Source organism: Neolamprologus brichardi, chromosome 23 (assembly GCF_056152115.1).
Source record: "Neolamprologus brichardi isolate AB-2024 chromosome 23, ASM5615211v1, whole genome shotgun sequence".
Classification (NCBI taxonomy): Eukaryota; Metazoa; Chordata; class Actinopteri; order Cichliformes; family Cichlidae; genus Neolamprologus; species Neolamprologus brichardi.
In genome coordinates this window covers 40,004,989-40,119,556 of record NC_142125.1, presented here as the reverse complement: position 1 = coordinate 40,119,556, position 114,568 = coordinate 40,004,989, and the positions used below count along the sequence as shown (strand labels likewise).

Genomic DNA, 114,568 nt, shown 5'->3' with positions numbered 1-114,568 from the left:
ACTATAAGTACGAGAAGTGCGGAAGTGAGAGGCGTGTGAAATGGGACGGTATATGCTTCGTCGCGCTGTTCAGGTTGCCTAGCAACCATGATACTAACCGCGAGACACTTTACATACAGCTTTGTTTGACAGAAATGAAGGAGAAAAATGTTTTGTTGGTCAATCATTTTTGTCATGACATCACTTTGATGAACATAACAACGCCACAGAGGAAGAGCAAAACAAAATGCAGGAACACAGGACCTCTTTCAAAATAAAATGGGAAACATAATGAAACGCAAACATGACAACATAAGAAACACAGACATGAAGCACATGAAGGACAAGGGAGACTTAACAGGGGTTGGATACACAAGGGGAATCTAATAAACAAATGAACTTAGACAACCTAATGAACAAAATAAACTCAAACTTAAAACGCTGGGTCAAAAGACCCAGGATCATGACATCAGGCAAATGTAAGCCTGACATCTTTATTAGTGAGTGTAACAAAAACAACATTTAGAAAACATGATGATAAACATCCAACTACTGGAGTTATGTAAGAGTATAAATGTAATAGTAGCTGTCAGCAGTTATAAAGGATATTTGACAGCATATAGCATTTACATTTTGTGCTCGATAATGCAGATTTTTCTGTCCTGGGTGCAGTTTGCACTTTACCATTTCACTCCTGTCCTTTCTGCCAATAAAGATCAAAAAAAGAAAGATTTGTGCTTTAGAGAGTCTCTGCTATCACCACATGAACTGACATCAGCTGATTGTGAGAGAGGGGAGATCTATGGTAAATGGACTTGTTCTTATATAGCGCTTTTCTACTCTGTCTGAGCACTCAAAGCGCTTTATACAACTAATTCATTCACCCATTCACACAAGCACTTTTTTCTGACCTAAGTGCTAAGTAGTCTACCATTCATACGAGATCTAGAAGTGGTCAGTGACATCCCACTCCAGGAACTCAGTCATATAGTGATGCTGCAGTGCTCATAGAAGCTCAGCCTCATTAGTACTCACATAAACATGTTTCCTGTGTATAAAGAGCTAACAGAGCTCTTTAAGAGCCAAGTCTGCATTACTGTTGTGATTATTGTGAACACAGTGTTGATCCATTAAAACATCTTTTTACTCTATTAGAGAAATCATTGGGTAGCAGCTCGGTGTTCAGTGTGATCAACAGAAAACATATCACGTGACCTGTTGTTGAATTCAGACCTCATATTTTTTCAACTTTCACACAGCAGGACTGAAGGAAGTGAACTAAGAGGTTATTTATTATTAATGACTGAACAGAGACGGCCAGTTTTCTCACTAATATTATAACGCTAATGTATATCAGAGAGCTACAGTCAGCAGTCTGTTAATGGAATTAAAAGCACATTAAGGACAAAAATGTAACTTTGTGGGAGTCATTTCAAATTGAAAGGCATGGTCATTATTAATGTCACAGGGTGCTTGTGCATAGAAACACATCAACAATCAACAGAGAGCCATTTATACTTTTTGTTCTCAAACTTGCTTTGGTGCAATAAACAGACGCTGAGGGGCAGTCACGTCTCGAGGGACTGCGTTTATACAGGAAGGGTTCATTCATTCAGGAGTGTGCATGGGTGGGGCCCACACTGTTTTTGAACCTGATCTCTGCAGCAGTGGCAGTGAGAGCATTGACTGTGTTGCATTAGGCTACATAACTGGAACATCAGATGCCTGCATTTCAAAACATTTATACGTAATAACTGAAGAAACAACAGCATAAACATTTGGAGCTTTACTTCTTTTGGGGACATCCGTGAAGACTCATCAGTCTGAATATAACTTATAAGCAGCATCGTGACTGCTGCGACAGATTAAGAATATGACACATATATAAAAACGCCAAATGTGTGGGACTCAACAAAACAGCCATTTGGACTGATACCTGATTAGGGCACGTGGATGATGAGTCAGCAGTCTGAATTTAATTTACATGCAACACCGAGTGACTTACTGAAAGTAAGGTTCAGTTAAACAGATCATCTGTTCTTAAGAATATGAGGAGCTGTATGTACAGGATTTGCTGCAGATTTGTACTCATATTCATCACACCTGGTTTTTAAACAAAAAATAATAATTTAGTGTCACTTCATTTGTGATTCTTGCTCAAGGATACTCTATTTTTCGAACCATAAGGTGCATAAAGCGAAACAAAACAGTCAGATAAGTCAAACTTTACTTAACTCATTCTTCTTGCTTCTTCCATTTCCGTACCAATGATTCATTAATGTTTAATTCTCTCGCAGCTGCTCTATTCGCATGTTGTTGCAGTATATTAATGACTATCCTCGTATTGTAAGTTTGGTCCGTTTACAGCATCCGGCCATGTGATTACATTTGTCCCTAACCATCGGGAACCCTCAGGTTAACTTTTATCAAGTGGAAAAAAGTTAGCATTTATCCTCCAGCTTCACTGTGCTAATGTTATGCTAACATAGTTGTGTCACTAGCGATCAGGTAGCACATCATTATATACCAGCAGCGCGTTCTCACTCCCGAGGCGTAACATGCTGACGTTTTGTCACGTCCCGCGGCGTTCCTGAGGAACGCAAAAGGAGACCTTCGGCGTTCTTATGGTACGTGGTGGGTTATGGCCGAAATCCAGTGCAATGACGCTCCCGCGGTAATAGACGTTCCAGCCCTGTATTCCAGCCCTAAACCTAACCTTATCCCTAGCCCTAACCATAACCTTTTTCCTGACCTTAACCAGGACTTTAATGATGTTAAATAGCCTGTTTCTAAGCGATTTGAAGAAAAAGAGCGAACATGTGTAGATTGAGTCCATACGGTTCTCATATTTCCTCATTTTTCCGAGGTCGTTATTTAGGAACGTGGTGGGTAGCCGAAAACGTAATATGTTGACGATTTGTCACCTAGCGTAAAATGTTACGCTTTGGGAGTGAGAACGTGCTGATACCAGCTAGCCCAACTTCAGTACCAAGAGTCACTGGTGTTTTGTTTTCTGTCTTTGTTTATGTTGGAAGTGATAGCAGAGCTGTACGTTTGAATTTTTTCAGAAATCTCTCAGTCACATAATGCTTATGTTTAGGTGAAAACCAGCGAGCTAACTTCCTGCTAACTTCTAACTCCATTAAATTTAATAAATTCTGTTTTCATGGATGTCTGGATGTTAAACTTAATTGTTACACCTGGTAAAGCAGCAACGCTGATGATTTTATTAAAGATGAAAGAATTTAGACAGTTTTTAACTCTCAGTGATGCTGCAGTGTTTGTTTGACTTTGGGACCTGCAGCGACCGAGTTTTGAACCCAGACTACTCTGTGAGACTCATGACTACGATAACCTAATGCTCCGACAATCCATCCAATCCAGACGTCGTAGCTTACCAAAGTCGTAGTGCAACATTTTTTGACAGATTTTTGAGCACTGTGTACCACATAAAATCAGTTTGAGGTCAGTAACCACAATCAGAATTCATACATAAGGCGCACTATTGATTTTTGAGAAAATTAAAGGATTTTTAGAGTGTAATGCAGAACATACAGTACTCTGACATACAGAGTGGAGGAGCCAGGAAGTGAAGCAGCAACCTTCTGATTTGTAAACGACCCGCTCTACCTCCTGAGCCTGAGTTTTATTCATCAGCAACAAAATACTAAAACAAATGGTTCAGAAGCAGCAAATAGTTTTTATTGTGTTTGCTTTTTTTGTGTTGTGTTTGTTTATTGTAATTGAGGACAAAATAAGTACATAGTGGATTCTAATTATACAAGAACCATTGAAACTGCAATTTGTCAATACAACAAAAAATCATATAAAATATAAAAACACACAGAGCACTGAGCAAAGACAGGTCAACTTGTGAGTCTTGATGTTTGAAGTTGAACTTTTTTTTTTTACACATTTACTCTGTGATCAGACAATAAATCATTTATTAGAAGCAAGCTGGATCCCAGAGTTACCAAAATCACCTTTCACATTGTTTTAATACATAACTGTACATCTGTATTCTGCAGTCATTGCTATTAATATATCAGTATCGATGATAAAAGAACCAAATAACAAAATTACGTTTTTTTACTCCTTTGTTTTTTTTCTTATCAGTAACATTTAATACAGTTTTTTTCTACCTGCATTTGTAGTAAAAATCGTTTAACTGTTTTTCATACAATATGAGTGGAAATACAAGTTGAACACTTGCAAAACATGTATGCACTTAAAAGATAGGCTCAAGTAAAAACTTATGATATGGAAGATGTTTCCAGTCACTTCTAGTTAGAGCTGATGCTAAATGTTGCTCTTTTGTTATCTCAGAAATTTATATTTGTGAGTACAGAAGTAGAGTCCATGTTTCCTGTAGTTGCGTTATTGGATTCAAAAGTCTGTATGTCCCTTTCATAGTGCACAGGTAACCTTCCTTCACATCGGACTACAACACTCACGTTACTGTGAAGTGTGCCATTATTATACTGACAGTTTGGTTCCCTGGCTCTATTCTTTCGTTTACATATAACAATACTAAACTTTGCTCTACTCTTTGTAAAGATAGTATTCTTATAAGGTGATCCTTGACCATTACAAATGGCTTTGACCTGTTTGTTATTACTAATGATGAACGTGTTTGTGTTCTTACAACCGTGGTTAACATCGTAGATCCCCTTTTTTTTCATTTCTGTATCACATTTTCCCACACTCATATTAGCATCTACATGTTTTCGTATAAACTCTTCATAACGGGTTTCTTGCTGCGGCCATTTGAGTTGGCGATTAGCTAGTTTTGAGCGTCCAGTGGCAAAGAGCAGCACAAGCAGCAAACAGGCAAACAGGATCCTCATTGTTTCCTGGAGAAAGAAATACAGGAACATTTTACAGATTAAGAATTTAAAGCAGCAAAAATATTGACACTGGTCGAAATAATCATTTGATCTCCTGCTTAGTTTGTAATTTTGCTCCCTTACAAAGAAGTGAACAGTCTCTAAAATGTATGGTAGTTTGAGTTTAATGGAGAAAGACAGAACAACCAAAATCCAGGACAAAAAAACATTACATGAAGGTTTTTAATTGATTTGCATGTTATTGATTGAACTAAGTATTTGATCCCCTATAACCAAACCAGAATTCTTGCACACAGATTGGATGGCAGTTAATCAGTTACAGATACTCCTGATCTCAGTTTATTTTGTGTGAAAAACACACCTGTCCACAGCATCAGTTTCTTCCATTCCAACTTCTACACCATCATGGCGAGACCAAAGAGCACTCAAAGGACTTTTTACTGAGGTCTACAGGGACAATACAAGATCATCGACCTTCTTCAGGTCTACAGTCCCCCTGCAACATCTTCCTTTGTTGTGGTGTTCGTGTTGCATATGAACGACATCACAGACATTTGGCCACTTTGCTGTAATGATCACACGCACATTAGGTGGTACTTGATTGCAATGGAAAATGAGTTGAGTCACATCAAGCTGATCTGAGTATGTACTAATGGACTATAAGGTCACAGAGTGGTTTAGTCAGTCTCCAGACCTCACAGTCACACAGTCAAGAAACTTAAAGGATTTAGAGAGTTTCAGTAAAGAGGAGTGGCCTAAAATCTGTAAACCAAGAGATGTGAGTACTTTTTTTTAATGACCATCTCTTGGCCAGACAAAATATGTAAACATGTTCGGTTCACCCTTTAAAGTCACATACTGAGACCAAAAGCACGACTCCGTTTTTCTCTTCTCTTGCTTCCTACATTTTAAGAGCCACTTTTCACTGATTTACGACCATCACGTAATTTTTCGCAGCTCTCGAAACTTCTATTTTGAAACTGAAACACCCTGAAAAGCGAAAGCATGCTTCTGCACACCCGAGGTGCACGCGCAGCGCAGACCCCCCTCTGCATGTCCGCCGGAGGTGGCTGACTTGAGCAGAAGACGCAGAACATGCAAGAAAGGAAACGACAGAAGCAGAGTTAACCTGAGCTGGAAATAAAATAAGAGTCAGCAGAGCAACTTTTGAGAGGAGATCAGGACCTGATTATTTTTCTAACTGACGGCTACACAGCTCTGCTGGACAGGTAATTACTCCTGTTTGGTTTAATATTTGAGTTCAAACAGTGTAACTATGAAGCTAAGACAAATACAGATCATATATTTACAGATCATACTGTGATGTTCCAGTCGGGTTTATGTTTGTGCATCTTCACTGTAAAGACTGCAATTTAGTGTCTGTGTCTGTGAAACACACCTTCAGTGTAATATTGTCACCATTATGCCATGTGTACTCTACCTACTCTTGAAAACGGTGTGCACATCTACTTTGCTATTTATGGTTCAATATGTGTGTGTACGTCAGGAATTCCTGTTGCTCTGAGGTACATCTAGCAAACCCCAATCATTTACCACTAATAACAACCATTTTACTTTATTAATACAAACATATCACATGAATTTTGTATTCAATTTAATTCAGCCTTTTAAATAATTACATTATAAAATCAATCAAAATCAATATAACAGCTTCCAACAATTCAATATCACAACCAGTCTAAGTTTTGCTGCAGGAAATAACTTTTGGAAAAATAATATTGTGGAATTTGATACTTGATAAAAGTTTGGAGTAGAGTTTTTAAATAATTTTAAATAATCTTGGTAGTTTTGTTTGTTTGTGTATGTTGTTTTTGTTGTTGTTTTTAATAGATGAATTTATGATGTGGACCTAAAGGCATTAAGAGTTCTCTACTTACATCCACACATTGAACCGTACATAGGTAAATTGCTGACTGCAGTTAGGTAGTAGTACCTGTGTCTAAGCTGTCACAGCAAAATATTATCTTCATACATGTCAGAGCTGTGTTAGCACTGATATTTATAATAGATGTGATCATAAATAGACATCACTTTTGCTAAATGTAATTATATATTAGAAATTTATCAAGATTGAATTCACACTTTTTCAAATGAGGATATATACTTTATTTTTTACCTCACTGATCAGTGTTTGGTTGGTTAACTGCAGGTGTTCAGGCACGAGTCCGTCGTCTGGAAGAGCAGGTGGTGAAGATGACTTCAGTGAATCAAATGCCCTGAAAGTGGAATTAAAGTTAAACTTGATTTGTACATGAATCAATGAAGACAGGCCTCTGTGTCGACATGCAGTAATTGCAATACTTATGCATTATTTGCATCCTCACAGAACCCAGATCAGATGATGCCAGCATGTTTTGAAGCCCATGTCTGGATAGTGAATGTGAGTATAAGTGTGGCAGGAGAGTAAGTTTCTTTCTTGGAAGTATGCAAAAGCCAACGAGTTCTTACCGAATGAGAAGTGAAGCCTGGAGATGAGCAGAGATCAAGTCAAGCGCAGTTCAGACTCGCTGTTATTAAATTCTACCTGAGCAGGTTATAGTTCACCTCACTCACAGAAGAACAAATAACATTTGGCTCTGGAAGCTTCAGTTTTTATACATTGCTGTAGCGCCGCCTTAAGCAGCCATTTGCATCAATACCTACATCACTAGTCCAGCAGTTCTAAGAAACGTCTCCATTTGTGGTTCAAAACCTAATGTGACACCAATGACCACAACAGCATGCAGCTGCAGGTTGTCATTCACACCTGGCTTAATGGTAAAGAGGCATATTTGCAGGCAGCTACTTGAAATTATTTTTATGTAAATAAAACAAATGTGTCTAAAAATAGGTAAACAATCAGAATATTTTTTTTAAAATACCGAAAATGCATTTGGCTTAGTTTTTGTTAACTTGGGTGTAATATGTCATGTGTTTGCACTCTTTGTCAAAATGAAAGCTATTAAATTCCAAGACTTGGTGAAGCTTAAAACAGCGCAAATAATGTATAAAGTAAGAAATAAATTGCTTCCAAAAGAAATCTGTAAATTGTTCATAGAAAGAGAAGGTGGGTATAACTTAAGAGGGAAATGGAATTTAAAAATACAAAGTGCTAGAACAACTTTAAGAACGATGTCTATCTCAATTGCAGGAGTTAAATTATGGAACAGTCTAACAGAAGAAATAAAAGACAGTAAAAACATAAAACAGTTTAAAGTAAAATATAAAAACCTAATTTTAAATAAGTATAACAATGAAGAAAACGGGTTTAACCCAGGACGGTAATGTTGCTGGTAATGGTGTTGTGGTTCTTTTTTGGGGGTTTTGTTTTGTTTTGGTTGTTTGTTTTTCCATAATTTGTGTATCTGCAAATATCCACCTTCTGTATTTTTCATATGAAAGAAACGATACTGTGGTGGGGCTTGCTAATTTCTTGTTTTTGATTTATGTATGTTTTGTTTTGTTTTGCTTTACTTTTGTTTCATATGTTGTTTGTTTAATTTAAGACTAAAAAAAAAAATTTAAATGAATGAGAGGTAAAACTTGAGGGACAAATAAGTAAATACTTCTACCTACTCCTTTTCAAACAAATAATGGAATAATATATTGTAATGATTGTGAAGGCTCATGTTTGAAATGTTTGAAATAAAAATGAACTGAACTGAACTGAACTGTTGTTGTTCAGCTGAAGTCTTCTTCCACACAACATGATGAGTGCCGCCTGCTCCAATCAGAGACGAGGTAAAATGCAGCACTGTTAAAACAATGAGATTAACGCTGCATTAAAATGAGCATTTAGCACATAGAGATGATTAAACAGTTTAAATTGAGTTAATTATTTATAAGGCAGTTGCTACACATTAGAGCTCTGAAACGTCAGATTGGACACATTCAAATGTTAAAGCTTTCTCTCTCACAGACTAACAGAAGAGACGTGGAATCACTTTGGTTTGTCTCCAGATGCAGTCTGTGCTTCATTCGGTGGAATGGTGCAAAGTTTAAGAGTAAAGACAGAATATAAAAAGAGAATTCAGATATGGCTCCAGTCTGGGACAGATTGGGTCTAAAGCACAAGTTACCATGGCAATATAGCCCAGTAAAAAGCAAATCATCTTTGTAGGACATAAAACCCAGAGCTAACCCTAAAGTTACCTGGTTAAGACAAAACTGTGCTTCATTTTTTGTGACTATTTACATTGTAGACTCTCACTGAAGGGATCAGAACTATGAATGACACATATATGGAATGATGTAGCAAACCAAAATGTTAAAAACAGCCACCCTTTGTTGTGATTATTGCTTTGCACACTCTTGATCTTCATGAGGTCACCTGAAATGGTTTTCCAAGAGTCTTGATGGAGTTCCCAGAGGTGCTGAGCACTTGCTGACTCTATTGCTTTCACTCTGTGGTCCATCTCATCCCAAACCATCTCGATATGGTTTAGGTCAGGTGACTGTGGAGGCCGGGCCATCTGCCTCAGCACTCCATCACTCTCCTTCTTGGTCAGATAGCTCCTACACAGCCTGGCGGTGTCTTTGGGGTCATTGTCCTGTTGAAAAAAAAAAAAAGATGGTGGTCCAACTAAACGCAAACTGGTTGGGATGGCATGTCGCTGCAGGATGCTGTGGTAGCCATGCTGGTTCAGTGTGCCTTCAGTTTTGAATAAATCCACAACAGTGTCACCAGCAAAGCACCCCCACACCATCACACCTCCCCCTCCATGCTTCATGGTGGGAACCATGCATGTAGAGACCATCAGTTCACCTTCTCTGTATCAGTCAAAGACATGGCAGGTGGAATCAAAGATCTCAAATTTGGACCCATCAGACCAAAGCATGGATGTCTACTGGTCTAATGTCCATTCCTTGTGTTTCTTGGTCCAAACAAATCTCTTCTGCTTGTTGATCTTCCATAGTAGTGTTTTCTTAGCTATTTGGCCTTAAAGGCCTGATTCACACAGTCTCCTCTGAACAGTTGATGTAGAGATGTGTCTGCTACTGGTTATTGGTCAGATGAACACACTGCTTCTGAGTCCTCAATCTTAATGTTTATTCCCTGTTCACTTTTCTTAGGTGGAGAATGTTTGTCCTACCAGCTTCTTGGTTTTCCCAGTGCTAATCTGGAGGCGGAGCTGCTGGCACCAGTCATCAAAGTCCTCAGTCAGTCTTCTGTACTTCCTGTCGTCCCCATTTACCAGTAATTACTGAATCATCAGAGAACTTTTGCAGGAATCATTTATCAAAAGTGTAGGAGAAGTCATATTGTGAATAAAAATGGAGTCAGGGTGCTTATACTGCAAAATTCCCATTCAGACACATAATTATGGGCACTTGTGTACTGAGGGTGGTTGGTAAGACTCACCAGGATCCATGTGGTGATGGTCCACACCTGTGTAATCCAGCTGGTCCTTCGGGATTGTGGGTATAATGGTGTTGAAAGCACTGGATAGATCAAAGGACATGATTGTCATAGAGCCCCAAACACTTTCCAGGCGAGGGATTGATGTCAGAGGTGGATGACAGCATCATCTACCCTAATGTTGGTGTAGTAGGTGAACTGAAAGGGGTTCAGCAGTGAGCTCACCTGGGGCCGAAGACCAGCTCTCCAGGGTCTCCATCAGATGTGATGTCAGAGCCTCCAGCCTGTAGCTGTTGCTCATTTACATCTGCCTAATTGATCATTTATCCTCAGCATACTTTTCAGTTCCCTTGGCTGAAACCGGACAACATGTAAAGTCTGAATTCAAACACAGGTTGGGGAAACCTGCACTGAGCTAACTGACAACAATTTCCTGTATGACATTTGATCAGGTCTTTTAAAACTTCCTGTTAATCAGGCAACATTCTCAAGCTGCTAATGCACTGTTAAGAAAATCATAGCTTAATCCTCATAGCACAGTCACAAGAAAACAAACAAACATACAGTCATGTGGAAAAGATTGTTTTCATAGGAATCTATAGCATACTCTGAAAAACTAAGAACACTCCAGGATTCAGTCATTTATAGAGCCACCTTTCAGCAGCAATAGCGTCACCAAATTGTTTCTGTATGACTATCAGTGTTTCACAAGGACGTTTGGCTCACTCTTCTTTACATTGTTTCTTCAGATCATTGAGGTTTGTGGTATTTATTTCAGTACAGCTCTCTCAAGTTCCCTGCACTGAATTTTAGGTTAAGGTGTGGACTGTGACCGGGCCTTGAGTGCAGGAAGAAATAAGGATGCAAGAAAAAAAAACAACAAAACTTTAAAATAAAACATGACTCCCTTTTCCTATTGGGAAAAAATATATATCAGCGTGTGGCATTTGGTACACAAAGATTGCATTATCACGTATCTAGTTAGTGTGATAACATCTAGAGTTATTGCATTCATAGAAGTTTCTTCTGCTCTCAGAACAGATTCAGTTGTTCACAGTTTTGGCACACGGTGCATTACCAGGCTGCAAACACTCACAAGGTGTTGAGTTGTGGTCATGAAAAGAACAAAGTGGTTAGCAAAAATTCTGTGATGCAGTGTCATCTGACGGTTGACAAACCCTCAGTCTAGCCACAGTGTGACAGCACGGCTTTGCTGAAAGTCACGTATTGAATATTTTCTCATGCAGTGTTTTCTGCTCTTTCTTTAATGTTCATTTACTTGACCAAACCTCTGATGTGTAAATCAGATCCAACTGAATGTCATCAGAACATATTATATAATGAAATTTGTTTTCTTTTACTAATAAGTCGAGGATGAGGATTTGGAGAAACATTGAATATAGAAGTTTTCTATCTCGGAAGGTCAGTTTCAATTATGGATTGTAAACTCACTTTAGTAGTCCTCCTCCTTCATTCTTCCATCCATTTTGTGCAATTGATCAGTACCACTGGTAGCAAATTGGCCCCGGAGCATGATCCTTCCACCACCAGTCATAGTCTAGTCTGCCCAGAAAGCTTTCTTTCCAGAAGGAAATTGTTTTTTTGTGGTTGGGATCCTCTCAGTTCACAATAATGACAAATCCCCTTTGATCTAAAGCTGGTCAAAGTGGTTAGCAAAAATTGGGCCAGATTGTGGGATTTTTGGCCCAATTTAAGATGAATTTTCAGTCGTGCAACCGTTTTGGGAATCGGCCCAAGTTTCACCTTAGTCGTGTGTCGTGCATTGTGTAGTACACATGAGGTAACGAGAAGCAATTAACACCTCACGACCAGCTCCCGATCAGCAATCATATGGTTGCAGCCAGAACTTCAAACCTGTTAGAAATTCTGGTCGCCCCTCATGAGGGTATCGCACCGTTGAAGCGGTGCCACGAGCTGATTTAACACAACCTGTCACACTGCACACGCAAACACAGAAATGGAAATGAAAAATACAAAGTAGCATGGCAGTGCAGTGTGTGATCTGGACACAAGCGATGGAAGCCCAACTTGTAGAACGTTGGGAAGCTCATCCGAGCCTTTTCAATGTGGCCTCACAAAATTATCACGACCGCAACAATCGTGAAAAGAGTTGGATGGACACTGCTGCTCAATTGCAGCTGTCTGGTCAATGTTTTTCATTAGCAAGTTTGCAAAGTTGATGGTGGTGTGTGTGTGTGTGTGTTAAAGATAGAGAGGGAGAGACAGATTTAGTGTTATAAGGTTCACGTTGTGGACGCACAGTGTGAGCACTCAGGTCGCATCAGAGCATCGGGCCACATATTGTGAGACCATGCATCGTGACCTACGACCTTCTAACCCAGGGGTGGGCAATCTCAGTCCACGAGGGCCGGTGTCCTGCAGGTTTTAGATCTCACCTTGGGTCAACACACCTGAATCACATGATTAGTTCGTTACCAGGCCTCTGGAGAACTGCAGGACATGTTGAGGAGCTAATTTAGCCATTTAAATCAGCTGTGTTGGTTCAAGGACACATCTAAAACCTGCAGGGACACCGGCCCTCCAGGCCTGGAGTTGCCCACCCCTGTTCTAACCCCTTCGATTCAATCATACAGGGTTGAGCAGGAGCTGAATAACGCGACTGAAAAAAAATCACACAGTATATGCACAGCTTAAGGGGGACACTTCGGGTCTTCTTGCAGACCGTGGCCAAATGGTAACACATCCAAATAACTTGTTTTCTCTAGTCAACTGTATCCCTCTATTTTAGTTGAGATTGCTCATGTCAAACATTTAAGAGTTTAGACTGTTTACTGCGAGTTTTCCTACAATTAACACAAACACAAATATCATCTGGCTTTTAGTATCGCGGTATATCGTATCGTCTCCCCTGTATTGTGATACATATTGTATCGCCAGATTCTTGCCAAACACACCCCAACTGTGCAACTGTGACATTCATCAGTATAACTGACAAACAAAACAACAACTACACTACACACTAACTATAGACTCCAAACACGCTAAATGTCACAAAACTCTTAAATGCAACATGTGGAACACACAAATCTAACTGGTTAACATAAAAAACATTTTAGCTGGAACACTGGAGCTGTGAGCTCGGTACACTCTGTCAGCTCCAAAAACATCAGAGCACTTTTTAACATAATTACAAGGAACATTTTTATTAATCAACTTCATGTAATATTTATTATGTTTGGTGCATTAATTAAAAATTCACGAGCTTTTGCTATTAAGTATTAAACCAAACATGTGTAAAACTGTACACAGACAGAGACTAATATCTTTACATATTTGGCCATGCAGACAAACTGCTTATAAATTGTTTAAGTTGCTTTAAGTTATTTTTTTGCAGTCATGTTTGTGTAGCGCTGCATGTTGATGTATATATGCCATATGTGGGCTCAAAGACACGAAGCTGACAGGAAATGTGGTTGCTAAGCTGCTGCTATGTGCGCTGAATCTATTTATGGCTAAGGCAGTTGTGAAGTATAAAAAGGGCTGACATGAAAATCACTGATCTTTTTTACTTTTGTCCCTTGGCTTTCTTTAATGGTCCTTTTTGAGTGATCCTCAGCTCGACACAGGTCAGTCTTTAGACTTGTTATATTTTAACTTTGATTTTATGTCTCTTTACTTTTGCATAATCTTTTACTTGAGTGTAATAAAACTTCAGGTCACGATTAACTTTTTCATCCGAGTATTTAAAACAATGTTTATATTTAAAAAGATGTTAGTTTGTCCAATTTCTCATGAGTGCAGATGTGGTAAAAAAAAACAAAAAACATATTTTTTATCATTTAAGTACAAGTACATGTGCTTGGGTTAAAATTAGTGTAGTAAACTTTGAGATTAAACTGATTCAACTTCTTTACTCAAAAGTGAGGAAAATAAAATCTCTAAAATGTACTTGAGTGCATTTTAAAGCCTATTTCTACAATCTATTTTGGTGCAAAGCTAAACAAACCTCATTACTAATATAATAAAAAATATAAAGAAATTAAAACTTTATTTAAACTTAAATTATAATTATAATGAATATAATATGTTATCTTTTGTAACACAAGTAGAGAAAAACAAAGTTTTAAAAAAGTTCTATTTGCTGTTGTCAACATTGTAAACAGGCCAACTGACCTCAACACCTAAATGTTTGACGTTTCTATTGTGAGCTCCAATAGATGTGGCAGACATGGCAGAAACACATCAGATAGAATGATGCAGTGGAAGTAAAACCTGGAGCTAAGAAATTAGAGTGCTAGTCAACTGGTTCAGGTGTAGCAGGTGGGCTGATCCTCCTAATTGCTCACAAGTATTTGGCTGCTTCACTTCGTTTGTTCCAAAAAAAAACATGTCAGCTTTTAGATGCATGTTGACTTTTTACTTTCCTAACATGCCTATTTTTCATATTTTACTTGCATGTATCATATACAGTCAACTTTACATGATATCTGTTTAAACAAATATTCATCTTCATTCAAACTGATCTTACATGCAGCTGCTGTTCATTCACCCATTTAGTTTATTAACTTATAGCAATTAATCTGACATTTCAGAGAATTTCCTTCCCTGAAGATCTTCATTGATCCTTGTGTCAGAGAGCCGACTCCCACCAAACACTGCACTGCACAACAAATCACTCTGCTAACTGAAGAAAGAGGTAAAAGTAATACATCTTTACCAGTTGTTGTTTTGGTTCATCCAACTGGGATCATCCAGTTTGTCGTATTAAATGTGTATTTTAAATGTGTTTTAATGTGTGAGCATGTTCAAATGGTAAAACGTTTCAGAAATAAACAAACAAACCGACTACTTTACTTACTCTTGTCAGTGTTCTTTTTTTGTCTTCAAAATAGAAATATGAAGCTCTCCATTTTCTTGCCGGTGGTGCTCTCTGTCACTGTGCTCTGTGTGGATTACGAACATGTTAAGAAGGTCAAAAACCAGCGTATCATCGAACCAGACACAAAAATGTCGTCCGTTTCTTCTAGCAGATCAGCACAAGAAAGTGATGACAAACGTGTTGACAACTTCAAAAACCAGCATATCATCGAAACAGAAGAGTCATGTGATAAACTAATACGCAAGAGGAAGATCAAAGATGTTAATGGTAAAGATAAAGAAAGAAACACCTTCATCTTTAGCACTTTTGACAAAGTTAAAGCTATTTGTACAGGAAAACAACGTGTTTATAAAAATGACAATCTTTATAGAAGCTCTGAAGAGATGGAGCTTTTGTACTGCAAACTGCAACATGACAAAAAAAACTACAAAGGTGAAATGATAAAGAAGCACATTGAAATTGCATGTGTGAAAATCGACGGTGTTCTTCAACCTGTACACTTCGAATGCTGCTGTTGATTTGAGAGCTGCTCTGTACTCACTGTGATCTTTCTATCATTGTTTCATGATGTTGCTTTGGATTTCTTCAGATTTGGAGTTCTTAAGACTTTGTAAAGTTTGCATAAATAATAATGGGAATATTATTATTAAGGAAATATGGAAGAATTGTTTGTAAGTGAATGTGGAAAAATATCACAATCACAAGAGTTATGGAAACAACTTTTGACTTTCTTGTCTCACTTGCATAAGTAAACATTACATTCTGACATTTTTTCTAACTGGCTGTTCATCCTGTTCTCTCAGATCACAGACATCACTTGTCTTTCAGCATTCAATAAATAATCTACAAAAAAACAAGTTGCTGCTCCAGAGAATTTTTTATACTTAAAACAAAGCTCTTGTAAAACCACAAACACTCGCTGGTTTTAAAATCATTGATGAAGAGAGGGGCTACAGATTTTGTCTTAGTGCTGGGGTCTGAGTTAGTGCTGGAGTTCATCTGGACTGCATTGGATTTCTATCTGCTCCATGTGTGGGAATAAGCAGAGACAACTAACAAAGAACTTTCAGCAGTAGGGCTGGGCGATATATATCGAGCTTTTAAATATATCGATATATATGTGACAATATCGTTTACATCAATATTGTCTATGTTACATTATAATTATACTTGTGGAGCCCCAATTTTGCTTCTCTTTCATCCACTTTTGTCTCTACGCAACGTTACTTGGCCTCGCCTCTCTCCTTCACTGAACACAACTCCCCCTCCCCCATCACTTCACCTGCAGGCAGCACAAGATGGACGCGGCAGCTATCAAAGAGGAGCTGGTTGGTAAAAAGAAAACATTTAAAAATCTCCCTGGTTGAATGAGTTCTCACCCCGTGGGGCAAAGCAAGACCTTTGGTGCCGTATGCAGTGAGATAGCTTCTATAATCCAGAGGGACAGCCTCTATTTGGATTAGCGAAGCAGACAAACAGCTGGTCATATAAACGCACATTCTGAGTGCGCTCAATGTAGGTGCGTAGCACACGCACTGGACAAAGAGAATGCATCCTCCTCTGCTATAGTGATGGGATTTCCGTCTCTTTTTAGAGATCCGGCTCTTTCGGTTCGGCTCACTGAAAAGAGCCGGCTCTTTCGGCTCCGAACCAGCTCTTCAGGTTGTTTTGTTGCTTTAATTAATTTATTATTAACAACAATATAAAATTATACACAAAAGGAATTACTAATGTAAAAAAAAGCGTTTTATTTATATTTATTTATATATAAATATATGTGGTGGCCCCTAGAGACAAAACATGTACAAATTCCAAAACACATTGCTAGCATGAACTGAACTTCCAAAACAGAGCTACCTAAATCACTTAAATTACACAATTGAAAGCATATGTGTATTGTTTGTGTATTTATACACAAGCACTCATATATATTCAAATAATTAAAAAAAAAAGTTCATTTACCTGTTATTACCACACACCAAATCTGGTCGTTGGTACTTGCTGGCTTGTGTAGCCACGAGGTAACAAAAGCTCAACACTGCCCCCTAGCATCCTGGAGCACTTCTGTTGTCTTTTGTACGTACTTTGTCTGTAGGGGTCACCGTAAATATACTTTTATTTATTCACTCCACATAAAATGTAATAAATAAATCATATAATACAAAAACCAGCTATTTACATTTCAACTTTTAACTATTTAAATTTTCAGCTTTTTTCTTTTAAACTAATTTAAAGTGAAACAACACAAAACACTGCAAACCACAACACAATTAAATATAAATTAAAATATGAAAACAAAATAACATGCATATTCTCTGTCATATGGGCCTGCATGAATAAACTTTCTGAATCCTTTATCATCCACAACTGAAAATAGTTGTGGATGATTACTATACCTTTCTAATGTGAAGTTGTTGTCTCTGGCTCTCTTTCTCTCTCTCTCCCTCCCGCTCTGTTCCTGTGCTACTGAGAGTGTAACTACCGCCCCTCCCCCCTCTGCCCAGCGCAAAGCACAAGGCTCGCGTGCGGAGTGAAGCGGGAAAAAAGTGGGAGAGAGGGTGAGAGAAAGAAAAAAAAAACACAGCTCGCGATAAGGAGCCGGCTCGCGTCGTTCACGTCAAAGATCCGGCTCTAAGAGCCATTTTGTTCGCGACCAACACATCACTTCTCTGCTCCTCAGATGCAAAAGGAGGGGAGAAAAAGCTCAGCAACTCAAACTCCATTGAGCTATAAGATACCGGCATGATCTTGGGAAAATAGGCAGCATCTGGATGTAATACGACCTTGTGGCCATCAGGAGAGAACTGTGTGCAGGACGGATGCACAGACAGCGCATGAAGGTCACCCACTCGCTTTACCGAAGCCAAAGCAAGAAGTAATGCAGTCTTATATGAAAGAAATTTCATATCCACAGACTCAATGGGTTCAAACGGGGGGCTACAAAGGGCCTCCAGCACCAAAGACAAGTCCCAAGCAAGGACACTGGACTTAAGCACAGGTCTCAGCCGGCGAACCCCTTTCAGAAAACGTATGGCAAGGGAATTTGCACCTGGTGTCACCCCGTCAAAGCTAATATGACAAGCAGATATAGCTGCTAAATAAATCTTAATTGTCGTAGATGAAAGGCCCTTTTCCCACAGCTCCTGTCAAAACATCCACAATAGAGGTCTAAGAAGCTTGGAAAGAAAAGCGTCTGGACTTCTTTAGATTGCTTGAAGATGTTTCACCTCTCATCCGGAGAGGTTCTTCAGAACTGAAGAAGCTTCTTGACTACGATGACCTGGATGACTGAGAACCTTCACAGACATATCCACAATAGAGCACTGAAATGGGAGAGTGTGGCAGTCCTGGCACCATTGCTCGAAGGCTCGCCATTTGTAAGTGTACAAGCCTCTAGTAGATGAGGCCCTAGCGCTCTGAATTGTCGCTATCACACTAGGTGGCAAACCCTTAGCAATCAAGTTTAACCTCTCAGCAGGTAATCATGAAGGTGCCACAGATCCAGGTGAACCACTTCTCCTCCCGCCTGAGAGAGGAAGTCCCTGCGGAGAGGAAGCTGCCAAGGACCCGCTGCTAGCAGGCTGATTATCTCTGCATACCACGGCCTTGTGGGCCACCAAGGGTCCACTAGAATCAGAGAGAGGAACTGCCAACGCACTCTCTCTAGAACTGAAGATATCATTTCCACTGGGGGAAATGCATACAGGAGCACGTCTGGCCATTGGTGCGCTAGTGCGTCCAAGCCCAAGGGTGCATCGTGGTCGATTATGGAGAAGAACAGGGGGCAGTGAGTATTTATCCTGGAAGCAAAAAGATCTATTTGCGCCTTGCCAAATAGATCCCAAATCTGAGCCACTATTAAAGAAGACCCCCCTTGGGCTCCCTCCAAGGAGCTAGCACGCAAAGACGTGGTTACCTTCAGCCTCCTCCAGAGGTGATGCGATGCACACAGGCGGTGAGAGAGAGTCCTACCTTGAAACTCTCTCATTTTTAACAGTCCAAGTGGCACTACGGCGATCATAGATGCCATCAGATGAGTCATCCAGACTGCTGACCCATCATCCACGTGCCCTAATCAGGTAACAGTTCAAATGGCTGTTTTGTTGAGTCCCATATATTGGGCACATTTATATATGTGTCATATTCTTAATCTGTCGCAGCAGTCACGATGCTGCTTATAAATTATATTCAGACTGATGAGTCTTCACGGATGTCCCCAAAAGAAGTAAAGCTCCAAATGTCTATGCTGTTGTTTCTTCAGTTATATATTTTGAAATGCAGGCATCTGATGTTCCGGTTATGTAGCCTAATGTAATGCAGTCATTGCTCTCACTGCTACTGCTGCAGAGATCAGGTTCAAAAACTGTGTGGGCCCCACCCATGCACACACCATAATGAATAAACCCTTCCTGTATAAACGCAGTCCCTCGAGACGTGACTGCCTCTCAGCGTCTGTTTATTGCACCAAAGCAAGTTTGACAACAAAAAGTATAAATGGCTCTCTGTTGATTGTTGATGTGTTTCTATGCACAAGCACCCTGTGATGTTAATGATGACCATGTCTCTTAATTTGAAATGACTCCCACAAAGATACATTTTTGTTTTTAATGTGCTTTAAATTCTATTAACAGCTCTCTGATATACATTAGCATTATAATATTAGGGAGAAAACTGGCCGTCCCTGTTCAGTCATTAATAATAAATAACCTCTTAGTTCACTTGCCTCAGGTCTGCTGTGTTCACGACATCAGCGGAGCGGGAGGTGGCTTACTGGGCTTAAGCCCGGGTTGTTGTTTCAGAAGCCCGGGGTCTTTTGGAGTGTAATTTGTTTCATAGTTAGATGCCTGACTGACAACTGTATAAAACGAAAACGACACACAATATTCGAAGCACATAGCGCACAGTCCTAAATTCCCCCTAATTTCGCTATGATCCGAGCTCAGGCACTAGTGATGTGCGGATCGATCCTGAAATATCGATTCCTCTGATACCAATCATTTATGTTCTAGAATCGATTCTCACATTAAAATATCGATATTTTAGTAATTTAGAGTAAATTTGTAGTTTATCATTAACAGGAACACAGTGGAAAGAAACTATAACATTCGGATTGTCTACATTCAAAGGAACTAGGAAGGAAGGAAGGCTGTATAAATGTCTCGCAGCCACGGGCGTGCGCACTCACAACAATGGCTGAGCGTAATTGGAGTCATGTGCGGACGTATTTTACCTCCACAGCTGAGACGTGGTTTGCGATACATGTGGCAAAAAAGTGCTCCAAGAGTGAGGTGTTGTGGCCACATTGAAAAGGGCTGTGGGGGGTAAATACATTTTACAGGGTTTATTTATCGGATAAAATACATTAAATGTCACCATTATTATTGGCCGGCCCGGAAACAGCGGGAGTGTCCAAATTCAGAGGCTGCTTCCACCTGAGGACCCGGCCTTCGCGGTCTAAAGAAAGCCGGGTATACGTCACGAGCTCCCTCGGTGGAGTGAAACTGCCGTCTGCTCCTTGCTATCTAAAATATAACCGGGCGCTGACGTAAACTCTCGACCGTCTCACACTTTGTTTAATCATTTTCTGTTTATTCAGCTGTGTGAAAACCCCGGAGGAACCCTCCCGAGGGATTAATAAAGTTAAATTTAATTTACTCTCTCACGGAGTCCTTTAGTGCTGCAGGCAGGCAAGGTGTTCAAATAGCGCACAACTTCAGTTTTTTTATTTCTATAAGATGAACTCTGCATTATTAAGTGATAAGAACAAGTAATCTGATGTCCTGTAATCATTATGATGCTATAATTTGAGATACAATAAATAAAATAAGTTTTTGTACAAAGTATCGGTATCGGATCAGTATCGTCGATACCACCCTGAATATTACTTGGTATTACTTGGTAAAGGAAATCAGTGGTATCACACATCACTATCAGGCACTAGCTGAGCAGAGGCGGAGCCAGACATCAGGGCTTTGGAGCCACGCCCCCTCCCACCATGCCAGTAGGCCAAACAAAGCACACGGAAACGTCAGCTATGGTTGTAGGTACTGTGTTGTCGGTTGCAACGTTAGATCACACAATAGGGAAGGCAAGAAGCTGGAAAATGGGCTCTCATTTCATCGTTTCCTCTCCTGGAGGCAACGGGAGGGATCTCATGTATCCGATATTACTAAACGAAGACGTCAGGCTTGGATTGCAACGGTGAGACTCGGACAAGGCGAGTGCAACGAAAGCGAAAAATAGCACCCAAAAACATACAAAATTGCGCTCATTGTACGCTAATCTGCACATAACTTTCAGATGAATCACGCACCTGGAATACTGGTATACATTTACCTTATGTGTATACACTAATTTTATCTTACAGGCTTTCGTTATGCAGCTGCAGAGTCTGAAGGTGTGCCCCGTGCAGAAGTAATCCCGTCGTTAAGTCTGACGTCACTAGCCGTTCTGGGCCTAAACTCCGCTGCAGGTCCATATATCAAACGATCACTATGGCATTACTGAGAGTTGAAAAACTGTCTAAATTCTTTCATCTTTAATAAAATGATCAGCGTTCTGCTCTACCAGGTGTAACAATTGAGTTTAACATCCAGGCATCCATGAAAACGGAATTTATTTATTTAACGGAGTTAGAAGTTAGCAGGAAGTTAGCTCGCTAGCTTCTATCTAAATACAATATAGCATGTCCTGACTGCGGGGTTTTGGAAACAAATTAAAACGTACAGCTCTGTTATCACTTCCAACATAAATGAAGACAGAAAACTAAACAGCAGTGACGTTTGTAGGGTTACTGAAGTTTGGCTAGCTGGTATATGATGTGCTACGTGACCGCTAGCGACACAGCTATGTTAGCATAATATAAACAAGCTAACTTTTTTCCCACTCGATAAAAGTTAATGTGAGTGTTCTCGGTGGTCAGGAACAAATGTAATCGCATGGCAGGATACTGTAAAAGGACCAAACTTCAGCCAGGAGAACAACTGAGATAATCCATCCACAATACGAGGTTAGTTATTCACATACTGCTGCATGGGCTGGGCTGTAGTTACATCCTAAGGTTTTAAAAACTGAGCTTAAATAAATAATTAGCGGTAATAAAAGCTGAGGGAGGTCAACAGTGATCACTGACTGTTTTAGGAGCTTTTTGAGATTAAATAGAAGAAAATACAAAACATTAAACATGTTAACAACACAAAAGCCATATTAAACGCAGACTACTTTAGGCCCGGAAGTAGGATTCGTCACGTGATCACTTAACGACCGGATAGATGAAGATCTGACAGAAGACCAACAACAAAATCACCATGTCACGGAGGCTGTGGACAGGAGTTACTCATATCATGTGAGGGTGAAGACACAACACTGCTTGATAGGAATGTTAAGGTGTGCTGTGTTTTGGTGAACATGTGCCCCAGTGTGGTTGTCAAACCAGGGCCAAATGAAACTTGCTCTTGTTGAATATTCATAAAACTGCTGTGTTGCATGTACAGTTCATTGTAAATAATTGTACTTTCTGTAAAGTGGTTTCAATAAAACAAATTAAAAGTATGTTTTGTTTTGTTTTTTTATTCAAGATCTGTTCACATGTACTTAGCAAGTACATGTGCAGGTACACATGAAATGCAAACTATTTACATGGCAACGCACAGCTGGCATCAATCGTGAATCGTTCATCTAGAGCAATTTTGGGGGCAGCTGCTGAGGAGAAGTCAATGTTATGTGCAACCTCTGGCCCTCTGATCTAAGGGGGACTCTTTGGTCTTCTTCCAGTCCTTGGCCAAGTGGTAACACATTAAAACAACTTGTAATTACAAACGATTGTTTGAACCGAATCTGTAAGTGTATAAAAATGGCTTAAAATGGTTTACAGTGAGTTCCTTGGACTTTCTGTTGTTCTAAATATTGGTCAATCCAACAAGTGCTTTTAAGCTAATCCTTTTTACGCTTCGAAGAGAAACTAAGCATATGCTTAAGAACAAAAACACTTTAAATGAGAATAATAGAAATGTTCCTTTACAGCTTCTACTCAAGTACAATCAATAAAGAAAACCACAGACTCTTTGATGTTTGTTTTGAAGAAAAAGTAATTTCCTGTAAATGTTTATCTGTGTGAGATTTTTCAGAAAACATCAATTTTGTTTAAACGTGAGATACATGGCCTATTCTTTCCTTGTTCTACTTTTGTCTCATTATTAATCTGATTACTGTGGAAGACAAGATGGAAATATAATATTCTCATGTTAAAAAGATAGAAAAAATATTTTATTACCCAGAAATCTAACTTTTCATGCCTTTGAGCATAAACATGAGCAGCAGCGCCCTCTGCAGTTTGTGTGTGGAAGTGCAAAAGCTTACAGCACCTGGTATTCCCAGGCGGTCTCCCATCCAAGTACTGACCAGGCCCGACCCTGCTTAGCTTCCGAGATCAGACGAGATCGGGCGTGTTCAGGGTGGTATGGCCGTAAGCGAGGGAAGCCCCCTAGAAAACACCTTTTATACTTGGCAAATGTCACACAGTTTCAAATATAGTATTGTGTTAAATTCCATATGTTACAGCGAAAGCATGCAGCTATTCGTTGTTAACGGTAGCTTCAACACTGAGCTGCAAAAATACTTTTCCCACAATAACATCTCCATAATAACACACGTTAGATTATTATAGAACCGTGTGTTTTGTAATTCAAACGTTTTTGTCGTTTGGAGACTTTAACTTCTATATAGAAGAGAAAACGTGTGCGTGTGTCGCTACAGCATGTATAAAAATGCTGTTTCTGAGCTCTGCTTTCGCTTACGGCCATACCACCCTGAACACGCCCGATCTCATCTGATCTCGGAAGCTAAGCAGGGTCGGGCCTGGTCAGTACTTCGATGGGAGACCGCCTGGGAATACCAGGTGCTGTAAGCTTTTGCACTTCCACACACAAACTGCAGAGGGCGCTAAAACTGTCACTACTCCTTCCTGTAGTCTCTAGTTTCCTCCTGCTTTCCTTGAAGCACAAAAGCGCCTCGCTGATCATTTCCTAGATGCTAATCAAGGAATATTTAAGTTATGTTTCCTTTTGACAGTAACTACTATAAAACCTAAAGCAGCACCTCACTGTCAATAATAGATTAAATGAACAAATCACATTACTATTGCAGAGTATAACATGGAGACATGAAGTAAGTTAGAGAAAAAAATAAAAACAAGAATTTAATATAATTATAAAAAACAGAAACAGTTTTGGTTTATAGTTTACAGAAAAAGATAAAACACTGCGTCATATTCATATAAATGCACCGATCTGACAGACTTGCACAGGGTACAAAGCAAAGGAAGTGTTGAGTTCATCTGCATGGAGCCTGAATGACCGTCTCAGCAGATCATGTATGTGGCATACGGCCAATACTGGACCAATGAGCAAGCTTTACCGCATCCCTGTCCTCTCATCTTAGTATTCATACTGAAGTTTGCATGTTGTGGAGTTTTGGGGGGGTTGTTGTTGTTTTTGGCTGTCATATTTTCCTTTTTAAAAAAACGGCACCTTGAAATATAAAAATGTGCTCGACAGTCCTGCTACTTTAACCACAAATCATTTCCTGAAACTCAGGAAAGCGTCCCTGTTGCTGAAAATCTCACATCTTCATCATATTTGGAGGAAGTGGCTTGCAGCTCTGGTCGGTAAGATGTTTCCCTGGAGGAGAGAGAAGGACATTTGAGAGATTGATGACTCACAAGAGTCTAATCACATCAGTGCAACCAGTGGTTACTTATATTAGTTTATTAATTAGAGATGAACCAATCTGATATTACGTATCGGTCCGATACTGACGTAAATCACTGGATCAGATATCAGAGAGAAATAAAAAATGTAATCCGATCCATTAAATATCACGAAAGCATCTCTCAAAACTTGCGACACGGCGTAACTCAGCTCATAACCTTTGCACGTTGGAGCAGTATGCGTCACGTGATAGAGTGGCTGTGGCGTGCGAGATCTGTCGGCGGTCTGGTTGAGCAGTTGGAGCCTCGCTACCAAACCGGCATTTCATCTCCGAGAAAGTTATCCCAGAGAGAAGTAAAGCAAGTGTGTAAGTTCATCTCTGAATATTTGTAAAGCATTCCCACGTTAAGCTTAACAACCGATATATGGAACGACTGCCTCTTCTCTCTTTCCAAAGATTCTTTCTTTTGTTTTCAATAGTTCTCATCATGCTGATTGATGTCCAAGGGGTCTCCTTTCCCATAAGTTTGATTCTAATTCCTACCGCGGTGATGTTAAATTGGGGTGAAACGTCATCATAACAGCTTTGACTGACAGCTGCAGTCACGGAGAAACTTGCGTATCTCTGTTCGCGAATAGCAGATAGAGCGTAGGCTCTGAGAGGACGCCCAGCGTTTACGCTATGAAAACACTACCCGATGTGTAAATCAGATCCAACTGAATGTCCATCCATCCATCCATTCGCTTCCGCTTATCCTTTTTCAGGGTCGCGGGGGGTGCTGGAGCCTATCCCAGCTGTCATAGGGCGAGAGGCAGGGTACACCCTTGACAGGTCGCCAGTCTGTCGCAGGGCTAACACACAGGGACAGACAACCATTCACACTCACATTCATTCGCACATTCACACCTAGTGACAATTTGGATTATCCAATTAACCTATCCCCACAAGCTAACTGAATGTCATCAGAACATATTATATTATGAAATTTGTTTTCTTTTACTAATAAGTCGAGGATGAGGATTTGGAGAAACATTGAATATAGAAGTTTTCTATCACTGATGATCAGTTTCAATGGTTGATTGTAAACTCACTTTACTAGTCCTCCTTCTTTAATATTCCATTCCGCAAATCAGCCCCGGAGCATGATCCTACCACCACCAGGCTTAACATCTGGTACAGTGTTCTCAGATTTCAAAGAATCACCTTTGATACACCAAACATACTGTTGTCATTGTGGCCATATAGCTCAGTCATTGTCAAGTCTGCCCATAAAGCTGTCTTTCCAGAAGTGGTTGGGATCCTCAGTTCACAGTAATAAGAAATTCCCTCTGATCTAAGGGGGACTCTTTGGTCTTCTTCCAGTCCTTGGCAAAGTGGTAACATATTAAAACAACTTGTAATTACAAACGATTGTTTGAAACGAATCTGTAATAAAAATGGCTTAAATGGTTTACGGTGAGTTCCTTGGACTTTCTGTTGTTCTAAATATTGGTCAATCCAACAAGTGCTTTTAAGCTAATCCTTTTTACGCTGCGAAGAGAAACTAACACTTGTAGTCAGCCATGATCACTAATGAGAAGTTAATAGGGCTTGTTGAGTTATGAGGTGCAGAAACTTCAGCACCTCATATGAAAAGATTTGACTGTGTGTATGCTTTTGGCACTGTGTGCATTTGAGAAAATCCAAAATAAATTCAAACTTCTTTTTGAAAGCTGTTTTATAAATTTCAGTGGTATATTATTCATGCAATAGGGAGTTGTCTTCTCCAACTACTGGGGCTGAAATAAGTTCATCTAGTTTAGAAACTTCCACTGAACAGTCTATTATAGTGTCAGAACTAAGCATGTGCTTAAGAACTTAAACACTTTAAATGAGAATAATAGAAATTTTCCTTTACAGCTTCTACTCAAGTACAATCAATAAAGAAAACCACAGACTCTTTGATGTTTGTTTTGAAGGAAAAGTAATTTCCTGTAAATGTTTATCTGTGTGAGATTTTTCAGAAAACATCAATTTTGTTTAAACGTGAGATACACGGCCTATTCTTTCCTTGTTCTACTTTTGTCTCATCATTAATCTGATTACTGTGGAAGACAAGATGGAAATATAATATTCTCATGTTAAAAAGATAAAAAAAAGATTTTATCTAACTTTTCATGCCTGTGAGCATAAACATGAGCAGCGGGGCCCTCTGCAGTTTGTGTGTGGAAGTGCAAAAGCTTACAGCACCTGGTATTCCCAGGCGGTCTCCCATCCAAGTACTGACCAGGCCCGACCCTGCTTAGCTTCCGAGATCAGACGAGATCGGGCGTGTTCAGGGTGGTGTGGGAAATATATATATATAATACATATATATACAGTGGGGCAAAAAAGTATTTAGTCAGCCACCGATTGTGCAAGTTCCCCCACTTAAAATGATGACAGAGGTCAGTAATTTGCACCAGAGGTACACTTCAACTGTGAGAGACAGAATGTGAAAAAAAAAATCCATGAATTCACATGGTAGGATTTGTAAAGAATTTATTCGTAAATCAGGGTGGAAAATAAGTATTTGGTATCTGTATTTGGATGATTTTGTACCTGTTGATCTCATTTCTCACATTTGGAACATGATTTGCTGTGGAGCAGATTAGGTTCAAAGGATAACTTGACCCTTGATGTTAGCTGGATAAGACAGCGTTCTGCTTCATAGTAGCCATGTGGGGGACACAGCAAACATGTGGAAGAAGGTGCTCTGGTCAGATGAGACCAAAATGGAACTTTTTGGCCAAAATGCAAAACGCTATGTGTGGCGGAAAACTAACACTGCACATCACTCTGAACACACCATCCCCACTGTCAAATATGGTGGTGGCAGCATCATGCTCTGGGGGTGCTTCTCTTCAGCAGGGACAGGGAAGCTGGTCAGAGTTGATGGGAAGATGGATGGAGCCAAATACAGGAAGAAAACCTCTTGGAGTCTGCAAAAGACTTGAGACTGGGGCGGAGGTTCACCTTCCAGCAGGACAACGACCCTAAAGATGAAGCCAGGGCAACAATGGGATGGTTTAAAACAAAACATATCCATGTGTTAGAATGGCCCAGTCAAAGTCCAGATCTAAATCCAATCGAGAATCTGTGGCAAGATCTTAAAACTGCTGTTCACAAACGCTGTCCATCTAATCTGACTGAGCTGGAGCTGTTTTGCAAAGAAGAATGGGCAAAGATTTCAGTCTGTAGATGTGCAAAGCTGGTAGAGACATAAGGTGAACCGGATTATAAGGAGTACTGTCGATTTCCAGAAACACCAAAGGACTGATTTTTAGAGTGCCTTATTTTCCGAAAAACACAGTAATAACATAATAAAAACGGGCACTCTGATAGGGGGAAAACTGAGATTTCAGTAAAGCTCAGTCTAAAGCCCTTTCCTAATGATTTCCCTGTAACATTAGTCCTCGAGGACCCCGTCACAGCAAACTACTGTGAGCGCCACCAGACAGTTAATGAGACAAAAACGAGACGCTCTTACAGCCAGGAGGCTGCTTAGAGATGAAGCTTGATTAATTTGATTGATTATCTGTGAATAAGTCTTGAGCCTCTCCTCGGTTCTGTACTGAGCCAGATGTTCTTCTTCTTCCTTTCTTTAGACTTTCTGAAGGTCATTTAAAGTTTTTCTTTGGACATTGACTGCTTTTTCACCCATTTTCAGTCCAGTCCTTGTACCTGATCATAGGGCTGTGCGATATGACCAAAATCTCATATCCCGATATAAGACATCTATCGTCCGATAACGATATAAATCACAAAAATTTACATTTTCTGTAAATTCTGTGAATCTCGGGCAGCTCGACTTGCGTAAAGTGTTTCCAGCTGGGCGTGTATGAAACGATACATTTTTAGCCATAAGTTGTAACGGCCGCCGTTTTCTTTGTGAGTATTTATTACACGGCGTGCTGCGGGGAAAAGCCTGTTCTAACGTTTGAGTCTAAGCTTTATTTTTTAGCACCTGACGGCTCTTTTTTGCTTTTCATCCGTAAACACTCTGCATACTCTTTTACGTGATTACGTTTATTTTGAAAAGTCTCAACAGGATCTTGAGCTTTATTATGAAAGGTTTATGTGGAAGATAAACAAGCGGACACCGGTGGTTTTACCGTCGTTGTTGCTAACGACAACGCATAAAAACAAGCGCTTGTCCGTCTGTAGTGTGGTTATATTAAACATAAGAGGAAGAGAGAACTTTTTTTTTTTCAAATACAATACAAAACACACAACTTAGCAAAGAACCAATTTTAAATTTTATCTTTAGGTACTTTGTTACTAGCAACCTGTCACAGAAACACACCATTTCCTCTGATTTCTTTGGATTGGAAAAGTAACAGACAGAAAAAAGGGGACAGGCTGAAAAATCTATCTACAGTGGAGGAACAGTACCTGAAAGTCATGTAAAAAAAAATTCAGCAAACACCTGACACAGGACCTGAAAGATGCACTTGGTCCTTCAGTTGATCCATCTAGTGTTCACCAAAACTGCATCTCATGGTGTCAGTGAAGGGTGGCTGTCAAGAAGCCATTATTAAGGAAGGGAACAGGGAGAAAAGGCTGAGGGATGCCAAATTACACAAGAACTGGACTGAAAATCAGTGGCAGCAGGTCTTATGGATTGATGAACCAAAATTTGACATTTCTGGTTCAAATTGCTGGTAATATGTCTACAACCACCTATACACTACTGTACAGCTCTGTCATAGTTTGGGTCTGCATTTCAGCCAGGGTGTTGGGGATTTCATCAAAATTGATGGAATTATGAAAAGTACCACCAGACTTTGATGCACCATGCAATACCATCTGGAAAGTGTCTGATTGGCAGCAGCTTACTAAACACATCGAAACACCATCATTCATGGACTGACCTGAGCCGTGTGGGATCATCTCGGCAGAGAATGGAACAAAAAGGCAGCTAATATCGAAAGAAGAGCTCTGAATGTCCTTAAAGAAGCCCGGAGAAGTATTCCTGAAGACTACTTAAAGGAATTCCAAAGAAATGTGCCTAAGAGAGTTCAGGGTGTGCTGAAGATAAAGATGCTCAAGCTCATTAGCTCATTATATCAACTCTGTTTTTGCCTTTTATACTGTATTTTCATGTACACTTTTCAAATTTAAACTGTTCCACCCGTTTCCCATTACCCAGCAAGTTATATGTTAGAATTAAGGTGTGGCTCAAACTTTTGCACAGTCCTACATTTCACATCTGATTTGGCACCTGGTAAACCTTTAAAAGCACTGACCTATCTCTCCAACTATCTGTTTTAAACAACACGCACTTAGCAGCAGTTGTGTTGCGTTTTCGTCAGGTTAGTGGCTCAGACCTAAAACAGCCCAACATTATCTCTAATTCAGGTCTGGATCCAAACTGACCCATTAAAGTACGTGGTACTTCTTTTATTTGTACTCGTGTACTCAGGCATAAATTAGACTTTTCAGGTACAAACTAGATAACACAAAGAGGAGCTCTTATAAATAAGAATGAAACTGAGATGCCCACTGCAAGAAGATACACATCCAAGTGCTGAGATTGTAAAGATGAAAAGTGAGCAAAGGAAAATGAGTGTTTCAGGAGAAGGAGGCGGTTTCCTCTTTTTCCCATCTGGCAGCCTCACAGCGGGGAGTTATGAGGTAGCCCCAACCTACCTCACATCTCCCCGCTGTGCAAGAACAAGCTCAGCAACACAAGCATCCTCTGTCTTTCGCGAGTGCATACGTGCACATCTACAGTGCTGCATGCGGATTAACGCATTTTCTTGGAGCACCTACACAAGCTGCAATATACAGATCATGTTTCACAGCGCTACAGCAAGAGGTAAACACCTCCCTCTGTTTGTGCTTCATTCTAGCTTCTCCCTTCTCTTCCCAACCACACACAGCAACACCTTTCTCTTGTGAATTTTATTTTAATCCTTAATATAAAGACAGCTATAAATTAGGATAACCAAACCTGATTTAATTGAATTGTGAATAGTGCAGAATAGTGCAGAATTGTGCTGCTCTGTAATTAAATTGAGACGTGGAGTCAAAATTCCCACCTAGATTGAGTGAGATGAAATATAAATCGGCTCTCCTCTAACTGACTTTATAGAAATAATTACATAAGCTGCATTTATAACTGTTATTAAATAACAGCAGCACACGAGAACTAAAGTGTAATCCCAGCACATTTCGCTTCGCTTGCACTGATTCTTTAGAGATGACGACTGTGGTGGGTAATTAAGGGCAAACAATAAACAAGTCGCATGAAAAATGGAGGCCGCATTACCTTTCCAAAGCTTCCTTTCCCGATGGCCCGCAGTATCTGGAAGTGGTCAAAGTTGACTGTGGAGAAAATGAGAAGCAGTTAGTGAGTGCGTGTCAGTTTGAGCTGAGCTATAAAACAGGGAGCATGACATGTACAGCACTGTGCAAAAGTCTTGAGCCATCCCTCATTTGCTTCCAGGGATCCGGACCTCCCTGTAATTCCATGTATGTATTAAGGAATAGCTCTCCAGGCTTTTTAAAGGGTTTCTGATTTTTAATCCAGGGCTTGTATTTGACCAGTTTTTGTCTGTTAAGACCTTTCACACTAATCTCTGAAACATTCAAACATAAACAGACACCTAAGTCAGAGAAAGGACCAGAAAACTTAACAAAGAACCAATTTTAAATTGTATCGTAACACATTTACTTGCAGCCTACTGCAAAAAAACAAAACCCCACATCATTTGTTCTGACTTCTTTAGTTAAAGAATGCAGTTAATAACACCGTTAACACAGACTGACCTGGCAAAACATGAAAAAAATAAGACTTTTGCTCGGTACTGCATGAGAAATGGAAATCCAGACTCTTTCTGTGCACTTCACAATGTATCGCTGCACTTTGGCATTACTGTGCAGATTAAATGTTTTTTTCAAAGAATTAAAAAGTCGGAGCGCAGTGGGAGAGAATAATGTGTGTGTTGGATAATGAAATGGGAAAGACTGAAAGGTAGAAATAATGAATCACAACAGTCAAAATGTGAAAAAACAAAAACATTTTCCCTGGAGGATCTGTGCAGTGACACACCGTCACAGTATCGACGACTAGCAAGCAAAACAAAACCCCAGAAATAACATTTATTAAATGAAGACTCAGCTAAACCTTTTTTAAACTTCACATCTGAATAACAAATAACACACGCAGCACATAGAAACAAATATCTAAAATGAGTTAGATCCCAGAAAGTTAGACACGCTTTCATAAGTTTTATGATCGACTTTTACGAGATTGAATTTGAGCAAGTAAAGACATTTCACAGCTCAGAGGCAGGAGAGTTGTACTTCAGAAAGACATCCAGCTCAGAGCGCTCAACTCATTCATCTTACTTTATTTTCCTATTTCAGTATGCATAATAACACAGCCAGATGTTTTCATTCATTGCCACTGAAGCAGATGCATGTGTGTGTTCTGCAGACTGATTGAATCCTTCTGTACGCAGCTTAAAATGAGTCCTGAGGAAAAAGGTTGAATGGAAGTGGTGAGGAAGAGTGTCATGTTTTTTTCCTCTGTAATAAATAAACTAAATAATAAGCACAAATATTTTTGTTTTCCAAATATATTTTTTATGAGCGCTGAACATGTGATCAAGATTAGACGATAAATCGATAAATACAAGATTAATTTCACTATTCTGCTGTATTTCTACTTAACACCTACCTGACTCACTTTTGAATTAAATTAATGCAACATGTGAGACTAATATTTGTAATCAGATCTTAATTTATGCAAAAATATCCATCATAGACCCGAGAAAAAAGCGTGAATAAAAAGAACACCCAATCCATGATATTAAAAAAGCCTTGATCATTAATAGCAAGTCTTTTTAATATCAACCAATAAGAGTAAAGTTAGCTTAAAGGCAAAAAAGCCAAAACCCCTGTTTTTCAGGCAGAGGAGAAAAAGAGGAGCTTTGTTTAAGATGAAGAAGCATGCAAAGCTACTCTAGTAGAGTCCAAGAATAAGAATATCATGTTGGAAACGAACATGAGGATGATCAAAACACATTCCCTCCAACAAATAAATACTATAGAGAGCGGAGCTGCTTCATCATTTTAAAAAAACAACGTCTTTGGCACAAACACAAGCGCTCAGGAATCAGATTAACCAACAACAGACAAGATTTGTTTCAACAAGTAAAGAGTAATGAGCTAACACTGAGTAACTGTTGCCAGTAAAATCAACAGTTGCTAACTTTCACATGCAGCAGCTCATTAAGACACTTAAAAGAAATCGGATTAAAGACATTTAAATGTTGGTTGTATTTTCCTTCCCGATGCATGTGAAAGGTTAAGACTTACATCTCCAAATGTAGTGGAACTGATTTGAACCAGAGGACTCAGCCACACTGTTACTATGTACTGCATAAACACGTTTACCGATGAAGGTAAATCAGACGCTGTCCTGACTGTGTGGCTAAATTTTGTGCTGAAAGCATCAAATCAATTTAATATGATTAACTTGCTATGAGAGGTTTTTACTCCAAGTGTGACTTTTTCTGGGTTCATACACCTTTCAGGGTCAAATTCAAGCACTTTGTAAGCACGTTTAATGTCCATTTTCAAACTTTTCCAGCACATTACCATAAAAAGGATGCATATTTCACTTCGCATCACCTGAGTAAGACCATGTGAAAGGCCAAATTAATACGTTTTTCATCAGATATTGATGCTTCTTTCTTATGTGACACAAAAAATAGGAGGAGACAGATCTTTGCTTGTGTTGTTTTTTTAAGTTTATTCATTCAAAACTAACTGTAAGACGCTTAACTACATTGCAGTCTGTGTTATTGTTGTAGACCTAATTATCACCTTTAAAGTGTTTGTGCTAATAACATCATGTAGAGTAAGACAGGCATAGAGAACAGCACTGACTGGGAAAGGCTTTGAACAGATGAAATACTCAGATCAATTAAACACTTTAAAAATGCACAAGCGTCTTTCAAAAACCTATTTATTTAATCTATCATCATTGATATTATTATGTACAGTTATAATGTACTGTTCATCTCACTTAAATAAACAGGCAGCCTTAAAGTGTGAAATAGTCACTTGTCTACTGTCTCAGTGGCTGATAGTGTCCCACAGGCCTCAATGTGAGCTTGAAGACATTATGTTTAAATTGTTTAATGATAAACAGATTTTGAATGAAAGCGAGGAAACTTCGGTAGCACAAAAAAGTGCCTATTCTTTGTTCCCATATGGTTCAGTCATATTACCGTTATTTCCCCCTAAGGTGTTCCCAAAGACACCGGGTTAATACTTGAAAAAGCTGCAGCAACACACAAAAATAGAATCAATATTCTGTTTCCTTGGTGACAACGCTGCTTTTAGCCTTCAATCAGAAAGCTTGACGTTGGCTAGTTAAGCACCGGGCTAACGTTTAAAGCTTTCACTCGAGGGAAGTAACTCGTATTACTGCTACTGCTGTGTAATCTTAGTTAAATTCACAGCATATTCTAGAAGTTACCCTGCAATAACTAACTGTTAGAATAGCGGCACCGTATTGTATCGCACTGAGTGCACTTCAATCCTTTATCTCGCGAGTTTGCTAGCTAGCAAAATAATAATACCAATTTTAAAAAATAACATGTGTAACGTACACACCCGAGAAAATTATTTACTAGGACTTACGCAAACTCCCCTGTTGTGAAAACGTACAAATCCTTCTTGCAGACTCCTTCTTGTATTTTTCGTTTTCCACCAAACACTCATTAAAACGGCCTCCAGGCACGTTAGTGCGCTCACCCCCGACTGATCAGGGAGTGGGTGGGGGGGTCACACATTGAAACAGACTAACGTGCAGAGGTACAAGGCAGCACAGGCAGAGAAATGTTGCTTTTAGACTTTTCGACTCATTTTATTTCTCTATCTGATAAGAAAACTATTCAATCAGATAGTTATTTGTGGTGAATGAAATACGGTTACAGTTTCAAGAAGTTTTAAGCACCAAATCCGAAATCCAAGCACTGCAATATTAAAATCCAATTGAATTTCTTGTTTGCTCCGAAATCTACGACATGACTATATACAGAAAAGCTTGACATGGTATGCAAAAAAAAAAAAAAAAAAAAACCGAAAAAAATACAAATACACGAACAAAAAATGTTTTAACTGTCAGTTTTGTCATTTTAAAATTTTCCAAAACTAACATTTTCTTTTATTGAGTGATATTAAATTGATTAGGATCAAATTTAGAGTGAACAATATTACACAAACAAACACGTGTGTGCGCATGCGCACATATTAGAACGCTTCGATCCCTTGTTACGTGATAACTTTGCTTTGATCTTTTCTGACGTGGTAACTTTGCTTTGATCCCAAACCCCTTAAATAGGAGCGCTCACCTATGTTACTTTATGCTTAACGGACATTGACCTGCAGCAACTAAAACCCTTTCGAGAAGTTTTGAGAGCAATTTACAGGAGAAACCAAAACAAGTTCAGTTTTGTTTCTCACCAATTCACAGCACAAACAGACACATTACACCATGTCAGCCAACCCATCCTTCGGCTCAGATGAGCTTGAAATATCTAAAGGGACCATTTTGGGAGATCACCACGTGGTGGAGGCTTTCCTTGGAGAAGGAAACTTTGGTGTTGTAACCAAATGTCGCGATACAAAAAACAACCAAACTGTGGCTATTAAAGTCAACAAGAGCGACCCTGAAATTCTGCTACAGGCAAAACTGGAAATTTTCATCCTGGAGCAGCTAAGACGCTTGGATCCAGACAGGTGCAACATTGTCGAATGGAACGGCTATTTCCTCGATGGAGAGCGCATTTGCTTGAATTTTGAACTCCTCGACCAAAGCCTGTCAGACTACATAGGGGACCGGAATAACCAGGGTCTCCCAATGAGAGAAATCAGGCCAATTTTGCATCAGCTCGCAAATGCTCTGTTCCACCTGGGTTCTGTGGGAATAGTGCATGCTGACCTCAAACCTGTCAATATCATGGTTGTGAACCGCAGTGAGTCTCCCGTCAAAGTCAAACTTATAGACTTTGGCATCGCATGTCCTGCTTCTGCAGTGATTGCTGGTGGTGCTGTGGGGACAATTGGTTATTGTGCACCTGAGATTATGCTTGGCACTCCATATGATGAAGCAATTGACATGTGGTCTCTGGGGCTGGTAGCTGTTGAGCTTGCTACAGGGGTGCCTCTCTATCCTGGGGAAGACGATTATGATGTTTTGAAGTTCATAATTGAAACTCAGGGTCAGCTACCAGATCATCTTCTAAAGTCTGGCTTGTACACTGATTGCTATTTCATCGAGGATAACTACAACGAACAGCGCTGGACATTTAAGACCCAAGAACAATTTCAATACGAGACAGATTATCAGTCAAAGGAAACTCGATTGATAAAACTTAAGCGTCTCGATGACCTCGAACAACTACTGGAGGTTAGGCGAGGACCGGAAAATGGCCAACCATTATTTGTAAGGCTAATCAAACAAATGTTGGCCTTGGATGCAAATCAGCGCATAACACCCTCGGAGATTCTGAAGCATCCCTTTTTTGACCCTGGCCTCTCAGGGAGAGACCCCTGCACTGACATGAATAGCACACGGGGACAAAACCTTGTGCTCTCTCAGCAGCCTTCAAGCTGGAAAAGTCATGGATCGCAAAAATTCAACTGCAGTTTCCAAAACTCAGTTGAATTTCCTCAAAAAGGACACATCAACACCTCAGCCACCCCATCTTCCTCTGAAGATGATCTTGAAATAACGCAAGGGACCATTTTGGGAGATCACCACGTTGTAGAGGCCTTCCTCGGAGAAGGAGGCTTTGGATTGGTAACCAGATGTCGTGATACAAAAAACAACCAAACTGTGGCTATTAAAGTCAACAAGAGCGACCCTGAAATTCTGCTACAGGCAAAACTGGAAATTTTCATCCTGGAGCAGCTACGACGCTTGGATCCACACAGGTGCAACATTGTCGAATGGAACGGCTATTTCCTCGATGGAGAGCGCATTTGCTTAAATTTTGAACTCCTCGACCAAAGCCTGTGGGACTACATAGGGGACCGGAATAACCAAGGTCTCCCAATGAGAGAAATCAGGCCAATTTTGCATCAGCTCGCAAATGCTCTGTTCCACCTGGGTTCTGTGGGAATAGTGCATGCTGACCTCAAACCTGGAAACATCATGGTTGTGAACTGCAGTGAGTCTCCCGTCAAAGTCAAACTTATAGACTTTGGACTCGCATTTCCTGCTTCTGCACTGATTCCTGGTAACCGTGTGGGGACAATTGGTTATTGTGCACCTGAGATTATGCTTGGCACTCCATATGATGAAGCAATTGACATGTGGTCTCTGGGGCTGGTAGCTGTGGAGCTTGCTACAGGGGTGCCTCTCTATCCTGGGGAAGACGATTATGATGTTTTGAAGTTCATAATTGAAACTCAGGGTCAGCTACCAGATCATCTTCTAGAGTCTGGCTTGTACACTGACTGCTATTTCATCGAGGATAACTACAACGAACAGCGCTGGACATTTAAGACCCAAGAACAATTTCAATACGAGACAGATTATCAATCAAAGGAAACTCGATTGATAAAACTTAAGCGTCTCGATGACCTCGAACAACTACTGAAGGTTAGGCGAGGACCTGAAAATGGCCAACCATTATTTGTAAGGCTAATCAAACAAATGTTGGCCTTGGATGCAAATCAGCGCATAACACCCTCGGAGGTTCTGAAGCATCCCTTTTTTGACCCTGGCCTCTCAGGGAGAGACCCCTGCACTGACATGAATAGCACATGGGGACAAAACCTTGTGCTCTCTCAGCAGCCTTCAAGCTGGAAAAGTCATGGATCGCAAAAATTCAACTGCAGTTTCCAAAACTCAGTTGAATTTCCTCAAAAAGGACACATCAACACCTCAGCCAACCCATCTTCCTCTGAAGATGATCTTGAAATAACGGAAGGGACCATTTTGGGAGATCACCACGTTGTAGAGGCCTTCCTCGGAGAAGGAGGCTTTGGATTGGTAACCAGATGTCGTGATACAAAAAACAACCAAACTGTGGCTATTAAAGTCAACAAAAGTGACCCTGAAATTCTGCTACAGGCAAAACTGGAAATTTTCATCCTGGAGCAGCTACGACGCTTGGATCCAGACAGGTGCAACATTCTCGAATGGAACGGCTATTTCCTCGATAGAGAGCGCATTTGCTTAAATTTTGAACTCCTCGACCAAAGCCTGTGGGACTACATAGGGGACCGGAATAACCAGGGTCTCCCAATGAGAGAAATCAGGCCAATTTTGCATCAGCTCGCAAATGCTCTGTTCCACCTGGGTTCTGTGGGAATAGTGCATGCTGACCTCAAACCTGGAAACATAATGGTTGTAAAGTGCCATGAGTCTCCCATCAAAGTCAAACTTATAGACTTTGGACTCGCATTTCCTGCTTCTGCACTGATTCCTGGTAACCGTGTGGGGACGGTTGGTTATTGTGCACCTGAGATTATGCTTGGCACTCCATATGATGAAGCAATTGACATGTGGTCTCTGGGGCTGGTAGCCGTGGAGCTTGCTACAGGGGTGCCTCTCTATCCTGGGGAAGACGATTATGATGTTTTGAAGTTCATAATTGAAACTCAGGGTCAGCTACCAGATCATCTTCTAAAGTCTGGCTTGTACACTGATTGCTATTTCATCGAGGATAACTACAACGAACAGCGCTGGACATTTAAGACCCAAGAACAATTTCAATACGAGACAGATTATCAATCAAAGGAAACTCGATTGATAAAACTTAAGCGTCTCGATGACCTTGAACGACTACTGAAGGTTAGGCGAGGACCTGAAAATGGCCAACCATTATTTGTAAGGCTAATCAAACAAATGTTGGCCTTGGATACAAATCAGCGCATAACACCCTCGGAGGTTCTGAAGCATCCCTTTTTTGACCCTGGCCTCTCAAGGAGAACCCCCTGCACCGATATGAATAACACAGGGGGACAAAACCTTGTGCTCTCTCAGTAGCAATCATCGTTTGGGTGGCCAGAATTCTAGGGGAGCTAGAAATTCTTGTGGAAAAAAAGCCCAAAACAATAACATCAACAAAAACAACCAATGAATATGTTCTTAAACTTGGGCACAATTTGGCTTGAAATCCATCAACTAATCTCTCAATATTCAAAGCGGAGCAGCAGACAACTTACCATCACATCAGTCCTTCAATCAGACCTACAACAAACGTCTTCCTTCTCTCACCCCAACCGGTCGCAGCAGATGGCCGCCCCCACCTGAGCCTGGTTCTGCTGGAGGTTTCTTCCTGTAAAAAGGGAGTTTTTCCTTCCCACTGTCGCCAAAGTGCTTGCTCATAGGGGGTCATATGATTGTTGGGTTCTCTGTATGTATTATTGTAGGGTCTACCTTACAATAATACATACAGCCTTGAAGTGACTGGTGATGTGATTTGCTGCTGAATGAATTCGGAACTAATTGGAAATAATCTGGATATTAATTAAATAAACCTGCTTTGAGCATCAATTAATTGTTGTTTGAAATTCTTTATAAATATATAAATATAGTGCCACTCTTCTACTGTTTAAATTGCAACTGTTTAAAACTGACTAATTTATTCATACACTTGAGCATAAACACACACACGGTAAATGGCCTGTATTTGTACAGCGCTTTACTTAGTCCCCAAGGACCCCAAAGAGCTTTACACTACATTCAGTCATTCACCCATTCACACACACATTCACACACTGGTGATGGCAGCTACATTGTAGGCAGCATGGATCCATCCTTTCATGCTATTTATGCCAAATTCTGACTTGATCATTTGCATGTCAGAGCAGAAATCAAGGCTCATCAGACCAGGCAACATTTTTCCAATCGTCAAGTGTGTAGAACTGTAGCTTCAATTTCCTGTTCTTAGCTGACCAAAATGCTCTTCTGCATTCTTTGGCTGCAACAAATGCTTGTATGAGCTACGGTTGCCTTCCTATCAGACATTCTTCTCTGACCGTTGACATCAATAAGGCAGTTTTTCCGAGAGAACTGCCTTTCACTGGATATTTTCTCTTTTTTGTCACCGAAAAGGGTGTCTGTGTTACTTCTTGTCTTATTTTGATAATCCTAGTCTGTGTTCCCATGTTTGTCCACTTCCCTGATCACCCCTCAGTGTATATATTGTCTCTGTTTTCCTCTGTCCTTTGTCAGAGTGTCTGTTCACCTACCCCCTGTGTCTCCATGTTCCCAGTGTTCAAGGTTTCCGAGTGTTTTCCCAGTTTAGGTTTTCATGGTTGGTTCTGTTTGCTACTCAGCCAGAATAAACAGCTCGCTCTTTTAAAAAGTAGGCTCCAGAATGGATGATGGGATGTTCGCATGTCTTTATGTAACACTGAGTGTGCTGAACTAAAGGTAGGCCTAGTTTCATTTTCATGGTCATTATTATCAAGACAATGATTACCCCTTATTCTGATTATTTCTCCCTTTTGGAGGTGTAATGTTGACATGAGGGGTGTAAATATATTTTGATAAACTAATGTTGAAGTCACTGTTTTTGTCGTATTGATGATGCAGCTAGAATAAGTGCTTTTAAATAAAAGAATAACCATTTAAAGTGCTCAGTGGTGAAACTGTAACTCTTTCAGAGTTTGACAGCTGGACAAGTGATTTAAAGAAACATGAGATGAGTGCAGCATATTATCTGAACAGAGATCATTCAATGAGCAAGAATAAACACTGACAAGAGAAACACTTCACTGTTGATTATCATATGAAGTCTAATGAAAACTGTTAATCTGTTAATATCCTGTTAATCTGCATACAGCAAATAAAGAACATGTGACTTTAAAGCATCCAGCAAAGTGATAACTGTCCTCTGCCCACTAAGTAGTGACTCTACAAAAGATTATTTTCAATATAATCTTTATATTATATTTATATTATATTTAGTTATTCTCCAGCGCAACAATGTAAGGAGCTCTGTGATTGGTTAGGAAAGGACAGACTGGCCACCTCGATTTTTCTTCACTGCACATTGATCCATAGCTTTGCTCTGTAAAGGCTAACAAAGTGCTTTTGCTTTACAAACACATTTAGCCTCGGTATTCACTCTCTTAAAATGCCACTGAACACTGGAGTTAAATGGAGCCCTGATCCTCAGAGTTTTGTTGTTCCTAATATTTCTTATAGATAGCACAGATAGTGCCCCACTGCAATAATCACTCATGTCTAGATATTCCTGTTAAAAAGGAGTTTTTCCTCCCCACTGTTGCATAGCAAACCTAGCAAACACAAACTATTTCTATAAAACGATCTAATTTAAACGAATAATCCAGTTGAAGCTTCAGACAGCTGTCATATGACAGTGAAACACTGCCATCTGCTGGACTCAAATAACAAAGACGCTGCTTTGACAGGTGAGGGAGTTCAACAAGTCTGCAACGACTCAAGCATCAAACTACAGAACTATTAGAGCGGACATGGTGCTCTAATGGCTGCTTCGTAGGTCAGAAAGGATCAAACATATCAATAAATTATAAAACACAAAACGTCTCTTATTGCCCAGGGCTCAGGAAGTGAGTGTGTTCCTTATAGCCTATTAAACCTTAGCAGGTTATTTTGATGTGTTACAGATGAAACAGCTATCCAGTAACATTCAGCTACAAAATGTTTTTTTTATAATTACTTTTTTACAGCTTCGCACTTTTACACAAGTTTCATCATCAGTCACAATGGCTGCTGCTAAAATTGAGTACAAGATATTTGTTGGCCTGATTAAAAGGTCTTGATGCGTGCTCAATCATCCAGGGAAGTAAATCTCCAAAAGTTGATTCTGTTCTTCTGGACGTAGCGTTTTCAGTCAGAGAAACCAGCCGACTGAAGGAACAATGGGCTGGGAGGTCAGTTCCTTAATCATGATTATGCAAATTCTCATGACCACTAATCAACAACCACTGATCAATGGTCTTGAGTACCATTCACAGAGAATTGGAGAATGGCTACAATCACAGCATTGTAAGATGGTGAAAGATGTACCCTTAGGCCCCCTCCTTGATTCAGAGATGGTCTTTCCCTTTTCATGTAAATGGCCTCCTTGACTCCGCCCTCAAACCAGCGTTCATTGCAGGTATTGTTGACAATCATATTGTATCGTGTAACCATCCAGCTCACATATTAAATGTAAATGTAAATGATTTGTTGAACTTAAGACATGATGAATGTTCCTGCATTAAAACACATCCAGCCTAGTGTTCTCACTCTACCTAAATGGATCTGTTACATTAGTGACATATGGGAGTTGTGTTTCAGTCTTTTCCACATGAGGACATTTACATTTAGTTTTTGCTTTACTGATGAGTGGCTGGTTAACCTGCAGTGGTTGAAGTATGTGTCGGTCGTCTGGAAGAGTAGGTGTAGAAGATGTCTTTAATGTAATGCTCTGAAGGTGTCAGTGATTACTGTGAATTCATTATAAAACTGGATTTCAGTGAATAAAGTGAATAAAGACAGGCCCTCATGGTGAAGCTCAGGTGTCCATAAAGTGTAACAGGAGAGCTTTGCCATACTTTCAGATATTTTACATGAGCCAGTCTTTCAAAAAATAAATAAATAAATAAATAATTCATTTATCCACAGGAAACACAATGCTCATATCTGAAAGTAAACTCTGATATATATCCCCGACTAGGGTTACTACTAAATAAAGGATTGCCCCAAGATGACTAAATATATAAAGACACTCTCCAAAAGAAGGAGTTAAAGGGATTTTATTTATTGTACAAGCAATATCTTCATAAGAATTACAAATTCTGCAGACATATTACCTTCTTACTGAACCTGAATAACTCACACACAGACGTGTCCACACATTTAGAATCTGCAGCTTAGAAACATCTTCAGGTTTAAAAGATATATATAGCTGGATGTCGTCTGCGTAGCAGTGGTAGCGAATGTCCTCAAAGGGGCTCAAAATATGCTGGAGAGGAAGTAGATATATTAAAAACAGCACAGAACCTTGTGGCACACCATAGGACAGGGACGTGGAAGATGACCTGTACTTAGAGACCGCCACAGAAAAGTATCGTTCATAGAGATACGAGGAGGACCACTCTAAGGCAGACCCAGATACACCAACCCAGTATTTCAGCCTTTCAAGCAAAATGTAATGGTCAACGGTGTCAAAGGCTGACGTGAGGTCCAACATTAGGAGTACAGAACACTTTCCTGCATCGTTTTGCATCAGAATGTCATTGGAAACTCTAAGAAAGGCTGTTTCAGTAGAATGAGCTCTATGAAGGCCAGACTGAAATTTGTCAAAGATATTATGTTAACAGACAACAGAAGCAGACAGAGTTAACCTGAGCTTGAAGAGTCAGCAGAGCGACTTTTCACAGGGGAACAGGACCTGTTGATTTTTCTAACTGATGGCTACACACAGCTCTGCAGAACAGGTAATTACCGCTGTTCGGTTTAATATTTGATTTTAAACAGTGTTTGAAGCTAAGACAAATACAGATCATATATTTTCATACAGTGATGTTCCAGTCGGGTTAATGTTTGTGTGTCCTCACTGTAAAGACTGCAGGTTACTGGAGCGTGTCTGAAAATGTGAAGCCCCCCTTCAGTCTAATATTGACACCGTTATGCCATCTGCACTTTGATCCCGCTACCTACTCTTGAAAACGATGTGCGCATCTACTTCAGTTGGTCTGTTTTGATATAGGATGTTTGGAAGTTATTTTATTGTTATGATTTTTGCATTTTGTTATTTAATTGGTTGCAAAAAAGAAAACAAGTTTATGTAAACAAGTGGAAATTAATCCTCCTGAGAATAAGCCTTTTAAATAACCTTGGTGAGTTTTTTGGTAGTTCAAGAGTTGAACCATACACAGGATTATAGGTGGCTGAATGCAGTTAGGTAACAGCTGTCACAAAAAATATTATCTTCATACATGTCACAGCTGTGTAAGCACTGATATTGATAATAGATGTGATCACAAAGAGACAACATTTTTGCTAAATGTAATTATTATATTAGAAATTTATAAAACTTGTAATTTGAATTTTTCCAAATGAGAACATATACCATTTTTTGCTTTACTGATCAGTGGTTGGTTGGTTAACTGCAGGTGTTCAGGCACGAGTCCGTCGTCTGGAAGAGCAGGTGGTGAAGATGACTTCAGTGACTGAAATGCCCTGAAGGTGGAATTAAAGTTAAACTTTATTTGAACATAAATCAGTAAAGACAGGCCTCCATCCTGACATGCAGTACTTGCATTACTTATGTATGATATGCATCCTCACAGAACCCAGATGATGCCAGCATGTTTTGAAGCCAATATCTGGAGATGAGTATGTGAATGTGAGTATAAGTGTGGCAGGAGAGTGAGTTCACCCTCTTTCTTGGAAGTATGCAAAAGTCTGTTGTCTTTAAAAATGTAATATATAAAAACCAAGTTCTTACTGAATGAGAAGTGAAACCTGGAGATGAGCAGAGATCAAGTCAAGTGCAGTTCAGACTCGCTGTTATTAAATTCTACCTGAGCAGGTTATAGTTCACCTCACTCACAGAAGAACAAATAACATTTGGCTCTGGGAGCTTCAGTTTGTATACACTGTTGTGGCACCACCTTAAGCAGCCATTTGCATCAATACCTACATCACTAGCCCAGCAGTTCTAAGAAACTTCTCTGTTTGTGGTTCAGAACCTAATGTGACACCAATGACCACAACAGCATGCAGCTGCAGGTTGTCGTGCATACCTGGCTTTACAATAGAAGAGAATAAAGAGGCATTTTTCCGTAAAACTTTTCTGTAAAATATTACTTTTAAATAAATAAATAAATAAAATGTGTCTAAAAATAAAATTAGGTAAACACCCAGAATAATGATTTTTTTTTTTTGTTTAAAACTGCATTTGGCTTAGTTTTTGTTAACTCGGTGTAATATGTCATGTGTTGTTCAGCTGAACTCTTCTTCCACACAACATGATCCCTGTGAGTGCTCCAATCAGAGACAAGGTCAAATGTAGCACTATTAAAACAATGAGATTAATGCTGCATAAAAATGAGCATTTAGCACATAGCACAATTAGAGCCCTGAAACTTCTAATTGGATATGTTCAAACATCAAAGCTTACTCAAAAGAGACATGGAATCACTTTAGTTTGTCTCCAGATCTGTTCTTCCTGTCATCCCCATTTACCAATATTTTCTGAATCATCACAGAACGTTTGCAGGAATCATTTAGCAATCATGTAGCAAAATTTGACTCAGTGCAGGATGAGTGACGGAGCGCTTCTCCCGCTGAAAACGCTACGTCCAGGTGAACAGAATTAACTGTTTGGCACAGGTCCCCCCAATTTTTCCTCTGCTCTGTATTCACACATCATGTCTGTTTTACTTGTGAGCTATAAGGTATAAAATTCTCTTGTGTAAATATTTGTCTTCACAGATGTACAGCAGAGCTTTTTGTGAGAGTCAAATAAAAATAAAGCAGTAAAACCGCCAGAATAAACACAATAAACCACCTTTCAGTTCAACTTTTGCTGTCTCAACAATATTCTCATTTATATTGTTTGCTGTTTAACTTACCAAATATTTCCAGTAAGACATTTGATCAGGTCTTTTAGAACTTCCTGTTAACCAAGCAGCATTCTCCAGCTGCTGCTGCACTGTTAAGAAAATCTTAACTTAATCCTCATAGCACAGTCAGAAGAAAACAAACAAACATACAGTCATGTGGAAAAGAGTGTTTTCTGAGGAATCTATAGAGTACTAGTAAAAAATAAGAACACTGATTTAGTAACTTATAGAGCTACATTTAGCAGCAATAATGTTACCAAATTGTTTCTGTATGACTATCAGTCTGTCACAAGGCTGTCAGGATATTTGACTCACTCTTCTTTACATGGCTTTGTCAGATCATTGAGGTTTGTGGTATTTGTTTATGTACAGCTCTCTCAAGTTCCCAGCACTGAATTTTAGGTTGAGGTCTGGACCGTGACCGGGCCATTGCAAAACCTTGATTCTTGTCTTTTTTTTTTAGCCATTTTGTTGCAGCTTTGCTGATGTGCTTGGGATCTTTGCCCTGCTGCTTGACCCAAACTCACTTTTGACTCTAGAGTACTTAGTATACAAGGGAGTTCAGTGAAAATTTGATGGTGCAAGGGGCCCAGGTTCTGTAGCTGCAAAACAAGCTCAAGTCATCCCCCCTTCACCACTGTGCTGACAGATGGTATGAGGCGTTCGTGCTGGTATGCTTTGCAACTTTGCTACCAAATTTGCATTCATGCCGTCATGCTCTGTTTAGAGAGAAGAGACTTTCTCCTTGCAACCCTTATTCAAGGGCCACACTTATTCAAACTTTTTCAAATTGTACTGTCATGGACTTAACATGCTAACTCAGGCCTGTAGAGTCTGAGGTGTAACCTTGTATTTTTGACCTTTTTCTGAACATTGCACAGTTTGACCCTGGGGTGAATTTTCTAGGACGTCCATCTCTAGAAAAATTATGACACTGTGTTAACTGCCAATTATGCTTTCATAGAAATGCTCACACTTGCTGGTAAACCAAGAATCAAGTGCAGTTGATTAGCAGCATCTGGCTGCTATTTATCTTCTTCATTTGTATTGAAGCATTAAAAGTGCTTTCTGAACAACATGAGCTGTGTGAAGTAACCCTCACTGAGTCTCGTTTCAGTTTGGGTCAGAAAGACTTCAAACTACATACCAGTTTTGAGAATCACCTTTAGTGCTGGAAGAAACGGTAAAAACTGCATCTTCTAAGGATGTAACGAAAAAAAAAATGCTAGTAAAACGTGATTTCCATTTCGTATTGGGGGAAAATGCAGCATGATGGCCAATCACAAAATTATATGGCTGCTGAGGAAAAGGAGAAGTTGTTAAAGTGAAGGCCAAACAGCGACATCAACAGCGAGTTTTGAGATTTGTGGCATTTTTGGAGTGTGTAGTCTAGCCTTTTATGTTTTTTTGTTTGTGGTTTTTGAGTGTCAAAAACGCAGCCAAATTGAAATAATAACTGTATATTCTTATTTGTGCTGGTGTGCTGAAAATAATGACACCAAACAAGGCGAAATAAGCAGTTTCTAAAAGTGAAATATATAAAGTTAAACTCAAAAGTAGTCAAAAACGGCCATTTATAGGCTTGATTTCAGAGTTTTACATGACACAAAGTGTTACATTATATATAATGTAACACTTTGTAACACCATATTATAACATGTGTAGTTAGTGTGATAACATCTAGAGTTATTGCAATTGTAGAAGTTTCTTCTGCTCTCAGAACAGATTCAGTTGTTCACAGTTTTGGTACACGGTGCATTACCAAGCTGCAAACACTCATAAGGTGCTGAGTTGTGGTCATAAAAAGAGCAAAGTGGTTAATGATAATTCTGTGATGCAGTGTCATCAGATGTTTGACAAACCCTCAGTCTAGCCACAGTGTGACAGCACGGCTTCACGGAAAGTCATGTTTTGAATTACTTCTCTTGCAGTGTTTTCTGCTCTTAATGTCATGTTCATTTACTTGACCAAGCCTCTGATGAATGTCATCAGAACATATTATATAATGAATTTGTTTTTGTTTTTTACTAATAAGTCGAGGATGAACATTTGGAGTAACATTGAATATAGAGGTTTTCTATCTCTGAAGGTCAGTTTCAATTATGAATTGTAAACTCCTCCTTCATTATTCCATCAATTTGTGCAATGGATCAGTGCCACTGATCCATTGCACCGGAGCATGATCCTACCACCACCAGGCTTAACATCTGGCACCGTGTTCTCAGATTTCAAAGGATCACCTTTGATACACCAAACATACTGTTGTCATTGTGGCCATATAGCTCAGTCATAGTCTAGTCTGCCCATAAAGCTTTCTTTCCAGAAGGAAATTGTTTTTTTGTGGTTGGGATCCTCTCAGTTCACAGTAATAACAAATTCCCTCTGATCTAAGGGGGACTCTTTGGTCTTCTTCCAGTCCTTGGCAAAGTGGTAACACATTAAAGCAACTTGTAATTACAAACGATTGTTTGAAACAAATCTGTAAGTGTATAAAAATAGCTTAAAATGGTTTACAGTGAGTTCCTTGGACTTTCCGTTGTTCTAAATATTGGTCAATCCAACAAGTGCTTTTAAGATAATCCTTTTTATGCTGCAAAGAGAAACTAACACTTGTCATGATCACTGATAAGAAGTTAATAGGGCTTGTTGAGTTAAATGGTAAATGGCCTGTATTTGTACAGCACTTTACTCAGTCCCTAAGGACCCCAAAGCGCTTTACACTACATTCAGTCATCCACCCATTCACACACTGGTAATGGCAAGCTACATTGTAGCCACAGCTGCCCTGGGGCGCACTGACAGAACACTGCAGAACCTTCACCTCGTATGAAAAATATTTGACTGTGATTTACATCTTCCACAGAAAAAACTGCACATTACTGAAACTTAGTATACTGGACTTTGTTGTTGTCCCACACAGGTTCAATTTTGAGTGGTAGATGGCTCAGTGCTCAGTCAACCAAGATTTTATGATAGTGGGCACAATGAGATAGATAAGCTTCTTGTAAACAGTACTTTTATGCTCTCTTTTTCCATTTGGATAAGAAAGAAATAACCAAGAAACAAAGGCAAACAAATAATCTGTGCCTTTATCCCAGATTCACATTATAGGAACAGCTGCTCAATGACCACTGTAGTCTTCTGCACTTTTATCTAGATCTACGCAAAGTGATCCACTACACCTACTTTTACATTTAAATCATTTTATGAGCACTGATGCCATTTTAATCTGAGTTTCTACTCAAATACAATCAGTAAAGAAAAACACAGTCTGTGACGTTTGTTTTGAAGGAAAAGGTATTCCCTGCAAATGTTTATCTGTGCGAGACTATTCAGAAAACAGTAATTTTGTTTTATAGGCGAGACACTTGGCCTCTTTTTTCCTTGTTCTACGTTTGTCTTTTGTCCGATTACTCTGGAACACAAGATGGAAAACTGATATTCTCATGTTAAAAAGATAGAAAAAGGATTTTATCACCCATAAATGTTAACTTCTGTTGCCTCTAAGCACAAGCAGGAGCAGCAGCGCCCTCTGCAGTTTGTGTGTGGAAGTGCAAAAGCTTACAGCACCTGGTATTCCCAGGCGGTCTCCCATCCAAGTACTGACCAGGCCCGACCCTGCTTAGTTTCCGAGATCAGACGAGATCGGGCGTGTTCAGGGTGGTATGGCCGTAAGCGAAAGCAAAGCTGTAAAAAATACCTTTTATCGGTGGCAAATGTCACACAGTTTGATATCTATTATTGTGCTAAACTTCATATGTTACAGCGACAACATGCAAACCTTCGTTATTAACTGCAGCTTCAACATTGAGCTGCAAAAATGCTTTTCCCGCGGTAACATCACGATAAGAAGACATGTTCGTTGATTACAGCACAGTGTTAAAGTGACAGAGAGCACACAGTGTGTTAGGTCGATTTGGAAGTCAAACATTTTTGTCGTTTGGACATTTTAACTTAAATATAGAAAACAAAAACGTAAGCGTGTATGTGTCGCTACAGCATGTATAAAAAGGTCGTTTCTGAACAATCATTTCGCTTACGGCCACACCACCCTGAACACGCCCGATCTCGTCTGATCTCGGAAGCTAAGCAGGGTCGGGCCTGGTCAGTACTTGAATGGGAGACCGCCTGGGAATACCAGGTGCTGTAAGCTTTTGCACTTCCACACACAAACTGCAGAGGGCGCTGCTGCTTGTGCTTCTCTGTGCCTCTCTCTCCCTCTTTGTGCTGACAATCAAGCCAAACACCAACATCATCAAATATACAGTTGAAACCAGATATTTACAAACTCTTTAAAAACACAAACACTTTTTTAATTGTAACATCAAATCAGACTAAATGTTTATTTTTTTTAGATTGATAAATATAAAAAAACATATTTGTTAACTTTAAGAGTAAAGAGAGAAATTGTCTGTATTTCTTAATTGCAAATGGCACCAAATTGTATTCAAAATTGAGCCACACTTATGGAGCTCCACAATTCTTTTTCTGGTGTTTTGGTTGATATCTCTTGATTTTCCCATTTCAAAGAAACAGGCTCTGTGTTTTGCCTTATATGCATCCACAGCTGTGCCACCAATTTACTCACATGGACTCTACTAATCTATCAGAAGCTTCTTCAGCTCAGAATGGAAACGTCTGCAGTTTTCTTATTAATTAACAATAAACTTAGTGTATATGTACTCCTACATTTGATGAAAGTGATAAAAATAGACAGCTCTCTCTCTCTTTATTCTGACATTTAACTAATTCAAAAGATATTTCAATATTTATTTATGCAAAACCAAACAAGTTTACTCTAAATTGATGTTGTACAGTAAAAAAACGTTATTGTGTTTTCCATAAAGTGTATGTAAATATCTGGTTTCAACTGTGAATATACTGCTGTGTGAAATTCCTCTTGTTTTGCACAGAAATATACTGAACAACATACAAAGCATAATATATAAAATAACATCTACCAGAGTTTTTTCTTTGAAAGAAGCCCCGTATGTCCATTCTTGTGCATTACTGAAACCGATTTATTTAGCCGCGGAGGGAAACAACTGAAAATATGAAATAAACATGTAAGCTAAGACTCTAAAGAAACAGCATAGTTGTTGTTCGGCTTTTCATTTCACCTTTTGTTGATTCACTTGAAGAGCAAGTAACGTAATATAGGTCAAGTGATCAGTTTGATATCAATCTTTCGTGATTCACCGTCATATTTACATTATTTGTACAGTACGAATGATTTGCTTTAGTACCTGGTCAACTTCAGTTCTCCTGTTTGCCTGGCTGCGCTTCTCCAACAGCGCACTCGTAGGCAGCAGCTGCCCCGCCCCCTCGCTCAGTGCCTGAGCTCGGATCATACCAATATTAGGGGGGATTTACTCACAGTCGTAAATTCCCACAGTGTGCACTATGTGCTTCGAATATTGTGAGTGGTTTTTGTTTTATACAGTTGTCAGCCAGACATCTAACTATGAAAAAATTACACTCCAAAAGACCCCAAGACTGGGAGAATTCAGTCTTTTTCAAAATAAAACACTGTTCAGAGTCGGATAATAAATAAAACGGAAATAATGTAAGTTATTTATTTTTTCTGTGCGGTATGAGCCTCAACTCTCTTGACCCAGTACCAAACGACTCAAGGCCTGGTACCGGTCCGTGGCCCGGGGGTTGGGGACCGCTGCTATAGACTACAGTGTACGCTCTACACCTACTTACTGGTTTTTGTTGCACCAGTCTGCATCTCCCAATTACTTTGTGTGTTTCGCTTACAGCTCCGCACCACCCAGGCGGCAAAAAATGTGCATGTTCTTTGTGATCTCGTAACCAATGCCCTCTGCTGTCAAAGTCGAGAATTAGTTAATGGGCATCATGTGACTAGTGGACAGTGTTGGGGAGTAACGGAATACATGTACCGCTGTTACGTATTTAAAATACAAAATATGAGTAACTGTATTCCGTTACAGTTACCGTTTAAAAAGGTGGTATTCAGAATACAGTTACTTTGTTGAAATAAATGGATTACACGGTGGTACTTTCCTGTTTCATATTGTGGCGGGTCAGGACTGTTTGGGTTTTGTTTGACAGCTACGTTCTGTTGTTCCAGGCGGCAGCGTTATGTTGCCATGGTTACAGGGTGACGCTCTCTCTCTGCGTGTTTCCTGGGTGAGAGAGGCCTTTTTGTTGTTGTTGTGCTAAGCTAATAGGCAGAATGCTACAGGTATAGCTCTAAAGAATGTAGCATCATGGGCAGTGTAGTTCGTGCTGCAGGGAGAATGGACTGCCATACCCGTTATGTGTCTGTGAGCGAGGCAGGGAGAAAAAGGAAAAGTACGAGCTGTCATCGAGCAAAAACGGGAGCTGGAAGCATGTAAATATAATAATAACCACTGCAGCCAAGAAGAGTGCCTGACGAGCCCAGTTGTAAGTAAGCTATTAAGACTCGACTGTACACCGTGTTCGTGTTTTCCTCCAAAAACAATAAGTTCTGTTGGAGCAGCCTTTCAACGCCTCTCTCTGTCTCTCGCTAGCAAAGTTGCCCCAGACAACAAAGTAAAGCTAGTTTTCGGCTACGAGCCGACACAGAACCCACCGTATTAGCCAGAGGTCCCTTTACTACGGTTCGGAGCCGCGGACCTTCAGTAACAGTAATAAATCACAGCAATAGTACACTCACGTAGTTGTAAACAGCATGATAATATATTAAGTAATCCAAAGTATTCAGAATACGTTACTCTCATTGAGTAACGTAACGGAATACGTTACAGAATACATTTTGGGGCATGTATTCTGTAATCTGTAATGGAATACATTTTAAAAGTAACCTTCCCAACACTGCTAGTGGAAGCCAGATCCTTTTATTTAGCAAAATTGGGATTAATAGTTAAATGTTATTGTTGAGGGGCACAGACAGCACATGTACACAGATTAAAAAATAGTCATGCCTCAAGATCAGGGCTCTTGGGACGTCCAAGAGGAAAGGGGCAAATGCTCAAGCCCCCTCCGTTATGGCAACGACGTTTAGACTTTTGTCTTTTGGACATTTAGAAAAGTCTTAGAAATGAATCGCATGCCAAAATGAAAAGAAAAAAATTGGATGACATTAAAAACAAAAGAAACAAGAGACAGGGCGCTGAATAAGAACTTGTCAGCTTGTGAGTCTTGTAACTGGTGATGCTCCAAATGTTAAAAAATAAATATATAAAAACCAACAAACACCAAAAAGTGACATTTATTATATGCTTATTCTGTGATCAGATAAAAAATATTTTATTAGAAGCAAGCTGGATCTAAAAGATTATTTCTACACAGCATCCTACAGTCAGTACAATTAATACGTCGGTATTGATGGGATGAATATAAAATTCCCTAATCAGAAGGAAATAATAGTTTTATGTTATTTCATGTAACGTGTGAAGAAATAGAGGTTGATCACATGTTAAAAAATGTATATACTTATTGCTAAGACACACTCAAATAAAAACTTATAATGAAGAAGACATTTCCAGCGACGTTTAGTTAGAGCTGATGATAAATGTTGCTCTTTTGTTATCTCAGAAATGTATATTTGTGGGTACAGAAGTAGAGCGCATGGGGATTTTTCCTATAGTTGCATTGGTCATTTCATCACCATAATAGTGCACAGGTAACTTTCCTTCACATTTGACCACAACTATTCTGTTAGTGAGAAGTTTGCCTTTATACTGACATTTGGGTTTCCTGGCTCCATTGTTCTTTAGGTCACATCTAACAATGCGAAACTTTGCTACACTCTTTGTCGTACCATTCTTCTGATCATATCTTCCTTGACCATTACAAATGGCTTTGACCTGTTTGTAATCACTGAGGATGAATGTGTTAACAGCCTTACATTTGTTTCGATCAGCATATATTTTCTTTTTTTTTCATTTCTGTATCACATTTTTTCACGCTCATCTTGGCATCTACATGCTGTCGTCTAAACTTTTCATAATTTGTTTCATTCAGTCGCTTCTCAATTCGGTTGGGTTGAAGATTGGCTGGTTTTGAGAGTCCAGTAACAAAGGGCAGCACAAGCAGCAAACAGGTAAACATGATCCTCATTGTTTCCTGGAGAGAGAAAAACAGGAACATTTTCCAGATCAAGAAATTAATGCAACAAAAGCGTCATCACTGTAGTGGCAGAAGTAAGTATTTGATCCCCTGCTGAATTTGTAAATTTGTTCCCTTATAAAGAAATAAACAGTCTCTAATTTTTGTGGATGTTTTATTTTACTGGAGAGAGACAAGAACACCAACAGAAAAAAAAACACAATACATGATTTCTTTTCACTGATTTGCATATAATTGAGTGAAGTAAGTTTTTGATCCTCGACAACCCAACAAGAGTTCTGGTTCCCACAGACTGGATTACAATCAATCAATCAGTCCATTACAGATACTCCCAATCTCAGTTTATTATGTGTATAAAGCACACCTGTCCACAGTACCAAATTCTTCCATTCCAACTCCATCTCCACCACCATGGGCAAGATTGAAGAAGTGTAAAAGGATCAGTTACTGAGGTCTACTCGGGCAAGGGACCTCGGGGACAAGAAAAGTCATGGTCAAGACCAAAGACCTCTTATCTAGCTCCATGTAATATCTCGGCTCATGGGGTGAGGATAATCATGAGAAAGGTGTTGGATCAGCCCAAAACTACAGGCCAGTCTTAAGTTTGCCAGTAAACATCTAAATGATTGAGAGAAGGTTTGGGGGGAAATGCTGTGGTCATTTGAAATCAAAAACTTTGTGGCATGAACTGAGCCCACTGTGTTTGGAGGAAGAGAAATGCTGAGTGTAACCCGCAGAACACCATCCCCACTGTCAAGCACAGAAGTAGAAACATTATACTGTGGGGCTGTTTTTCTGCCAAGGATACAAGACGACTTCGCCACATTGAGGCGGCCAGTAGATGGAGCCATGTACTGCAAAATCTTGGACAAGAACCACTTTCTCTCAAGCAGAAGACTGAAGATGTGTCAACGATGGGTCGTCCAGCATGACAGTGGCATAAAACATACCACTGATTCAACAAAGGTGTTGCTAAAGAAGAAGCACAAGGACATGGAGTGGGGCTAAGGCAGTCTCCAAACCTCAGTCCTGAAGAAAATCTGTGGAGGGAGCTGAAGCTTAAAGTTACCAAACAGCAGCAAAGAAATCGAAAGAATTTAGAGAGTTTGTGGAAGGAGGAGTGGAAAAAAATCCCTCCTGAGATGTGAGCAAACCCAGTGACCAACTACAAGAAACATATTACCACAGGGCTAGGAAATAAGGGTTTCTCCACCAAGTACTAAGTTGTGTTTGAGATCAAATACTTACTTCACTCAGTGAAATATAAATCAATTCATTTATTTTAGCAAATACATTTTTTTATTCAATTTTGGTTGATATTCTGTCTCATTACATCAAAATAAAAATTAGAGACTGATCATTTAATATAAGTGAACAAGTGATCAAATGATTATTTCCCCCCAGATAATAGCTTCTTTTTATGACCATGTTTTTTCTTTTTTGTCTTTTGAAAAGCTGCTGGCCAACAAAATTTTATTCATAGATGTTTTTTGCATTAGATAAATTTGCAAACTGAACTCCACGCTCCCAGAACCTCTCAGTCTGTTTACTTTTCATTTTAATTACTTGTTGTTTCTTTATTGACTTATATAGAAACCCACAAAAGTTTGTTTAACTTATGTAACAAATGAATAAAGCAACTAAATTTAAGTAAAAGGATAATTTTAGTATTTCTGATCCATTCTTTACAGAATTTTTCCAAAACATTTTCAAACATTCAGATTTGTCTTTTATTTTCTTGTTAAACCTCATAAATGGCGAACTAAAAACCCTGGAATATTGTTTGAAACGTTGATATTTTAGTCTGAAAAGGAGCATGTTTCGCTTTCTGGAAGCGATTATTTTGAAACTGGAGCACTAATCAGTACTTCTCCACACCTGTGGTGCACGTGCTGCGCAGACCCTGTCGGGTATGCGCTGCAGAGCATGCGCGCCAGAGGAGGGGGCTGACTTACTTGAGCAGGAAGCGCGGACTGAGAGGCAAGTCGAAAAGGAAAGACGGAAGATCGCTGATGAGGAAAAGCAGAAAGAAAGAATTTAACTGAGCTTGAAATGAAACAAGAGCTAGCGAATCTCTGCTGGACAGGTAATTACCGCTGTTTTGTTTAATATTCTATTTTAAACAGTGTAACTATGAAGCTAAGACGAATACGGATCATATATTTTCATACAGTTATGTTCCAGGTTGATGTTTGTGTGTCCTCACTGTAAAGACCTCAGGTTATTGGAGAGTGCCTGAAAGGAAAATATGCGCCAAGGATCATTTAAAAAATAATAATTAAAGTTTTAAACTTGCTTTTGGTTGATTTTTATTTTTAGGTTTTAGCTTCTGTGAAGCACTTTGTGATTTTTATCTTGAAAGGTGCTACATAAATAAAGTTTTACTTACTTACTTCACTTTACTTAAATGAAACTAACTAAAAACATATGTCATTACTTTCTTATTCCTTTTAATGATGACTTTTAAAATCATTAAATGATAAAATAAAATAATATAAAATAAAAATAAAAAATCAATATCAATATAACAGCTTCCAAAAATTCAATATCAAAACCAGTCTAATTTTTACTTCAGTAAATATTTTGAAACTTTTAGGAGAGGCATGGAGGACATGTAGAACAATAATATTGTGTAATTTTTAAAAGTATTACTTTTTTTTCATTTACAAACATTTGGTAGCATGTAGACATTATGAAGGGGCTGCATTACCTAATTTTTTTTTTTTTTTTAAAGTTACATTCACAAGATTAAACTTGACTTTTTTCACAAAGACACAAATAATATTGTGGAGTTTGCTGGTAAGACCTTATAATCGTAGAAATATTTGAATATGCCTGCATAGCAGTTCATTTGGGGCGATCGTTTCTCAAGAGTTGGGAGTTCGCCTTGTAATCGGAAGGTTGCCGGTTCGAGCCCCGGCTCGGACAGTCTCGGTCGTTGTGTCCTTGGGCAAGACACTTTACCTACCGCCTACTGGTGATGGCCAGAAGGGCCGATGGCGCAATATGGCAGCCTCGCTTCTGTCAGTCTGCCCCAGGGCAGCTGTGGCTACAACTGTAGCTGCCTCCACCAGTGTGTGGATGACTGGGTGTGTAAAGTGCTTTGGGGTCCCTAGGGGGGACTAGTAAAAGCGCTATACAAATACAGGCCATTTACCATATGACAGAAGTTTTTATGTAAAGTCATTTAAATAAATTTGATGGTTTTTTAACTCTCAGTTGAAGAGTTCATGAGGTGTATCTAAAAGCAACTTCTCTACTTGCATCCACACAATGAACCTTACAGAGGGAAACGGTCATTGCACTCAGTCATGACAACATTCTTGTTAAATACAATTATTTATATTAGAAAGTTATGAAACTTTTAAGCAAACTTTTCCAACTGAGGACACTTACCGTACTTTTTGCTTTACTGATCAGTGGTTGGTTGATTAACCTGCAGGAGTTCAGGCACGAGTCAGTCGTCTGGAACAGCAGGTGGTGAAGATGTCTTCAGTAAATGAAATGCTCTAAAGGGGAATTAAAATTGAACATTATTTGAGCATAAATTTAAAAAAAAAGATAGTCCTCTGCCTCTGCATGCACATTTCTTCTGCACGATATGCATGGTCACAGAACCCAGATGATGCATGTTTTGAAGCCCATATCTGGATAGTGAATGTGAGTATAAGTGTGGCAGGAGATTGAGTTATTCAAAATAAGCCTGTTGTCTATAAAAGATTTTAAATATACAAAAAAAAGGTTCAATCTTACCAAACGAGGAGTCAAGATGAGCAGAGACCAGATCTAGTGCAGCTCAGCTGTTTTTAAATTCTACCTGAGCTGGTTGGAGCTCATTTGTGTCACAGAGCAACAAATAACACTTTGGGGGCTTCAGCTTTTAAACATTTCAGCAGCCCCACCTTAAATAATCACTAGCATCAGTGTCTACATCACTAGCCCACCAGTTCCAAGAAACTTTAGCACTGCTCTGTTTGTGGTTCAGAAAACATGCTGCAAACATGATGTGAGGACCAGTGACCACAACAGCATTTGCAATTGCAGCTATTTTGCAACTATTTTTTCAATTCAATAAACCAAATGTATCAAAAATAAATTAATAAAATATGGATATTTGTGAAAAGACAAGTACAGAAACTGCATTTTGGCTTAGTTTTTGTAAGTAAATAATGGTACTGTGTAATATGTTTTTTGTTTTATTTTTAATATCCTGACCTTTCTGCCAGCCTTTGCAATCAGAATTGTGATCTGAATGCACTGTGGCGCCCGACACATTTTGCTTTTGCGAAACATTGTGGTGGCAGATTTCTTTTCTTATGCATTATTTAAGTCATATGTGATATTTTATGTGATTTTGTTTTTTTTTAAATCAGATGTGATATTTTAATCATATCACATTGGTAGTAAGTAAGATCACTTTCTCACTTAGTTGTATGCATGTGCATTACAAACGGGCCTTATGCTCTATCACACATATATGCGCACAATGTGAGGCCATTGTAAGTTCATAGGAGACGTTAAACAGATAGTGAGACACCTTCTGCTTATCAGGGATCTAAATCTTTAGGTGACGGCCAAGCAGAAAACAAACTGTGAGGGAGAAGAGTTTCAGGATGGGGCTCATGGTATAGCCCCCCCCCCCCCCCCATGAGTTTGGCCAACATGTAAGAGTTTTGGCTGGGATGTTTCTCTCCACATTGCAATGTGTTAACACACTTCAAATCAAGCTCACTGGGTGTATTGTAAGTTATTGTTAAAACTTCCATAACAACAGTGACATAGAATGTCTATAGTCTCCTTTTGTTCATGTTAATCTGTAATCTGTTTATGTATTCATTTCTATTTGTGTTATTTCAGGCAAGAGAAAAAAAAGAAACAAGTGGAGGTGAGGGTTGAATAAAAGGATTGAAAAATGCACAATGTATTGCCAACTGCTGCACCTGCAAGACAAAAACAAACATGCAATAGAGGCCAACCATCCTGGTACAAGTCGAGAACATGGTCCCCGGTGCCCAAGAACCACCTGGCATCCAGAAGGTGGGGAGAAGCGTCCAGCCAGGAGGGCTGGAGTGTGTCCAGGGCCAAGCCACAGCAAGGCCCACAAACACAAATTCTTTGCTCACTCACTCTCACCTACCCATTTGTGACACGCAGAAAAACATAAAGACACAGTGGGAGGTGGTATGCAAGAGCAATGACAGCTTAGCCACCATTTTTCCAGTCACTTTATACTTCTGCTGCCTCAACCATAACACAGGTCTACAAGATCAGTCTGCTCAGTTTTTTTTCTGTCCTCAGTGGAGATCTTGCTGCCCCAAAATAATTGAATCTCTGTAGCAGATACAGCTGCTCTGTTATTTCTGGGCCAATCATGTAATATTCCGAGTTTCTAGTAGCAGCCTTTGATGGCTTACCACACTTCAATGGACCAAAATAATGAAACAATTTTGACATAGGTTTGATCTTAAGGATCTAATAGTTTGTGTTTGTGCATGACATTGCAGCACAAACATGTATTTGCAAGATAGACTGGAATAAATAATGACGCATCAAACATTACATAGGCTGCAGTGAATTTCTGTGGATGCAGGCTATTGAGCTTTGAGGTTCCCAGTCAAACTTAGCTTTTAAGCACATGCTAAAAGCACTTTTACTCTTCTATTTTTCATAAAGAGATACCACACCCAAAATATTAACTCTAAAAAAAACCCGAAACCCAATCACAGGCCATTTTGCAGAGTTCAAACCTGCAGCTGCAGCTGCAGCTCAAAAAACAACTAACAGTGTTTGTAAACGTGTCCTGGAGTTTATGCAGGTGCAGACGGTGCTACTGCTGTAAGTAAGCCTAAGAGCCTCCAGATCATTTATTCAGGCAATATGGCAATAAAGTCATCACTGCTTCAAGCACTGCCTATATGATCTGGTCAGAGAGCAAGGACAGCAGCAGTCCTCTGCCCTTGAAGAAAAGACATCTGCCCAAGATGAAGAAACTTCCTCTCCAGAAAATGAGGGGACAATCTCCAAAGAGGCTGACTGCATCACCACTGATGTTGAGGTGTGAGGATTGGAGGATTATAGATGAAGTGGAGATGTGAGCCTACACCAGGATAAAGCAATACATAGCATGTTGGATAACAACACTGGAAGTATCAGGAAGTAAAAAATGGCATGGGTTCAGACTCCAACTAACGGAGGAGCTCCGAGGACAACGACTTTCCATTCGGTCACCTTGGCAGAGGAACCCCTCAGATGAAAACTGGCACAGGGGAAACAACCCAGAGCTTCCTCCCCAGCTCCTCCAGTTGCAACAGAGGAAGATTTTGTTGTCTGTCTTTGGCTTCACCAAAACTACCACGGTGATATCCCACATGCCAAAGCAACAGAGGAATGTGCTTCTTTTGACAGCAACACACAAGGAACCAGCAGTCATGATGGGGAATAAAGGATGCGTGAAAGCAAGAAGCAATCCTGGACTACAATAGGCACAAATGTTGCTTGGATAACTTAGAGAGGATGTTGGCACCTCGAGTTGTAGAAGGAAAACTAACGGATCGCTGATGGCTCTTTTCTCCAATCTCCTGGATGTCTTGGGATACGATGTCTTTGTCCTGCCAGAAACAACTTCACTGAAGTGGGGGAGTCCTCTACAACCTACAAATGAAGAGCTGGGGCACATGCTGGTGACCTCAACAACTGCAAGACACCCTTGTCCCTGATTCTAAGCCACTTCTGCCATTGATCTCAAGATACAGTAGTCTGAACCAGAGTGTGACCCACACCCCACCAACAAAATGAGAAGAAGGTGCAAAAGGCGCACCTCCAGGATTGGAACAGCAGCACCTTGCATCAGGTGTAGAAAGTGTGCCTACAAAAACCACTCTAATCTGGTTAGCACATCTTGCTGCTAATGAGGATGCACACAGAAGCACAGACTGGAATATAAATTTTGATCATTTTAGTGGTTATTTGGTCATTAAATTGCCTTTCTGGTCACTAACACACCATGATTTATGTGTGATTTTCTTTTTGGCCATTCACAACCCCCCCCCCCCCCCCCCCCCCCCAAATAAAATAATAAAATAAAGTAAAAATAAATCATTGTTACCGTTACTGGTACTGACCTGCAATGATGATTTAAAAAAATCATCATTAATATGCTAAAAAATGTGAACTTTATTGCTATTTTCCCCCAAAAGTGTAGTAATAATACATGATCTGACTGGTATTCAAAGGGTATAATTTCTGAATTTGAATTATATTTTGGTTTTCATAACTAGGACCGGTGCAAATTTCAAAAATGAAGTCAATAAAAGTAGAAAAATGTTTTAATATATATTAATTTTATAGCATTTTGTAAACGTAAACAGGGGGTAGCCATTTTTGGCCACGAACAAGCTGAGAGGGAGTTTTTTTGTTTTTCTGTCACTGCACAACAAATACTGCACAAAAAAACAAAGATGCATAAAACTCATTGATACTTTTAATTATTGCTATACATCTAACCTCCATCGTGGTTAAAATTTGCATGTATTATTTAGAAATTATTCTTAATATATATGAATTTTATGGCATTTTTTTAAACGTAAACAAGGGGTGGCCATTTTTGGCCACGAACAAGCTGAGAGGGAGTTTTTTATGTTTTTGCTCTCCCTGCACAAAAATAACAATATAATCAATGTTGATGTGAATCAATTACATGCCCCAGACTCTACTATTAATAATACAAGAAATTTCAGTAGCAATGCAATTATAGAAAATTGCGAGATTTGAGGTTGTCTTCCAGCTAGTGCAGTGGACAAACCAACTGGTGTTTAAAGGGTTAAAAGTTTAAAAAGTAATAATTATTTTATATTTATGAAAAGAACTGAAGTTGATTAAAAGCTTAATGCAGAAAAAATGGCAAAAAGACAAAAAAAATAATAAAAATGACAGACCTAATCTTTTGGTGGCCACGTTAGGCCACGAACAAGCTGAAAGGGTAGTGATTTTGAACAAACCCAGAGGGTAAAGACACATAATTTTGGGTATTTATGTACTGTAGAGATAGATAGTCCAGGATCCGTGTGGTGAGGTGATGGTCCACACCTGTGTAATCCACCTTGTCCTTCAGGATTGTGGGTATAATCGTGTTGAAAGCATTGGAGAAATCAAAGCACATGATTCTCACAGTGCTCCACATACTTTCCGGGTGAGCAAGGGATTGATGTAGGAGCTGGATGACAGCATCATCTCCCCCAATGTTGGGCTGATAGGCGAACTGAGCTCACCTGGGGCCGAAGATGAGCAAGGACCAGCCGTCCAGGGTCTCCATCAGGTGTGATGTCAGATCCATCGGCCTGTAGCTGTTGTTCATTTAGATCTGCCTAATTGATCATTTATCCTCAGCACACTTTGAAAAGTGTGTTTATGTTCTCTTGCCTGAAACTGGACAACATGTAAAGTCTGAATTCAAACACAGGTTGGGGAAACCTGCACTGAGCTGAGACTGAAGAAGTCACTTGGATGAGTGACAGAGCGTTCCTCCAACTGAAGATGCTACGTCCTGATGAACAAAATTAACTTTTCGGTACAGGTCCCCAGATGTTTTCTCTGCTCTGAATTCACAGATCATATCTGTTTTATCTTACATACAATCATGTAGAGAAGAGTGTTTTCATAGGAATCTATAGAGTACTCTGAAAAACTAGGCACACTCCATGAGTGAGTAGCTTGTAGAGCCACCTTTTAGCAGCAACAGTGTCACCAAATTGTTTCTGTATGACTCTTAGTCTGTCACACGGTTGTGCAGGACTTTTGGCTGACGTTTCTTTACATTGTTTCGTCAGTTCATTGAGGTTTGTGGTATTTGTTTATGTACAGCTCTCTTAAGTTCCCAGCACTGTTTTTCAGGTTGAGGTGTGGACTGTGACCGGGCCATTGCAACACCTTGATTCTGTTGTAGCTCTGCTGATGTGCTTGGGATCATGACCCAAACTCACTTTTGACTCCAGAGTACTTGGTATACAGGGGAGTTCATAGAAAACTCAATGACTGCAAGGGGCCCAGGTTCTGTAGTTGCAAAACAAGCTCAAGTCTTCACCCCTTAACCACTGTGCTGACAGATGGTATGAGGTGTTTGTGCAGTATGCTTTGCAACTTTGCTAACAAACTTGCAGCCGTGCTGTCATGCTGTTTTTAGAGAGAAGAGACTTTCTCCTTGCAACCCTTCCAAACAAGCCACACTTATTCAACTCTTTTATAACTTGACTGTCATGTACTTTAACATTTAACATGCTAACAGAGGTTTGTAGAGTCTGACATGTGGCTCTGGGATTTTTGAGCTTTTTCTGACCACTGCACAGTTTGACCCTGGGGTGAATTTTCTGGGACATCCGTTCCTGGGAACATTATGACATTGTGTTAACACACACCTGAATACTCCAGACCAGCAAACTGCCAAAACTCATGCTTTTATAGAGGTGCTCACATATGCTGATGAGCAATTATTCAAATGCAGTGGATTAGCAGCATCTGGCTGCTACTTACCTTCTAATTTGCACTGAAGCAATAAAGGTGCTTTCTGAATAACAGGAGCTGTCTGGTGTGATATTCATATTTAAAGTGAATAATCAGAATCAGATTACTTTAATCATCCCTAAGGAAATTATGTGGGTTACAGATTCTCCAAGACAATAACAGTAACAGATTAAACTAATTAAATAAAACAATATATTACAGTGTTTACAAATATAAGACATAGCACTAATATAAATTGCTCAATTATAAATATCAAGAATATTACAGAGGTGAAATATATATGATTGACATTTAACAATAACCTTGAAAGGGTATAACTATTGCACTGTGTACTGTGTATTAGATTGTACAGGGAGATGGCCACAGACAGGAATGATTTCCTGTGTTGTTCAGTGGTGCATTTTGATAATCTCAGTCTCTCACTGAATGTGCTCCTTATTTTGGACAACATCTGCCTCTCAGACACCCTAAATGAGTCCATCCCCACTCATTACTGGCCTTGCGGATCAGTTTATTGAGTCTGTTGGCACCTGTGTCCCTCAACCTGCTGCCCCAGCATGCAACAGCATAGAGGATGGCACTGGCCACAACAGACTCGTAAAAAATCCTGAGCATTGTCTGACAGATGTTGAAGGAACTCAGCTGCCTCAGAAAATAGAGACGACTCTGGCCCTTCCTGTAGAGGACCGTGGTGTTTTTAACCCAGTCTAGTTTGTTGTCTGTGTATACTCCAAGTCCAGTTACAAAGCAGGAGCAACTTAAACATAGTTTTGAAATATACAATTTATATTTTTTGTTTCACATTAAAATTGATTGATTAAAAGTTGTTTTTTTACAGATAAAAAAACATTCCTGCTTAGATTTTTTTTTCGTTTTGTGAGATTTTAAGTGTTAATGCAGTCAAAATGAAATAACTGTAAATTCTTATATGTGCTGTTGTGCTGGAAAGAATGACACCAAACAGGGCAAGATGAGCAGTTTTTTAAAGTGAAATATATGAAGGTAAACTTAAAAGTTTATAACCATTTATAACCTTGACTTCAGAGTTTTACATGACACAAAGTGTTACATTATAACATGTGTAGTTAGTGTGTTAACATCTAGAGTTATTGCAATTGTAGAAGTTTCTTCTGCTCTCAGAACAGATTCAGTTGTTCACAGTTTCGGGACACGGTGCATTACCAGGCTGCAAACACTCACAAGGTGTTGAGTTGTGGTCATGAAAAGAACAAAGTTGTTAAAGACAAGTCTCTGATGCAGTGTCATCAGACTGTTGACAAACCCTCAGTCTAGCCACAGTGTGACAGCACAGCTTTGCTGAAAGTCACGTTTTGCATTGCTTCTCATGAAGTGTTTTCTGCTCTTTATTTCACTTGACTTGAATATATTTACTTGGACAAGCATCTGATGTGTAAATCAGATCCAACTGAATGTTATCAGAACATACAATGATTTTTTTTTCTTTTGGTAATAAGTTGAGAATGAGGATTTGGAGTAACATTGAATATAAAAGTTTTCCCTCTCAGGGGGTCAGTTTCTATGTTGGATTGTAAACTCACTTTAGTAGTTCTCCTCTTTCATTATTCCATCCATGATCACTGATGAGAAGTTAATAGGCATTAGCCATATCAATTTAAGACATTGCACAACTTCATATTAAAAGATTTTAATGTGTGTATACTTTTTAATTTTTCACCATGAGATTGAAGCCCATAATAAGTCATATGAAAATGAAAAGGTGAAGCATTACCTTCACCTTGAGCGATGCGAGAAAATTGTTTGCTGTTTTTTGTAAATATGGGCTTTAGGTGGACACTGTGCCTTCTCCATGGTTGACAAGTTACTCAGTACTGTGCCGAGAAATTCCTCTTTCTGTAGAATACTACAGAGTGCTTTCTTTGATTCATAGAATCAATAAGTTCTGTATTTCATGCAAAATTTGTTCTTTTTTTCTTTTCTTTTTTTGCAGACAGCTCGTTGATGCTGCCTCATTTTAAAGTATGATTTGTTTTATTGGAGTCCAGCAGAGGGCAGTGTTTCACTGTCAATAGATGAATGTCTGAAGCTTCAATTGTGTCTTCAGATTGGATTAGGTTGTAATTTATGTTGTCTGTGCGATACTAAAATTATAATGGGATGTTGAAGCTCTTCTAAGTCCTCACCAGGTTTTGCTCAAATGCTACTGATATAAACTCACAATATATTGGCAGTAAATTATAGAGAGGAGAAAGGAGGAAACAAAAGTCAATTATAAAGTTAATGGGGCTGCTTGGAGCCATATCAACAGTTTAAATGATAAAGTTACAGATATCAGGGGGAGAAAATAAAATAATATCTGTGGCTCATCAGTAAGGCTCCACAAAATGTCAGACACATGACACAGAGCCAAACCTCTGCTGGAAAATACACACCAGAAAAGTAGATACAGTGAGATGATTATCAAGTTTTGCACAAAAGCGAAATGCCTTATTTTTATAAGCATTTTAATGAAGTTTTTTTTCTGATTCTGTTTTCTGTGAGTGAGCAGCGCCCTCTGCAGTTTGTGTGTGGAAGTGTAAAAGCTTACAGCACCTGGTATTCCCAGGCGGTCTCCCATCCAAGTACTGACCAGGCCCGACCCTGCTTAGCTTCCGAGATCAGACGAGATCGGGCGTGTTCAGGGTGGTATGGCCGTAAGCGAGAGAGGAGACGTTCAAAAGGCTTTTTATAGATGATGTAGAAACATTCATCATCTATAACTATTGGTCTTAGTTGACTGTTCTCCGTCACACTCCGTAACACTGCCCTGCAGTAAATGATCAGTTACACTTTTTAACATTAATTTGATATGTTATAGATGAAACATTATGATTATACAACTACATTAGGCAGCAACACGCTTTTTACAAAGTAATACCACACTGTTTTTTCCCAAAAAATGACATCTGACAATAAAGCCTAATTTGTGCTTTTCAGTATCAAAGAAACTTCGGCTTTCACAATTTATTGCACACTGAAAATGCTTAGCTATGTCTCCAGTAAATCTTTTGTAACTTTGTGTAAACAGAAAAGTTTGTTTTTTTTTTTACTTTCAACCACAGAAATCTCATTTTGTATGACTACAATTAAAAAACAACAAGAACCACAACAACAAAAAATGGGCAATCTGGGCAAAAAGCTACCAGAATGTTGTCTGGGATTTTACACATTTATTTCTTACAATTTAAGTCCAAAAATCGTACTGACAGATTTCTTTCTTTGTCAGAACAGCTTTTCTTTAACACCTAGAAAAACTGTTAAATAAGTGACACTGACAGAAAGGAGACTTTCACTGGTCCAGACGGCTTAAGATCAAAGTGGGCTGTATATGGTCCGCAATATAAAATGAGTTCGACACCCCTGGTGTAATCTATCTGTAATGCAGCAAATCTAAATCTGTAATCATCTATAACAGGCCTTTTATGCACTCAGTCCCTCGCTTACGGCCATACCACCCTGAACACGCCCGATCTCGTCTGATCTCGGAAGCTAAGCAGGGTCGGGCCTGGTCAGTACTTGGATGGGAGACCGCCTGGGAATACCAGGTGCTGTAAGCTTTTGCACTTCCACACACAGACTGCAGAGGGCGCTGCTCACTCAGTGGAGGCAGGTTAAATTAATCTCTTCCACTTGTTAACTGAATTCTTTTTTCCTACCCTTCCCAGATCAGGGAGTACAATCCTTGCTAAAGTCGAGTAGAAAGCAGGCAACTATTAAAATTCCTCTCGATCAATCAGTCAATCAATCAATCAAGCCTTTATTTGTCACATGCAAAGTTTACACCTGCAGTGAAATCAGATTTGTCCTAACACAAAACTATTACGCAGACACAGTGAACTTTCAGCAAAGCCCTCTTGCACTTGGTAACAATATCAGCTATATGAGTGTGACTTCTATTTTAAAAATTTCCAAATTATGAAACTTACTGATGAGTGGTTGGTTGGTTAACCTGCAGTCAGTAGCGCTTTTTGATATGGGCGACCTGGGCGGTTGCCCAGCAATAATGATTACACAGTGAGAAGGTAAGTGAATAGAAGATTTCTGTTGCCATAGCACTTTCTCACACAGGGTCATATGATTTTTGTTGTTTTCTCTGTTTTCTTTTATTAGCTGACCAGTGGGGTGAAAAGAGGAAGATGGGATAAAAGACATGCTTTGGAAGAGAGCCAGAAATTAATAACACTTATGACTCAATACAGAGAGGTCTATTATACAGGGTGGGCCATTTATATGGATACACCGTAATAACATGGGAATGGTTGGTGATACTAAAGTCCTGTTTGTGGTACATTAGTATATGTGAGGGGGCAAACTCCTCAAGATGGGTGTTGACCATGGTGGCCATTTAGAAGTCGGCCATCTTGGATACAACTTTTGTTTTTTCAATAGGAAGAGGGCTGTTTACTATTTACTCAAAGACAGCAGGTGTCACAATACGGCTGTGTGCAGGCAAGAGTAGGACCCAAACGCAAACTCGCAGAGACAAAAAGTAAACCCAAAAAACACAGCTTTATTGCTGGCGTGGGACACAAAAAACAATACTAAACTAAACTAAACTGGGAAAACTAAAGCACAAGGAGCCACGGGGAAAAAATCACACAGCTATGAGGGAGGACGCAACACTGACAAAGAGAAACATGGGGCTTAAATACACTGAGGGATAACGAGGGGGAATGAGCCACAGGAGGAGAGCACAGCTGGGAGTAATTAGGCAGGACGAGACAAGGGAAGCAAAACTAGAAACATTAACATAGGACAGGCTGTGAAAGTAAAACAGGAAACACACTGACGGAACTCAAGACATGTAAACTTAACAGACTGGGGAGACAGAACATAGGGACCTGAAACATGGAACAGAAAGGCACAGTAGACACAACATGGGCTGTGTCCCATTTCAAGGTCTGCACGCTTGAAGTACGCGCACTACGCGTACTACGTACGGTGCGTACTATAAGTACGAGAAGTGCGGAAGTGAGAGGCGTGTGAAATGGGACGGTATATGCTTCGTCGCGCTGTTCAGGTTGCCTAGCAACCATGATACTAACCGCGAGACACTTTACATACAGCTTTGTTTGACAGAAATGAAGGAGAAAAATGTTTTGTTGGTCAATCATTTTTGTCATGACATCACTTTGATGAACATAACAACGCCACAGAGGAAGAGCAAAACAAAATGCAGGAACACAGGACCTCTTTCAAAATAAAATGGGAAACATAATGAAACGCAAACATGACAACATAAGAAACACAGACATGAAGCACATGAAGGACAAGGGAGACTTAACAGGGGTTGGATACACAAGGGGAATCTAATAAACAAATGAACTTAGACAACCTAATGAACAAAATAAACTCAAACTTAAAACGCTGGGTCAAAAGACCCAGGATCATGACATCAGGCAAATGTAAGCCTGACATCTTTATTAGTGAGTGTAACAAAAACAACATTTAGAAAACATGATGATAAACATCCAACTACTGGAGTTATGTAAGAGTATAAATGTAATAGTAGCTGTCAGCAGTTATAAAGGATATTTGACAGCATATAGCATTTACATTTTGTGCTCGATAATGCAGATTTTTCTGTCCTGGGTGCAGTTTGCACTTTACCATTTCACTCCTGTCCTTTCTGCCAATAAAGATCAAAAAAAGAAAGATTTGTGCTTTAGAGAGTCTCTGCTATCACCACATGAACTGACATCAGCTGATTGTGAGAGAGGGGAGATCTATGGTAAATGGACTTGTTCTTATATAGCGCTTTTCTACTCTGTCTGAGCACTCAAAGCGCTTTATACAACTAATTCATTCACCCATTCACACAAGCACTTTTTTCTGACCTAAGTGCTAAGTAGTCTACCATTCATACGAGATCTAGAAGTGGTCAGTGACATCCCACTCCAGGAACTCAGTCATATAGTGATGCTGCAGTGCTCATAGAAGCTCAGCCTCATTAGTACTCACATAAACATGTTTCCTGTGTATAAAGAGCTAACAGAGCTCTTTAAGAGCCAAGTCTGCATTACTGTTGTGATTATTGTGAACACAGTGTTGATCCATTAAAACATCTTTTTACTCTATTAGAGAAATCATTGGGTAGCAGATCGGTGTTCAGTGTGATCAACAGAAAACATATCACGTGACCTGTTGTTGAATTCAGACCTCATATTTTTTCAACTTTCACACAGCAGGACTGAAGGAAGTTAAATAAGAGGTTATTTATTATTAATGACTGAACACAGGCGGCCAGTTTTCTCACTAATATTATAACGCTAATGTATATCAGAGAGCTACAGTCAGCAGTCTGTTAATGGAATTAAAAGCACATTAAGGACAAAAATGTAACTTTGTGGGAGTCATTTCAAATTGAAAGGCATGGTCATCATTAACATCACAGGGTGCTTGTGCATAGAAACACATCAACAATCAACAGAGAGCCATTTATACTTTTTGTTCTCAAACTTGCTTTGGTGCAATAAACAGACGCTGAGGGGCAGTCACGTCTCGAGGGACTGCGTTTATACAGGAAGGGTTCATTCATTCAGGAGTGTGCATGGGTGGGGCCCACACAGTTTTTGACCCTGATCTCTGGAGCAGTGGCAGTGAGAGCATTGACTGTGTTACATTAGGCTACATAACTGTAACATCAGATGCCTGCATTTCAAAACATTTATACGTAATAACTGAAGAAACAACAGCATAAACATTTGGAGCTTTACTTCTTTTGGGGACATCAGTGAAGACTCATCAGTCTGAATATAACTTATAAGCAGCATCGTGACTGCTGCGACAGATTAAGAATATGACACATATATAAAAACGCCAAATGTGTGGGACTCAACAAAACAGCCATTTGAACTGTTACCTGATTAGGGCACGTGGATGATGAGTCAGCAGTCTGAATTTAATTTACATGCAACACCGAGTGACTTACTGAAAGTAAGGTTCAGTTAAACAGATCATCTGTTCTTAAGAATATGAGGAGCTGTATGTACAGGATTTGCTGCAAATTTGTACTCATATTCATCACACCTGGTTTTTAAACAAATAATAATAATTTAGTGTCACTTTATTTGTGATTCTTGCTCAAGGATACTCTATTTTTCGAACCATAAGGTGCATAAAGCGAAACAAAACAGTCAGATAAGTCAAACTTTACTTAACTCGTTCTTCTTGCTTCCTCCACTTCTGTACCAATGATTCATTAATGTTTAATTCTCTCGCACCTGCTCTATTCGCATGTTGTTGCAGTATATTAATGACTATCCTCGTATTGTAAGTTTGGTCCGTTTACAGCATCCTGCCATGCGATTACATTTGTCCCTAACCATCGGGAACCCTCAGGTTAACTTTTATCGAGTGGAAAAAAGTTAGCATTTAGCCTCCAGCTTCACTGTGCTAATGTTATGCTATAATAGTTGTGTCACTAGCGATCAGGTAGCACATCATTATATACCAGCTAGCCCAACTTCAGTACCAAGAGTCACTGGTGTTTTGTTTTCTGTCTTTGTTTATGTTGGAAGTGGTAGCAGAGCTGTACGTTTGAATGTTTTCAGAAATCTCTCAGTCACATAATGCTTATGTTTAGGTGGAAACCAGTGAGCTAACTTCCTGCTAACTTCTAACTCCATTAAATTTAATAAATTCTGTTTTCATGGATGTCTGGATGTTAAACTTAATTGTAACACCTGGTAAAGCAGCAACGCTGATGATTTTATTAAAGATGAAAGAATTTAGACCGTTTTTAACTCTCAGTGATGCTGCAGTGTTAATTTGACTTTGGGACCTGCAGCGACCGAGTTTTGGACCCAGTTACTCTGTGAGGCTCATGACTACGATAACCTAATGCTCCGACAATCCATCAAGCAGTGCGACGTCGTAGCTTACCAAAGTCGTAGTGCAACATTTTTTGACAGATTTTTGAGCGCTGTGTACCACATAAAATCAGTTTGAGGTCAGTAACCACAATCAGAATTCAAAATTAAAGGATTTTTAGAGCGCCTTGTAATGCAGAACATACAGTACTCTGACATACAGAGTGGAGGAGCCAGGAAGTGAAGCAGCAACCTTCTGATTTGTAAACGACCCGCTCTACCTCCTGAGCCTGAGTTTTTCTCATCAGCAACAAAATACTAGAACAAATGGTTCAGAAGCAGCAAATAGTTTTTATTGTGTTTGCTTTTTTGTGCTGTGTTTGTTTATTGTAATTGAGGACAAAATAAGTACATAGTGGATTCTAATTATACAGGAACCATTGAAACTGCAATTTGTCAATACAACAAAAAATCATATAAAATATAAAAACACACAGGGCACTGAGAAAAGACATGTCAATTTGTGAGTCTTGATGTTTGAAGTGTTCAAAGATCATTTTTTTACACATTTACTCTGTGATCAGACAATAAATCATTTATTAGAAGCAAGCTGGATCCCAGAGTTACCAAAATCACCTTTCACATTATTTTAATACATAACTGTACATCTGTATTCTGCAGTCATTGCTATTAATATATCAGTATCGATGATAAAAGAACCAAATAACAAAATTACATGTTTTTTTACTTTGTTTTTTTTCTTATCAGTAACATTTAATACAGTTTTTTTCTCCCTGCATTTGTAGTAAAAATCGTTTAACTGTTTTTCATACAATATGAGTGGAAATACAAGTTGAACACTTGCAAAACATGTATGCACTTAAAAGACAGGCTCGAATAAAAACTTATGATATGGAAGATGTTTCCAGTCACTTCTAGTTAGAGCTGATGCTAAATGTTGCTCTTTTGTTATCTCAGAAATTTATATTTGTGGGTACAGAAGTAGAGTCCATGTTTCCTGTAGTTGCGTTATTGGATTCAAAAGTCTGTATGTGCCTTTCATAGTGCACAGGTAACCTTCCTTCACATCGGACTACAACACTCACGTTACTGTGAAGTGTGCCATTATTATACTGACAGTTTGGTTCCCTGGCTCTATGCTTTCGTTTACATATAACAACACTAAACTTTGCTCTACTCTTTGTAAAGATAGTATTCTTATAAGGTGATCCTTGACCATTACAAATGGCTTTGACCTGTTTGTTATTACTAATGATGAACGTGTTTGTGTTCTTACAACCGTGGTTAACATCGTAGATCCCCTTTTTTTTCATTTCTGTATCACATTTTCCCACACTCATATTAGCATCTACATGTTTTCGTATAAACTCTTCATAACGGGTTTCTTGCTGCGGCCATTTGAGTTGGCGATTAGCTAATTTTGAGCGTCCAGTGGCAAAGAGCAGCACAAGCAGCAAACAGGCAAACAGGATCCTCATTGTTTCCTGCAGAAAGAAATACAGGAACATTTTCCAGATTAAGAATTTAAAGCAGCAAAAATATTGTCACTGGTCGAAATAATCATTTGATCTCCTGCTTAATTTGTAATTTTGCTCCCTTACAAAGAAGTGAACAGTCTCTAAAATGTATGGTAGTTTGAGTTTAATGGAGAAAGACAGAACAACCAAAATCCAGGACAAAAAAACATTACATGAAGGTTTTTAATTGATTTGCATGTTATTGATTGAACTAAGTATTTGATCCCCTATAACCAAACCAGAATTCTTGCACACAGATTGGATGGCAGTTAATCAGTTACAGATACTCCTGATCTCAGTTTATTTTGTGTGAAAAACACACCTGTCCACAGTATCAGTTTCTTCCATTCCAACTTCTACACCATCATGGCGAGACCAAAGAGCACTCAAAGGACTTTTTACTGAGGTCTACAGGGACAATACAAGATCATCGACCTTCTTCAGGTCTACAGTCCCCCTGCAACATCTTCCTTTGTTGTGGTGTTTGTGTTGCATATGAACGACATCACAGACATTTGGCCACTTTGCTGTAATGATCACACGCACATTAGGTGGTACTTGATTGCAATGGAAAATGAGTTGAGTCACATCAAGCTGATCTGAGTATGTACTAATGGACTATAAGGTCACAGAGTGGTTTAGTCAGTCTCCAGACCTCACAGTCACACAGTCAAGAAACTTAAAGGATTTAGAGAGTTTCAGTAAAGAGGAGTGGCCTAAAATCTGTAAACCAAGAGATGTGAGTACTTTTTTTTAATGACCATCTCTTGGCCAGACAAAATATGTAAACATATTCGGTGACCCTTTAAAGTCACATACTGAGACCAAAAGCACGACTCCGTTTTTCTCTTCTCTTGCTTCCTACATATTAAGAGCCACTTTTCACTGATTTACGACCATCACGTAATTTTTCGCAGCTCTCGAAACTTCTATTTTGAAACTGAAACACCCTAAAAAGTGGAAGCATGCTTCTGCACACCTGAGGTGCACACGCAGCGCAGACCCCCCTCTGCATGTCCGCCGGAGGTGGCTGACTTGAGCAGAAGACGCAGAACATGCAAGAAAGGAAACGACAGAAGCAGAGTTAACCTGAGCTGGAAATAAAACAAGAGTCAGCAGAGCGACTTTTGAGAGGAGATCAGGACCTGATTATTTTTCTAACTGATGGCTACACACAGCTCTGCTGGACAGGTAATTACCCCTGTTTGGTTTAATATTTGAGTTCAAACAGTGTAACTATGAAGCTAAGACAAATACAGATCATATATTTACAGATCATACTGTGATGTTCCAGTCGGGTTTATGTTTGTGCATCTTCACTGTAAAGACTGCAGGTTAGTGTCTGTGTCTGTGAAACACACCTTTAGTCTAATATTGTCATATGTACTTCAGTCCCGCTACCTACTCTTGAAAACGGTGTGTGCATCTACTTCTGCTTCTACTTACTGCAGGAAACAACTTTTTGAACAATAATATTGTCAAAATTTTTAACAATATTACTGCATTTATTAAAGGCAATACTTAATTATTTACATACAAATGCTCACATGCAGACATTATTATTATATGAAGCACCTTGAGGCGACTTTTGTTGTGATTTGGCGCTATATAAATAAAATTGAATTGAATTGAATTGAATTATGGGTATTATGTGCCAAACAATTACAAAAGGCTGCATTCACCAGGTTAAACCAGTTGACTTTCCACAAAGCCATGATAGATAAAGTTTGCTGATCAGAACTTGGTATAATCTTAGCAATAAATAAATAAAATATGCCTTATAAAGGTTCATATGTTGTTTATCACTTTAGCTTTTACAAAACATGAAAATCATCAAAAAGGTTTCTGGTTACTTGATAAAAGTTTGGAGTGGAGTGTTTTTTTTATTTAAAGCCTTTTAAATAACCTTGGTAGGTTTTTTTGTTTGTTTGTTTATGTTGTTGTTGGAATTTGTTTGGGGTTTTTTATAGATGAATTTATGATGTGGACCTAAAGGCATTAAGAGTTCTCTACTTACATCCACACATTGAACCGTACATAGGTAAATGGCTGACTGCAGTTAGGTAATAGTACCTGTGTCTAAGCTGTCACAGCAAAATATTATCTTCATACATGTCAGAGCTGTGTTAGCACTGATATTTATAATAGATGTGATCATAAATAGACATCACTTTTGCTAAATGTAATTATATATTAGAAATTTATCAAGATTGAATTCACACTTTTCCAAATGAGGATATATACTTTATTTTTGACCTCACTGATCAGTGGTTGGTTGGTTAACTGCAGGTGTTCAGGCACGAGTCCGTCGTCTGGAAGAGCAGGTGGTGAAGATGACTTCAGTGAATCAAATGCCCTGAAAGTGGAATTAAAGTTAAACTTGATTTGAAAATGAATCAATGAAGACAGGCCTTTGTCTCGACATGCAGTAATTGCAATACTTATGCATTATTTGCATCCTCACAGAACCCAGATCAGATGATGCCAGCATGTTTTGAAGCCAATGTCTGGATAGTGAATGTGAGTATAAGTGTGGCAGGAGAGTAAGTTTCTTTCTTGGAAGTATGCAAAAGCCAACGAGTTCTTACCGAATGAGAAGTGAAGCCTGGAGATGAGCAGAGATCAAGTCAAGTGCAGTTCAGACTCGCTGTTATTAAATTCTACCTGAGCAGGTTATAGTTCACCTCAGTCACAGAAGAACAAATAACATTTGGCTCTGGAAGCTTCAGTTTTTATACATTGCTGTAGCGCCGCCTTAAGCTATCATTTACATCAATACCTACATCACTAGCCCAGCAGTTCTAAGAAACTTCTCCGTTTGTGGTTCAGAACCTAATGTGACACCAATGACCACAACAGCATGCAGCTGCAGGTTGTCATTCACACCTGGCTTAATGGTAAAGAGGCATATTTGCAGGCAGCTACTTGAAATTATTTTATGTAAATAAAACAAATGTGTCTAAAAAATAGGTAAACAATCAGAATAATTACATTTTTTTAAAATACCGAAAATGCATTTGGCTTAGTTTTTGTTAACTTGGGTGTAATATGTCATGTGTTGTTGTTCAGCTGAAGTCTTCTTCCACACAACATGATGAGTGCCGCCTGCTCCAATCAGAGACAATGTAAAATGCAGCCCTGTTAAAACAATGAGATTAACGCTGCATTAAAATGAACATTTAGCACATAGAGATGATTAAACAGTTTAAATTGAGTTAATTATTTATAAGGCAGTTGCTACACATTAGAGCTCTGAAACGTCAGATTGGACACATTCAAATGTTAAAGCTTTCTCTCTCACAGACTAACAGAAGAGACGTGGTGGAATGGTGCAAAGTTTAAGAGTAAAGACAGAAAATAAAAAGAGAATTCAGATATGGCTCCAGTCTGGGACAGACTGGGTCTAAAGCACAAGTTACCATGGCAATATACCCCAGTAAAAAGCAAATCATCTTTGTAGGACATAAAACCCAGAGCTAACCCTAAAGTTACCTGGTTAAGACAAAACTGTGCTTCATTTTTTGTGACTATTTACATTGTAGACTCTCACTGAAGGTATCAGAACTATGAATGACACATATATGGAATGATGTAGCAAACCAAAATGTTAAAAACAGCCACCCTTTGTTGTGATTATTGCTTTGCACACTCTTGATCTTCATGAGGTCACCTGAAATGGTTTTCCAAGAGTCTTGATGGAGTTTCCAGAGGTGCTGAGCACTTGTTGACTCTATTGCTTTCACTCTGTGGTCCATCTCATCCCAAACCATCCCGATATGGTTTAGGTCAGGTGACTGTGGAGGCCGGGCCATCTGCCACAGCACTCCATCACTCTCCTTCTTGGTCAGATAGCTCCTACACAGCCTGGCGGTGTCTTTGGGGTCATTGTCCTGTTGAAAAAAAAAGACGGTGGTCCAACTAAACGCAAACTGGTTGGGATGGCATGTCGCTGCAGGATGCTGTGGTAGCCATGCTGGTTCAGTGTGCATTCAGTTTTGAATAAATCCACAACAGTGTCACCAGCAAAGCACCCCCACACCATCACACCTCCCCCTCCATGCTTCATGGTGGGAACCATGCATGTAGAGACCATCAGTTCACCTTCTCTGTATCAGTCAAAGACATGGCAGGTGGAATCAAAGATCTCAAATTTGGACCCATCAGACCAAAGCATGGATGTCTACCAGTCTAATGTCCATTCCTTGTGTTTCTTGGTCGAAACAAATCTCTTCTGCTTGTTGATCTTCCATAGTAGTTTTTTCTTAGCTATTTGGCCTTAAAGGCCTGATTCACAGTCTCCTCTGAACAGTTGATGTAGAGATGTGTCTGCTACTGGTTATTGGTCAGATGAACACGCTGCTTCTGAGTCCTCAATCTTAATGTTTATTCCCTGTTCACTTTTCTTAGGTGGAGAATGTTTGTCCTACCAGCTTCTTGGTTTTCCCAGTGCTAATCTGGAGGCGGAGCTGCTGGCACCAGTCATCAAAGTCCTCAGTCAGTCTTCTGTACTTCCCGTCGTCCCCATTTACCAGTAATTACTGAATGATCAGAGAACTTTTGCAGGAATCATTTATCAAAAGTGTAGGAGAAGTCATATTGTGAATAGAAATGGAGTCAGGACTGTTCCCTGTGACGTACCTATACTGCAGAATTCCCATTCAGACACATAATTATGGGCACTTGTGTACTGAGGGTGGTTGGTAAGACTCACCAGGATCCATGTGGTGATGGTCCACACCTGTGTAATCCAGCTGGTCCTTCGGGATTGTCGGTATAATGGTGTTGAAAGCACTGGATAGATCAAAGGACATGATTGTCATAGAGCCCCAAACACTTTCCAGGCGAGGGATTGATGTCAGAGGTGGATGACAGCATCATCTACCCTAATGTTGGTGTAGTAGGTGAACTGAATGGGGTTCAGCAGTGAGCTCACCTGGGGCCGAAGACCAGCTCTCCAGGGTCTCCATCAGATGTGATGTCAGAGCCTCCAGCCTGTAGCTGTTGCTCATTTACATCTGCCTAATTGATCATTTATCCTCAGCACACTTTTCAGTTCCCTTGGCTGAAACCGGACAACATGTAAAGTCTGAATTCAAACACAGGTTGGGGAAACCTGACAACAATTTCCTGTATGACATTTGATCAGGTCTTTTAAAACTTCCTGTTAATCAGGCAACATTCTCAAGCTGCTAATGCACTGTTAAGAAAATCATAGCTTAATCCTCATAGCACAGTCACAAGAAAACAAACAAACATACAGTCATGTGGAAAAGATTGTTTTCATAGGAATCTATAGCATACTCTGAAAAACTAAGAACACTCCAGGATTCAGTCATTTATAGAGCCACCTTTCAGCAGCAATAGCGTCACCAAATTGTTTCTGTATGACTATCAGTGTTTCACAAAGACGTTTGGCTCACTCTTCTTTACATTGTTTCTTCAGATCATTGAGGTTTGTGGTATTTATTTCAGTACAGCTCTCTCAAGTTCCCTGCACTGAATTTTAGGTTAAGGTGTGGACTGTGACCAGGAAGAAATAAGGATGCAAGAAAAAAAAACAAAAAAACAACAAAACTTTAAAATAAAACATGACTCCCTTTTCCTATTGGGAAAAAAATATATATCAGTGTGTGGCATTTGGTACACAAAGATTGCATTATCACGTATCTAGTTAGCATGATAACATCTAGAGTTATTGCATTCATAGAAGTTTCTTCTGCTCTCAGAACAGATTCAGTTGTTCACAGTTTTGGCACACGGTGCATTACCAAGCTGCAAACACTCACAAGGTGTTGAGTTGTGGTCATGAAAAGAACAAAGTGGTTAGCAAAAATTCTGTGATGCAGTGTCATCTGACGGTTGACAAACCCTCAGTCTAGCCACAGTGTGACAACATGGCTTTGCTGAAAGTCACGTATTGAATATTTTCTCATGCAGTGTTTTCTGCTCTTTCTTTAATGTTCATTTACTTGACCAAACCTCTGATGTGTAAATCAGATCCAACTGAATGTCATCAGAACATATTATATAATGAAATTTGTTTTCTTTTACTAATAAGTCGAGGATGAGGATTTGGAGTAACATTGAATATAGAAGTTTTCTATCTCTGAAGGTCAGTTTCAATTATGGATTGTAAACTCACTTTAGTAGTCCTCCTCCTTCATTATTCCATCCATTTTGTGCAATTGATCAGTACCACTGGTAGCAAAACAGCCCCAGAGCATGATCCTTCCACCACCAGTCATAGTCTAGTCTGCCCAGAAAGCTGTCTTTCCAGAAGGAAATTGTTTTTCTGTGGTTGGGATTCTCTCAGTTCACAGTAATGACAAATTCCCTTTGATCTAAAGCTGGTCAAAGTGGTTAGCAAAAATTGGGCCAGATTGTGGGATTTTTGGCCCAATTTAAGATGAATTTTCAGTCGTGCAACCGTTTTGGGAATCGGCCCAAGTTTCACCTTAGTCGTGTGTCGTGCATTGTGTAGTACACATGAGGTAACGAGAAGCAATTAACACCTCACGACCAGCTCCCGATCAGCAATCATATGGTTGCAGCCAGAACTTCAAACCTGTTAGAAATTCTGGTCGCCCCTCGTGAGGGTATCGCACCGTTGAAGCGGTGCCACGAGCTGATTTAACACAACCTGTCACACTGCACGCACAAACACAGAAATGGAAATGAAAAAGACGAAGTAGCATGGCAGTGCAGTGTGTGATCTGGACACAAGCGATGGAAGCCCAACTTGTAGAACGTTGGGAAGCTCATCCGAGCCTTTTCAATGTGGCCTCACAAAATTATCACGACCGCAACAATCGTGAAAAGAGTTGGATGGACACTGCTGCTCAATTGCAGCTGTCTGGTCAATGTTTTTCATTAGCAAGTTTGCAAAGTTGATGGTGGTGTGTGTGTGTGTGTGTGTTAAAGATAGAGAGGGAGAGACAGATTTTGTGTTATAAGCTTCACGTTGTGGACGCACAGTGTGAGCACTCAGGTCGCATCAGAGCATCGGGCCACATATTGTGAGACCATGCATCGTGACCTACGACCTTCTAACCCAGGGGTGGGCAATCTCAGTCCACGAGGGCCGGTGTCCTGCAGGTTTTAGATCTCACCTTGGGTCAACACACCTGAATCACATGATTAGTTCGTTACCAGGCCTCTGGAGAACTTCAGGACATGTTGAGGAGCTAATTTAGCCATTTAAATCAGCTGTGTTGGTTCAAGGACACATCTAAAACCTGCAGGGACACCGGCCCTCGAGGCCTGGAGTTGCCCACCCCTGTTCTAACCCCTTCGATTCAATCATACAGGGTTGAGCAGGAGCTGAATAACGCGACTGAAAAAAAATCACACAGTATATGCACAGCTTAAGGGGGACACTTCTGGTCTTCTTGCAGACCGTGGCCAAATGGTAACACATCCAAATAACTTTTTTCTCTAGTCAACTGTATCCCTCTATTTTAGTTGAGATTGCTCATGTCAAACATTTAAGAGTTTAGACTGTTTACTGCGAGTTTTCCTACAATTTACACAAACACAAATATCATCTGGCTCTTAGTATCGCGGTATATCGTATCGTCTCCCCTGTATTGTGATACATATTGTATCGCCAGATTCTTGCCAAACACACCCCTAACATTTACACTGCAGTCTGCCTTTGGTGGCTTTTTTGAGCAACTGTGACATTCATCAGTATAACTGACAAACAAAACAATGACTACACTGCACACTAACTGTAGACTCCAAACACGCTAAATGTCACAAAACTCTTAAATGCAACATGTGGAACACACAAATCTAACTGGTTAACATAAAAAACATTTTAGCTGGAACACTGGAGCTGTGAGCTCGGTACACTCTGTCAGCTGACTGTTAGCTGAGCTTGCAACATCTCCAAAAACAACAGAGCACTTTTGCAAACATGTTCTATTTTGACCAGCTGACCAGATGTGAACTTTACGCCACTACATTCACACAAAAAAAGGGTAATACACATTTCCTGTAAAATTAAAGTAACATAATTACAAGGAACATTTTTATTAATCAACTTTATGTAATATTTATTATGTTTCGTGCATTAATTAAAAATTCACGAGCTTTTGCTATTAAGTATTAAACCAAACATGTGTAAAACTGTACACAGACAGAGACTCATATCTTTACATATTTGGCCATGCAGACAAACTGCTTATAAATTGTTGTTTTGCAGTCATGTTTGTGTAGCGCTGCATGTTGATGTATATATGCCATATGTGGGCTCAAAGACACAAAGTTGACAGGAAATGTGGTTGCTAAGCTGCTGCTATGTGCGCTGAATCTATTTATGGCTAAGGCAGTTGTGAAGTATAAAAAGGGCTGACATGGAAATCACTGATCTTTTTTACTCTTGTCCCTTGGCTTTCTTTCATGGTCCTTTTTGAGTGATCCTCAGCTCGACACAGGTCAGTCTTTAGACTTGTTATATTTTAACTTTGATTTTATGTCTCTTTACTTTTGCATAACATTTTACTTGAGTGTAATAAAACTTCAGGTCACGATTAACTTTTTCATCCGAGTATTTAAAACAATGTTTATATTTAAAAAGATGTTAGTTTGTCCAATTTCTCATGAGTGCAGATGTGGTAAAAAAAAAAACAAAAACATATTTTTTATCATTTAAGTACAAGTACATGTGCTTGGGTTAAAATTAGTGTAGTAAACTTTGAGATTAAACTGATTCAACTTCTTTACTCAAAAGTGAGGAAAATAAAATCTCTAAAATGTACTTGAGTGCATTTTAAAGCCTATTTCTACAATCTATTTTGGTGCAAAGCTAAACAAACCTCATTACTAATATAATAAAAAATATAAAGAAATTAAAACTTTATTTAAACTTAAATTATAATTATAATGAATATAATATGTTATCTTTTGTAACACAAGTAGAGAAAAACAAAGTTTTAAAAAAGTTCTATTTGCTGTTGTCAACATTGTAAACAGGCCAACTGACCTCAACACCTAAATGTTTGAAGTTTCTATTGTGAGCTCCAATAGATGTGGCAGACATGGCAGAAACACATCAGATAGAATGATGCAGTGGAAGTAAAACCTGGAGCTAAGAAATTAGAGTGCTAGTCAACTGGTTCAGGAGCAGCAGGTGGGCTGATCCTCCTAATTGCTCACAAGTATTTGGCTGCTTCACTTCGTTTGTTCCAAAAAAAACATGTCAGCTTTTTACTTTCCTAACATGCCTATTTTTCATATTTTACTTGCATGTATCATATACAGTCAACTTTACATAATATCTGTTTAAACAAATATTCATCTTCATTCAAACTGATCTTACATGCAGCTGCTGTTCATTCACCCATTTAGTTTATTAACTTATAGCAATTAATCTGACATTTCAGAGAATTTCCTTCCCTGAAGATCTTCATTGATCCTTGTGTCAGAGAGCCGACTCCCACCAAACACTGCACTGCACAACAAATCACTCTGCTAACTGAAGAAAGAGGTAAAACTAATACATCTTTACCAGTTGTTGTTTTGGTTCATCCAACTGGGATCATCCAGTTTGTCGTATTAAATGTGTATTTTAAATGTGTTTTAATGTGTGAGCATGTTCAAATGGTAAAACGTTTCAGAAATAAACAAACAAACCGACTACTTTACTTACTCTTGTCAGTGTTCTTTTTTTGTCTTCAAAATAGAAATATGAAGCTCTCCATTTTCTTGCTGGTGGTGCTCTCTATCACTGTGCTCTGTGTGGATTACGAACATGTTAAGAAGGTCAAAAACCAGCGTATCATCGAACCAGACACAAAAATGTCGTCCGTTTCTTCTAGCAGATCAGCACAAGAAAGTGATGACAAACGTGTTGACAACTTCAAAAACCAGCATATCATCGAAACAGAAGAGTCATGTGATAAACTAATACGCAAGAGGAAGATCAAAGATGTTAATGGTAAAGATAAAGAAAGAAACACCTTCATCTTTAGCACTTTTGACAAAGTTAAAGCTATTTGTACAGGAAAACAACGTGTTTATAAAAATGACAATCTTTATAGAAGCTCTGAAGAGATGGAGCTTTTGTACTGCAAACTGCAACATGACAAAAAAAACTACAAAGGTGAAATGATAAAGAAGCATATTGAAATTGCATGTGTGAAAATCGACGGTGTTCTTCAACCTGTACACTTCGAATGCTGCTGTTGATTTGAGAACTGCTCTGTACTCACTGTGATCTTTCTATCATTGTTTCATGATGTTGCTTTGGATTTCTTCAGATTTGGAGTTCTTAAGACTTTGTAAAGTTTGCATAAATAATAATGGGAATATTATTATTAAGGAAATATGGAAGAATTGTTTGTAAGTGAATGTGGAAAAATATCACAATCACAAGAGTTATGGAAACAACTTTTGACTGTCTTGTCTCACTTGCATAAGTAAACATTACATTCTGACATTTTTTCTAACTGGCTGTTCATCCTGTTCTCTCAGATCACAGACATCGATTGTCTTTCAGCATTCAATAAATAATCTACAAAAAAACAAGTTGCTGCTCCAGAGAATTTTTTATACTTAAAACAAAGCTCTTGTGAAACCACAAACACTCGCTGGTTTTAAAATCATTGATGAAGAGAGGGGCTACAGATTTTTTCTTAGTGCTGAGGTCTGAGTTAGTGCTGGAGTTCATCTGGACTGCATTGGATTTCTATCTGCTCCATGTGTGGGAATAAGCAGAGACAACTAACAAAGAACTTTCAGCAGTAGGGCTGGGCAATGTATCGAGCTTTTAAATATATCGATATATATGTGACAATATCGTTTACATCAATATTGTCTATGTTACATTATAATTATACTTGTGGAGCCCCAATTTTGCTTCTCTTTCATCCACTTTTGTCTCTACGCAACGTTACTCCGCCTCGCCTCTCTCCTTCACTGAACACAACTCCCCCTCCCCCATCACTTCACCTGCAGGCAGCACAAGATGGACGCGGCAGCTATCAAAGAGGAGCTGGTTGGTAAAAAGAAAACATTTAAAAATCTCCCTGGTTGAATGAGTTCTCACCCCGTGGGGCAAAGCAAGACCTTTGGTGCCGTATGCAGTGAGATAGCTTCTATAATCCAGAGGGACAGCCTCTGTTTGGATTAGCGAAGCAGACAAACAGCTGGTCATATAAACGCACATTCTGAGTGCGCTCAATGTAGGTGCGTAGCACACGCACTGGACAAAGAGAATGCATCCTCCTCTGCTATAGTGATGGGATTTCCGTCTCTTTTTAGAGAACCGGCTCTTTCGGCTCCCAACCGGCTCTTCAGGTTGTTTTGTTGCTTTAATTAATTTATTATTAAGAATAATATAAAATTATACACAAAAGGAATTACTAATGTAAAAAAAAGTGTTTTATTTATATTTATTTATATATAAATGTATGTGGTGGCCCCTAGAGACAAAACACATACAAATTCCAAAACACATTGCTAGCGTTAACTGAACTTCCAAAAGAGAGCTACCTAAATCACTTAAATTACACAATTGAAAGCATATGTGTATTGTTTGTGTATTTATACACAAGCACTCATATATATTCAAATCATTTAAAAAAATGTTCATTTACCTGTTATTACCACACACCAAATCTGGTCGTTGGTACTTGCTGGCTTGTGTAGCCACGAGGTAACAAAAGCTCAACACTGCCCCCTAGCATCCTGGAGCACTTCTGTTGTCTTTTGTACGTGTTTTGTCTCTAGGGGCCACCGTAAATATACTTTTATTTATTCACTCCACATAAAATGTAATAAATAAATCATATAATACAAAAATCAACTATTCACATTTCAATTTTTAACTGTTTAAATTTTCAGCTTTTTTCTTTTAAACTAATTTAAAGTGAAACAACACAAAACACTGCAAACCACAACACAATTAAATATAAATTAAAATATGAAAACAAAAGAACATGCATATTCTCTGTCATATGGGCCTGCATGAATAAACTTTCTGAATCCTTTATCATCGGCAACTGAAAATAGTTGTGGATGATTACTATACCTTTCTAATGTGACGTTGTTGTCTCTGGCTCTCTTTCTCTCTCTCTCCCTCCCGCTCTGTTCCTGTGCTACTGAATGTAACTACCGCCCCTCCCCCCTCTGCCCAGCGCAAAGTACAGGCCGCGCGTGCGGAGTGAAGCGGGAAAAAAGTGTGAGAGAGGATGAGAGAAAGAAAAAAAACCACAGCTTGCGATAAGGAGCCGGCTCGCGTCGTTCACGTCAAAGATCCGGCTCTAAGAGCCATTTTGTTCGTGACCAACACATCACTTCTCTGCTCCTCAGATGCAAAAGGAGGGGAGAAAAAGCTCAGCAACTCAAACTCCATTGAGCTATAAGATACCGGCATGATCTTGGGAAAATAGGCAGCATCTGGATGTAATACGACCTTGTGGCCATCAGGAGAGAACTGTGTGCAGGACGGATGCACAGACAGCGCATGAAGGTCACCCACTCGCTTTACCGAAGCCAAAGCGAGAAGTAATGCAGTCTTATATGAAAGAAATTTCATATCCACAGACTCAATGGGTTCAAACGGGGGGCTACAAAGGGCCTCCAGCACCAAAGACAAGTCCCAAGCAAGGACACTGGACTTAAGCACAGGTCTCAGCCGGCGAACCCCTTTCAGAAAACGTAAGGCAAGGGAATTTGCACCTGGTGTCACCCCGTCAAAGCTAATATGACAAGCAGATATAGCTGCTAAATAAATCTTAATTGTCGTAGATGAAAGGCCCTTTTCCCACAGCTCCTGTCAAAACATCCACAATAGAGGTCTAAGAAGCTTGGAAAGAAAAGCGTCTGGACTTCTTTAGATTGCTTGAAGATGTTTCACCTCTCATCTGGAGAGGTTCTTCAGAACTGACGAAGCTTCTTGACTACGATGACCTGGATGACTGAGAACCTTCACAGACATATCCACAATAGAGCACTGAAATGGGAGAGTGTGGCAGTCCTGGCACCATTGCTCGAAGGCTCGCCATTTGTAAGCGTACAAGCCTCTAGTAGATGAGGCCCTAGCGCTCTGAATTGTCGCTATCACACTAGGTGGCAAACCCTTAGCAATCAAGTTTAACCTCTCAGCAGGTAATCATGAAGGTGCCACAGATCCAGGTGAACCACTTCTCCTCCCGCCTGAGAGAGGAAGTCCCTGCGGAGAGGAAGCTGCCAAGGACCCGCTGCTAGCAGGCTGATTATCTCTGCATACCACGGCCTTGTGGGCCACCAAGGGTCCACTAGAATCAGAGAGAGGAACTGCCAACGCACTCTCTCTAGAACTGGAGATATCATTTCCACTGATGGAAAAGTAATAAAGGAGCACGTCTGGCCATTGGTGCGCTAGTGCGTCCAAGCCCAAGGGTGCATCGTGGTCGATTATGGAGAAGAACAGGGGGCAGTGAGTATTTATCCTGGAAGCAAAAAGATCTATTTGCGCCTTGCCAAATAGATCCCAAATCTGAGCCACTATTAAAGAAGACCCCCCTTGGGCTCCCTCCAAGGAGCTAGCACGCAAAGACGTGGTTACCTTCAGCCTCCTCCAGAGGTGATGCGATGCACACAGGCAGTGAGAGAGAGTCCTACCTTGAAACTCTCTCATTTTTAACAGTCCAAGTGGCACTACGGCGATCATAGATGCCATCAGATGAGTCATCCAGACTGCTGACCCATCATCCACGTGCCCTAATCAGGTAACAGTTCAAATGGCTGTTTTGTTGAGTCCCACATATTGGGCACATTTATATATGTGTCATATTCTTAATCTGTCGCAGCAGTCACGATGCTGCTTATAAATTATATTCAGACTGATCAGTCTTCACGGATGTCCCCAAAAGAAGTAAAGCTCCAAATGTTTATGCTGTTGTTTCTTCAGTTATATATTTTGAAATGCAGGCATCTGATGTTCCGGTTATGTAGCCTAATGTAATGCAGTCATTGCTCTCACTGCTACTGCTGCAGAGATCAGGTTCAAAAACTGTGTGGGCCCCACCCATGCACACACCAGAATGAATAAACCCTTCCTGTATAAACGCAGTCCCTCGAGACGTGACTGCCCCTCAGCGTCTGTTTATTACACCAAAGCAAGTTTGACAACAAAAAGAATAAATGGCTCTCTGTTGATTGTTGATGTGTTTCTATGCACAAGCACCCTGTGATGTTAATGATGGCCATGTCTCTTAATTTGAAATGACTCCCACAAAGATACATTTTTGTTTTTAATGTGCTTTAAATTCTATTAACAGCTCTCTGATATACATTAGCATTATAATATTAGGGAGAAAACTGGCCGTCCCTGTTCAGTCATTAATAATAAATAACCTCTTAGTTCACTTGCCTCAGGTCTGCTGTGTTCACGACATCAGCGGAGCGGGAGGTGGCTTACTGGGCTTAAGCCCGGGTTGTTGTTTCAGAAGCCCGGGGTCTTTTGGAGTGTAATTTGTTTCATAGTTAGATGCCTGACTGACAACTGTATAAAACAAAAACGACACACAATATTCGAAGCACATAGCGCACAGTCCTAAATTCCCCCTAATTTCGCTATGATCCGAGCTCAGGCACTAGTGATGTGCGGATCGATCCTGAAATATCGATTCCTCTGATACCAATCATTTATGTTCTAGAATCGATTCTCACATTAAAATATCGATATTTTAGTAATTTAGAATAAATTTGTAGTTTATCATTAACAGGAACACAGTGGAAAGAAACTATAACATTCGGATTGTCTACATTCAAAGGAACTAGGAAGGAAGGAAGGCTGTATAAATGTCTCGCAGCCACTGGCGTGCGCACTCACAACAATGGCTGAGCGTAATTGGAGTCATGTGCGGACGTATTTTACCTCCACAAACAGCTGAGACGTGGTTTGCGATACATGTGGCAAAAAAGTGCTCCAAGAGTGAGGTGTTGTGGCCACATTGAAAAGGGCTGTGGGGGGTAAATACATTTTACAGGGTTTATTTATCGGATAAAATACATTAAATGTCACCATTATTATTGGCCGGCCCGGAAACAGCGGGAGTGTCCAAATTCAGAGGCTGCTTCCACCTGAGGACCCGGCCTTCGCGGTCTAAAGAAAGCCGGGTAGTACGTCACGAGCTCCCTCGGTGGAGTGAAACTCTGCCGTCTGCTCCTTGCTATCTAAAATATAACAGGCACTGACGTAAACTCTCGACCGTCTCACACTTTGTTTAATCATTTTCTGTTTCTTCAGCTGTGTGAAAACCCCGGAGGAACCCTCCCGAGGGATTAATAAAGTTAAATTTAATTTAATCTAATCTAATAACTTTAATCTCAGCCAAACCGATTTACTCACGAACAAATAAAACACTGAAAAAGCCAAACAATAACATTTTTAAGTTATCAAAGTGACTTATATATCATGTTTAACCCGAGTAGTGAAAGACCGCGGGGTTTGAAGACGATGTGTTGGTCGGCCCCCACCCATGCACACACCAGAAGTTGCTGCCGCCATTGTTGGAGACTGGAACTGGCTGGGCCGCGCTATGAATTCTGCGATATGGTTTTTCAATTTTGTTGTCCGGGTGGAAAGGAGGAGAGGGACAGGTGCTGCTAGGGCGAGACAGACGTCTCTCACGGAGTCCTTTAGTGCTGCAGGCAGGCAAGGTGTTCAAATAGCCACAACTTCAGTTTTTTTATTTCTATAAGATGAACTCTGCATTATTAAGTGATAAGAACAAGTAATCTGATGTCCTGTAATCATTATGATGCTATAATTTGAGATACAATAAATAAAATAAGTTTTTGTACAAAGTATCGGTATCGGATCAGTATCGTCGATACCACCCTGAATATTACTTGGTATTACTTGGTAAAGGAAATCAGTGGTATCACACATCACTATCAGGCACTAGCCGACTGAGCAGAGGCAGAGCCAGACATCAGGGCTTTGGAGCCACGCCCCCTCCCGCCATGCCAGTAGGCCAAACAAAGCACACGGAAACGTCAGCTATGGTTCGTACGTACTGTGTTGTCGGTTGCAACGTTAGATCACACCATAGGGAATGCAAGAAGCTGGAAAATGGGCTCTCATTTCATCGTTTCCTCTCCTGGAGGCAACGGGAGGAATCTCATGTATCCGATATTACTAAACGAAGACGTCAGGCTTGGATTGCAACGGTGAGACACGGACAAGGCGAGTGCAACGAAAGCGAAAAAGAGCACCCAAAAACATACAAAATTGCGCTCATTGTACGCTAATCTGCACATAACTTTCAGATGAATCACGCACCTGGAATACTGGTATACATTTACCTTATGTGCATACACTAATTTTATCTTACAGGCTTTCGTTATGCAGCTGCAGAGTCTGAAGGTGTGCCCCGTGCAGAAGTAATCCCGTCGTTAAGTCTGACGTCACTAGCCGTTCTGGGCCTAAACTCGCTGCAGGTCCATATATCAAACGATCACTATGGCATTACTGAGAGTTGAAAAACTGTCTAAATTCTTTCATCTTTAATAAAATGATCAGCGTTCTGCTCTACCAGGTGTAACAATTGAGTTTAACATCCAGGCATCCATGAAAACGGAATTTATTTATTTAACGGAGTTAGAAGTTAGCAGGAAGTTAGCTCGCTAGCTTCTATCTAAATACAATAAAGCATGTCCTGACTGCGGGGTTTTGGAAACAAATTAAAACGTACAGCTCTGTTATCACTTCCAACATAAATGAAGACAGAAAACTAAACAGCAGTGACGTTTGTAGGGTTACTGAAGTTTGGCTAGCTGGTATATGATGTGCTACGTGACCGCTAGCGACACAGCTATGTGAGCATAATATAAACAAGCTAACTTTTTTCCCACTCGATAAAAGTTAACGTGAGTGTTCTCGGTGGTCAGGAACAAATGTAATCGCATGGCAGGATGCTGTAAAAGGACCAAACTTCAGCCAGGAGAACAACTGAGATAATCCATCCACAATACGAGGTTAGTTATTCACATACTGCTCCATGGGCTGGGCTGTAGTTACATCCTAAGGTTTTAAAAACTGAGCTTAAATAAATAATTAGCGGTAATAAAAGCCGAGGGAGATCAACAGTGATCACTGACTGTTTTAGGAGCTTTTTGAGATTAAATAGAAGAAAATACAAAACATTAAACATGTTAACAACACAAAAGCCATATTAAACGCAGACTACTTTAGGCCCGGAAGTAGGATTCGTCACATCATCACTTAACGACCGGATAGATGAAGATCTGACAGAAGACCAACAACAAAATCACCATGTCACAGAGGCTGTGGACAGGAGTTACTCATATCATGTGAGGGTGAAGACAAAACACTGCTTGATAGGAATGTTAAGGTGTGCTGTGTTTTGGTGAACATGTGCCCCACTGTGGTTGTCAAACCAGGGCCAAATGAAACTTGCTCTTGTTGAATATTCATAAAACTGCTGTGTTGCATGCACAGTTCATTGTAAATAATTGTACTTTCTGTAAAGTGGTTTCAATAAAACAGAAATTAAAAGTATGTTTTGTTTTGTTTTTTTTATTCAAGATCTGTTCACATGTACTTAGCAAGTACATGTGCAGGTACACATGAAATGCAAACTATTTACATGGCAACGCACAGCTGGCATCAATCGTGAATCGTTCATCTAGAGCAATTTTGGGGGCAGCTGCTGAGGAGAAGTCAATGTTATGTGCAACCTCTGGCCCTCTGATCTAAGGGGGACTCTTTGGTCTTCTTCCAGTCCTTGGCAAAGTGGTAACACATTAAAACAACTTGTAATTACAAACGATTGTTTGAACCGAATCTGTAAGTGTATAAAAATGGCTTAAAATGGTTTACAGTGAGTTCCTTGGACTTTCTGTTGTTCTAAATATTGGTCAATCCAACAAGTGCTTTTAAGCTAATCCTTTTTACGCTTTGAAGAGAAACTAAGCATATGCTTAAGAACAAAAACACCTTAAATGAGAATAATAGAAATTTTCCTTTACAACTTCTACTCAAGTACAATCAATAAACAAAACCACAGACTCTTTGATGTTTGTTTTGAAGAAAAAGTAATTTCCTGTAAATGTTTATCTGTGTGAGATTTTTCAGAAAACATCAATTTTGTTTAAACGTGAGATACATGGCCTATTCTTTCCTTGTTCTACTTTTGTCTCATTATTAATCTGATTACTGTGGAAGACAAGATGGAAATATAATATTCTCATGTTAAAAAGATAGAAAAAAGATTTTATTACCCAGAAATCTAACTGTTCATGCCTTTGAGCATAAACATGAGCAGCAGCGCCCTCTGCAGTTTGTGTGTGGAAGTGCAAAAGCTTACAGCACCTGGTATTCCCAGGCGGTCTCCCATCCAAGTACTGACCAGGCCCGACCCTGCTTAGCTTCCGAGATCAGACGAGATCGGGCGTGTTCAGGGTGGTATGGCCGTAAGCGAGGGAAGCCCGCTATAAAACACCTTTTATACTTGGCAAATGTCACACAGTTTCAAATATAGTATTGTGTTAAATTCCATATGTTACAGCGAAAGCATGCAGCTATTCGTTGTTAACTGCAGCTTCAACACTGAGCTGCAAAAATGCTTTTCCCACAGTAACGTCACCATAATAACATTTGTTAGATCATTATAGAACCGTGTGTTTTGTAATTCAAACGTTTTTGTCGTTTGGAGACTTTAACTTCTATATAGAAGAGAAAACATGTGCATGTGTCGCTACAGCATGTATAAAAATGCTGTTTCTGAGCTTTGCTTTCGCTTACGGCCATACCACCCTGAACACGCCCGATCTCGTCTGATCTCGGAAGCTAAGCAGGGTCGGGCCTGGTCAGTACTTGGATGGGAGACCGCCTGGGAATACCAGGTGCTGTAAGCTTTTGCACTTCCACACACAAACTGCAGAGGGCGCTAAAACTGTCACTCCTTCCTGTAGTCTCTAGTTTCCTCCTGCTTTCCTTGAAGCACAAAAGCGCCTCGCTGATCATTTCCTAGATGCTAATCAAGGAATATTTAAGTTATGTTTCCTTTTGACAGTAACTACTATAAAACCTAAAGCAGCACCTCACTGTCAATAATAGATTAAATGAACAAATCACATTACTATTGCAGAGTATAACATGGAGACATGAAGTAAGTTAGAGAAAAAAATAAAAACAAGATGTGACATGTTGAATTTAATATAATTATAAAAAACAGAAACAGTTTTGGTTTATAGTTTACAGAGAATTTTACAGGAAAAAATAAAACACTGCGTCATATTCATATAAATGCACCGATCTGACAGACTTGCACAGGGTACAAAGCAAAGGAAGTGTTGAGTTCATCTGCATGGAGCCTGAATGACCGTCTCAGCAGATCATGTATGTGGCATACGGCCAATACTGGACCAATGAGCAAGCTTTACCTCATCCCTGTCCTCTCATCTTAGTATTCATACTGAAGTTTGCATGTTATAGAGTTTTTTTTGTTGTTGTTGTTTTTGGCTGTCATATTTTCCTTTTTAAAAAAACGGCACCTTGAAATATAAAAATGTGCTCGACAGTCCTGCTACTTTAACCACAAATCATTTCCTGAAACTCGGGAAAGTGTCTCTGTTGCTGAAAATCACACATCTTCATCATATTTGGAGGAAGTGGCTTGCAGCTCTGAAATGTTTCTCTGGAGGAGAGAGAAGGACATTTGAGAGATTGATGACTCACAAGAGTCTAATCACATCAGTGCAACCAGTGGTTACTTGTATTAGTTTATTAATTAGAGATGAACCGATCTGATATTACGTATCGGTCCGATACTGACGTAAATCACTGGATCAGATATCAGAAAGAAATTTAAAAAATGTAATCCGATCCATTAAATATCACGAAAGCATCTCACAAAACTTGCGACACGGCGTAACTCAGCTCATAACCTTAGCACGTTGGAGCAGTATGCGTCACGTGATAGAGCGGCTGTGGCGTGCGAGACCTGTCGGCGGTCTGGTTGAGCAGTTGGAGCCTCGCTACCAAACCGGCATTTCATCTTCGAGAAAGTTATGCCAGAGAGAAGTAAAGCAAGTGTGTAAGTTCATCTCTGAATATTTGTAAAGCATTCCCACGTTAAGCTTAACAACCGATATATGGAGCGACTGCCTCTTCTCTCTTTCCAAAGATTCTTTCTTTTGGTTTCAATAGTTCTCATCATGCTGATTGATGTCCAAGGGGTCTCCTTTCCCATAAGTTTGATTCTAATTCCTACCGCGGTGATGTTAAATTGGGGTGAAACGTCATCATAACAGCTTTGACTGACAGCTGCTGTCACGGAGAAACTTGCGTATCTCTGTTCGCGAATAGCAGATAGAGCGTAGGCTCTGAGAGGACGCCCAGCGTTTACGCTACGAAAACACGACCCGATGTGTAAATCAGATCCAACTGAATGTCATCAGAACATATTATATTATGAAATTTGTTTTCTTTTACTAATAAGTCGAGGATGAGGATTTGGAGAAGCACTAAATATAGAAGTTTTCTATCTCTGATGATCAGTTTCAATGGTTGATTGTAAACTCACTTTACTAGTCCTCCTTCTTTATTATTCCATCCAGCAAATCAGCCCCGGAGCATGATCCTACCACCACCATGCTTAACATCTGGTACAGTGTTCTCAGATTTCAAAGGATCACCTTTGATACACCAAACATACTGTTGTCATTGTGGCCATATAGCTCAGTCATTGTCAAGTCTGCCCATAAAGCTGTCTTTCCAGAAGTGGTTGGGATCCTCAGTTCACAGTAATAAGAAATTCCCTCTGATCTAAGGGGGAATCTTTGGTCTTCTTCCAGTCCTTGGCAAAGTGGTAACATATTAAAACAACTTGTAATTACAAACGATTGTTTGAACCGAATCTGTAAGTGTATAAAAATGGCTTAAATGGTTTACGGTGAGTTCCTTGGACTTTCTGTTGTTCTAAATATTGGTCAATCCAACAAGTGCTTTTAAGCTAATCCTTTTTACGCTGCAAAGATAAACTAACACTTGTAGTCAGCCATGATCACTAATGAGAAGTTAATAGGGCTTGTTGAGTTATGAGGTGCAGAACCTTCAGCACCTCATATGAAAAGATTTGACTGTGTGTATGCTTTTGGCACTGTGTGCATTTGAGAAAATCCAAAATAAATTCAAACTTGTTTGTGAAAGCTGTTTTATAAATTTCAGTGGTATATTATTCATGCAATAGGGAGTTGTCTTCTCCAACTACTGGGGCTGAAATAAGTTCATCTAGTTTAGAAACTTCCACTGAACAGTCTATTATAGTGTCAGAACTAAGCATATGCTTAAGAATTTAAACACTTTAAATGAGAATAATAGAAATGTTCCTTTACAGCTTCTACTCAAGTACAATCAATAAAGAAAACCACAGACTCTTTGATGTTTGTTTTGAAGGAAAAGTAATTTCCTGTAAATGTTTATCTGTGTGAGATTTTTCAGAAAACATCAATTTTGTTTAAACGTGAGATACATGGCCTATTCTTTCCTTGTTCTACTTTTGTCTCATCATTAATCTGATTACTGTGGAAGACAAGATGGAAATATAATATTCTCATGTTAAAAAGATAGAAAAAAGATTTTATTACCCAGAAATCTAACTTTTCATGCCTGTGAGCAGAAACATGAGCAGCAGCGCCCTCTGCAGTTTGTGTGTGGAAGTGCAAAAGCTTACAGCACCTGGTAGTCCCAGGCGGTCTCCCATCCAAGTACTGACCAGGCCCGACCCTGCTTAGCTTCCGAAATCAGACGAGATCGGGCGTGTTCAGGGTGGTATGGCCGTAAGCGAGGGAAGCCCGCTATAAAACATCTTTTATACTTAGCAAATGTCACACGGTTTAAAATATAGTATTGTGCCAAGCTTTATATGTTACAGCGAAAGCATGCAGCTATTCGTTGTTAACTGCAGCTTCAACCCTGAGCTGCACAAATACTTTTCCCACAGTAACATCTCCATAATAACACATGTTAGATTATTATAAAACCGTGTGTTTTGTAATTCAAACATTTTTGTCGTTTGGAGACTTTAACTTCTATATAGAAGAGAAAACATGTGCATGTGTCACTACAGCATGTATAAAAATGCTGTTTCTGAGCTCTTCCCTCGCTTACGGCCATACCACCCTGAACACGCCCGATCTCGTCTGATCTCGGAAGCTAAGCAGGGTCGGGCCTGGTCAGTACTTGGATGGGAGACCGCCTGGGAATACCAGGTGCTGTAAGCTTTTGCACTTCCACACACAAACTGCAGAGGGCGCTAAAAGTGTCACTACTCCTTCTTGTATTCTCTAGTCTCCTCCGGAAAACAGCTTTGACTGACAGCTGCAGTCACGGAGAAACTTGCGTATCTCTGTTCGCGAATAGCAGATAGAGCGTAGGCTCTGAGAGGAGGAGCAGCGTTTACGCTACGAAAACACTACCCGATGTGTAAATCAGATCCAACTGAATGTCATCAGAACATATTATATTATGAAATTTGTTTTCTTTTACTAATAAGTCGAGGATGAGGATTTGGAGAAGCACTGAATAGAAGTTTTCTATCTCTGATGATCAGTTTCAATGGTTGATTGTAAACTCACTTTACTAGTCCTCCTTCTTTATTATTCCATCCAGCAAATCAGCCCCGGAGCATGATCCTACCACCACCAGGCTTAACATCTGGTACAGTGTTCTCAGATTTCAAAGGATCACCTTTGATACACCAAACATACTGTTGTCATTGTGGCCATATAGCTCAGTCATTGTCAAGTCTGCCCATAAAGCTGTCTTTCCAGAAGTGGTTGGGATCCTCAGTTCACAGTAATAAGAAATTCCCTCTGATCTAAGGGGGACTCTTTGGTCTTCTTCCAGTCCTTGGCAAAGTGGTAACACATTAAAACAACTTGTAATTACAAACGATTGTTTGAACCGAATCTGTAAGTGTATAAAAATGGCTTAAATGGTTTACGGTGAGTTCCTTGGACTTTCTGTTGTTCTAAATATTGGTCAATCCAACAAGTGCTTTTAAGCGAATCCTTTTTACGCTGCAAAGATAAACTAACACTTGTAGTCAGCCATGATCACTAATGAGAAGTTAATAGGGCTCGTTGAGTTATGAGGTGCAGAACCTCCAGCGCCTCATATGAAAAGATTTGACTGTGTGTATGCTTTTGGCACTGTGTGCATTTGAGAAAATCCAAAATAAATTCAAACTTGTTTGTGAAAGCTGTTTTATAAATTTCAGTGGTATATTATTCATGCAATAGGGAGTTGTCTTCTCCAACTACTGGGGCTGAAATAAGTTCATCTAGTTTAGAAACTTCCACTGAACAGTCTATTATAGTGTCAGAACTAAGCATATGCTTAAGAACTTAAACACTTTAAATGAGAATAATAGAAATGTTCCTTTACAGCTTCTACTCAAGTACAATCAATAAAGAAAACCACAGACTCTTTGATGTTTGTTTTGAAGGAAAAGTAATTTCCTGTAAATGTTTATCTGTGTGAGATTTTTCAGAAAACATCAATTTTGTTTAAACGTGAGATACATGGCCTATTCTTTCCTTGTTCTACTTTTGTCTCATCATTAATCTGATTACTGTTTAAGACAAGATGGAAATATAATATTCTCATGTTAAAAAGATAGAAAAAAGATTTTATTACCCAGAAATCTAACTTTTCATGCCTTTGAGCATAAACATGAGCAGCAGCGCCCTCTGCAGTTTGTGTGTGGAAGTGCAAAAGCTTACAGCACCTGGTATTCCCAGGCGGTCTCCCATCCAAGTACTGACCAGGCCCGACCCTGCTTAGCTTCCGAGATCAGACGAGATCGGGCGTGTTCAGGGTGGTATGGCCGTAAGCGAGAGTTTTGCTATGTAAAGGGCATTTTATAGGTGGCAAATGTCTCACAGTTTGATATATGTTATTGTGCCAAGCTTTATATGTTACAGCGAAAGCATGCAGCTATTCGTTGTTAACTGCAGCTTCAACACTGAGCTGCAAAAATGCTTTTCCCACAGTAACATCTCCATAATAACATATGTTAGATTATTATAGAACCGTGTGTTTTGTAATTCAAACATTTTTGTCGTTTGGAGACTTTAACTTCTCTACAGAAGAGAAAACGTGTGCGTGTGTCGCTACAGCATGTATAAAAATGCTGTTTCTGAGCTTTGCTTTCGCTTACGGCCATACCCTACGGTGGCCCTGAGAGGCCAAACGGACTGCAACTTCAGAAAACACTTGCAAAAAGAAAAATGCTGCAAAAAGAAAAATGCTGCAAAAAGAAAAATGCTGCAAAAAGAAAAACACTTGCAAAAAGAAAAGCGCTGCAAAAAGAAAAGCGCTGCAAAAAGAAAAGCGCTGCAAAAGCACACACAACACAACGGAAATAGGAAAAAACACAACGGAAATGTTTCTGGGGAGACAATAACCAGACGGACCAGTTGACCAAAACATGCTAACAAGTGCACTGGGACTGGGAGACACTTCAACGAAGTGGAAGCAGAGCGGCCAAAGAGTAAACTTTCAAAAGTAAGTTCTGAATATTATGTCACTTATTTATGTGCAAATGTTTAATAACGTGGAACATTAAAACATTACTGTTGGCCACATGCCGGCAAAGTTATAAGACATTAGCGATGTTTGTACTTTCAGCGTTTACTTTGTTTTAAAGTCTTTACTTTATACGCCGTTAGATAGTCGACCTTAATCTTACAGAGAATCTGATGATTTTGTGGATAATTAAAGTCAGTCATATATCCACAAACACAACAGGCTGAAAGTCAGTGATGCTGCTCGGTTTGCAGTCCTGAATATCACGGCACAAGCAGGATTCACTGCACTGTTAATGTTAGCTATGTTATATTGCTGCCTCTGTTCGGTGGTGTTGAGCCAAACGGACTTTAACGTGTGTTTGAACGAGCTGACGGTTCACTCATTGTAGCGACTTCCACAGTCGCTAGAGCCCGGGGATGGAGCCCGCCTATTTGCCTGACGCGCTGTCAACTTTAGCAATAATGCGAGAGGTGGAATTGTTTGCTTGTTTATTAAAGTGTTTACAGAGTAATGTCATCTCGAGATTTGGACTCTTACAACGTCACAGGCTCTAATGTAACAAGACGAAACATGTTGTGCAGCGGTCAACAAAAACTAGGCTACCCAGCCCTCCTCTCTGTCAAAATCAAAACCAGTGAATGACAGACTGACAACGCCCTCTTAATGTCACCGCTAGCACCCACGTGACTCCCATTACACATCACCATAGCAACCAAACAAATGAAACCCCAGTGATCATCAAAAAATTCAATACATTTAATTATGGTTCCTACACTCATTAAGCTGAAAGAAAGATGCTTTAATCACAGCAGTCACACATGTGTCCACTGTACCAGCTGGGAACTCTTCTTGTTCAGCACTCGTAATAACACTAAATCCTCCTGTTTGTAGCAGTGTATACACCTGAGACTGTCACCTGTATGTCTGTCCTGCACTCTGTCTCTGTTTCTTTCTCTCTGATTGTGGAATAAAAGTATGAACATGTATTTATAAGTTACACTTGTGTTTGAATCCTGCAGCTTATCACACATTTGATTTCCATGTGTGACGACTGCAAGTGTCCAGAGTGAGGACAGACTGAGGGACCCACTGCTGCACATCATCTGTGAGGCTTTGCACCCCTGATGATCCACCAGGACAAACTCAGCAGTGTGTGAGGAAGAGGAGGAGGAAGAGCCAGCAGCAGCTGACAGATGGAGAGAATAGACAGACTGTTCCCTGTTTGTGAAGGACTGCTAGGAAAGTTTAACATCACTAACTGTCTGTCCTGAATCAGTCTTATTAGGTAATGTTCAAATAATTTGATCATCCAGTGTTTGCAGTGTGGGAGAAAGTACTCAGGGCCTTCAAGTTACACACTATGAAAGGAAGAAACAAGTTTAATATTCAGAAACCTAAAGTATGTATCAGCAGCAGAATAGAGCTAAAAATAAATGTTTGTTTCAGTTCTATGAAGCTTTGAGTATTTTGGATCAGTAGCAGTGCTGTGTTTGTTGCATCATATTGCTGTAATTGTTCATATGCTTTATATATTCTGAGCTAAGTTGATCTATAGTGTTACATCATATTCTATAAGGATGTTATGTGTTTGTTTACTTTCTGCCCAGTTTGACACATTTAACAGAAGTCAGCCTGTTTAAGGCTCTGATATCTATTCTGTATGACTTAAAGCAGTTATGACATGGTCTGATTTTCTCACCCAATAAAGGAATATTTCATATATCAGTCTACTCTGTGTGGCGGAAAACTAACACTGCACATGACTCTGAACACACCATCCCCACTGTCAGATATGGTGGTGGCAGCATCATGCTCTGGGGGTGCTTCTCTTCAGCAGGGACAGGGAAGCTAGTCAGAGTTGATGGGAAGATGGATGGAGCCAAATACAGGGCAATCTTGGAAGAAAACCTCTTGGAGTCTGCAAAAGACTTGAGACTGGGGCAGAGGTTCACCTTCCAGCAGGACAACGACCCTAAACATAAAGCCAGGGCAACAATGGGATGGTTTAAAACAAAACATATCCATGTGTTAGAATGGCCCAGTCAAAGTCCAGATCTAAATCCAATCGAGAATCTGTGGCAAGATCTGAAAACTGCTGTTCACAAATGCTGTCCATCTAATCTGACTGAGCTGGAGCTGTTTTGCAAAGAAGAATGGGCAAAGATTTCAGTCTGCAGATGTGCAAAGCTGGTAGAGACATAAGGCGAACCGGATTATAAGGAGCACTGTCGATTTCCAGAAACACCAAAGGACTGATTTTTAGAGTGCCTTATTTTTCCAAAAAACACAGTAATAACATAATAAAAACGGGCACTCTGATAGGGGGAAAACTGAGATTTCAGTAAAGCTCAGTCTAAAGCACTTTCCTAATGATTTCCCTGTAACATTAGTCCTCGAGGTCCCGTCATAGCAGACTACTGTGAGCGCCACCAGACAGTTAGAGACAAAAACGAGACGCTCTTACAGCCAGGAGGCTGCTTAGAGATGAAGCTTGATTAATTTGATTGATTATGTGTGAATAAGTCTTGAGCCTCTCCTCGGTTCTGTACTGAGCCAGATGTTCTTCTTCTTCCTTTCTTTAGACTTTCTGAAGGTCATTTAAAGTTTTTCTTTGGACATTGACTGCTTTTTCACCCATTTTCAGTCCAGTCCTTGTACCTGATCATAGGGCTGTGCGATATGACCAAATTCTCATATCCTGATATAAGACATCTATCGTCCCGATAACGATATAAATCACAAAAATTTAACATTTTCTGTAAATTCTGTGAATCTCGGGCAGCTCGACTTGCGTAAAGTGTTTCCAGCTGTGCGTCGTGTACCTGGAGTCGAGTGTTTTAACCAAAGCATGAAACGATACATTTTTAGACATAAGTTGTAACGGTCGCCGTTTTCTTTGTGAGTATTTATTACACGGCGTGCTGCGGGGAAAAGCCTGTTCTAACGTTTGAGTCTAAGGTTTATTTTTTACCTGGCGGCTCTTTTTTAATTCTCATCCGTAAACACTCTGCATCTTTCACGTGATTCAGTTTATTTTGAAAAGTCTCAACAGGATCTTGAGCTTTATTGTGAAAGGTTTATGTGGAACATAAATAAGCGGACACCGGTGGTTTTACCGTCGTTGTTGCTAACGACAACGCATAAAAACAGTCGCTTGTCCGTCCGTAGTGTGGTTATATTAAATATAAGAGAAAGAGAGAACTTTAAGAAATGAATATAGCCACTAAAATGGTGAAAAAAATATTGCCGTAAAGTTTATTTTGCGACACCACGAAACAAACGATAGCGTAAAATGAAACGATAGATGTTTTTATATCGTCATCCGATATATATATCATTATATCGAACAGCCCTACCTGATCACTTTCAGAGCGATATTTTTGTGTTTTTGGGGGGGTTAAACCACTTAACCTTACTCAAGGGACAAACCCGAGTTGTCAAATACAATACAAAACACACAACTTAGCAAAGAACCAATTTTAAATTTTATCTTTAGGTACTTCGTTACTAGCAACCTGTCACAGAAACACACCATTTCCTCTGAGTTCTTTGGATTGGAAAAGTAGGAGACAGAAAAAAGGGGACAGGCTGAAAAATCTATCTACAATGGAGGAACAATACCTGAAAGTCATGTCAAAAAAAATTCAGCAAACACCTGACACAGGACCTGAAAGATGCACTTGGTCCTTCAGTTGGTCCATCTAGTGTTCAAAAAACAGCAGGAGCTCGGTGTGAGGCCACAGTGGGCCAAAAAACACACACAAGATGACCTCCAGCAAGGACAAAATGTATCTGGACGTCTCTGTGAGCATCTGTCCAGCACTCAGACGAGGACCCGGTGCATCGTCTGTGTCTCATCTCAGCCAGTTTACTTACAAACTCTTTAAGTTTGAATTTTAAAGCTGACAATGTGCTCAGGGCAGTGATATTTAAAATGAAGGTAAACTATTCCAATCTCTGGAGCCCCAACTGTGTATCTCACACACACACACAGTCCTGAATTCATTACTGAAGTCTCATCCAGACGTTCAATGTGTACACAAAGGAATTCTTCGGCAGGAGGTGAAAGAAAATGGCCCACAAGTTAATCCAAAAGGACGGTTTTATCAACAATGGCCACCAGCGGTGATATTGGCACCTGTGACAAGGTTGAAAAGAACTGTGGGTAATTTGGTGTCACAAAATGCAGCACACACACACACACACACACACACACACACACACACACACACGCTAAGTTCTCCTCCTTGTCTCAGCCCAACCGTTGAGCGCGATGACAAATAGAGCCGCAGAATTGTGCTGCTCTGTAATTAAATTGAGACGTGGAGTCAAAATTCCCACCTAGATTGAGTGAGATGAAATATAAATCGGCTCTCCTCTAACTGACTTTATAGAAATAATTACATAAGCTGCATTTATAAATGTTATTAAATAACAGCAGCACACGAGAACTAAAGTGTAATCCCAGCACATTTCGCTTCGCTTGCACTGATTCTTTAGAGATGACGACTGTGGTGGGTAATTAAGGGCAAACAATATACAAGTCGCATGAAAAATGGAGGCCGCATTACCTTTCCAAAGCTTCCTTTCCCGATGGCCCGCAGTATCTGGAAGTGGTCAAAGTTTACTGTGGAGAAAATGAGAAGCAGTTAGTGAGAACGTGTCAGTTTGAGCTGAGCTATAAAACAGGGAGCATGACATGTACAGCACTGTGCAAAAGTCTTGAGCCATCCCTCATTTGCTTCCAGGGATCTGGACTTCCCTGTAATCTTTAAAGTGGTATTAAGGAATAGCTCTCCAGGCTTTTTAGAGTGTTTCTGATTTTTAATCCAGGGCTTGTATTTGACCAGTTTTTGTCTGTTAAGACCCTTCAAACTAATCTGTGAAACATTCAAACATAAACAGACACCTAAGTCAGAGAAAGGACCAGAAAACTTAACAAAGAACCAATTTTAAATTGTATCTTTACACATTTACTTGCAGCCTATTGCAAAAAAACAAAACCCCACATCATTTGTTCTCACTTCTTTTGTTAAAGAATGCAGTTAATAACACCGTTAACACAGACTGACCTGGCAAAACATGAAAAAAATAAGACTTTTGCTCGGTACTGTATGAGAAATGGAAATCCAGACTCTTTCTGTGCACTTCATAATGTATCGCTGCACTTTGGCATTACTGTGAAGATTAAATGTTTTTTTCAAAGAATTAAAAAGTCGGAGCGCAGTGGGAGAGAATAATGTGTGTGTTGGATAATGAAACGGGAAAGACTGAAAGGTAGAAATAATGAATCACAACAGTCAAAAAGTGAAAAAACAAAAACATTTTCCCTGGAGGATCTGTGCAGTGACACACCGTCACAGTATCGACGACTAGCAAGCAAAACAAAACCCCAGAAATAACATTTATTAAATGAAGACTCAGCTAAACCTTTTTTAAACTTCACATCTGAATGACAAATAACACACGCAGCACATAGAAACAAATATCTAAAATGAGTTAGATCCCAGAAAGTTAGACAAGCTTTCATAAGTTTTATGATCGACTTTTACGAGATTGAATTTGAGCAAGTAAAGACATTTCACAGCTCAGAGGCAGGAGAGTTGTACTTCAGAAAGACATCCAGCTCAGAGCGCTCAACTCATTCATCTTACTTTATTTTCCTATTTCAGTATGCATAATAACACAGCCAGATGTTTTCATTCATTGCCACTGAAGCAGATGCATGTGTGTGTTCTGCAGACTGATTGAATCCTTCTGTACGCAGCTTAAAATGAGTCCTGAGGAAAAAGGTTGAATGGAAGTGGTGAGGAAGAGTGTCATGTTTTTTTCCTCTGTAATAAATAAACTAAATAATAAGCACAAATATTTTTGTTTTCCAAATATATTTTTTATGAGCGCTGAACATGTGATCAAGATTAGACGATAAATCGATAAATACAAGATTAATTTCACTATTCTGCTGTATTTCTACTTAACACCTACCTGACTCACTTTTGAATTAAATTAATGCAACATGTGAGACTAATATTTGTAATCAGATCTTAATTTATGCAAAAATATCCATCATAGACCCGAGAAAAAAGCGTGAATAAAAAGAACACCCAATCCATGATATTAAAAAAGCCTTGATCATTAATAGCAAGTCTTTTTAATATCAACCAATAAGAGTAAAGTTAGCTTAAAGGCAAAACCCCTGTTTTTCAGGCAGAGGAGAAAAAGAGGAGCTTTGTTTAAGATGAAGAAGCATGCAAAGCTACTCTAGTAGAGTCCAAGAATAAGAATATCATGTTGGAAACGAACATGAGGATGATCAAAACACATTCCCTCCAACAAATAAATACTATAGAGAGCGGAGCTGCTTCATCATTTAAAAAAAACAACGTCTTTGGCACAAACACAAGCGCTCAGGAATCAGATTAACCAACAACAGACAAGATTTGTTTCAACAAGTAAAGAGTAATGAGCTAACACTGAGTAACTGTTGCCAGTAAAATCAACAGTTGCTAACTTTCACATGCAGCAGCTCATTAAGACACTTAAAATAAATCAAATAAAGACATTTAAATGTTGGTTGTATTTTCCTTCCCGATGCATGTGAAAGGTTAAGACTTACATCTCCAAATGTAGTGGAACTGATTTGAACCAGAGGACTCAGCCACACTGTTACTATGTACTGCATAAACACGTTTACCGATGAAGGTAAATCGGACGCTGTCCTGATTGTGTGGCTAAATTTTGTGCTGAAAGCATCAAATCAATTTAATATGATTAACTTGCTATGAGAGGTTTTTACTCCAAGTGTGACTTTTTCTGGGTTCATACACCTTTCAGGGTCAAATTCAAGCACTTTGTAAGCACGTTTAATGTCCATTTTCAAACTTTTCCAGCACATTACCATAAAAAGGATGCATATTTCACTTCGCATCACCTGAGTAAGACCATGTGAAAGGCCAAATTAATACGTTTTTCATCAGATATTGATGCTTCTTTCTTATGTGACACAAAAAATAGGAGGAGACAGATCTTTGCTTGTGTTGTTTTTTTAAGTTTATTCATTCAAAACTAACTGTAAGACGCTTAACTACATTGCAGTCTGTGTTATTGTTGTAGACCTAATTATCACCTTTAAAGTGTTTGTGCTAATAACATCATGTAGAGTAAGACAGGCATAGAGAACAGCACTGACTGGGAAAGGCTTTGAACAGATGAAATACTCAGATCAATTAAACACTTTAAAAATGCACAAGCGTCTTTCAAAAACCTATTTATTTAATCTATCATCATTGATATTATTATGTACAGTTATAATGTACTGTTCATCTCACTTAAATAAACAGGCAGCCTTAAAGTGTGAAATAGTCACTTGTCTACTGTCTCAGTGGCTGATAGTGCCCCACAGGCCTCAATGTGAGCTTGAAGACATTATGTTTAAATTGTTTAATGATAAACAGATTTTGAATGAAAGCGAGGAAACTTCGGTAGCACAAAAAAGTGCCTATTCTTTGTTCCCATATGGTTCAGTCATATTACCGTTATTTCCCCCTAAGGTGTTCCCAAAGACACCAGGTTAATACTTGAAAAAGCTGCAGCAACACACAAAAATATAATCAATATTCTGTTTCCTTGGTGACAACGTCTCTTTTAGCCTTCAATCAGAAAGCTTGAGTTGGCTAGTTAAGCATCGGGCTAACGTTTAAAGCTTTCACTCGAGGGAAGTAACTCGTATTACTGCTACTGCTGTGTAATCTTAGTTAAATTCACAGCATATTCTAGAAGTTACCCTGCAATAACTAACTGTTAGAATAGCGGCACCGTATTGTATCGCACTGAGTGCACTTCAATCCTTTATCTCGCGAGTTTGCTAGCTAGCAAAATAATAATACCAATTTTAAAAAATAACATGTGTAACGTACACACCCGAGAAAATTATTTACTAGGACTTACGCAAACTCCCCCGTGGTGAAAACGTACAAATCCTTCTTGTATTTTTCGTTTTCCACCAAACACTCATTAAAACGGAAACCTCCAGGCACGTTAGTGCGCTCACCCCCGACTGATCAGGGAGTGGGTGGGGGGGTCACACATTGAAACAGACTAACGTGCAGAGGTACAAGGCAGCCCAGGCAGAGAAATGTAGCTTTTATACTTTGCGACTCATTTTATTTCTCTATCTGATAAGAAAACTATTCAATCAGATAGTTATTTGTGGTGAATGAAATACGGTTACAGTTTCAAGAAGTTTTAAGCACCAAATCCAAAATCCAAGCACTGCAATATTAAAATCCAATTCAATTTCTTGTTTGCTCTACGACATGACTATATACAGAAAAGCTTGACATGGTATGGAAAAAAAAAAAAAAAAAACGAAAAAAATACAAATACACGAACAAAAAATGTTTTAACTGTCAGTTTCGTCATTTTAAAATTTTCCAAAACTAACATTTTCTTTAATTGACTGATATTAAATTGATTAGGATCAAATTTAGAGTGAACAATATTACACAAACAAACACGTGTGTGCGCATGCGCACATATTAGAATGCTTCGATCCCTTGTTACGTGATAACTTTGCTTTGATCTTTTCTGACGTGGTAACTTTGCTTTGATCCCAAACCCCTTAAATAGGAGCGCTCACCTATGTTACTTTATGCTTAACGGACATTGACCTGCAGCAACTAAAACCCTTTCGAGAAGTTTTGAGAGCAATTTACAGGAGAAACCAAAACAAGTTCAGTTTTGTTTCTCACCAATTCACAGCACAAAAGACACATTACACCATGTCAGCCAACCCATCCTTCGGCTCAGATGAGCTTGAAATATCTAAAGGGACCATTTTGGGAGATCACCACGTGGTGGAGGCTTTCCTTGGAGAAGGAAACTTTGGTGTTGTAACCAAATGTCGCGATACAAAAAACAACCAAACTGTGGCTATTAAAGTCAACAAGAGCGACCCTGAAATTCTGCTACAGGCAAAACAGGAAATTTTCATCCTGGAGCAGCTACGACGCTTGGATCCAGACAGGTGCAACATTGTCGAATGGAACGGCTATTTCCTCGATGGAGAGCGCATTTGCTTAAATTTTGAACTCCTCGACCAAAGCCTGTCAGACTACATAGGGGACCGGAATAACCAGGGTCTCCCAATGAGAGAAATCAGGCCAATTTTGCATCAGCTCGCAAATGCTCTGTTCCACCTGGGTTCTGTGGGAATAGTGCATGCTGACCTCAAACCTGTCAACATCATGGTTGTGAACCGCAGTGAGTCTCCCGTCAAAGTCAAACTTATAGACTTTGGCATCGCATGTAACACTTCTGCGGTGATTGCTGGTGGTGCTGTGGGGACAATTGGTTATTGTGCACCTGAGATTATGCTTGGCACTCCATATGATGAAGCAATTGACATGTGGTCTCTGGGGCTGGTAGCCGTGGAGCTTGCTACAGGGGTGCCTCTCTATCCTGGGGAAGACGATTATGATGTTTTGAAGTTCATAATTGAAACTCAGGGTCAGCTACCAGATCATCTTCTAGAGTCTGGCTTGTACACTGATTGCTATTTCATCAAGGATAACTACAACGAACAGCGCTGGACATTTAAGACCAAAGAACAATTTCAATACGAGACAGATTATGAATCAAAGGAAACTCGATCGATAAAACTTAAGTGTCTCGATGACCTTGAACAATTACTGGAGGTTAGGCGAGGACCGGAAAATGGCCAACCATTATTTGTAAGGCTAATCAAACAAATGTTGGCCTTGGATGCAAATCAGCGCATAACACCCTCGGAGGTTCTGAAGCATCCCTTTTTCGACCCTGGCCTCTCAGGGAGAACCCCCTGCACTGACATGAATAGCACAGGGGGAGAAAACCTTGTGCTCTCTCAGCTGCCTTCAAGCTGGAAAAGTCATGGATCGCAAAAATTCAACTGCAGTTTCCAAAACTCAGTTGAATTTCCTCAAAAAGGACACATCAACACCTCAGCCAACCCATCTTCCTCTGAAGATGATCTTGAAATAACGGAAGGGACCATTTTGGGAGATCACCACGTGGTAGAGGCCTTCCTCGGAGAAGGAGGCTTTGGATTGGTAACCAGATGTCGCGATACAAAAAACAACCAAACTGTGGCTATTAAAGTCAACAAGAGCGACCCTGAAATTCTGCTACAGGCAAAACTGGAAATTTTCATCCTGGAGCAGCTAAGACGCTTGGATCCAGACAGGTGCAACATTGTCGAATGGAACGGCTATTTTCTCGATGGAGAGCGCATTTGCTTAAATTTTGAACTCCTCGACCAAAGCCTGTCAGATTACATAGGGGACCGGAATAACCAAGGTCTCCCAATGAGAGAAATCAGGCCAATTTTGCATCAGCTCGCAAATGCTCTGTTCCACCTGGGTTCTGTGGGAATAGTGCATGCTGACCTCAAACCTGGAAACATCATGGTTGTGAACCGCAGTGAGTCTCCCATCAAAGTCAAACTTATAGACTTTGGTCTCGCATTTCCTGCTTCTGCACTGATTCCTGGTAACCGTGTGGGGACGGTTGGTTATATTGCACCTGAGGTTATGCTTGGCATTCCATATGATGAAGCAATTGACATGTGGTCTCTGGGGCTGGTAGCCGTGGAGCTTGCTACAGGGGTGCCTCTCTATCCTGGGGAAGACGATTATGATGTTTTGAAGTTCATAATTGAAACTCAGGGTCAGCTACCAGATCATCTTCTAGAGTCTGGCTTGTACACTGATTGCTATTTCATCAAGGATAACTACAACGAACAGCGCTGGACATTTAAGACCCAAGAACAATTTCAATACGAGACAGATTTTCAATCCAAGGAAACTCGATTGATAAAACTTAAGCGTCTCGATGACCTCGAACAACTACTGAAGGTTAGGCGAGGACCTGAAAATGGCCAACCATTATTTGTAAGGGTAATCAAACAAATGTTGGCCTTGGATGCAAATCAGCGCATAACACCCTCAGAGGTTCTGAAGCATCCCTTTTTCAACCCTGGCTTCTCAGGGAGAGCCCCCTGCACCGATATGAATAACACAGGGGGAGAAAACCTTGTGCTCTCTCAGCAGCCTTCAAGCTGGAAAAGTCATGGATCGCAAAAATTCAACTGCAGTTTCCAAAACTCAGTTGAATTTCCTCAAAAAGGACACATCAACACCTCAGCCAACCCATCTTCCTCTGAAGATGATCTTGAAATAACGGAAGGGACCATTTTGGGAGATCACCATGTGGTAGAGGCCTTCCTCGGAGAAGGAGGTTTTGGTTTGGTAACCAGATGTCGCGATACAAAAAACAACCAAACTGTGGCTATTAAAGTCAACAAAAGCGACCCTGAAATTCTGCTACAGGCAAAACTGGAAATTTTCATCCTGGAGCAGCTACGACGCTTGGATCCAGACAGGTGCAACATTGTCGAATGGAACGGCTATTTCCTCGATGGAGAGCGTATTTGCTTAAATTTTGAACTCCTCGACCAAAGCCTGTGGGACTACATAGGGGACCAGAATAACCAAGGTCTCCCAATAAGAGAACTCAGGCCAATTTTGCATCAGCTCGCAAATGCTCTGTTCCACCTGGGTTCTGTGGGAATAGTGCATGCTGACCTCAAACCTGGAAACATAATGGTTGTAAAGCGCCATGAGTCTCCCATCAAAGTCAAACTTATAGACTTTGGACTCGCATTTCCTGCTTCTGCACTGATTCCTGGTAACCGTGTGGGGACGGTTGGTTATTGTGCACCTGAGGTTATGCTTGGCATTCCATATGATGAAGCAATTGACATGTGGTCTCTGGGGCTGGTAGCTGTGGAGCTTGCTACAGGGGTGCCTCTCTATCCTGGGGAAGACGATTATGATGTTTTGAAGTTCATAATTGAAACTCAGGGTCAGCTACCAGATCATCTTCTAAAGTCTGGCTTGTACACTGACTGCTATTTCATCGAGGATAACTACAACGAACAGCGCTGGACATTTAAGACCCAAGAACAATTTCAATACGAGACAGATTATCAATCCAAGGAAACTCGATTGATAAAACTTAAGCGTCTCGATGACCTTGAACGACTACTGAAGGTTATGCAAGGACCTGAAAATGGCCAACCATTATTTGTCAGGCTAATCAAACAAATGTTGGCCTTGGATGCAAATCAGCGCATAACACCCTCGGAGGTTCTGAAGCATCCCTTTTTCGACCCTGGCCTCTCAAGGAGAACCCCCTGCACCGATATGAATAACACAGGGGGACAAAACCTTGTGCTCTCTCAGCAGCAATCATCGTTTGGGTGGCCAGAATTCTAGGGAAGCTAGAAATTCTTGTGGAAAAAAAGCCCAAAACAATAACATCAACAAAAACAACCAATGAATATGTTCTTAAACTTGGGCACAATTTGGCTTGAAATCCATCAACTAATCTGTCAATATTCAAAGCGGAGCAGCAGACAACTTACCATCACATCAGTCCTTCAATCAGACCTACAACAAACGTCTTCCTTCTCTCACCCCAACCGGTCGCAGCAGATGGCCCCGCCCCCACCTGAGCCTGGTTCTGCTGGAGGTTTCTTCCTGTAAAAAGGGAGTTTTTCCTTCCCACTGTCGCCAAAGTGCTTGCTCATAGGGGGTCATATGATTGTTGGGTTCTCTGTATGTATTATTGTAGGGTCTACCTTACAATAATACATACAGCCTTGAAGTGACTGGTGATGTGATTTGCTGCTGAATGAATTCGGAACTAATTGGAAATAATCTGGATATTAATTAAATAAACCTGCTTTGAGCATCAATTAATTGTTGTTTGAAATTCTTTATAAATATATAAATATAGTGCCACTCTTCTACTGTTTAAATTGCAACTGTTTAAAACTGACTAATTTATTCATACACTTGAGCATAAACAAACACACGGTAAATGGCCTGTATTTGTACAGCGCTTTACTTAGTCCCCAAGGACCCCAAAGAGCTTTACACTACATTCAGTCATTCACCCATTCACACACACATTCACACACTGGTGATGGCAGCTACAGTGTAGGCAGCATGGATCCATCCTTTCATGCTATTTATGCCAAATTCTGACTTGAACATTTGCATGTCAGAGCAGAAATCAAGACTCATCAGACCAGGCAACATTTTTCCAATCGTCAAGTGTGTAGAACTGTAGCTTCAATTTCCTGTTCTTAGCTGACCAAAATGCTCTTCTGCATTCTTTGGCTGCAACAAATGGTTGTATGAGCTACGGTTGCCTTCCTATCAGACATTTTTCTCTGACCGTTGACATCAATAAGGCAGTTTTTCCGAGAGAACTGCCTTTCACTGGATATTTTCTCTTTTTTGTCACCGAAAAGGGTGTCTGTGTTACTTCTTGTCTTATTTTGATAATCCTAGTCTGTGTTCCCATGTTTGTCCACTTCCCTGATCAGTGTATATATTGTCTCTGGGTTAGGGTTAGAGTGTCTGTTCACCTACCCCCTGTGTCTCCATGTTCCCAGTGTTCAAGGTTTCCGAGTGTTTTCCCAGTTTAGGTTTTCATGGTTGGTTCTGTTTGCTACTCAGCCAGAATAAACAGCTCGCTCTTTTAAAAAGTAGGCTCCAGAATGGATGATGGGATGTTCGCATGTCTTTATGTAACACTGAGTGTGCTGAACTAAAGGTAGGCCTAGTTTCATTTTCATGGTCATTATTATCAAGACAATGATTACGCCTTATTCTGATTATTTCTCCCTTTTGGAGGTGTAACGTTTACATGAGGGGTGTAGGAACATTTCCCCCTAAATATATTTTGATAAACTAATGTTGAAGTCACTGTTTTTGTCGTATTGATGATGCAGCTCAAATAAATGCTTTTAAATAAAAGAATAACCATTCAAAGTGCTCAGTGGTGAAACTGTAACTCTTTCAGAGTTTGACAGCTGGACAAGTGATTTAAAGAAACATGAGATGAGTGCAGCATATTATCTGAACAGAGATCATTCAATGAGCAAGAATAAACACTGACAAGAGAAACACTTCACTGTTGATTATCATATGAAGTCTAATGAAAACTGTTAATCTGTTAATATCCTGTTAATCTGCATACAGCAAATAAAGAACATGTGACTTTAAAGCATCCAGCAAAGTGATAACTGTCCTCTGCCCACTAAGTAGTGACTCTACAAAAGATTATTTTCAATATCATCTTTATATTATATTTATATTATATTTAGTTAACCAATAACAGTAAGGAGCTCTGTGATTGGTTAGGAAAGGACAGACTGGCCACCTCGATTTTTCTTCACTGCAAATTGATCCATAGCTTTGCTCTGTAAAGGCTAACAAAGTGCTTTTGCTTTACAAACACATTTAGCCTCGGTATTCACTCTCTTAAAATGCCACTGAACACTGGAGTTAAATGGAGCCCTGATCCTCAGAGTTTTGATGTTCCTAATATTTCTTATAGATAGCACAGTTAGTGCCCCACTGCAATAATCACTCATGTCTAGATAGTCCTGTTAAAAAGGAGTTTTTCCTCCCCACTGTTGCATAGCAAACCTAGCAAACACAAACTATTCTATAAAACGATCTAATTTAAACTAATAATCCAGTTGAAGCTTCAGACAGCTGTCATATGACAGTGAAACACTGCCATCTGCTGGACTCAAATAACAAAGACGCTGCTTTGACAGGTGAGGGAGTTCAACAAGTCTGCAACGACTCAAGCATCAAACTACAGAACTATTAGAGCGGACATGGTGCTCTAATGGCTGCTTCGTAGGTCAGAAAGGATCAAACATATCAATAAATTATAAAACACAAAACGTCTCTTATTGCCCAGGGCTCAGGAAGTGAGTGTGTTCCTTATAGCCTATTAAACCTTAGCAGGTTATTTTGATGTGTTACAGATGAAACAGCTATCCAGTAACATTCAGCTACAAAATGTTTTTTTTTATAATTACTTTTTTACAGCTTCGCACTTTTACACAAGTTTCATCATCAGTCACAATGGCTGCTGCTAAAATTGAGTACAAGATATTTGTTGGCCTGATTAAAAGGTCTTGATGCGTGCTCAATCATCAAGGGAAGTAAATCTCCAAAAGTTGATTCTGTTCTTCTGGACGTAGCGTTTTCAGTCAGAGAAACCAGCCGACTGAAGGAACAGTGGGCTGGGAGGTCAGTTCCTTAATCATGATTATGCAAATTCTCATGACCATTGATCAACAACCACTGATCAATGGTCTTGAGTACCATTCACAGAGAATTGGAGAATGGCTGCAATCACAGCACTGTAAGATGGTGAAAGATGTACCCTTAGGCCCCCTCCTTGATTCAGAGATGGTCTTTCCCTTTTCATGTAAATGGCCTCGACTCCGCCCTCAAACCAGCGTTCATTGCAGGTATTGTTGACAATCATATTGTATCGTGTAACCATCCAGCTCACATATTAAATGTAAATGTAAATGATTTGTTGAACTTAAGACATGATGAATGTTCCTGCATTAAAACACATCCAGCCTAGTGTTCTCACTCTACCTAAATGGATCTGTTACATTAGTGAAATATGGGAGTTGTGTTTCAGTCTTTTCCACATGAGGACATTTACATTTAGTTTTTGCTTTACTGATGAGTGGCTGGTTAACCTGCAGTGGTTGAAGTATGTGTCGGTCATCTGGAAGCGTAGGTGTAGAAGATGTCTTTAATTAATGTAATGCTCTGAAGGTGTCAGTGATTACTGTGAATTCATTATAAAACTGGATTTCAGTGAATAAACTGAATAAAGACAGGCCCTCATGGTGAAGCTCAGGTGTCCATAAAGAGTAACAGGAGAGCTTTGTCGTACTTTCAGATATTTTACATGAGCCAGTCTTTCAAAAAATAAATAAATAAATAAATAATTCATTTATCCACAGGAAACACAATGCTCATATCTGAAAGTAAACTCTGATATATATCCCCGACTAGGGTTACTACTAAATAAAGGATCGCCTCAAAATGACTAAATATATAAAGACACTCTCCAGAAGAAGAAGTTAAAGGGATTTTATTTATTGTACAAGCAATATCTTCATAAGAATTACAAATTCTGCAGACATATTACCTTCTTACTGAACCTGAATAACTCACACACAGACATGTCCACACATTTAGAATCTGCAGCTTAGAAACATCTTCAGGTTTAAAAGATATATATAGCTGGATGTCGTCTGCGTAGCAGTGGTAGCGAATGTCCTCAAAGGGGCTCAAAATATGCTGGAGAGGAAGTAGATATATTAAAAACAGCACAGAACCTTGTGGCACACCATGGGACAGGGACGTGGAAGATGACCTGTACTTAGAGACCGCCACAGAAAAGTATCGTTCATAGAGATACGAGGAGGACCACTCTAAGGCAGACCCAGATACACCAACCCAGTATTTCAGCCTTTCAAGCAAAATGTAATGGTCAACGGTGTCAAAGGCTGACGTGAGGTCCAACATTAGGAGTACAGAACACTTTCCTGCATCGTTTTGCATCAGAATGTCATTGGAAACTCTAAGAAGGGCTGTTTCAGTAGAATGAGCTCTACGAAAGCCAGACTGAAATTTGTCAAAGATATTATGTTAACAGACAACAGAAGCAGACAGAGTTAACCTGAGCTTGAAGAGTCAGCAGAGCGACTTTTCACAGGGGAACAGGACCTGTTGATTTTTCTAACTGATGGCTACACACAGCTCTGCAGAACAGGTAATTACCGCTGTTCGGTTTAATATTTGATTTTAAACAGTGTTTGAAGCTAAGACAAATACAGATCATATATTTTCATACAGTGATGTTCCAGTCGGGTTAATGTTTGTGTGTCCTCACTGTAAAGACTGCAGGTTACTGGAGCGTGTCTGAAAATGTGACCCTTCAGTCTAATATTGACACCATTATGCCATCTGCACTTTGATCCCGCTACCTACTCTTGAAAACGATGTGCGCATCTACTTCACTATTTACGGTTCAACATGTTTCCTGTTGCTCTGAGGTGCATCCAACAAACACACAAATCATTTACCACTAATAATAACAATTTTACTTTATTAATTTATTAATATAAACATATATGTAGCAAAGGTTTTATTCAAATTTATGCAGCCCAGGATAAAAGTTGGTCTGTTTTGATATAGGATGTTTGGAAGTTATTTTATTGTTATGATTTTTGCATTTTGTTATTTAATTGGTTGCAAAAAAGAAAACAAGTTTATGTAAACAAGTGGAAATTAATCCCCCTGAGAATAAGCCTTTTAAATAACCTTGGTGGGTTTTTTGGTTGTTCAAGAGTTGAACCATACACAGGATCATAGGTGGCTGAATGCAGTTAGGTAATCTCATACATGTCACAGCTGTGTAAGCACTGATATTGATAATAGATGTGATCACAAAGAGACAACATTTTTGCTAAATGTAATTATTATATTAGAAATTTATAAAACTTGTAATTTGAATTTTTCCAAATGAGAACATATACCTTTTTTTGCTTTACTGATCAGTGGTTGGTTGGTTAACTGCAGGTGTTCAGGCACGAGTCCGTCGTCTGGAAGAGCAGGTGGTGAAGATGACTTCAGCGACTGAAATGCCCTGAAGGTGGAATTAAAGTTAAACTTTATTTGAACATAAATCAGTAAAGACAGGCCTCCATCCTGACATGCAGTACTTGCATTACTTATGTATGATATGCATCCTCACA

General features: G+C 39.6%; 1 protein-coding gene, 11 non-coding genes and 1 pseudogene across 12 annotated transcripts; 6 read left to right on the top strand and 7 right to left on the bottom strand.

Moving 5' to 3' along the window:
• The first annotated feature begins 8,533 nt into the window (after positions 1-8,533).
• Positions 8,534-109,648, top strand: LOC148096365 (uncharacterized). The gene is made up of 6 exons (XM_087836395.1): positions 8,534-8,567; positions 9,900-9,986; positions 35,224-35,336; positions 36,420-37,754; positions 44,737-44,791; positions 105,682-109,648. Exons 1-6 carry the CDS (start codon positions 8,534-8,536, stop codon positions 109,185-109,187), a joined length of 5,130 nt encoding a protein of 1,709 aa, XP_087692521.1. The 3' UTR covers positions 109,188-109,648.
• Positions 23,398-23,516, bottom strand: LOC148096377 (5S ribosomal RNA). Its single transcript, XR_015717245.1, has one exon. It is a non-coding gene; the product is annotated as a 5S ribosomal RNA (ribosomal RNA).
• LOC148096376 (5S ribosomal RNA) lies at positions 23,836-23,954 on the top strand. The gene has a single exon (XR_015717293.1). It is a non-coding gene; the product is annotated as a 5S ribosomal RNA (ribosomal RNA).
• LOC148096375 (5S ribosomal RNA) lies at positions 26,972-27,090 on the bottom strand (annotated as a pseudogene).
• Positions 48,914-49,032, bottom strand: LOC148096374 (5S ribosomal RNA). Its single transcript, XR_015717309.1, has one exon. It is a non-coding gene; the product is annotated as a 5S ribosomal RNA (ribosomal RNA).
• On the top strand, positions 49,390-49,508 carry LOC148096373 (5S ribosomal RNA). Its single transcript, XR_015717308.1, has one exon. It is a non-coding gene; the product is annotated as a 5S ribosomal RNA (ribosomal RNA).
• Positions 65,513-65,631, bottom strand: LOC148096372 (5S ribosomal RNA). Its single transcript, XR_015717243.1, has one exon. It is a non-coding gene; the product is annotated as a 5S ribosomal RNA (ribosomal RNA).
• Positions 66,410-66,528, top strand: LOC148096371 (5S ribosomal RNA). Its single transcript, XR_015717242.1, has one exon. It is a non-coding gene; the product is annotated as a 5S ribosomal RNA (ribosomal RNA).
• Positions 90,637-90,755, bottom strand: LOC148096370 (5S ribosomal RNA). The gene has a single exon (XR_015717241.1). It is a non-coding gene; the product is annotated as a 5S ribosomal RNA (ribosomal RNA).
• Positions 91,075-91,193, top strand: LOC148096369 (5S ribosomal RNA). Its single transcript, XR_015717240.1, has one exon. It is a non-coding gene; the product is annotated as a 5S ribosomal RNA (ribosomal RNA).
• Positions 94,006-94,124, bottom strand: LOC148096368 (5S ribosomal RNA). Its single transcript, XR_015717328.1, has one exon. It is a non-coding gene; the product is annotated as a 5S ribosomal RNA (ribosomal RNA).
• On the top strand, positions 94,444-94,562 carry LOC148096367 (5S ribosomal RNA). Its single transcript, XR_015717239.1, has one exon. It is a non-coding gene; the product is annotated as a 5S ribosomal RNA (ribosomal RNA).
• LOC148096366 (5S ribosomal RNA) lies at positions 96,059-96,177 on the bottom strand. The gene has a single exon (XR_015717371.1). It is a non-coding gene; the product is annotated as a 5S ribosomal RNA (ribosomal RNA).
• Positions 109,649-114,568: the final 4,920 nt, after the last annotated feature.

Excerpts from the sequence above, each read along its gene's own strand:
- LOC148096365 (XM_087836395.1), top strand. The coding sequence starts at position 8,534 with ATGATGAGTGCCGCCTGCTCCAATCAGAGACGAG. Across the intron at positions 35,337-36,419 it reads ATGAGCTTGAAATATCTAAA|GGATCGCAAAAATTCAACTG; the intron begins GGGACCATTTTG and ends TGGAAAAGTCAT. Across the intron at positions 44,792-105,681 it reads GTGCTCCAATCAGAGACAAG|ATGAGCTTGAAATATCTAAA; the intron begins GTCAAATGTAGC and ends CCTTCGGCTCAG.